Source organism: Podarcis gaigeae, assembly GCF_964106915.1.
Source record: "Podarcis gaigeae genome assembly, chromosome: 4".
Classification (NCBI taxonomy): Eukaryota; Metazoa; Chordata; class Lepidosauria; order Squamata; family Lacertidae; genus Podarcis; species Podarcis gaigeae.
The window spans coordinates 94381725-94525903 of record NC_139677.1 but is presented as its reverse complement, the minus strand read 5'-3'; the positions used below and the strand labels follow the sequence as shown (position 1 = coordinate 94525903).

The following is a 144179-nucleotide window of genomic DNA, read 5'->3' as shown; positions in this document are numbered from 1 at the left end:
ACAAGTTTTGCAGGTCACAGTAAGGCAAACTATGGCTTAGCAGGACCAGGTGAATGTGCAGACTTCCAGAGAAGGGGTTTTTTACTCCAGTGCTGTGCTGATTTAACCCATGTTTTGGCTTCACACATTGGCCAAAACCAGACGTGGTTTAGTGCTCTCCCTGCTTACCATTTAGCCAAGAATAAACCTGTCTTTTTCTTCCTGTGGTTTTAAAAGCTTGCTAAGAAAATGGGTGGCAGCAGAATACGGTCATGTCAAGGAACCTTGAGTTACTGTGAGTGGGACTTCCATGCACCCTGAGATATGAAAAATCTAAAACAACACAAAAATCTAAACTTGCAAATATAAAAAGGGGGCTTGAGGGGAGCATTTTTCCTCTAAGTGGAAACCATGGAAACCCATTTAATTTTTTTTCTTTTAAAGGAGGGAGGAAATGGTTATCATCCAAGGGTTCCAGAAGTACAACCTGAGTTCCAAAATGAGGACAACAAAAGCTTGCTGCTTTTTAAAAGACGAGGGAATCCCTAAACACACACACACACACACACAAACACTACCAAGCGATGGGACCAGATCCATAATTTGCAAACAGGCAGCTAAAAAAACAAAGCACAGCAAATATTGAACACACAAATACGGACCCTTATAGTGAGATATATTTGACCATTTACAGATCACTGCATTGCTTGCGTGCTAGTGAGGCCCTCCCACTTCAATAAATACCAAAGTGTGTGGGAACATACCCAATATCTCCAGTCTAACCAGAACTTCCAGGCTGTTACAGCCTGTGACTGTTGCTCAGGTTTGACCATAGCTGCAGTCCACATTTCAGCTCAAAAGGTTGGTTGCTCCACTACTCTCTATGCAATTCATGTCAAAGTAATTTTAGGGGGGGGGGGGATACCGATATAGTTTCAAAGGAAGCTTAAAATAACTCCCAATTGCTTATTTGTTGGAGCAAGGTACACTTCTCACCTGATCCCATCAGCTGATGAGTAGTGGGATCATGTATTGCTCCAGGATCAGGAAAGGGGTTGCATTGAAACCTGTGTTAAAATTGGGTGGGAAACGTGCTTTGGCAAGGGTTTCATTGAGAACCCCTTCATAATCCTGGAGCAAGCCTCTTTGAAGCCACGCTTTCATCACCTGACGCCACTGTGATGTCAGCTGGCAGGGGGGCAGCCCACCCACCTGTCAAATTTGGCCTGGCAATTTAAGATCTGGCGGCTCACTGGGCGGTGTGAGGGGAGGTTCCCTACCCCTGGTGTAGTTAATTCCTTTGGCAATAACACAGAGATCATGGCGCCCGTATTGTTTTCTCATTGTCTTCCCTCCAGGACACTGACAATGAACTCACCTTAGACGGTGAGGCAGCTAACTTCCTTGTTTTTTCTTGAGGCGTCTCTAATGCGTCAGAGGCTGCACTGAACACTTTGGGGCTGTAAAGAAAAAGAAGAACCAGCCCATTACTTGGAGGCTGCTATGCCACACACTGAAACTAGCTTGAATATCAGGGCTCCCATGCAAGGAACTCTAGGCATCCGTAACTATTTTAGTTTCAGTCATTATGACCTTGGAGCTGGGTGCACAGACCCTCAAGTTATTAAGTTACACAATGTCACAGGATACCCCTTCATGAATAATCATGAGGAATCAGAAAGGCTTTAAGTGAAGACAATCTGATTCGTCATTTGCAAAAAGTGTTTGTGAGGTTGTGAGTCAAGAATTGCAGAGAAATTCCAACCATCTCCATATGAAAGTCCTCTATATTTAAAAGATCTCACTTTTTCTACACATTACTAAGCAAGGCAGAGCTCCTGTGTTGAGGCAGTGCAGGGTTGTGTTATATCTACATGAAGCAGTGATTCTGAACATTCACATATAAAACTTTGCAATACAAAGAAGCACTGCCTCCTGCCCCCATTTTCTATGTAAGTACCCAGAGCTCTAAACAAAAGAAACAGAAACACAATGTGTGAAGGGCTGCTTCATGGAAGATGGAGCAAGCTTGCTTTCTGCTGCTCCAGAGGGTAGGACCCGAACCAGTTGATTCAAATGCAAGGAAGGAGATTCCGGCTAAACATTGGGAAGGACTTTCTGATGGTAAGAGCAGTTCGACAGTGGAATGGAAGGTCATGTGGACCTTTCCTGGAGGTTTTAAAGCAACGGTTGGCTAAAGGGATTTTTTAGCTGTAATTCCTGCATTGTAGGAGGGTGGAATAGATGACTTTTGCAGTCCCTTCCAACTCTACAATTCTAAGATTCGGTGAACAGAGCATCGTTGCAGAACAATACACAGGGCCTTGCCTCAGTGATAGCTCACATACCTTATACACAGAAGGCCCCAGGGACCATCCAAAACCCTGGAGAGCAGATCCACTTCTCCGTTGATAATACTGAGCTAGATGGAGTCATGGCTATGTGAAAGGCAGCCCCCCACCCTGTGTTCCTAAAGCCAATGATGGCTGTCAAACCCTCCTAACCAGATATGAGTAGCCACTTGAGAACTGACTGTGTTTGCAAAGGAGGGAACATGCCTGCAGCCCAGGTGTGGTTTCTGGATCATCTTAGCACAAACACCCACAAAAGGAAGCACCACAAAACGGGAAGCAAAGTAAATCCAAAAGGTGCACAAGTCAAATTTATGGAAACCAGCTGTGTCAACTTGTTTTGGGCTGTCCTAGTGGTGCAGTGATAAAACTGCGAACGCATTTGCAAAGCTAAGCAGGGTCTGGTATGGTTGCAAATTGGATGGGGGGCCACATGTTGAGATTACCACATTGCAGGGGGTTGGAACGTCGGGGTCCTTTCCGAGTCTATGAGCAGACAACTATTTTTCATGAATATCCATTATATTTACTTTAATTAACCTCCACCCTAACACTTCTGATCTTTTCATACATTTATCCTGGCAAGTGGTATTTACTGTGGCTTATAGTACAATTTGACAGCTGCACCCAGGAAAATTCTGCCATAGTTGACAGATGGAGCCAAACACCTTTCTTCCACGCCTGTGCCACCTCCAAGCTTGACTACCATAAGGGGACAGTCCTTGAAGTTTCATTTAGGATGATGTAGGAGATGGGAAGCAGGCCTGGTTGCAGATATGGAAGCAGGAGGAAAATCATACAAAAAAAAACTGCTCTGATTTCCTCCATCTGACCAGCTTGGGTTGCTGTGTACTATGAAAGTCTGGAAGAGAAGGGGGCCTCAGGTCACTCACACCCTTCAAAATAATAACAACAACACCTTCAGCAATATGAATTTCCATCGTCAGCTTTGTGCGACACACCTAAAGGACTTCTCACTTAAAGTACACTTCTCTCTTCCCACCCACAAAAAGGTAGGTAAATACTACTCTGGAGAAAAGGAACAGTTCATGAAATTGACAGCCCTTCCCTCACTTTAAACAAGGGCGATTTTCATTTATTGCAGTTCACATCAGAGGCACATTCCTTTCTAACCCAGAATGTCTATAGGTGTGGATGGGGCTAACATTTGCTCTAATAAAAAGGGGTGGGTATTCAGTGTGTGAAACGACGAGGCATTACCCATCATGCCACATATAACAAATAATTCTAACAGGCCACTAAAAAATTAATATCTACAATAGGAATATAAAGGCGCCATTGTAGGTTTACCAAATGATGCTGATACTCGCCATTAGCATCTAGACAACACGGTTTCTGATTACAGTATTTTGCTTTCTGATATTCTCCCAAATGGATTCCGTCTTTTGGAAGCTAGCCATCAGAGGCAATTACAATAGCCCCCACAACACAATTCTATTCACTGAACAATACTGATATATCATGACAACAACTATTTACGTCACACAACTAGGTTCCCTGAGACACATTGAAAATTATTCTGTAGGTAAAGTTAAAATATACAGTTAATTAAGTCACAATGCTGAAGGCTGCGTTTTCTGAATCAGTTCAACTGACCAACTGGTTTATACAACAACAATAACAACAACAAAGTTATCAACACGTTTCTCTGAGTGTCTAACCTTTCATCAGATTTCGATTCCACCTCTGCCTCTTTTATGGCACCCAGCAATTCTGGAGGCGTGAAAACTTCTTTATTGACATTGTTCACCCAGCTGCTCTTTGTCTTGTCTGACTTACTTTGACTCAGTTCTGCTGAAACAAACAGGGGAAAGGTTACCTTGCATTTTCTCTGTAAATGCTCAAAACTACAGATACCAAGGAGCTTTTAAATTGGCACACAATTAAGCACCCACCTTCCAGCCTATTCAAGATTCTAAGTCTTAAAAGGCATTTCCATAGTTTTGTAACTCCTGGGGTTTTTAAACAACTATTTTTTAACATGCGAAACATGCTTTATAAGCACAAGCCATTGGAACAAACCCTGTTATAATAAATGTGATTCATGAAAGAGTTACAAATGTCATAAAAATCCACATTAAGTAGACCTTAGACCCTCAACACAAGTCATTCCCACAAGTACAACAGCACCTTTGAATTTCCAGACATCTAAAAACAAGAAGAGTCTTGCTGAAGGATAATTGAATTCCACTTTCTACAGCAGCCAAGCAAAACAGCGTACTGTATTGGAGCATTGGGGCAGGAGGAGCCATGGCTAAACATGTCTTTCGCAAGGGCTCGTCTCCATGAATTGGCCTAGTGTATTTTTAAAAATGGCTGCCATCACCACCTGAGGCAATGACTTCCCTAAATAAGTCTACGTGGTGCTGCGAATAAGCATTTTGAGATACTTGGAACCTTTGCCGTCGGCCGGGGGATCAAGAGCCACAGAGCGGCTGCTCCCCTGGCCTCTCAGGAAGAACATTGAAGCAAGGGGGGTAGGGAGATAATCTGGGCTCCATCCATCTGTCGACCAGAGAAAGGAGGAGCTACAAAGTGCTTCCTTCCTCCCTCCCTTCCAGAAAGAACACTGGACCCCAACTGCCATTTTGCACCGGGTTTGTGGAGCGTGCTGCAGGGAAGCATCCCATCAGCCAAGGGGCTACAGTCTGCAGAGGGCCTTCTTGGTAGTGGCACCCTCCCTGTGGAATGCCCTCCCTTCAGATGTCAAGGAGATAAAGGATTCCATAACTTTTAGAAGACATCTGAAAGCAGCCCTGTACCGGGAGGCTTTTAATGCTTGATGTTTTTATTATGTTTTTAAGTATGCTGTAAGCCGCCCAGAGAGGCTGGGGAAACCCAGCCTGATGGGCGGCATATATATAATAAAATGGTTATTATTGGTTTGTGTGGGCTTGGAGTGTGTGTGTCTGGATTTTGTATGATGCTCGGTTAACTGCCGTTTATCCAAAGTTCCCAGGGCAGCTCATGACAACTGAAAAAGTTTAGAACAACCAATAATCATAGAAACAGGGTGGGTTGTAAGAAAATCTATGTACAGTGGTACCTCGGGTTAAGAACTTAATTCGTTCTGGAGGTCCGTTCTTAACCTGAAACTGTTCTTAACCTGAGGTACCACTTTAGCTAATGGGGCCTCCCACTGCTGCTGCGCCGCCACAGCACAATTTCTGTTCTCATCCTGAAGCAAAGTTCTTAACCCGAGGTAATATTTCTGGGTTAGCGGAGTCTGTAACCTGAAGCGTCTGTAACCTGAGGTACCACTGTACTCTTGTTGTCTGCCATAAGCTACCTTGATGGTCATTTGATCAAAAGTAATAATGAAAGGGGACGCAGGTGGCGCTGTGGGTTAAAGCCTCAGCGCCTAGGACTTGCCAATCGAAAGGTCGGCGGTTCGAATCCCTGCGGCGGGGTGCGCTCCCGCTGCTCGGTCCCAGCGCCTGCCAACCTAGCAGTTCGAAAGCACCTCCGGGTGCAAGTAGATAAATAGGGACCGCTTACCAGCGGGAAGGTAAACGGCGTTTCCGTGTGCGGCTCTGGCTCGCCAGATGCAGCTTTGTCACGCTGGCCACGTGACCCGGAAGTGTCTGTGGACAGCGCTGGCCCCTGGCCTCTTAAGTGAGATGGGCGCACAACCCCAGAGTCTGTCAAGACTGGCCCGTACGGGCAGGGGTACCTTTACCTTTACCTAATAATGAAAGGGGAGGGGATATAAATCTTCTAAATAAAATTAAAAGATCCTAGAGTTTCAAGTAAAACAAAGGTTGCCAATAACTGTGCAGGTATATTATTTTTTTTATTTGTTTTAAGAACATTTTTCAACATTTTAAATTTGTTTTTTTATTTGAAATTGTGGCATTTTGACATTTTTATGTTTGCCTCCCTGGTTTCCTTTGGGAGGAAGGGTGGGGTACAGATTCAATAGAGGATAAACGTTTTCGGGCCCACAAATACAGCCTGTCACCAGACACATGCAGCAACCTATTTTACTGGATATTAGATAATGTTTCCTTCAGGCCTAATTAAAGCAGGGAGGCTTAAAGGCTGTGGCCACCAGAGAAGGCCTCTGCAGATGTGCCCCACAAGTACCGTGTTGGCAATTCTGGGAAGGAACTGTCTTTTTTTTAAAAAAAAAAGTTTTTATTTATACTTTTCAAATTTATACATTTCATTAATTTTACAATCATTTTAACAATTCAGCATTTCACTTCCTTCCCCCTCTTTGTGCGGTTTCTTAAATTTATTTATTTTTATTATTATTTTTAATACCTTCTGCATATCCAAATTCATTTAATTTGCTCATTGAATTATCTACTTTAAATACATACTCTGATGAAACTGCAGGTTATAATAATAATCCTGCCAATGTTTTTACCTGTTTGCAATTTATCTGTAAATATTCAATAAACCATTTCCATTGTTTTATATATAGTTATCTTGATTTCTTTTTCTTCCAGTAAGTTTTGCCATTTCTACATATTCTATAAGATTTCATATCCATTCTCCCTATTGGGTACTGATTGGTTAGCAGACCCAACGATACGATAATCTTTATTGTCATCGTCCCATACAGAACAACGAAATTGGAAAAAAAATATCTATGCAAGACATTCAAAACCAACAAGCCCGCTATCCTAACCTCGCTTGCTGGGACTTCTGCTTCTTTCAAACTGGAAAGTAATTCTCAGTTAGGATCTCAGTCAACTATATATTAATAGGATTTTTTTTAAAAAACCACCCTAATATAAGCTTCACATTTTAAAGAAATCATAAGGCAGTTAAGATGGTTAGACAAGATGGCCTCCAACATCCTATGCAATTCTGTGATTCTGTAGTTTTGTTCTTGATTGAAGCTCTACACAGAGACCCAAATACCTTTCTTCACTTCAAAACAGCTCTACTATTTTTATTATTTTTAAAGTTAACACTGCATACCTGTTGGAAATGGCTTCCTCCTCATGGACGCCCGGATGATGTCTGCTCCGTGAATTTTCTCTCTATGCCTCTTGGACTTAGCTTCGTAAAACCACTGCCCGCTCATGTTCTTAACTTGGATCTCATCTTTAACTTTTTCACTTAAATGCCTGGGAGGGGGGATGAGAAGGAAGGGGTGGAAAGATTATTACACATGCCTTGAAGCGAAGGAAGCTTGACCATACTGTCTTGGAAGCTATCTGACCAGACAAGGAACACACACAATTCTTTATCTTAGGTAATTTTCTTCTCATCAGATTGTGGTGGTGGTTTTTAAAGCCCATATGAAAATTCATCAACATTTTAGTACCAATATACATCTTTTATTTATTTATGTATTTATAATATACAGTGGTACCTCTGGATACGAACGAGATCCGTTCCGGAGCCCCGTTCGCATCCTGAAGTAAACGTAAGACACGACTGTGCGCCTGCGGGTCGCATTTCGCCGCTTCCGCGCATACGCGTGACATCATTTTGAGCATCTGCGCATGCACGAGCAGCAAAACCCAGAAGTAACACACTCCATCATTACATCCAGGTCGCCGCGGAGCGCAACCCGAAAATATTTAACTTGAAGCTACTTCAACCCGAGGTATGACTGTACACTTTCATTTTTTAAAAAAACACACACACCAATGTACGTAGGCAGCATACAACATAACCAGATTAAAATCAACATAACCAGAATAAAATCAGCAGAAAGCATCCATGAAAACATTAATAAAACTGAATACATACTGAATGAGTAAAAAGAGGAAACTTATATTGTGAAGGCCTGCATAGACAATATAGTTTTCAAAAGACATCTGGAAGAAGGGAGGGATAGTTCTTGCCGAAGCTCTACTGGCAGGGATCTCCACAGGACAGGGAAAACAGTCCCCAAGAGAAGGCCAAGTGAAATTCAGGGATGTATGGAACTAACAGATGTTCCCCATTAAAGGATCTCAAGAGGCAATTTTGCTTAACACAACACATTTTTTTGCAAAGCAACAGTATGACGCATCTTTGTATTTTCTTTCCGCGAATACATGCATTGTTACGCACACTGTGCCGCAATATATGCATTTTTGGTACACATTCCTGTGTGGTGTCTTTATGATGTACAGTTTATTTACACATGTATACAACCTGAGCCTCTCTGCTCAAAGCATTGCACCCCAAGATGGTCCTGCTCCTCTGACTGCTACCACCTTGGATCCAAAAAGAAGTGACGCATATCTGAGGGAGCGTCTCCACCCCCATCGTTCTACCCGGACACTGAGGTCCAGCTCCGAGGGCCTTCTGGCGGTTCCCTCACTGCGAGAAGCCAAGTTACAGGGAACCAGGCAGAGGGCCTTCTCGGTAGTGGCACCCGTCCTGTGGAACGCCCTCCCACCAGATGTCAAAGAGAACTACCAGACTTTTAGAAGACATCTGAAGGCAGCCCTGTTTAGGGAAGCTTTTCATGTTTGATGCATTACTGTATTTTAATATTTTGTTGGAAGCTGCCCAGAGTGACTGGGGAAGCCCAGCCAGATGGGCAGGTTATACATTAATAATAATAATAATAATAATAATAATAATAATGCAGAGGCTCAGCTTGCTGTGTTTAAGACTTTTTCTCTGCTGTCTCACAGTGGAAGAAGGGGCTGATACCCATCTGCCACCCGTCACAGAGCATCCGCTTTGTTAATCGCTCATTACCTTCCTTTCGTTCTCCGCAATGGCTCTTCTCCCATTAAATTTCATGAGCATGGAAAAAACGGGTTTGGCCTGTGTTTCAACACTGCTAAATTCAGCGTACGGCAGCCCATCTCAATGCTCCAAGCATTGATTAAACTCCGAGACCCAGGAATTTAGGGGGAGAATCTGGAACCCAGGAATTGAGGGGGTTTCTAGGCACCCACAAACTCATAGCAATACTTGGGAGTGACCTTTCAAACGTATGTACTCTCTCAAGCCAGCCCAGACCTCCTCACTTACGGTTATGAAGCACCACTTTGAATCAATGTGACTGGTCATAAGGGAGTTGGAATTCCAGCTTCTGTAACACATGACTTGTCTTCCTTTGTTATTCTTGTTTAGGGGCTTTAAGTATCCAACGCAGAAAGGGATTCCTAACCGTTCAGCTCTGTCTCCTGCGTCACTGTTTTTTTTAAATAAATGGTTGCTTTTATGGAGCGTGAGGACACCACATCATAAAAACACCAGTAGATCTATATTCTTTTTTACAACGGCACAGAGCATATAAAACCTCTTTACACTGGCCTTTGACCCCTGAGATGCGTTGTATTCCGGGTCCACCCTATTCCTGCAATTGCAACCTCCCCCCCCCCCGCAAGGATTATGAACTGGGAGGGCCAATGTTATGTACTGAAGTTCTCACCCTGGGCCAGCAGGGGGATACTGTAGATAAGTTTTCACTCAGGTCCACATATGCAAATAAGGGATTAAAAGTGACGTTCAGTGATTGGATAGTTACAGAAAATGGTTACTGTTGCGTTGTAGTGGAGCTCTATATAAGAAGGCTGGCTGAACCCTTCAGTTCAGTTCTGTTCTGGCCTGTGAATAAACGAGAGCTGTTTGAAGAATCGCTGTGTCGTCTGATATGTTCACCCACAACTTAACAGCCAATGTATGTGTGGTGAGGGGGATGGGGAACAGAAGAAGTTCAAAATCCTGATTTTTCATAGAGTCATAGACTTGCAGAGTTGGAAGGGACTCTGAGGATCATATAACGCACCCCCCCCCCCGGCAATGCAGGAATATGCAGCTGGAAATCGAACCTGCAACCCTGGCATTATCAGACCAGGCTCTAACCAACTGAGCTATCCAAGCGGATTACCGTATTTTCCCGTGTATAAGACAAGGTTCCCCCCCCTAAAAAAAATGTCAGAAATTAGGGGGCGTCTTATATGCAGATACATCCCCCCATTTTCTTAAATCTGTGTCCCCCAAAATAGGGGGTGTCTTATACATGGGGGCGTCTTATACATGGGGGCGTCTTACAGACGGAAAAATACGGTATTTTCTTGTTTTGAGAATGCCACTAGGACAGTCTGAATTGCTTTCAACAGAAAGGCACTGATTTGGGTAATAATGAATCTGAAAATGCCTGATTCACTTCCTTTGGCTCCAGGTTCTCTTGCTGACTGACAAGAGGGTGCAGTGCAGGTAGTCAACTCAAGGATGAGTCACTCAGAGCCAAACTGCTTGTGGAGCTAAGTACCAAAGGGGAGGGGCTGGTTTTTTTATTTTAAAAAAATGCAAATACCATAATTGAGGAAGGGCTGATTAATAACGGGATCAGAGCAATAATGAAGAGTGATTTTAATCCTGTGTAAAAGCTAGGAAAAGCACTGAGGTTGGTGCTTTAGTAGATAGGTGAGGGAATATAATGAACTATATTTTATCTTCCCACAGACCCACTTATGTGGGTTAACAGACAGAAGAATCAGCTTACCGCTTGCGTTTAAAAGCGCAGGGTTTAAATCTCATTTTAGACACCTTAACTGGAAACACAAGAAGTAGCCATTAGGCTACTCTTCCTGTGTTAACCCCGTTTATCAAAGAAACAGGCTACGGCAGGCATAGGCAAACTCAGCCCTCCAGATGTTTTGGGACTACAATTCCCATCATCCCTAGCTAACAGGACCAGTGGTCAGGGATGATGGGAATTGTAAGTCTCAAAAATATCTGGGTGGTGGGGCTATTGCAATGATCCTGAACCATGGAGCTGTCTTTAAAGAAAATTCAGAGCTTGCAGCTGGTACAGAATACAGCAAAGAAGAAAGCTGGCCCTCACTCAACACAGTTTTCAGCTTCGTTGGGTGCCCATTACTTTCCAAATTCAATTAACAGTGCTGACGTTGACCCTCTGAGATCCTTAAATGTCTGGGGAGCTGCCTAAAGGACTAGGGGAAAGTATTCAAACATCTGACACACACCCCTTCTGCAAGATCTGAAATGTTTCACCAACTCATTTGCTATTTGTGTAGAGACTAAACTCTGAGAGGCCGTATACTTGGGAGGTGCAGATTCAGTGAATTATCAGGACTTGTTGACACAATCATTTAAGCCAGATAGCAGCCCTTTAAGCAAACCCATTGCCAAAGTAACAATCTAAAAGTAAATATTTGATTCTAAATGCACACCACACCCTGCCTTATCAGCACAAAAGCCACTGACATAATTTTACAAGTACCTCCCCACCAGCAAGGATGCAACTAAAGAAACATAAAGCTTGTATTTTTCAAGCCCCTGTAGATCACATGAAGGGATGTTATACGTTTTCCCTCATACAGTAATGTTGTACTCAAGGAAGCTGAAAACAATATGCCTAGCTTCCGGTGGTCGTGGGTGAGTGTGCCCCAAAGGGCCAGCCTTTTTCAACGTTGGGTCCCCAGATGTTGTTGGACTATAAATCCCACCATCCCTGACCTGCTAACTAGGGATGATGGGGGTTGTAGTCTAACAACACCTCAAGATTGAGAAAGGCTGCCCTAAGCAGATCACTGTTGCTCCTTAGTTTTCTACAAGAAAAGTACAGACACCTGCTTTGGAGATATTGTGACTCAGCAGAATTGATTAGGAAGGATTTTATGATCCTGAGGCTCAAAGCAGAGAATACATTTTCTTTTGTATCCACCCCTTTCTGCACTCATGTGCCTTTCAAAGCATTTTTTTCTAAATCTCCAGTGATTTCTTCTCCTTTCACACACAACCTGTACTTTTTATCCCCTCCCCGCCCAAACTGCCAGCTTCCTCCATCCGTCCTCCCTGGTCCTTTGACACTCACTTCTTCCTCCTTTTAGCCACATTCTTCTCTTCTCTCCTTCCTTTCTATTCTCAGTTGCAGCTTTGGGGGCCTTTTGATTTAGAGAAAAAGGAGAGTAAGAGGCAACGTGATAGCTGTTTACAAAAGAATGCACAGCATGGAGGAATTGGACAGAGAAAAGTTTTACTCCCTCTCTTATAACTCTGGGACATCGATGATGTTGACTGCTGGAAAGCTCATGAAAGATAAAGTACTTCACACAGATAGGTAGCCGTGTTGCTGCCATAGTCAAAACAAAATAAAAAAATTCCTTCCAGTAGCACCTTAAAGACCAACTAAGTTAGTTCTAGGTATGAGCTTTCGTGTGCATGCACACTTCTTCAGATACACTGAAACAAAAGTCACCAGACCCTTCTCTGTAGTGAGAAGGTGGGGAGGGGTATTACTCAGAAGGGTGGTGGGAATGGGTGATTGGCAGATAGCTGTGATGAGCCTGTTGACGACTTGACGACTCTTAAGTCGTCAACAGGCTCATCACAGCTATCTGCCAATCACCCATTCCCACCACTCTTCTGAGTAATACCCCTCCCCACCTTCTCACTATATAGAAGGGTCTGGTGACTTCTGTTTCAGTGTATCTGAAGAAGTGTGCATGCACACGAAAGCTCATACCTAGAACTAACTTAGTTGGTCTTTAAGGTGCTACTGGAAGGAATTTTTTTACTTCACACAGTGATGGCCATCAACTTGGATGGCTTTAAAAGTTGTTGTTTAGTTGTTTAGTCGTGTCTGACTCTTCATGACCCCCTGGACCAGAGCACGCCAGGCACTCCTGTCTTCCACTGCCTCCTGATGTTTGGTCAAACTCATGCTGGTAGCTTCGAGAACACTATCCAACCATCTCGCCCTCTGTTGTCCCCTTCTCCTTGTACTCTCCATCTTTCCCAACATCAGGGTCTTCTCCAGGGAGTCTTCTCTTCTCATGAGGTGGCCAAAGTATTGGAGCCTCAGCTTCAGGATTTGTCCTTCCAGTGAGCACTCAGGGCTGATTTCCTTCAGAATGGAGAGGTTTGATCTTCTTGCAGTCCATGGGACTCTCAAGAGTCTCCTCCAGCACCATAATTCAAAAGCATCAATTCTTCGGCGATCAGCCTTCTTGATGGTCCAGCTCTCACTTCCACACATCACTACTGGGAAAACCATAGCTTTAATTATACGGACCTTTGTTGGCAAGGTGATGTCTCTGCTTTTTAAGATGCTGTCTAGGTTTGTCATTGCTTATTATCAACCTTTCACCTGACTTTTTGATTGCACAGCCATCACGCCTCAGAAAAGGGAAACTTCCATTCCCTTCTTCCAGAACTTCCCAGCCTCCCTGCCACCTTCCCTCAGCATACAATATGTTGCTGGTATTGGAATTGGTCCAGCCAAAAGGCTTTTGTCGCATCTCTAAGGGCTGCGGCAGATAAGCAAGGAGGCAACGGGCAGCCTGCAGCACCTGAAACTGGTTCAAAGCCCACTGCTGGGTCCAGCCCACTGTCTGAGAAACACTGGCATAGACAATACAAAGCTAGCTGGATTAATGGCCTGGGCTCAGTATAAACACAGCTACCTACTTTCTTCCAGTACATCAAATTTCAGCACTCAACTGAAGTAGGTCTCAACTTGCCTTCAGTGGGAAATGTTCTGATGTTGATTATGGGAGACATTGCAGAACAGTTCTCTTCCTGCTTTATTTGATCTGTGATGGCTTCTCCACCATTGGATGTCAATAAATCCTAGTAGAGCTGGAAGGAACCGCAAGGGTCATTTAGTCCAACCCCCTACAATGCAGGAATATTTTTGGCCAATGTGGTGCTCGAATCCATGACTCAAACTCGAACCCATGACTCAATTAAGAGATTATTAAAAAAAAGAAAAGAAATTGTAAGTTTCAAAAGGTTAGAAATTTAATACAGTGGTACCTCGGGTTACATATGCTTCAGGTAACATACACTTCAGGTTACAGACTCCGCTAACACAGAAATAGTACCTCGGGTTAAGAACTTTGCTTCAGGATGAGAACAGAAATTGTGCATCGGTGGCACGGCAGCAGCGGGAGGCCCCATTAGCTAAAGTGGCACTTCAGGTTAAGAACAGTTTCAGGTTAAGAACAGACCTCCGGAACGAATTAAGTACTTAACCCGAGGTACCACTGTACAAAATCATACTTTCCAATTGATATTAAGAGTTTAGTGTGAGTTTAGTTTAGTCTCATGCTGTACTGGCTCAGCTATCTCTCCCTAGACTGTTTGGAGCAAGAGAAGGGTTCTAAACATGCACAATTGTTAAAGACTGTTTAAGAACTGGTGCTCGGGTTTGATTCTTTCCTCTTCCCTCCCCATCCCTTTTTCCTTGTGTGTCGTGGTGTCTTTTTTTTTTAAGATAGTAACCCTAATGGCAGGGGCTATCACGTTTTAACTTATTGTATGAAAGCTACCCTGGGAACCTTTCTGGCTAAAGCGCAGGGTACAAAAGCTCCAAAAAGATACATGAAGTCAAAGTAAGCATGCTCTTACGACTCCACATTGTTTTGCAATTCAGTGCCCATCACAAGGGCAGAACGGGCGGGAGGCGGCAAGGGATTCAAAGCCCTGGTGCCTGTCAGAGGCAGATCCAATGAGCCACAGAACTGAGATCTCCTGACTCGCATGCTGCATCACCGCTAGACCACAGGAATTCTCCATCGCTAATTATTGTGCCTAGGAAAACAAGCTTTCAATCTGGCAGCTCTTATCTGCAAACCACCTGACACAGCCCCTCAGTTCCCCGTCTCATAACACAGAGCTTACTTGTAGTTCTGCCTTCCAATATATAATGGAAGACTACTCTGGCTAAGTAACACAAGAAATAAATAGAAAAGAATCGTAGAGTTGGAAGGAACTCCATGGGTCATTCACCCCATCTACCCTGCTGCAATGCAGGAATCTCAACACTCCATCCCCCATCCAGTGTGAAACCACAACAGATGCTGCTTAGCTTTGCAAAAGTACTCAGGATATAGCACACTTCTCCCAGGGCAATGGACCTGACAGTGGCTAGGCTGCCTTAGCGAGAGAGGTGATTTAATTGCATGCTGCGTTTTCAGGACACAACCCCAAAGTTGTGTCAGACGCCAGAGGAACCACGAAGGATAAAGTTGCTGTTTTAAAAATCAAAATCTGTTTTAAGAATCCAACAGGCCTGCTGGGTCAGTCCAAAGGGCTCAACTAGTCCGTCACCCTGTTCTCACAGTGGAAAACCAGATGCCCATTATGGGAAACCCACAGGCAATATCAACTCTCCAACTGTTTTCCCCCATCATCTGGTACTCAGAGGCAGGCTGGTCCCCTGGGAATGGAGGTTCTGCTATCTCAGAAGACCTCCACCTGGAGAGCCCTGATGGATTCAGGTCAAGGGCTCAACTAGTCCAGCATCCCAGTGGGCAACCAGGTGCCCATTATGGGATGCTCACAAGCAGGGCCTGAGTGCAACAACACTCTGCCCATTTGTGATTCCCAGCAATTGGGATTCAGAGGGGCACCGGTTCCAACAGCAGTGCTTTGGAACATAGCCTTGTTCTCCGTGAGTTCAGGAGAACTTGCTGGCTTGCTGGCCTGCTGCTCCTTTGTGCAGAGCATAGTTAAACCATGGAACTCACTCCCACAGATGGCCAACAGGTTGGACATATGGAACTCACTTCTGCAGGAGGCAGCACTGACTTTGAAAGAGGACTGGGCAAATTCATGTGGATACAGCTATTCACAGCTACTACCCACAATGGCTACGCTCTGCCCTCCACAGTTGGAGGCAGCAATTCTTCTGAATACCAGCTGCTGGGAACCACAGAAGCGGGGAGATGCTCTTGTGGAAAGAATATATTGACATTAAGGTTTCGTTTTGCTTTTCAGAGGGAAGGGGAAAGAGGGTGAGTTGAGCGCCAGATTTCGAAATCAGTCTTAAGCAGTCTTGCAAAATTTCAAGAGGCCTTGCTAAACCTAGATTATAAGTAGTAATATTAATTTATGAATCACCTTTCACGGGAGTCACGAGGCAATTTACAAACACACCATAAAACCAAACACAAAAGGGCTTTCAGTTCGCAATGCAGAGGACCTTCTGAATTTTTGCAAAGCAGAACTGATGTCCTATACGTTTCCCATTCCTTCCTTTCCCCACTGATTATAGCTTTCATTTGAGCTCCAGAGTCAGCATCAGTCAGAGGGTTGGAGAACGAAATAGGGGTACAAGATATCCTGTCCTTCCATAGAGAGTGTGTGTTGGTTCACTTTGTGTTTTGCAGCAGGGGATAACTTCCTATTCCTGCCCTAGACACAACTGCATGGAAGCATCGACACAGGAGGAGGCCTGTACCACAATGCAGGGACACATTTGGAGGTGAAGCACCAGCCACCTGGGAATTCTCTTTCCATGATCAAACAAACAAAATGAAAAGCAGGACTATCTTTTCCCAAGGGTTTATATGTCAAGAGAGGAAAGCTAGAAGACCAGAATGCAACCACAACATTTCTTCCTTGTAGACTACATGGTGCCAGCGGCCACAGCGGTCAAAGTAGCAAGGCGCCAGATTATTTTTATCGTTTGCTTCTCTGTGTTAAGGGTTACTACGCTGCAATTACTTGTCTGACAACCACAAGACGGTGAGGGTTCCAAGGCCTGGAAGCAGGATCCACACATCTTCCCATGTTTCATCATCCAAAAAACCCAGACTGATGCACAGCAGAAACCTTCCTCTAACTTAACTGAGAAAGCCTTACGATCATATTTTGCAGAAGCTAAGGTGCTGTTAGATGTATGGTGCTGTGACTGATAACAAAGAAAGGGCCCCCGCCCCATAAACTAAAATACTGGCATCTGCTGTATGCAAGCTGTCCGGAGATCACATTGCTTATGGTGGGAGACAGACAATAGTCTTCCAACAGACCTAAAGGCATTATGGAACCAGGATGGCTGCAGATGGAATCTACACTCACCCATGTTCATAGGCTTTATAGCCTTTCTCCAGATGCAACAGTGGGACAAGACAAATGTGTATGTAGTTGGAGAAATGACACTGTCTCCAGGGATACTTGCTCTATGTAGGGCGATTCTGACTCTGCAGAATGCAAGGCTACAATTGCCGGCATGCTCTTCTGATGAATATGCTAGCATTGGCCCCACACGATAACTGTTGGACAGGGTAGCCAACATGGTTGTTCTCCGTGATGTTCTGGAGTACAATTCCCATCATCCCTTAACATTGGCCATAAGCCAGGCATGGCCAAACTTGGCCCTCCAGCTATTTTGGGACTACAACTCCCATCATCCCTAGCTAACAGGACCAGTGGTCAGGGATGATGGGAACTGTAGTCCCAAAACAGCTGGAGGGCCAAGTTTGGCCATGCCTGGCATAAGCAGCGTTAGAAATTCAGATATATAAGCTAGGCACCAAACAGCTCGTTAAACCAAGGTTGTTGTTGTTGTTGTTGTTGTTTAGTCGTTTAGTCGTGTCTGACTCTTCGTGACCGCATGGACTTCAGGATCTGTCCTTCCAGTGAGCACTCAGAGCTGATTTCCTTCAGAATGGATAGGTTTGATCTCCTTGCAGTCCATGGGACTCTCAAGAGTCTCCTCCAGCACCATAATTCAAAAGCATCAACTTTTCGGCGATCAGCCTTCTTGATGGTCCAGCTCTCACTTCCATACATCACTACTGGGAAAACCATAGCTTTTACTATACAGACCTTTGTTGGCAAGGTGATGTCTTTACTTTTTAAGATGCTGTCTAGGTTTGTCATTGCTTTTCTCCCAAGTAGCAGGCGTCTCTTAATTTCGTGGCTGCTGTCACCATCTGCAGTGATCATGGAGCCCAAGAAAGAAAAATCTCTCTCTGCCTCCATTTCTTCCCCTTCTGTTTGCCAGGAGGTGATGGGACCAGTGGCCATGATCTTCGTTTTTTTGATGTTGAGCTTCAGACCATATTTTGTGCTCTCCTCTTTCACCCTCATTAAAAAGTTCTTTAATTCCTCCTCACTTTCTGCCATCACTGTTGTGTCATCTGCATATCTGAGGTTGTTGATATTTCTTCCAGCAATCTTAATTCCGGCTAGGGATGCAGTCGCCAAAACAGAATGCCTAGTTGCCATTTTGGGGGCAAGACAGCTCTAAAGTCTTGGTTTTCTCAAATGATGGACTGACAGTGATTGATTCTCCGTTAAACATCTGGCCAGTTCAGACGACAACCTTCAGCTGGGTTAAGAGCTTTGAGAACTTAAAAGAAGAAAAGTCACTTGATCCAGGGACAGTCCACATATAGACTGGCCTATTCTGACCTCTTTTTCTGAATGCTGACTCCTTCTGCTCAGGCTTCACAGAAAAAGCAATTTGGTCCCATAATTTTATTCTGATTGTGCAGATAAAATATAACTGATACAATTCTACAGGATGGGGTGAGAAAACAGTCCAGATCCAATAATTCCCAGATGGTGGAAATGCCAAGGAATCATCCTGTCGCCCAGGCATCTTCACTTTGTCACAAGTGGTCAAAGGCCAAGTGCAAAATGTGCCTGGCTCATCTAGCCCAGCACTCTGTCCTCACAACGACCCACCTATGGAAAGCCTGTAAGCAGAACAGGAGCACAACAGCACTCACACTGCTTGTGATTCCCGAAAACTGGTGTTTAGAGGCACATGGTCACCAACAGTGGAGGTAGAACATAGCCACCATGCCTAGTAGCTACCCAGGCTGGGGTTGATGGACGTTGTACTCCAAAACACCTTGAAGCACCCCGTCATTAGAAAAACTCTTCACTAGGTTAAATCTGTAATGATACACTGGGCGAGGGATTTGGGGCATAATAAACCACAGAGCCTAGGGCTTGCCGATCGGAAGGTCAGTGGATCGAATCTCCGTGACGGGGTGAGCTCTGATTGTTCGGTCACTGCTCCTGCCCACCTAGCAGTTCGAAAGCACATCAAAGTGCAAGCAGATAAATAGGTACCACTCCGGCGGGAAGGTAAACGGTGTTTCTGTGCGCTGCTCTGGTTCGCCAGAAGCGGTTTAGTCATGCTGGCCACATGACCCGGAAGCTGTCTGCAGACAAACGCCGGCTCCCTCGGCCTATAGAGCAAGATGAGCGCCACAACCCCAGAGTCGTCTGCGACTGGATCTAACAGTCAGGAGTACCTTTACCTTTACCCAACTCTCAGATTGGGAAAGGTTATGGAAAACTGCTTTGAAATTCTTGACATGTTGCACACTGAAAGAAAATTATATGAGAATGATGTATCGGTGGTATTTGACTCCTAGTAAGTTAGCAAAAATGTATAAGACAAGTACGAATACCTGCTGGAAATGTAAAGAAAAATAAGGCACCTTTTATCATATGTGGTGGACATGAAAGGTAATAAAAGCATTCTGGGAAATGATACATAATGAATTGAAAAAAATGTTTAAAATAACTTTTATTTTTTTAAAAAAGGAAACCAGAAGTTTTTCTTTTAGGAATTTTAGGTACCGATATTCCAAAGGAGCAGAGAAGGCTTTTTATGTATGTGACGACAGCCGCATGGATGTAACTAGCCCAGAGATGGAAAGAGGACAAAGTCCCTACCAGAGAAGAATGGCAAACTAAGTTGCTGGACTTTTGACGAAATGGCAAAACTTACCAGAAAGCTCAGGAACCAAGAAGACCAAAACTTTAATAAAAATGGGGGAAATGTATAACTTACCTGGGAGACCAACGTAAGCACATGAAAACATTAGCAGGATTGCAATAACACTTGTAGCGCAGCAAATATTAGGGATAAAATGGAGTGTAATAATAATAATAATTATTATTATTATTTATTATTTGTACCCCGCCCATCTGGCTGGGTTTTTGTTGGTGGCTTCCAACAAAGATTAAAAATACATTAAAATACATAAAGTATGGCTTACTGAATAATATGCAGTTGCAAAGGTTGACAGTAGGACCCATGGAGGGGAAGGTGGGAAGTCCTGAGATTCGGAGGAATCTCCAAATATGGGTATGTAATTTGCATTCTTATAATTTTATACTTGAAAACCAAATAAAGATTATTTCAAAAAGGAAAGAAAGAAAGAAAAGCTCTTCACTAGTGGCAATAAGCCAGAGCAAATCCAGAAGGGAGTGAAGACTTAGCAGGTTGCTCTCTTACACACCCATTCACTCTCACTGAACTACTTGTCCGAGTATGAAGGAATTCCTGGCTCTTACCTGACCCTCTCCTCTTCAGCTCTCTTCAGGTCTGAATCCCGCTGAAGCACCTTGAGGATCGCCTCCTGCTCCTCATCCGTAAGGAAGCTCAAGTCGATCATCTTGCTATTTTTGTACTGAAATCGTTTTGGTTACAGAACAGAGAGAAGAAACCTAGCAGCCTTCACCAAGAGCACCGAAGCGAGCAGCAGTTTTTAAAAAGTTCCCGAATTCCGTTTTCTTGTTAGAACTAGGAGATGCGCTTCTCCCGCCGAGACTCAGTGGATAAGGCATTGCATTCCTGGATTGCTCACATCACATATACGTCGCAGGGGAGCCTTGCTTCATGCCTCAGCAGCTCATGGGATTAACTGCATGCTCCGGAGTCCAATGTGAGCATCACCTACGGAGAAGAAGCAAGAGGGAAGTATTAAGCTCCAGCCCGCTTGGCCAAGGAAGCAAAGCTTTAGGGCAGCAGGGATAGAGAATTATTTATTAACTAAGGGCTTGTCCACACTTACTGTACTTTTCCTGCGCACTTTCGAGGCACAGTCTGTGAGTTAAAGGTGGGTGTACAAGCACACACACACACTCTTTATGGGGGGTTCCAGAGCTTTCCCCTCGAAAACCCACTCTTTAAAGCTCAATTGGAACAAACGTCAATTCGTGGGAAACCTAAAGTGACGTTTGCTCCAATTCAGCAGGTTTTCGAGAGGAAAGCTCAGGGCAAAAAAGAAAAACCCCAACAACACTCAGAAACAGAACAGGGACAAAACAACGGGACAAAAGGTAAGTACATACGAGTTACATACGCTTCAGGTTACAGACTCCACTAACCCAGAAATAGTACCATGGGTTAAGAACTTTGCTTCAGGATGAGAACAGAAATTGTGCTCCGGCGGCGCGGCAGCAGCGGGAGGCCCCATTAGCTAAAGTGGTGCTTCAGGTTAAGAACAGTTTCAGGTTAAGAACGGACCTCCAGAACAAATTAAGTACTTAACCCGAGGTACCACTGTATAGAGCATCTTAAAAAGCAGAGATATCACCTTGCCAACAAAGGCCCTTATAGTTAAAGGTATGGTTTTCCCAGTAGTGATGTATGGAAGTGAGAGCTGGACCATAAAGAAGGCTGATTGCCGAAGAATAGATGCTTTTGAATTATGGTGCTGGAAGAGACTCTTGAGAGTCCCATGGACTGCAAGAAGATCAAACCTATCCATTCTTAAGGAAATCAGCCCTGAGCCCTCACTGGAAGGACAGATCATGAAGCTGAGGCTCCAATACTTTGGCCACCTCATAAGAAGAGAAGACTCCCTGGAAAAGACCCTGATGTTGGGAAAGATGGAGGGTACAAGGAGAAGGGGATGACAGAGGACGAGAAGGTTGGACAGTGTTCTCGAAGCTACCAGCATTGACCAAAGTGCGGGAGGCAGTGGAAGACAGGAGTGCCTGGCGTGCTCTGGTCCATGGGGTCACGAAGAGTCGGATACGACTAAATGACTAAACAACAACAACCACTGTATAGATAAGCCCTTAGCACTTAGTCACAAGTGTCTATAGCATGCCAATAATAATTTGCAGTTTTATGATGCCAAAGCCGATTTGCAAACTGATTTAATTCGACCTTCATGGGGAGTGAAGAGATCTTTAGATACTATGCAATGCATGAAAAGCGGTAACTAACCATAATTGAATACGAACAGTATCCTCCAGCCAATCAGTTGTTTCCAAGGAGAAAAAAACAGTACAGGGTAAGCACTACAGATTGATGCAGCCTCCATAAAAAATGCTTCTAAGAAGCTGCTACAGCCAACACCCTCAAGGGGGGAAATTCCAGCAGCTCATGACTGACTCTGAAGCAACATAAACAGGCTGAAAGCCAACCCTGTCCTTCCAGGCTGCCCAAGACACAAGTCTCACAAGACAACCAACTCTAGCTAAGAGGAAAACAAGAACATTAACACACCATCCTGCAGGCTAGATTGATAAGCTGCTTTTAAAAAACTTCACTTGATGAAAGTTCACTCAGGATACCAATTCCTGAATAGCAGTTACAGTGGTACCTTGGGTTACAGACGCTTCAGGTTACAGACACTTCAAGTTACAGACTCCGCTAACCCAGAAATAGTACCTTGGGGTAAGAACTTTGCTTCGGCAGAAAGAGAACAGAAATCGTGTGGTGGTGACGCGACGGCAGCGGGAAGCCCCATTAGCTAAAGTGGTACCTCAGGTTAAAAATAGTTTCAGGTTAAGAATGGACCTCCAGAACGAATTAAGTTCTTAACCCGAGGTACCACTGTACTATACATGAACAAGTGGGGGCTGTAACAAAATGTTGCAGTGTGAAACTGCTTCTGTTCAGGGTTCCAGATATTCCAACCCATCCCACCTCACTCTCCATCCCATCCCAAGTCAGCCTTCTCAGTTGTCATGGGGCTGTTTGGGCCTGATACATTTTTTTCCCCTTCTCCAAATAATTTTTTGTTTTACTTCTTAAAACTCTGGAATTTCCCCCAATCTTTGTTTCTCTGCCTGTACTTGTTTTATAACAACGTGTTAATGTTTTTATGCTGCATTTTTGCGTAATGCAAAATATTTTTAACTAGTAAGTAGCTTAGGAATGCTTTGAAATAGAGTTTGCCAATATAGAGATCACTATTTAAATGATTTGCTGTTCTTTCAGACCACCTTTCGTTGCAAAGAATGCCAGGTTAGTGTACAAGATATATAAAAACAAAGCACCATTAAGTAAGTTTAAATCGTATAAATATGTTTCCAGATATTATTGGGCTACGTCTCCCATCATCCCTGGCCACTGTTTTTTGCTGGCTTGGTGAAGATGGGAGTTCAACATCTGTGGACCATGGGTTCTCCATCTCTGGTGAGATGGGCTCTAATGCAGATGCATGTTGAACATGCTCATCTCAACACAGAACTGCCTCCCATGTAATAATTACCGTATTTTAACACAAGGGGGTCTGAACACCGAAAAAGCGCTGAACGCTATTCTAGCAATCCTCACAACAACCCTGAAAAGGTAGACCATGACTATTACGCCCATTTCACAGATGTTTGAGAGAGACAATGGCTTGCCAAGGTTCAGCCACAAGTTCATGGAAAGCCTGAGATTTTTGCCAGGGGCTTGCCAGCTCACACTCTCAACATATCCAAATGCACACCATGGTAAGCATGCCAAGTAAGATTTAATAAGATAGTACTTCTGCTTCGTTGGCTTTCTACGGGGGTTTCCTCTGGGAAAGGTGCAAATGGTACTGAAGGCTTTTCAAACAGACTTGCTTATTAAACAACAACAGGAAGGTGATACTGAAAAGGCTGGATCAGAGATGGGAAGCTAAGGCTATTCTAGGCTTCATCAACAGAAGTCTAGTGTCCAGATCAAAGGAAGTAATTGTACCACTCTATTCTGCCTTCGTCAAACCAAACCTGGAATACTGTGTCCAGTTCTGGGCAAAACAATTTAAGAAGGATGTTGACAAGCTGGAACGTGTGCTGAGGAGGGCAACCAAGATGATCAAGGGTCTGGAAACCAAGCTTTAGGAGGAGCTGGGTATGTTTAGCCTGGAAAAGAGGAGACTGAGAGGAGATATGATAGCCATCTTCAATTATCTCAGAGGCTGTCACATGGAAGAGGGAACACATTTGTTTTCTCCTCCTCTGGAGATCAGGACTTGAACCAATGCTTTCAAGTTACAAGAATGGAGATTCTGACTAAAGATACAGAAAAAAACTTTCTGACAGTTAAGAGCTATTGGACAGTGTAACGGTCTCCCTCAGGAGGTTGTGGGCTCTCCTTTGTTGGAGGTTTTAAGCAGAGGCTGGATGGCCATCTGTCATGGAGGGTTTTGCTGAGGTTTTTGGGTAGATATCCCTGGCTCGTGCCTGCAATCAAATCTGCTTCTATTCGCAGAGCAGCAGCACAAGCATAATCAAGCCCACGTCTGCTGGCAAAAACTTGAAGAATGAACCAATTTATCACATTTCCACTCTTGTGGCTTGAGTTCAAGCTAATGCCACGGCAAGTAGAAGCAGGTAGCCAGGAGCTAGATTGCTTCTTTTCTCCCTCACCGATTGTTGAAACGAGCTGGAAAGGCTCCAAAAGCAACAAGCAGAGAAGCTCACCACCACCACTAGCCTGGAACAGTCTGAGTTTGCTGAGTTTGCATCTGGGGCAGCCAGACTTGGAAGGGAGATTGAGACCAGACAAGAGAGCCATAAGCAACAACTAGCAACATGGCTTTTTTCATCCTTAACAGATACTCAGGTAAAAGGAAAGGGGGAATCCTAAGCCTTAAATCACTGATTGAAGACTTCTGGATCAAAAAGGCACTTTTTGTTACAGTCCTATTAGCATTTTCTGCTCTTCTGGAAATGCTGTCACACAGCAATGGGTTAAAACTTTCAACCAAAGTACAGCCACAACCTCAGATAACTCCAAGGGATTAAGACTATGACTTGTGAGTAAGTCAGAAGGACAGTCCCGGGTCCAGAGGCATTCATAAGCATTTCACATTTAACTTCCAGGGTTGGTAACGAAACTTGACATTAGCATTCCACGGGTGTCCTAGAGCACAAGTAATCCACGCTAGAAACCACATTTTAAAATCCACGTTGCAAGGGGTTTAATCAGACGACTGGGTTTGTGCAATTAAGTGTGAGCTAGCAAGAAGGAATGATGGAAAGCAAAAGACAAGGGGAGTGCCAAAAACAGCTTTCCCACAAACTATTATAGGGATTTTGCCCCAGTGGCCACAACCTCTCCCTCTGCTCCCTTTGAATTTTCTCCAGAATATGCAGATAATATTTCTTTATATTGAATCTCTCGTACTTTGCTAGAAAGGGTATAAAGACTACCATTCAACCCTCCCTCTCTTATCTCCATTAAATCCCATCACTGATCTTTCGCTATCAGAACTCCCACTGTTGTTTCTACCTGCCAAATTTTCTACTTAAGCCTTCTGAGGAGGTAACCTTCTATCACATGCAAGGTGCTAAACAGAAGTCATTCCAGTAATTACCGTTTTAACTTTTACGCAGAAGCAGAGCACCAGTTCATTCCTGTCTTTCAGCTGCACCTCACATTAAAGGACTTAGGCCTAATCTTCTTAAGAATTTCTCACTGCAAGGAAAGTTCTTTGTGTGCTCTCCTCTGCCACAAAATGTTGGGCAGCCTAAGAGACTGAAGGGTCTCGCTTAGAGCAAGCAAGTGGCTGCCAAATCAGGATGTTGAAATACCACTTGTTGGCATCCAGCTATCTCAAAAGATAATGGAGTGTGCCTCTGTGGATGAACTCAAACTACTGGAGAATCACAGCACCTGCTGTGGCTGCAGAGATCAGTGTTTTTGCTGCATTAGCAGCACTGAAGGGACCTCTCTGGGGCGCAAGCCTGGGCAGCGTGTATGGAGGTTCCAGGCTGCCCAGACAACAAGACCCTCACTAATGTTGTCCAAAGGAAAGCAGAGCAATACATTTGGCACCAGCTCAGCTACAGGAGTTGCTGGAAGGAGGCGTACAAATGCCATCCAACCATCTTAGGGACTCCACTCTGGATTTGTGTAGGGTTTAGTCTTTAGCCTCTTCTTCTCCTGAAGATATCTGGGGAAGCCTAAACATTACTCTAGAGAGGATTACAGAGCAACAGAGAACATGTTTTGTTGCACTCAGAAGGTTCTATGTTCACTCTTTGGCATCTTCAGTTAACAGGATCTCAGGTAGAATGGAGACAAGGAAACTATACAGATGAAACCTGAGGAACGCAGAGACATCTTCACACTTTTGAGGGGAAAGCCCTGGGCTTCCAACCTGACTACAGTGGTACCTCGGGTTACATACGCTTCAAATTAGACTCCGCTAACCCAGAAATAGTACCTCAGGTTAAGAACTTTGCTTCAGCAGAATGAGAACAGAAATCGTGTGGTGGTGACGCGACGGCAGTGGGAAGCCCCATTAGCTAAAGTGGTACCTCAAGTTAAGAACAGTTTCAGGTTGAGAACGGACCTCCGGAACGAATTAAGTGCGTAACCAGAGGTACCACTGTATTTATGAAGCATTCCTTGTAACCACAATAAGCTACTTTTCAACTAGCCATTCAAAATCTAGACGATTTCATTTGTAAACCACTTTGCAATCTTTACAGATGAAATAGAGAAACAAGATAACACATTATTAATCTATCCTTTTTAACTGTATTTCTTATCCTCCCTTCACACCAGGTCACCAAACTTCATATTTTGGAAAATAGTTTGTCTCTCAATAGATCATTGCCAAACTTAGCACAAGGGTTCCTGAGGTGGGAGCAGTGATGTCTGTCAACGTCTGGATGCTGAACACCATTATGATTCAAGATGGCAATTTGAAATATCATTTCGGCGTGACTTTGCCAGTTTTTTGGGGGGCATAGGTTTGGTTGCCTCTTGAAAGATTGTCACCAAACTTGACATGCATGGTTCTGACATGGGGGTGGCAGACGTTGGATGCTATCCACCATTTTGAATCAAGACAGTGGACGGAAATGTCACCAATATGGGCCTCCAAGCCCACAATCACCTTCTCCTTCCTCTCACCTCTACAGGAAGTTACCTCCTCAAGTACTTCCTGTTGACCTGGGAACTAACTATATACACAGAGAAGAAACCTGGTTTATGCAGAACCAAGATTCAATATGCAAAACCCAAAAGAGAGATGTAACATTACTATGCACATTAAAGCTCTGCTCCTTCCGAATGGAACACTTTTTTTTCCTTTTCCTTACAACTAAAAGTTTGCAAACCTTTTACCACACCTTGATTAAAATTGGATTTTGAAGTCTTTTTTGAAAGGTAGACTGTTAACTAAGCCAGGGCGGGACGTTCTTCAGCCTCTTATGGGCCAAGCCAGAACACACAATTGCGGGCTGGAACCAACTAATCGGCATCATTTAGCTGCACATAATTAAGGCCTTAAATGCAAGTTTCATGAACACAGAGGATGTCAAATTATAGCTGGTGAGCGTGTTCAGCTTGCTCTGCAGTATTTTTTCCTCAGAAATTGTTAGGCGTTAAGAACTGCACCAGACCTTGAAAAACAGCCTTTAAAATTATGGAGTTGGAAAATAATAATAATTCACTCTTGAGACACACGTTTCCAATTTTTACCAAGTTGACATTACATTATTCAAAATCACACACACACATGAGCACAGACATTCATGAAGCCCAGAATGCTTTTATTTTAAATGAAAGCCAATATGTGCAGCAGTCAGTCTGCACTAATACAATTTGGGGGCTACTGCATTTAGTTCACAAGACTGAATATCACCCCACCCTTTTAGCATTGAAATAAATGTACAGGTTGACTACGCATCTAGTCATAAGATCATCCTTAGCAACCTCCTGCAAAGGCTGTTGTTAAATGCTATTAAACAACAACAACAACTAATAATAAAGGCATGATCTGAAACTTCTTCCCAAGTCCTCAATCAACACTAGGCAGATGCAACTGTTGGTGCCTGTTATTATTTACTAGCATTATTTAGATGACCCGTGAAACACAATTGCTAATCTCTATTATTACTACTACAGCTATATCCTACCTTTTCTCCACGACATTGTTCTCCTCAATTTGACAGATTCCCAGTTTTCATTTAAAATAATAATAATAGGTAAAGGGACCCCTGACCATTAGGTCCAGTCGCAGCCGACTCTGGGGTTGCGGCGCTCATCTCGCTTTATTGGCCGAGGGAGCCGGCGTACAGATTCCGGGTCATGTGGCCAGCATGACTAAGCCGCTTCTGGTGAACCAGAGCAGCGCACGGAAACGCCGTTTACCTTCCCTCCGGAGCGGTACCTATTTATCTACTTGCACTTTGACATGCCAACTGCTAGGTTGGCAGGAGCAGGGACCGAGCAACGGAGCTCACCCCATTGTGGGGATTCAAACCGCCGACCTTCTGATCGGCAAGTCCTAGGCTCTGTGGTTTAACCCACAGTGCCACCCGCATCCCTTAATAATAATAATAATAATACATTTCTACTATTTGTAGAATGATAACGCAACATGGACCAACACTATCCTCCTGTGCTTTTCTAAGAAACTATTTTTCCTATTTTGCGCATGGTCTAGATGCTTTGGCAGGGATGATGCAAGCATTTTCATTATTCTTAATGAATAATAATAGGAAATAAAGAGAAGACTATTGAAATTGTAAGAACAATTACTAGACAGCAAGACCCATTGGCAGGATTGAGCTGTAAGAGTCTGGGAAGGAGTTCCAAGGGGTATATGCCCCCACACAAAAGCCCACAGAACAAAACACACTTCCTGATAAGATGGTATCTGCAAGGCTCCCTCTCCTGCAGAGCTAAGTGATCTATTAGATATGTAAAGGGTGAGACAGTCTATATTGTTGGTTGTAAGACTCTGGGGAGCAAGCAAGTTGCTTGCGCTTATGTGAAATTTGGTTGACGTTGTCATGTGAGAAACACAGTGTGGGAATTACAAAATGCCAATGTACCTTTATAGATTCGTTGATCGTGATACTTATCTTCCAGAAAATGAAAGACCTATCATCATGTCTCTAAATTTCCTGCTTCTTTATCAGCGTAACTCAGAAGCTCTGTTTTGAACATGAGCCGGAACTGGCCGTCAACTTCAAAGATATGGGTTGTTGTTTTTTAATGCCATGGCACAACTATGCCTTCCTCGAGCCTTTGGCAAGGGATGTGTTGCGAGACCTGAGCCCAGCAACAAGGACAATGACTGGGATGTCCTTTGGAAGAATTGCCTTTGTTTACCTTTCTGGATTCCAGCCTCCATGCGTTTATAATTCAAAGAAAATATACTAGTAGCAACAGATTAAATGATATGATCTTCTGCCAAACTCTACGGTTCTTATGGCTCAATCTTTCCAGTGTGTCTGACTGTCCAGCAACTATTCTTACAATTTCAGCAGTCTCCTCTTTATTTTCTGCACCTTCATCGGATTTTTAAGGGAGATTAGCCCAACTCATTCACCAAACAAGTAAAAATTACTGAAGCTACATTGCAAGCAACAGCACACACATTTGCCCAGGTTGCAATCCTATACCCACTTACCTGGGAGTAAGCTCCATTGAAACTCAATGGCACTTTGTTCCACATGCATATGTATATAGGCTTGTGCTGTTAAATCTCAGTTGCTGTAAACTGCAGGAAGGGGAGATAGCTGTAGTGATCAGATCCTGCTGGGGGCTTCTCATAGGCATCTGGTTGGCTATTGTGAGAACAGGAAGCTGGACTAGATGGGCTAGCAGGATCTTCTCACGTTCTTATCTCCCACTTCTGAATTTTCAGTGAAGAGTTACAGATGGGACTACCGCAGCTGGGAGAGCTCAGTTGGTAGAGAATGAGACTCTTAATCTCAGGGCCATGGGTTGGCTACATTGGGCAAAATAATCCTGCACTGCAGGGGGTTGGAATAGATGACCCTAGTGGTTCCTTCCAACTCTACAAATTATATGATTCTAAGAGCCTAGGACTTGCCGATCAGAAGGTCGGTGGTTCGAATCCCCACAACAGAGTGAGGTCCCATTGCTCGATCCCTGCTCCTGCCAACCTAGCAGTTCGAAAGTACATCGAAGTGCAAGTAGATAAATAGGTACCGCTCCGGTGGGAAGGTAAACGGCATTTCCATGTGCTGTTCTGGTTCCCCAGAAGCAGCTTAGTCATGCTGGCCACATGACCTGGAAGCTGTACGCCGGCTCCCTCGGCCAATAAAGCGAGATGAGCGCCACAACCCCAGAGACGGTCACGACTGGACCTAATGGTCAGCGGTCCCTTTACCTTTAAGAGTAATCTCAGGGTAGCACCTGGTGAAACTGTCCATTTACACCCCTGTTACAACGTGCAGAATTCCAAAGAAGATCTCTCTCTTCCTCTCCTCGCCCCTTCCCTCCTTGCTCCTTTTATTGGTTTCATTTTCTCACATTGCGTTTTCTCCCTACGACAAAGATGAGTCTAAAACAAGCAGGCGACTGCTTCCCCTTTTGCAGAAATTTCAAGCATGCACCCCAGGCCAACCTCTTCCAGACTTATCTAAAGCCAACCGACCCTGTATTTCTCATGCTTTTAAAACAGAAGCATGGTTTGTCATGGTCCAACAGTGATTGCCACGTTTTAGGCCTGGAACAAATTACCAGCCCATTTTATTCCCAAGATTTTATGTAGCTAGCAGGTATGACTTCCCTTTATACGTTCTCATTGTGACGGGGGGGTGATCCCATCTGCCTTGAAGCATCCAGATTCGCAAATGGGAGGCTCTCTAAAACGCTTATTCTCACCCTCAGACTCGAGGCCAAGGAAACACCTATTTATAATTATGATTTACTACAAAAGCCATTAGAAACAGCCAACAGCAAAACATTTAAGGGATGTAAAAGCTTTCAATATTGCAAGACTGTGCCAGCTGTGAAAGGGACAGAACTAAGGGCTTATCCACACTTACCTTTCCTCTGCTCTTTTGGTTAGAGCGTGGTGCTGAAAACCCCAAGGTTGCAGGTTTGATTCCCTGTATGGGACAGCAGATTATTCCTGCATTGCAGGGGGTTGGACTAGATGATCCTCAGAGTGCCCTCCAACTCTATGATGAGGTCTGCACTTTAAAGCTCCGTGTCCAAGTGTGGGTTGTTGTTGTGGGGGGCGGCGGTTTGCCCCAGAGCTTTGAGCACGAAAACCCGCTCTTTAGTGCTCAATCGGAACAAACATCAATCCACAGAAAATCTAATCCAAATTTTAATCAAAATGGGGGGGGGGGGAATCATGCTTAGAAATGGAGGTTTAAAGTGTGGATCTGTGCCTGGAAAGAGCTGGAGAAAGGTAGTCATGGATAAGCCCTAAGTCTTGCCTTTTGCATGTACTAAGAAGTGACTTCCTGGCAGGTATACAAACGGAAATAATCCACCTTAGCTGAAGGTGCTAAGCAGGAATCAGTTAACATTCAAGCACTCAATAATTCCACCTGGGAGCATTCTTTCGCTTGCGACAACCTGCAGACTCTGCATACCAGCTGAGGACATAACTATATTATAGACCAATCTGTCCTCATACATGCTGACACTTGTTAAAAAAAAGGCTAAAGGAAACCAAAAGCAGTTGTCAGTCAATTCTTGCTTTCCTCCGTCAGCCTATAATTATGGCCTATGCCTCTGTTAACATGACCAAAGTTCCACCTTTAACAGATTGCTCAAAGGCACCCCATAATGCACCTTTCCTGCTGAGAGGTAATATTATGTGTGTAATAAGACAGCAAGTCTATCCACGACTCCTCCTCCTACAGCCTTGCATGGTGCAGCCAGCTGCCCCCCACAATTTAGGAGGGGCTCTATGACTCTCCAGAGGAAGATTTTCCAGGGTTTGGAGAAAGAAGATGGGGAACCAAGCTACTTCAACCGTTCCTCACAAGGCTTGGTTTCCAGACCCTTGATCAACCTAGTCGCCCTCCTCTGCACACATTCCAGCTTGTCAACATCCTTCTTAAATTGTGGTGCCCAGAACTGGACACAGTATTCCATGGGTGGTCTGACCAAAGTAGAATAGAGTGGTACCATTAATAGCTTACTGTGGCAACACTGACAAAAACCATGTGTTTCCACCATTTAGGTCACTGGAGGATAACATAATGAGCTTCATAACATAATGAGCTTCATCACATTAAGACTGTGAAAGCAGAACAATAAAAGGGGTCATGTTCCTGTTCTCTCAGCTTACTTCTTCCTCTTACCACCCTCAGTTCAGATCAAGTTACAGCTTAGAATGAAAATTAAAAAAAAAAAACACCTGAGAAAAGGTACACAGCATACTTTCAAGAGAGACCAGAATCCCACATAGCAAGTTACCATGCCTGGGCGAAGGTGGGTGACTCCCTCCTACAGGAATGAAGAACAGACTGAATTAGCCACTAAACTGCAGCAACAGCCAATTCCACGAGACACTCTCAAAAACAAGCGAACTGGAAACAGCCAGTTCACTGGGATGAAGGGCAGGGCAGGGAATCAAGCAAACAGTATATATGGGGGGGGGGGGGGGAGGGAATCCAAACTCCGTATCAGAGCGATTCCTTTATTAGGCCAACCAAAACGTATGCAAGAATTTCAGGGTCTGCAAAATGCTTCATCAGGCTAGAGAAGTAGTTCCAAAACTGTGATTCGTGGGCCATGAGCTTCATCCAGGCGTGGCTGTGGATTTGCAGTTGAAGACAGGAGCTGACACATCCATTTCATTTAGTATTCACATTTTTAATTGTATTTTTATGGTTTTCCCAGTAGTGACGTATGGAAGTGAGAGCTGGACCATAAAGAAGGCTGATCACCGAAGAATTGATGCTTTTGAATTCTGGTGCTGGAGGAGACTCTTGAGAGTCCCATGGACTGCAAGAAGATCAAACCTCTCCATTCTGAAGGAAATCAGCCCTGAGTGCTCACTGGAAAGACAGATCCTGAAGCTGAGGCTCCAATACTTTGGCCACCTCATGAGAAGAGAAGACTCGCTGGAAAAGACCCTGATTTTGGGAAAGATGGAGGGCACAAGGAGAAGGGGGTGACAGAGGACGAGATGGTTGGACAGTGTTCTTGACACTACGAACATGAGTTTGACCAAACTGCAGGAGGCAATATGCACCAGGGAAGCCCCCTCTGAGGCACAATCTGAAACGCAAGGATCTCTCTGGCAGCACTGACGACAGAGAGGTGGCTCCATTCACCAAGCTGAGGAAAAGTACCGTATTTTTTGCTCTATAAGACTCACATTTTCCCTCCTAAAAAGTAAGGGGAAATGTGTGTGTGTCTTATGGAGCGAATGCAGGCTGCGCAGCTATCACAGAAGCCAGAACAGCAAGAGGGATTGCTGCTTTCACTGCGCAGCGATCCCTCTTGCTGTTCTGGCTTCTGAGATTCAGAATATTTTTTTTCTTGTTTTCCTCCTCCAAAAACTAGGTGCATCTTGTGGTCTGGTGTGTCTTATAGAGCGAAAAATACGGTAACTGGTGCCATCTGCCGCTAATGATCTGGCCCTGCATTTATGTCACCTTCAGCAGGATATAACACTGGAGGGGCTTCTAATGTCTCCTCCACAGATGCATGCTAACCCTGAGCCACACACACAAAACAAAGCGGCGTACATCATTTCATCTCTGGGCACTGCACGACAGAGAACTTCAGTTTCATAGCTGATACTGCACAGCAGAAATAACTTCAGACATGGCAGTTCAGCCAACAGGAAAGTCGGATACATTTTTGTCATGTGCTCCTGGGACTTCAGATGAGGGTGGAGCACAGCCGGTTCCCTTGACTTCCATCTCTCCATTCGCGTTCTTCGTTAATCTCCACTTCATTCTATAAATGTGCTTCCATAGAAGGCAGAAGTCATAAAAGTCTCTTGCCCTGCCCTCTATTTCTTTTTTTTAAAGTACTAACCTGGAACAGTACGTTTACAAGTTGGGTAGGGAGAAAATAGAGAGATAAGACTATCATAAGCACAGCAGCGTACAGATCCATCATTCATCTCCTTGCCGGAGGGCTAAAATAATTCCTGATGCTGCAAGTAGGTTATGAACTCAGAAGAATTCTTCATAAGGTTGTTTTTAACATTTGTATTTTTCCTTTAACTGGGGCATGAGAACAGGGCAAGTTGTGCAATACGAATTTTTACAGAGACTCTCAAGAAGGTAAAAAAACAAAAACAAAAAACTCAAAAAAGGGCACAGTGCTCAGAACATGCAAACTCATGACACACATGCACAAAAGCCGCCAACACCCTCCCAAGTTGGGCACACGGGTCAGGTGTGCAAATATTTCCCTGGAAAGGGCAGGTATCTTTGCCCAAGGATACACCCTTACAAGCACAAGGAAGCTGGTGTGCAGAATACACAGGCGTGACCAGTGCTGCCAGCATCGCCATAAGCCGTGTGACAATGGGGAAACCAATGCAAGCTGAACCCTCAAGTGCGTACAGACTGCAAGGGCGGAATGCATGGCCATTAATGCCTTCGGCCTCTGAGATAAGCACCTGAAGACTTGCCTTTAGAACCCATTAGACCCAACTAGCGCAGCCATAGGACAAGGATGATGGAAGCTGTAGCCCAGGAACAGCTGGGGTGGGGAGGCAGCTTTCCCATGCTTGCGTCACACGGCAGCCCAAGTTTTCCACAGATGCTTCCACACAAAAGCATGAACTAAAGACACACAGCAGGCTGGGAAAGACAAACGCTGGAGTAATACTAACAGTCAGTGTAGATAGATGGACCAGACTCAGTATAGGGTGTCCTCCTCTGTTCCTAAATTTACTTTTGATCTGCATATTAAGCCAAGACACCCTCGCAGAACAGTAACTCAGAACTGCCACATTCATGTTCATTCCAGGAGTGGGTAGAGAGAAAGACAACTGCCAATCCACCTTGTTTTCCAAGTAAAAAAAATATCAAAATCTATGTTAGGAACTAAGAAGACAGAACCTCAAAGGTTCCAATTATTCTGTATTAATCAGCAATATAAACTTAGCAATGGGTGGCAAACCTGTGGCCCTCCGTATCCTGCAGAACTACAACTCCCATCAACTCCAACCACACAGCCTGGGTAAATGGCAGATGTACTTGAGCACACTGTTCAAAACTGGCCAGGCATCAGGTGTGTTTTGCAACTGGCCCAGGTCCAATTGCAACCATGTGGAGATCTCAGGATGCCTGGTTGGCGACTGGGGAAAGCGAAATGTCACTTAGAGAAGGATCTGCAAACTTGTCATTTGAAGCTTGAATTTGTTTTATTCTGGGTCATTTCATTTTTATGTCTTTATGTGTTATAAGAGATTTGATCTTTATAATATAAAGCAGTGTAAAAAATTAAATTATTATTATTAATAATAATAAAGTCCACTGCAAAAAAACAAAAAAGGTGCCTAGACATTCCATTGTGGCGACCGTAACCCAGGTTTAAGGCGCCATTTGGCGATTAGATTATATATATTTGAGTTTCTAACACTACATAGCACCTGGAGACGCGCATGTTCCACACCCCTACCCTAGCAGTGTTTCTCATACTTGGGTCCTCAGCTGTTATTGGATTACAATTCCCATCATCCTTAGCTAGCAGGACCAGTGATGGGAGTAATAGTTTAACAACATCTGGAGAATAAAGTTTGAGAAATACTGCTAGAAAAGTATTTACTACAGTGGTACCTCGGTTTAAGAACAGCCGTGTTTACGAACTATTCAGTATACAAACCCCACAAAACCAGAAGTAGTGTTCTGGTTAGCGAACTTTACCTCCGTCTATGAATGGAAGCCGAATGGTGGAAGGGCACTGGTGGCAGGAAGCCTCATTAGGGAAAGCGCGCCTCAGATTAAGAACGGTTTCAGTTTAAGAACAGACTTCTGGAACGGATTAAGTTTGTAAACCGAGGTACCACTGTACTAAATGCTGTAGAAAAGATAATCTGCTCACCTGTGTTTTCTCATCCAAGTTCCCCTCCACCTCATTCTCAAAAGATAAAGGAATGGAAAGCTTTGCATGCAGAAAGTCCCAGGATCCAATCTCCAGTTTTTCCTGGAAGATCTGGGGAACACTTTGGTTTGAAACCCTGAGGACAAGGCCAGCCCTATCGTTTGGTAGGAGACAGTTGCCTGGGTGTACAGAGTATGCCACACAATCTGTCCTGCACACTCCAAGGCTGCCCTTAAATGCAGTGGATGACGTTATCCCAATGCATAAGGTAAGGTTCGTGTGTCCAGTCCAATTGATTTCAGCAGGTGGAACTGTCCTTTGCCTAAGGCAGCAAAACCCTTTGGGTTGGCCACAGGCCAACCAGAGCCAGAATAGCAACAAAACAAAGCTAGATGGAAGAATGGTCTGATTCAGTGGCGTACTATGTTCCTGCTCCCAGCATCGGTGAACAGGAGCGCACACGCTCCAAAGATCTGAATTAAGTCGATTTTTAAGATTCACTGTATGTCAGGACATTCCTGCAGAGGGAGGAGATGGGCTTGTGCTCACCTGGTGCACACACTGCCCTTCTCGTTTTAAGAGAGCTGTGTGAGAGATCTCATGCGCCAGTAGGACAAAATATTCCTGTTTTACAAGTGCCATGAAAATTCTGAGATCCACCATCAGAAATGCTACCTTAGGCTAAATATGTCTAGCTGCTCCACAGCAGGCTGAAAACAACAATGAATTTCATGTGACAAAAACACCTGGATCAGCCCCAGGAAAAAGCAATGGGCATGATTTTGCTTTGAGGCTTTGAAAAGTTTGCTTTTCAAACTGACACTTGTCTTGCGGGAAGTAAACCAAGAGCTGGCATGTATTCCAGAGCCACTAGCTTAGCTTAAAATGTTTATTACTGCTTTCCTGTTTCCTTACTTCCCCAGGCGGAAACTTTGACAAACCCAGCTTGGAGGTTTAGATGCAAGATATTGATCCACTGCAAACACCAGTGCCCTCTTCTCTCTGTCTTTGCTGGAGAACTTGCCACAGTCCTAAGCACTCTTGGCTGGAAGCTTTCCACACAATCATAGAATCTTGGAAGGGGTGCAAGGGTCATCTAGTCCAACCCCCTGCAATGTGGGGATATTTTGCCCAATGTGCGGCTTGAACCCACAAGCCTGAGATTCAGAGTTTCGTGCTCTACCCACTGGGCTACTATTATTCTTCACTCTGTGAGTTACTTGAACAAAACAAAAGTGCCACAAGAAAAAAAACAGAGAGCTGTGCATTCAGCTAAGAACGTAGACCCGCTGACATTAATGAACCTAAGTTAGACATCTCTTTACTTCAATGGACTTTCTCTGAGTAAGGCTAGCACTGAATATCACCCGTAGTCTGGTGACAGACAGACAGATTATTGCTGCCCCAGCTGGGCTCCTTTGGAAGGAAGGGAAGGATATACCATAAATTTTAATAAATAAAAATAATGTTAATCGGCACTCTAATCCACCTTAGCACGTATCAACAGCCGTTCCAAAAACCCAGTGCATTCCAAATGCCATTCCTACAAGAGAGAGAGAGACAGTATTCCCATCTATTTGGCAGCAAAGTCTTAAGGGCAGAGTAAATCATCCTATGGTTATCCTATATATTTACTGACACACCCTCCTTTTTCCCGACAGGAAAAACAGATATACTGCTAAAAACATGGGGGGTGTCAACTTAAATAAAATATTGGGGGGGGGGGGAGGCCAGGTAAGACCTGGTCCACATGACGGATCACAAGATGCGGGACATGCACACCATTTGAATGGCAATGCCTGTTAACTTTTTTTGGGGGGGTGTCACAAATATTTTATTGGGGGGGAGTTGGCTCCTATTGGGGGGGGAGCACAATTTTTAAAAAGACTGACAGCATCCTAGAGCGAGATAGAGAGAAACTCGGCGTTATTGTTCCAGTGGGGCATCCAGAACTTTTATCTTCCAACTTCTATTGCGCGCACGCGCATCCCTCTCCCGCCCCTCCAGCTGGGGAGGGGGCTTCCCGCCGCCCGCCCCCCCCCCAACCAGGTCTTATCTCGCCGCCCGGCTGGTCCAGCCCCCTCCCCTCCTCGTTACCTCAGCAACGCCCCCCCCCCTGCGAAGCGCACCTGCGCCGTTTCCGCCGCCTCGCCTCAGGAGCGCTGGCGAGCGCTTTCCCTTCCCGCTTCCGAGGCGGCCAGCAGCGACTCCCGAAAGCAAAGCGAGAAGCGGCAGAAACCTCCGAGGCTCGCGCTGCCCAGACGGAGGAGGAGGAGGAGGAGGAGGAGGAGGAGGAGAAGCAGGGTAAAAAAAGCGTTACCTCCTCTTTCCTGCCTCTGTTTATGTGCCCCGAATTGCAGCCGCCCTCCGACGCTTCAGCCGCGCGGGGCGCGCGCGCTAAGGTCCAAGGGCAGCCGGGCGCCTCGCGGGGAAAGAAGGCGAAAGGTGCGCCGCCCGCCCTTGCCTGCGCGGCAGGCGCAACGCCCCCCCCCCCCGCCCTTCTGGGCCCTCTGGACCAATGAGAGGCCAGCGGGGACTAGGAGGGACCTCGGAGGCAGAGCGGGAACGCCCTCAAGCAAGCGTGCCCCCACCTCACTGTTTCCTCTTAACTCTCCCGCATTGATGAACAGGTTTAAAAGCTCAGGTCTCCCTACTCCCTCTTGGTATGCCCCTTAAGGTCCACAAATGACAACATTTGGGAGGTCCCAGGTTGCAAGGTGGTTTGATTGGTCTCAATGAGGGCCAGGGCCTTTTCCGTACTGGCCCCGACTTGGTGGAACGCTCTGTCACAAGAGACTAGGGCCCTGTAGGACTTGACATCTTTCCGAAGGGCCAGAGCTGTTCCACCTGGCCTTTGGTTTGGACTCAGCCTGACCCTTATGTTTCCCTCATGGTTTTGATCTATGGGCTACTTTTAAAATGTGACTGCATTTTAACCTGTATTTTAAATTGGTCCCCCCCCCCCCAATTATGTTTTTACTGTAATTTTACTGGTGTTTGCCACCCTGAGCCCAGCTTTGGCCGGGGAGGGCAGAGTATAATTAATTTTTTTTATTATTATTATTATTACTACTGCTGCTACTACTACTACTACTGATCCTTGGGAGACTTCACTTTCGACATCCCTCCATTTGTGTTTTTTATTTTTTATTTTTTTATTTTCTCTCTCTCTTTCTCTTTGGTGGTCACTAGTAGCCAAGTAAGATTGTCTTCCATCAACACGGTTTTAACAATGAGTCCATAAATGACTCTGGAGGCCAATTCTGGATCCACACGTCCTTCCACAGTGGGGACATTGGTTTCGACGCGGGAGCTGATCATGGTGTGGATTTGCCAGGCGGGCCTTCCTCTTAGCTTGTTTCTCCCTTGCGTCCTGAGTTACAGTGTCTCCAAAGCCCATGACACCTTTGGGTTACAGACTACGCTAACCTGGAAGTAGTACCTCAGGATGAACTTTACCTCAGAATGAGAACAAATTGTGTACCGGCAGCAGCGGGAGGCCCCATTAGCTAAAGTGGTACCTCAGGTTAAGAACAGTTTCAGGTTAAGTTCATACTAATTAAGTTTGTAACCAGAGGTACCACTGTACACACACATATACATATACACATACATATACATATATATGTTTGTGTGTGTATAAATTTTATTGAGTTTTCATTTTTCTACATACCAAATTAAACATCCAATGACTTCCCAACAACCAATATTTTACTATAGCCATTCAAATCAGTTTTCCACTTTTACATCGATCAAATATCATTTTCCCTCTCTTGAATTTATTTTAACGCTGTCAGCGTTTTCAGCTGTACACAATTATTTTCCATACATTCAATGAACATTTTCCACTCTTCTTTAAATATATGTTCTTCTTTGTCTCTTATTCCATAAGTTGAACCTGCATATTAGCATCTTAAGTTGCCAATCCTCTTTTACAAGGAACCTCATTCACTTTCGGGTTTTTTTTTTGGGGGGGGGGTGCAAGAAAACACTCGACTGCTGTTTTTGCACACATAAAAAAACTTTTCTGGCACCTGGGAATTTCTGTCTGGGTTATTCCCAACAAAAAGGATTCTGGTTTTGGGGGAAGTTAAATGTAAACATTTTTTCCAGCTCATTATAAATCATTCCCCAATATTCTTTCAACTTTCTGCATATCCGACATCTCTTTGTACAACTGTCCATTTATTCCTGCTCTCTGTTTGCTGCTGCTTAACCAATTCCTGCTCCACAAGAAGACCTCCCCTCTTATTAGTTCAGTTATTCAAGTGTGCAAAGGGGGAATGTAAGCTCTCTCAGTTCAACCTTCAATCTCGTGTGATTTGGCTTCCTCTGTGCTGAAGTGCTGAAGTCTGGGATTACATTAACCAAAAATCAGCTTTCTACCATGTGAAAAAATACAGGCGTCCTTAAAAAAAAGAAGAAGTTGCAACCAGGGTTTTATTTTTCGGCCAGAACCTGTCAGAACTCAGTTCTGGCACCTCTCAGATGGGTGCCATTGCCATTATAAGAGAACAAGGGAGGTGTTCATGGTGAGTTCCAGTGCATCTTTTTCTAGGAAAATAACACTGGTTGCAACCCTAATCACACCGTCCTGAGTACTGACTCTTCAATTTTTTTACAAACTAGACGTTGGGAATTAGGGTCCTCGGAGCAGCTGAACCAATATCAGCTCCAAATCTGGGGGTATCCATCCCAGTGAAGATGCATAATTATTGTGCTAAAGTAGAAACCAGGGTGTTGATACATTTGAGGGTTTGCATAAATTGGAACAAGGAAGTTAAGCTGATTTCTGTTTGTTTTAGAAGAGGCTAATTGCATTTCTTTCTCTGGCCTGACTTGGGACGATGGAATGTGGTCGTATCAGTATTCTGAGCAGAAAGGGCAGCATGCAGCAGACAGGAAGAATATGTGGTTGTTTTTGACCAAGCGGGAATATTTTCAGCTAGGAGATAAACGCTGGTTGGGCAGCAGCGAGAAGAAGCTTTCTCCTCTCCCAGCATTGTTAGGAAAAGTTTCAAATGCTAGCCCCCAGCAGATGGAGACCTGTTGTATGTGTGTGTGTAAAAGGATTGTGGTCCTGAGGTGCCAGTCTTAAAAAACCACATGGTACAAGCAGCTGTTATATTTTCAGGCTGCAGGTGGGGGTGGAATTTTTCAGCGTCCCCCCCCCACATTAAAAAACAACAACCTTGCATTCAGAAAGCAAGCACAGCAGGGAATGTGGGCTGTCGGCCCCTCCAGACAACCTGTTTATGCGGAGGTTAGATTATATCTGGCCTTCATTGAGCTCCCCGCTCCCCGCCTCCTGATTTTATAAAGGTAATTATATGACACTCAGCATTCATCCTACATCAGGGTGGATAAAAATCAAAGATTTTAAAAAAAAAACACAAAAAAGCATATATATTTTTATTTAAATCAATTGTTTTTCATTTAAATCTGATTTTTTTTCTCATTTAAATCTGATTTTTAAAATAAAATGCTTTTGGAGGAAATATCTTTCTAAAGATAGTTTTCTATTTAGGTTACATTATAGTCCAAAGGCTATTCATCAAGAAAGAAGGATTTGTTTTAAGTTTTTCATGGGAGCTAAAACTCAGTCTAAGGTTTTGGGTTTTTTAAAGTTTAACCACATCAGTTAACAAACATGGATACATATGCTATAATGTATAAGCAAAGGTATTCCTACAATTTTTGTGCTCAATGTGAAAACCATGCATGGTTGCTCGATGAGTGTGAAAAGCATGCACGATTGCTCGATGAGCTGCAACAAAACTTGCCACGCCCTCCCCTACCTCTCCTTCCTCAGAGCATTTGAATGAAACCGAAACTGACTTTTTAAAAGTTTGATCACACAATTTAAGATGGTCATTCTGCTTGTGAACCAAGCACCATTGGAAGGCTGCAGTAATAAAACTTGTAACACTCCATGGAAGTCTGCATGAAGCTAGGACTGCCATCTCCCACCCACCCCTGGCTTTAGCAGCAGAGATACGCAAAACTGTTTCCCCGCTTTTTATCTCTGAAACAGGATAAGCATCTCCCCTCATGTCGAGCCATTAACGTTTAGCTGTCCTTATTTAGGGACAGTTCCCAAAAGCAAAGTGAAGAGTGAGCAAATTTGCTAAAACACCGCATAGTATGATGCCGCCTCTATTATTACCATTGGTTTAGCTGCTTCGGTCATCTTTTGAAGAAACACCTTTCCAGCCCAAGGCTTTCCCTGATTATTGCAGTTCAGACATACCTTTTCTATGTTAGAATGCTTTATTGCACTTCTGATTGCTATTCTTAGTAGTCTGCAGTGATGCTTTTATTGTACAGTGGTACTTTGGTTGGGACGCTGGTGGTGCTGTGGGTTAAACCACAGAGCCTAGGACTTGCCGATCAGAAGGTCGGCAGTTCGAATCCCTGTGACGGGGTGAGCTGCAAAAGATTACAAATCCACTCGGTCCCTGCTCCTGCCAACCTAGCAGTTTGAAAGCACATCAAAGTGCATGTAGATAAATAGGTACCACTCCGGCGGGAAGGTAAACTGCTTCCGTGCACTGCTCTGGTTCGCCAGAAGCGGCTTAGTCATGCTGGCCACATGACCCGGAAGCTGTACGCCGGCTCCCTCGGCTAGTAAAGCGAGATGAGCGCCGCAACTCCAGAGTCGTCCATGACTGGACCTAATGGTCAGGGGTCCCTTTACCTTTACTTTTTACCTTGGTTGTCGAACGCCTTGGTACTCGGACGTTTTGGCTCACAAACACAGCAAACCCAGAAGTGAGTGTTCCAGTTTGCCAATGTTTTTTGGAAGCTGAATGTCCGACGCTGCTTACACGGCTTCCAATTGAGTGCAGGAAGCTTCTGCAGCCAATCGGGAACTGCACCTTGGTTTTCGAACCATTTCAGGAGTCAAATGGACTCTCGGAACAGATTAAGTTCGACAACCAAAGTACAACTGTGCAGGCATACTCCTACACACTTATGTGCGATCGACTCACACACATATACGTGTGGTGCTGGGAAACAAATTAATTGAATCACACCATAAAATGGTGGGAAACAGCTGAAGAGTCCTTGTGGATTGTGAGGAGACCCCAGAGCCCATCAGTAAGGGCAGAGAAAGCCCCAAAGAGGCCATAGATGCAGAGGGGCTTTGTTTATGCTGCTCAGCCTCCCTGCCTAACAGCTGGCACTTGGGGCAGTGCAGCAGAAGCAGCTGCTTTCCTGCACATCCTGCAGCCTCTAGCTGGCTCCAGAGATCCAACTCTAGATATTTTTGTCTGGATTGGAAAGAGAGCTGGAGAACAGCAAAAATGGGCGTTTAGAGGGTGCTCCCCACTTATGAGATTTTCGCTTATGCATGGAGGGGCCCGTAATATAACCTCCGCATAAGTGTATATCTTTATAATATTTTGTGTCTTTTAATTTGCTGTACAGCAAGCACTTAGATATATTTTATATTTTAAGTGGCATATAAATGCTTTTCTAAATTCAGAGTTTGACATAGGTAGTATGGGGAGGGGGGATTTGTAGAGAGTTGGACCCAACTCAGGAAGGGTTAAAGTTTTTCTCTGAGCTGTTTAGCAACTCATGTTTAGCCGGTGTTACACAAATGACACAAATGAAGAATTGATGCTTTTGAATTATGGTGCTGGAGGAGACTCTTGAGAGTCCCATGGACTGCAAGAAGATCAAACCTCTCCATACTGAAGGAAATCAGCCCTGAGTGCTCACTGGAAGGACAGATTGTGAAGCTGAGGCTCCAGTACTTTGGCCACCTCATGTGAAGAGAAGACTCCCTTGAAAAGACCCTGATGTTGGGAAAGATGGAGGGCACAAGGAGAAGGGGGCGACAGAGGGCGAGATGGTTGGATAGTGTTTTCGAGGTTACCAGCATGAGTTTGACCAAACTGCGGGAGGCAGTGGAGGACAGAGGTGCCTGGCGTTCTCTGGTCCATGGGGTCACGAAGAGTCGGACACAGCTAAACGACTAAACAACAACAACAACACACAAATGACTTTCTACTGCAACTAAGGTCCTGTAAGACCGAAGTCTCCTAACAGTTCAGATTTAGCAAAATTCAGTTTTCAAGGAAACTGTGGCATTTGAAGGAACTCCTATTTTATCTATATGTTCAGGGTTTCTGCAAGACGCAAGTGCCTCGCAAATGGTTTGCTTTCATAGCAGTGCTGTTGGGTGGCTTGCCTTAATGGTCAGTCATAATGTTCGGGACATCTTAATGATGTCAGCTGGATGGGGGTGGAGGAAGTGAAGTTGAGGTACTCGCATTCACAATGGGAAAGAAAGAAATCAGGCCCAAAATAATGTTTCTCCATTTAGTTAAAATGGGTCTGCTCCTGAGGCCTGGAACAGGCAAAGTTCCCAATATGAATGCTACAAGTCCTATAGCCTGCCTCTCTCCTGTTTCTAGTTCTCATGATTCTTAATGGCATGCCTGTCATGTTTGATTTATCATCCTTTAGTCAATAAATGCTTTAATTGAGCGTCTTGAGTCAGCTTGAGTCATCTGTTTGCAGGCCTAGCCCAGCATATGTCATTTGGCTAACGGGTGACACACTGGCCATTGACTTTCATCCCCCCGCCTCAAGAATCTCATTTGAGATGTAACAAGAAATCTTTTTCCACAATGGTCTTGTCTGCTGAGCACCTCCTACATGGATGGGCGCCCCCTCCCTTAAGGTTTGTGGAGGGCTCCGCCTCGAGGGCAAAGCTGTGGACTATATTCTTTTCTAATTAGAAGGAGCCACAAATCACTTCAGAAGCAGCCTCCTGATGGCTGCCATTTTGTTTTTCCTACAATGCACTGGGCATTGTGTTGGGTCAGTGCATTGGCGGGCAAACAAAATGGCGGCTGATAGCTGAACTGCAGCCACAGAACCTCTTGAAACCCAATATTTTCAAATGTGGCTCTCCTCTCTCACTCACTGGCTCCAGTGTGAACAGGGACAGAGGTTTTTTTGACTGAGTCCTCCATGACTACATCTAGCTAGGGTTGCCAAGTAGCGGCGGAGGAAGCCTGCACGCACCCAAGCCACCACGTCTCTCCCACCCTCACCGCACCCCCTTTCTTCCGCCCCTGTTGCCAAGGTGGCTCCCTTGGGTGCAGTGATGCTTTTGAGTTATGCTCTTCCCCTAGTGCCCACAAGACCTTGGGATCCCCCTGCTCACTATCTGCTTGATCATGAGGGAGTGAGAGTGGTTAACTTCTTAAAAGGACACAGAGCTGGAGGAAGGAAGCTGGAGAAATTCCTTTCTCCAACTTCTTCTTTTGGTTGTTTTTTTTCTCAAGATTCAGAGTAATTGTACTGGATCCGACTTTTGTCCAGGTCAAGTGAAAAAGTGAAGTCTGTGTGTGCACACACGCTTATTCTTTCTGTGTTGGGAGGCAGGGACTGATTTGGGGAGAACCAAAGAAGTGAAAAGAGGGTGACACTCATGGCATTCACTCACAAATCCAAATGTACTCACTTATGAATTAGAAAGAAATTTGACCCCTTTTGCATATAAAGGTAAACCTACCTAATTTACACTTTCCAAACCAACAACCAAAACACAGCAAACCTTCAAAAGTCACACTTAACTGAATTTTGCAATGCAGTTCTCTGATGCAATGATGCTTGCAAAAAATGCTATCTATATATCTAGGGACGCGGGTGGTGCTGTGGATTAAACCTCAGAGCCTAGGACTTGCCGATCAGAAGGTCGGCGGTTCGAATCCCCGTGACGGGGTGAGCTCCTGTTGCCCGGTCCCAGCTCCTGCCAACCTAGCAGTTCGAAAGCACGTCAAAGTGCAAGTAGATAAATAGGTACCGCTCCGGTGGGAAGGTAAACGGTGTTTCCGTGCACTGCTCTGGTTTGCCATAAGAGGCTTAGTCATGTTGGCCACATGACCCAGAAGCTGTACACTGACTCCCTCGGCCAATAAAGCGAGATGAGCGCCGCAACCGCATAGTCGTCCACGACTGGACCTGGTGGTCAGGGGTCCCTTTACCTTTTTATATCTATATCTATATCTATATCTATATCTATATCTATATCTATATCTATATCTATATCTATCTTCTTGTTTTCTTTCTTTACTTTTTAAAACCACTTATTATTTGTTGTATTTAAATTTAATCGCACAATATAAACTATTGGGGGAAGTGCATAAAATTAATATATTAATGAAAATAACATACAAAATGCATTATATTAGAGGAAATTGCTGGCAAATCTGTGTAGTCCAAACTACATACAAACATTCTTATTAGGATAAATTCACACTGGATGAGTAAAATTCACAAATTGCCTCAGGAATGTTGATAGCTGAATTTAAGATTGGATAAATCAGCGATGGAGAGAATCAAAACTGGCATATCTTTCCATCACTAGTGCCAGTGTGACTAAAATGGTTTGCAGCCCCTGACTCATTGGGAGAAAGTTGCTACAGGGAATAAGGTATTGGTTTTCTTGGGCTGAGGACTAATGCTGGAGGCCAGGCAGAAAGCTCATAGGGGCCGCCCTGTCTCGTAGCAAATGACAATGGTCACTGATTTAAAGGCACGGTCTTGCCACCTCCACAGAATCCAGCAGCTGTTTGAAAGCGAACCGTTCTTAATAGACAGGAAGGCAGTATAAACAAATGCCCTCCTTCTCCGGCAAAGGGAAAGTCACCTTTGGCAAATATTGATGTTGTAGGAGTGGATCTTTCGACAGAGAATGTGGTAGCACCGGTCAACCTGCAAAACAGATCTTGGAGAGCGAGAAAGCAGACGGTTTAATAAATGACTCAGGCAGCGCCGCCTAGATTCACTGGTGCTTTTTAACCAAGCGGAAGAGCATGTCTGCATATACTATTTGAATATACCTGAATATACTATTTGAAATATTTCCTGACCACTTTGGGGCACACAGACATATCCTCCAGTTCAGTCTTATGTTCTCCTTAGGAGTCATTCCATTCATCTGGGTGCCTTTCCACTGCTCCTATTGTTGTCCATTTGATATTGGGTGTGCCTCACAATTCCTGGTGTGTGTGTGTTGAAGATATCAAGCAGGTGGGAGAAGTTCTGGCCTAGAGGGGTTCCAATTTGGCCCGTGAGGCTGTTTTCTCCAAACCACGCTCATCCACTCCAGGTACAAGTGGCTACAAAGGAACAACCGGGAGCTTAAAGTGAGCTCCCAGTTATTCCTTTGCTGGAGCAAGGCACACGCCTGGTGACTGGGAGTGGCCACCAAGACCATATAATACCAGTCCTGAAAGATCATTGGCTCCCAGTACGTTTCCGATCACAATTCAAAGTGTTGGTGCTGACCTTGAAAGCCCTAAACGGCCTTGGTCCAGTATACCTGAAGGAGCATCTCCACCCCCCATTATTCAGCCCGGACACTGAGGTCCAGCTCCGAGGGCTTTCTGGTGGTTCCCTCACTGTGAGAAATAAGGCAGAGGACCTTCTTGGTAGTCACGCCTGCCCTGTGGAATGCCCTCCCTCCAGATGTCAAGGAAATAAATAACTACAGTGGTACCTCGGGTTAGCTACTTAATTCGTTCCGGAGGTCCGTTCTTAAGCTGAAGCACCACTTTAGCTAATGGGGCCTCCTGCTGCCACCGCACCGCCAGAGCACGATTTCTGTTCTCATCCTGAAGCAAAGTTTTTAACCCGAGGTAATATTTCTGGGTTAGCGGAGTCTGTATCCTGAAGCGTATGTAACCTGAGGTACCACTGTATCTGACTTCTAGAAGACATCTGAAGGCAGCTATGTTGAGGGAAGTTTTTAATGTGTGATGTTTTATTCTGTTTTTAATATTCTGCTGGGAGCCGCCAGAATGGCTGGGGAAACCCAGTCAGATGGGTGGGCTATAAATATTATTATTATTATTATTATTATTATTATTATTAACCCCATCAGCTGATGAAAGGGGGGCATCAGACAAAGATGTTTGCATTGAAACTGCTGCTACAATAGAAGGAAAATGTGCCAGGTTAGCTGAAGCGTTGATGCAAACCACTACTGATACCTGCAGGAGACAGGTGTGAGCTCACCACCCAGAAGCCAATGCGTGGCAAGTTCAAGCCCACCGGATCCACCGAGTGACCAAGTTCCCTATGGAGGACTCAACTGTGCACCCAACTCCTGCAGAAAGGAAACTCGAACTCGCCACCCGTCACTTCGCCACCCAGAAACCAGAAACTATCAAAACCTTTAATCAAATAGTGGGAGAAGTTCCGGCTGCACAGTAGGAGCTTGCAAAAAAAAATAAAAAAAATGACTTGACTGGAAAAGAACAGGATGTAAACTCTGCCACCACTATTCTAAAGCAATGAGATAAGGACGAAAATAACAAAACAGACCATATTTGACGAGCCAGGAGTTGATTAGTTTAAATTTGCTTTCGTTTTGATGGCTTTAATTGGCGGTTGTTTCATTTCGCATTCGTAATGCTTGTGGATTTGAGGCGGTGAGACACAAAAATTAAAAATTGAATTTATGAAGGCAAGCATGAGGGTTTGCTACATGTCTGAGGGTCAGGCTATTCTCATGAATATAGTGACAAAAAGAAGAAAAAGTGGTAACAAGCCTCTGATGCGGTTTTTAGTGTTGAACCATGACCAGAGAGACCTGGGTTCAAACCCTCCCACAGCTATGAACTAGGAGGGTTACTTAGAGCAGCTGCCATCTCCCAACATCACCCAACTTGCTGGTTTGTTGTGTTGATAAAATGGGGGGGGGGGGGAAGAGATCTTGGAGAAACATAAACATAGCAAGTAATATGCATTTATATGAATTTTTATGCTGTGCACAGCCCTGAGATCTACAGACTAAGCGTGGCATGCACATCAAACAAACAAACAAACAAATGACAAACAGATAAAAACCATTCAATTTAAACCAGTTCAGTTCTTAGGTCTTTCAATCCCCGCCGGTCATTTCGTAAGTGCTTCACAGCAGAACAAGTCAGAATAAGGCCATGAATAACAGGCAGATGACTAAGAGGCTGGCGTCCTGTAACAGGCAAACACAGCCCTACTGTTCATTATTTCTTAAATTTTTTATCATAAGGCTGATTTCTAAGGCTTTCCCCCTGTCCTTTGCACTGCCTTGAATGTTTGCCTATTCCACATGGAGGTTCCTCAGTGAAGCACAAGAGGGAGATGTTTCCCCATTTATTAATTTTTTACAAAAAGAAAAAAACTGCGAAGGACTTTTCTCTAAATGAAAAAAGGAGGAGGAAACAATTAATCAAAGAGGAGGTCTGTGGGCGGCCATACTGATGCGGTTACCGTGGTGACCGGGTGAGTTTATGTCTGGAACCAACCAGGAGGCAGCAGCCGGTAATAGACTGCATACCAGCCCCCAGGAGAAAAATAGGGTAAGGATTCTGCCCTGGGCGGGGGTGGGGGGGGGTGGAGGGATGCTCCCTTAGGGACACCCCTGAAAGGAATGACGCAATCCTGATGTTGAGACACCTGTGCATTGGGGCATCCCCTGCAACTGAGCTATAGGTACCAATTGATAGACTTGCTCTCACCTGTGCAAAATTTTTGTTCTCTTGACAATCTGGTATCAAATCCTAGGCTGAGTTGGGATCGGCTGTCTTACGCACCTTATCAATGAGCCCTTTGGGTTGCTTTTAAACCCCTGGCTTCATGGTTGGGCCGCCGCCCCCCCCCAAAAAAACTTTTCTTTTTACTCAAGACTTTGAACTTAGGTGTCTTGGAGGACATTAAGGAACTGCGAAAAAGCCTCGCAGAATCGAAAGTGGAGACTCTATGTACTTTCCCTCATCTGTTTATTTTGCAACACAAGAAAATATTCAATTAAAAACTTTTTAAAAATGTCTTGGAGGAGCGGCAGTTTCCTATATATATATATATATATATATATATATATATATATATATATATCTTTTTCTGTGATCTAAAACAAACAAACGAGGAAGGAAAAGGACATATAGAGTCAACATTTCCAATTCAGAGAGTCTTTATCAGAGTTTATATTCGGTGTGAGCCTCTGTTGCCATAGACATTGGGGGGGGGGGAGAGGGGAGAGGGTTGGGGGCTGGAATAATGGTCTTTTCATTCTATTGCATAGTGTTTGTGCAGGGTTTTTGTGTTGGCGTCTCATAGGTGAGAGAAGATTGGAGGGGCCAGAGAATTCTGTGACATTTGCTTCGAGGCTTGCTTTGGGAAAGCGATGGATAAATATAACAAACAATAGCAATAGAGAATAGCCATCGTTTTAAATTGCCGACAAGCCGTTTTGTGTTTTCTATAGTTGTAAGACTTCTTTTTGTTTTGCGGAAAGCGGCAAATAAATGTAATAAATATCTTTTTTGAAATGATAATAATAATATTTATTTGGTTTTTCAAATGGCAGTTTTACAATCACATACCCTACATACAACATAAAGAATCTCCTGGAATTATCTACTCCCCTTTGTGGATCCTATAGTTAATCATTTCCTCCAGCATCTTTTATAATAATCCAAATCTTTTATATCTCCATTATATCCAAAATTCACCATTAAACTACAAGTGTTATCCCAATCCTACTAACAATTTTAACTGTTTACATTGGTATATATATATATATATATATATATATATATGCAGGTTTTGGTGTCCTCGGGTGTCTTCCCGTGTAAAAGTTGGGGTGTCTAGGCGACGTTTCGACGAGGTCTCACTCGTCATCTTCAGGCTGGTGCTTTCGGCTTCTTGTTACTGGAACAGAGCGGGATCTCAATGTTTGAATATATATATATATATATATATATATATATATATATATATATATTCAATTCTTTATTAAAATTTTGGTTTTCCTGATTTCTGATTCTTCCAGTCATTTTTCCATTTTGGCATAATCCATCAACTTAATCTGCTGTTCTTCTCTGGTCAGGACTTTATCTCTGGGCCAATATGTAAAAGTAATAAATATCAATCCAAAGGACAATAAGGGATAATCACTCCAATTTTTGCCTCTGTGTTTAAACTTGCATAGGCAACAGACAGCAAAGCCTAATTAAATCCAGGGAGAGTATTTGAAGAGACAACCCATTTTTTAATTAAACAGGCAGAATTCCTTGCAAGAGTTGTGTTTTTAAAACTAGTTGGGGGTTGCTTTTTGCTGTTACTGCCTCACAATTATTAAAAGTACAGGAGTCTTGTATTGCTTTTGGGATTTCTGAGCTCACATTGTATAAATGTTAACAAGTTGCAGGACCTGCAGCTGCTCTGTTGTGTGTGGTAATTTTGACCAAATACTTTAAGTTGTGTATTCAGATACGTCATAATGCATGAAAACATTAATTATGTCCAGGGTCTAAAGTTATCTGTCTTCAGCACTTCACACGGTGCCGTGCAGTGCTTTTTTTTCTAAAAAATTGTTTAGGGGTACAGTGGTACTTTGGTTCTCAAACACCTTGGTACTCAAACAATTTAGAACCCAAACACTGCAAACCCGGAAGTAAGTGTTCCGGTTTGCGAACTTTTTTCAGAATCCAAACATGCTCCATTTTGAGTGTTAAAATCATGTTAAATTGCTGTTTCAGGGGTTGTTTTTAAAAGTCTGGAACAGATTAATCCATTTTGCATTACTTTCTATGGGAAAGCGTGTCTTGGTTTTGGAACGCTTTGGTTTTGGAACAAACTTCCAGAACAGATTATAATAATAATAATAGTAATTTATTATTTATACCCCGCCCATCTGGCTGGGCCTCCCCAGCCACTCTGGGCAGCTTCCATAAAACCAAAAATACAGTAAAATATCACACGTTAAGTTTGAGAACCAAGGTACCACTGTACTCTCATTTTCCTACTCATATTGAAATACTGCCCCTCAATGAGGCCAAACTTCGATTCACAGAATGTTTAGGGGTATGTGTACCCCTGCGTCATCCCCCCCAAAAAGCACTGGTGCCGTGACTGCAGAATGCATGCAACGGCTTCAGAACAAAGTAAGAACAGGGAAAACAAGAGAAAACCTTTCTATGCTGCCCTGATCTGTTTTCTTTGCTTCCCCAAGGTCTCTGAAGACTTAAACCATGGCGAAAGACAAGAAAAAGAAGGAGAAGAAGGAGAAGAAGGGGAAGAGGAAACAGCCCTTAGGACACATGTCCAAAGAGCCTCGAGTTTATTTTCCAGAAGCTCTGCTAGAGTATCAGTAGGTATTGTTGTCTTGAGAAGCAAAGGAGTATGCCTCTTGGGGTGAAGTCGAACCACTGTTGTTCGCAGCACCAAAGTGACCTCTCTGGGGTGCAAGCAGACCCGGATTTACGTATAAGCTAAACAAGCTATAGCTTAGGGCCCCACTCTCTTGGGGGCCCCAAAAATTTTAAAGGAAAAAAAACACCAGACGTACATTTTCAAAATATAAGATATAAAACAAATAAAATAAAACCTACATACCTTTAGAAAGATTTCCCCCCTGAAAGCATTTTATTTTAAATATCCAATTTAAATTTAAAGAAAACCAGATTTAAATAAAAATTACTATATATTATATATTACACACACACACATCTGGGTAGCCAAACTAAGGCCCGGGGGCTGGATCCAGCCCAATCGCCTTCTAAATTCGGCCCACGAATGGTCCGGGAATCAGCGTGTTTTTACATGAGTAGAATGTGTGCTTTTATTTATTTGTGGGGCATAGGAGTTCGTTAATTTCCCCACCCCCCAAAAAATATAGTCCGGCCCCCACAAGGTCTGAGAGACAAGTTGACTGGCCCATGGCTGAAAAAGGTTGCTGACCCCAACTCTACACCATGTGCAGAAACCACTTTCTTGACCGTTGAACCAACCCACTATTAGTCTCCTCCCTGCATGCGATCAGTATGTATAGTAAATTAAAAACCTCACTTTAGCAACATCTGGGGGGCTACTGGCTCTTATGCTTTATTGTACATTTGTGGGTAGTAGGAGTATTCAGAGGAATGCTCAGGGGCAGACTTTGGTCTTTCACATTTCAGGGGTGCCCTGTGCGAGGCCAGAATTCTGTGTTGTCATCATCCTCCAACTTGCCTTCCATTCTGCTCAGTTTGCTATGCTGTAGTTGTGACACTGTAGGTTTGGCACCCGGTGCGGCGGCACTGCCCTAAATCTGCCTCTGGCACGATGTCTCTCACAGCACAAGTAGAACACAGCTGCCGCAGTAAATTTGGCATGGGGAATCTGAATTAATAATAATAATAATAATAATAATAAATAATATATTTATACCCCACCCATCTGGCTGGTTTTCCCCAGCCACTCTGCGCGGCTCCCAACAGAATATTAAAAATACGATAAAACATCAAACATTAAAAACTTGCCTAAACAGGGCTGTCTTCAATTGTCTTCTAAAAGTCAGATAGTTGTTTATTTCCTTGATATCTGGTGGGAGGGCATTCCACAGGGTGGGCGCCATCACCGAGAAGGCCCTCTGCCAGTTCCCTGTAACCTCACTTCTTGCAGGGAGGGAACTGCCAGAAGGCCCTCGGCATTGGACCTCAGTGTGAAAGGTATAATGTCATCACATTTCAGGAACAAAAACCTGTAATTGCAAGAGCAGTCTGGCTTCCTGCTGTGTCTAGAAACTTACATATTCCATGCTTTTGGATACATGAATTTGTGCCTTAACACTTCTTTTAAACTGAAGGGTATTTAAAAAGAAAAGAAAATATAGTGCACAAATATTTGAATGTTTAATTTATTTGTATCCTCTTTTTCCTCGAAGAGGTTCAGAGTATTTTCTTGGTAGCACCGTCACTTATCCTCTGCATTTTAATTATCTTCAGAATTCAGATAAAGGAAGAGATCATCGATGAGCTTCTTTTTGAAATAAAAAACTTGGAAGCGCAAAATGACCGAAACAAAGAAAGGGTATGTAAACATATGCTTCTGTTTGGGGGAGTGAGCACAGCTCAGCTTTGCATGCAAGCAGAAGATTCTAGGTTCAACCCCAGTTGGTTTATTCACATGCGTAGAGAATTTTATTTGCATGCTGCCTCTCCACAATTCAAACCATGCCCAAGACGGCTTACAACATGAAAAAAATACACAACTGCAGCAAAAGTAGTAATAAAATTTCAAAAAATTTAAAAAACACATAACTGAACTGAACAACTTCCGCATGAGGAGATTTCACCCCTCCCATATCCAAAAATCCGCTGATGTTCTCTGCTGATTCTCCAGAGAGGAGGGGCGGTTTTCTGCTCTCTACTTATTCCACTCCAGCCTCACATCAAAGAGAGAGAGAGAGAGACTGAGTGTTAGAGAGAGATCGTGTGTTGCTGCTAAGAGCAGCTGCAGACACTCAGTGCAGTTCAGCAATTTTCGTTTAGACCTCATTTAGCTCTGTATATAGCTCTGTATAGTTGTGTATTATAGTTGTAGATAGAATAAAAGAAGATATTCTAAAGCGCTGCCCTCCGAGTCGTTTATGCTCTGCTATACTCTGCTATACTCTGCTGTCCGACGACTCTCTTCTTGTTGGAGTGAATCTGGTGCTCACAACTCTAAGCTGTGAGTCCACAGCACTTTGACCTCTTCCTGTGCAGAAGGTGGTCTCTGGAAGTGCTACCCAGCTCGCCTAGCCCAGTCGGGGCTGAAGTGCATGAGTCCAGTTGGTGGCACTGGCTCAAGGGCGATGCTGACACCGCATACAACAAGGTCTAAAATAAAGATTCAAAAAACCAACATCAGCAACTCCCCCAAACAACACTCCAGCCAGAGTGTCTGCTCAGCAGCCTCCGCATTTGTAGCTGGAGTCAGTCCAGGCCAGTTGGAAGAAGGCCTGCAAAGCAGGGAGCTGGTCCTCCAGGTATCATAGGCAAAACAGCATCTGCAGTTCAAAGGATCAGGTAGATTAGGAGATGGGAAACAGTGCTAGTTCCGGGATTAGGAGGAAGAGGGGCTCTGCCCATACAGTTTCGGGGGGCTCCTTCTCCTCGCTGTTGCCTGTTCACTTGCCCTCTCTATTTGGAAGATAAGAAGCTGCCTTATAGCAAATCACATCATTGGTCCATCTAGATCAGGTACCCCCAAACTCGGCCCTCCAGATGTTTTGGGACTACAATTCCCATCATCCCTGACCACTGGTCCTGTTAGCTAGGGATGATGGGAGTTGTAGTCCCAAAACATCTGGAGGGCAGAGTTTGGGGGTCCCTGATCTAGCTCAATACTGTCTAAAGGGAAGGGGGCTGGAGAGGTCTAAGTAGGTGCTGTATATTATTATTATGTAGCTCAGGTGTGGAGAAACTTTGGTCCCCTGATATTGCAGAACTACAACTCCCATAATCGCTGGCCATTAGCCATACTTGCTGGGGCTGATGGGAGACGCAGTTCAGCAACATATGGAGAGAAATAGGTTCCCTATGCCTGGTGTAGTTACTAGCAAGTTTGGAAGCTACTTGTGAACCAAAATAGGGGATAAAAATTCCTACTCTAATTTCTTTGGTAATGATGTTAGACAGTCGATGGACTCAGGAGAATGCATTTATATAAGTAGATCTGTCGTATGCAATAGAATGATAGAGATCCGTTGATATATTTCCACTGGATTATTCTGACAATTGTCACCATTGCAGGGGGCGGACGAGGGGGAGGGGTATGTTGGTTTCTTGTGAATTGCTTTTTTGGATATTCGATTCTGCAATTTCTTGCTTCCGTTTGCAATTTATACCCCACCTTCCCATAATGTATTCCGATATACAGTGGTGCCTCAGTTTAAGAACAGTCCGGTTTAAGAAAGCTTTGGTTTACAAATTCTGCAAAACCGTAAACAGTGTCCTGGTTTGAGAACTTTACCTCGGTCTAAAAACGGAAGTCGGATGGTGGAAGGGCACCGGTGGTCGGAGGCCTCAATAGAGAAAGCATGCCTCGGTTTAAGAACGGTTTCGGTTTAAGAACGGACTAATGGAACGGATTAAGTTCATAAACCAAGGTACCACTGGATGTTGCTTTGCTAGCCAACTTGACCATCCCAAAGAAAAGGCACAATTAAAGTGAAACAAGTAACATTTTTTCAAAAAACTTTCCCCCTCAGAATCAGCAGCTAAAGAACGAACAGACTTCGCACATCCGAGCACTCCTAGCTGCCCTGAAGGAGCAGGAAGAGGCTTTGGCGAAAGTTGAAGTTGTTACCAGAGATGATGTAGAAAAAGCAATGAAGGAGAAGTGGCAGTATGTTAGGGATCAGGAAAAACTCATTAAAGGTGAGCTGGCGCTGAAATCCCTCAGTTGCTAGCTCAAATCCCAGGTGGAGTGGAGGACGCGATCTGGGACCCAGATCAGTTAAACAAGGACCTATAGATACAGTCTGGCCAAGAGTAGCCCGAGTGGTGCCTGGGCCCAGCACAATTTGAGATCTCTGGTGCCTTATACAATGTAGGCTATAGTGAGTGTTTTCTCAAAAGAGCATTCCACAGGGCCTTCTATGTGGTGCCCCCCCAATCCCCAGCTGCCAGTCACCTAACCTCCAAAGTCTTCTAATGCAGCTTTTAAGGTATGGGCAGATTCTTATGCGAGTCCTGTTAATTAGAAAGGAGGAGAGCATTTGGACTTCCTCAGGTTTGTAATATCTTCAGACAGCTCTGATCTCTCTGTGTGGTTCTAAGCAAGCACTATTTGAAAACACCAAGGGGGACAAAGAACAATGCACCATGGGGGGGTGTGGGGTGTGGAGAGATAGGATTTGAATCTAATTCTGCAACAATCTTTGCCTAGCCATGTCTAAGTATCGTATCTTTGGGGAGCAAACATTGGCAATGCTCGTGGAGCACCAAAGCACCAAGTTATGTCTATTAGTTTCCTCCCTCCTCCCCTTTTATCAAACACCATGCTGAGACTCCATCGCTCCACACACATCAAATTGTTAGGACTTAGCATGGAAGCAAGCAAGGAGCTCAAGAGCTGGGGCTGTCTGATAAATATTAATGATCTGAAATGGGGAATACAGGAAAATGAAATAAAAAAAATCCCAGGTGGAGATGATCATTTCTCATTAGCAGTTTGGGAAAGCAAAGGCTATCATTCCTAACACAGCCTTTTTTTCTTCCAATCAGACATGCGGTGCCAGATACATTACCTCGAACAAAAACTCGTGCAAAAGCAAGCCGAAGTGGATTACTGGCTGGCGTACAAAAACGTCGGGAGCGCCGAACACGCCAAGCAGATTGAGTGCCTGGAACAGGACATCCAGAAGCTGAAGGAAGACCTTGAGGAAATGACCGGTGAGTTCCTCTGGGCTTGTACTTAAACCAGAAACCTAAGGCCAGAGATGTCGGCCCAGACGCCAAGAACTAGAAATAATTATCGTTTCCAGTGTTTCCGTAAAGGAACATGTATTTCAGTCTCTTCTAAAATGTATTCCCACGTTTCCTGCTTTACCTTTCTCTTTTCTGATGGCCGGGGTTGTGTTATTGTTTTCACCCCTAAAGAGTTTTTTAGGATTTCCCTGGAAGAGACGAAGGAAAGAACTGACAGATACATGCTGAAGCAAATGGAGCTGAAGAAAGAATGGGCGCTTGAGGTACTGATACGGCTTTGCAATTCTAGTCTTTTAATCATTATGGGCATGATCTGAACACTTTCTTTTTTTAAAAAAAATATTTTTATTAAGCAATTTCAACATAACAAATTATCAAACCATATAATCACATACATTATTTCTCCCCTTTTTTTCCTGTTGTTGATGGTCATTTAGTCGTGACTTTTCGTGACCCCCTGGACCAGAGCACGCCAGGCACTCCTGTCTTCCACTGCCTCCCGCAGTTTGGTCAAACTCATGCTGGTAGCTTCAAGAACACTGTCCAACCATCTCGTCCTCTGTCATCTCGTTCTCCTTGTGCCCTCCATCTTTCCCAACATCAGGGTCTTTTCCAGGGAGTCTTCTCTTCTCATGAGGTGGCCAAAGTCTTGGAGCCTCAGCTTCAGGATCTGTCCTTCCAGTGAGCACTCAGGGCTGATTTCCTTCAGAATGGAGAGGTTTGATCTTCTTGCAGTCCATGGGACTCTCAAGAGTCTCCTCCAGCACCAGAATTCAAAAGCATCAATTCTTCGGCTCTCAGCCTTCTTGATGGTCCAGCTCTCACCTTTTTTCTACCCCCCCTTAATCCCTCCCTCCCTCAGCTCCTCTCTCTGATTTCTCTACACATATTATTCTCTGCATGTTATAAAGCTATACATATCCTCATCTTATCTATCTATCATGTTGCCAACCAATAAATTTGTGTATGTTTATTCAAAACCTGCCAGGGAGTCCAATTCATTTTGCTGACTTTTTAGATAATTTGTAAAAGGCTCCTGTTCTTCCTTAAAGTCACAGTTGTTCTTGTCCCACAGTTTATATGTCAATTTAGCCAACTCTGCATAGCTCATCAAGTTCTCTTGCCACTGTTCTTTCGTTGGGATTTCTTCATTCTTCCATCCTTGTGCTATCAAGATTCTTGCCGCTGTTGTAGCAGTTGTTTTTCTTGGCAGGTCTTGTCCTACAATCCCTAACAAAAATGCTTCTGGTTTTTTTTACAAATGTCATTTTAAGCATTTTTTTTCAATTTAATTGTATATCATTTCCCAATTTTTTAAACTTCTCTACATTCCCACCACATATGATAAAAAGTCCCTTCTTTTTCTTTACATTTCCAACATATGTTTGACCCGGTTTTATACATTTTTGCTATCTGTACTGGTGTAATATACCATCTATACATCATTTTCATACAATTTTCTTTCAAAAGAGAACAATCTGTAAATTTCAAATTTACTTTCCACATGATCTGAGCACTTTCAAGTTCATTTGACTTCTGCGGGAGAGATTTACAGTGCAATCCTGTTCTTGCTAATAATAATAATAATAATAATAATAATAATAATAATAATTTTATTATTTATACCCCACCCATTGAGTCTCGCTGTATGCTGTGGGGCTTATTCCCAGGTATGGGGGAACAGGACTGCAGCACTAAGCACGTACTTAACTTCCAATTTAAGTCAATGAGGTCCAAGAGTGTTTAGTTCTGGCTGGGTTTTATACTCATAAAGTAGGCTTGCCATATTCTGAAGAGCAAAAAAAGAGGATGCTATGACGGCTCTTGTTTTAAGTACCCCTGCTATAGGTAGGCTATTGAAACTGTGATATATTGCTGAGGGGGGGGGGGAGAAGAGAAGAGGAAAGCAAGTCTTCAACCAGCAGTTATGTCTATGTCTCCTTCAGAAAGTATAGCCAGGGACATTTTGGCAAATTTAAAAAAACCATCTGGAAAGAAATTTTACCCCTGAAAAAGAGGACGTGTCCTGGAAAAAGAGGGCACATGGCAACCTCACAAGCTTATTTGTGACATTCCTTAGAAAGTAAAACAGAAATGCCTCTCTCACTTATTCCTTTTAAAAGGACTTGCTTCTGTATCCTGCCTTCCAGCTGCTCCACAACTTATTAAAAACACACACACTAGAACAGCAGTGATTGAAATAAGAGTTAAAATATGAGCAAGAAAGGTAAGCCAGGTTAGATTGGGAGTGAGGAAAGTAGAAAACGTATACTGTGCCTCCAAAACCTGTTCTGTACTTGGCAAAATAAAAGCTTTTCCCTGCTTTCTGAAGGTAAATAGAGGCCTTCACATTCTTGTCTTCTCCTCAGATTAGTCTGCATGCTCTCTAGAGGCCTTTCTCTTATAAAGATGTGATTGGTTGGCCATTGGGGCAGGGCCTCCTTTGTGGTGGCTTCCACCTTCTGGAATCCTTCAACCACCATGATCCCCCTTAAGCCTTCCTGTCAAATAAAAGCCTGTTGTATCTCGTGGCTGAACCTTCTCTTGTCTCTTTCCTCAACGTTACGAGAATCCGTTACCAAAGTGAGAGTTAGCTCATTCGTTTGGTGTTCCACAGGCAGCGTAAAATTGTTTTCATTAGCCTGGTGTTCAGAATAGCGCAGATCGCATCCATATTTCATTCTGGGAATGCGTGTGTCTTTATGATTTATTACTATTAACGTTTTACGTGACGCGTCACATCAATAAGCAGCTGCGAAGTTCTTTTGAAAAATGGGAAAGCGAAAAAGAAATGTAAAAATAGATATATAGAAGGAAGTTTTGTGTTTTTATTGTTCAAAGTTTTGGATGTTCCTCTGTGGGGTATCCTGTCTAGACTATCACTTTCTTCAATGCAAAGGTTCCAGCTTCAGCTGTGATTTCACGCTTTCTTTCCTCAGAATGCTGTCAAACATATCGACAAGACCAGCTGCCGGGAGATTAAAGAATACGAGTGGCTAAAGGAGGAGGTAAACATATCTGGAAGGGTAATCTGGATTTCATAGAATCATAGAGTTGGAAGAGACCACAAGGGCCATCGAGTCCAACCCCCTGGCAAGCAGGAAACACCATCAGAGCACTCCTGACATATGGTTGTCCAGCCTCTGCTTAAAGACCTCCAAAGGAGGAGACTCCACCACACTCCTTGGCAGCAAATTCCACTGTCGAACAGCTCTTACTGTCAGGAAGTTCTTCCTAATGTTTAGGTGGATTTCCAAGGAGAGGCACTGCCAATCAGTGTGGACAGTATTGAACTAGATGGACCGATTGTCTCCCACTGCTTCCTAGACAGGGAAGGGTGGTGGGTGATCAGAGGTGGAACACAGTTTGACTCCCCGACATCCACAGTTCAAAGGATATTGGGTGGATAATAATAATAATAATAATAATAATAATAATAATAATAATAATAATAAAATTTGTATACCGACATTCATCCATAGAGCTCAGGGCAGTTCACAGCATAGAATTATAATATTAAAACCACAAAATACATAGTGAAAAAAGAGAGTAACAAAAAAACCATAATGCCCACACGTCACATTTAAAATGGCAACGGATGTCAGTCAGCTAAAGGCCTGGTTGAAGAGGAACATTTTTGCCTAGTGCCCAAAGGTCTACAATGAAGGCGCCAGCCAAACGTCCCTGGGGAGAGAATTCTACAAATGGGGAGCCACTGCAGAAAAGGCCCTGTTCTTATGTTGCCACCCTCTGGACCTCATGTGAAGGAGGCACACGAAGAAAGGCCTCAGATGATGAATGCAGAGCTGTTTTAGGGCTTTATAGGTCAAAGCCAGCACTTTGAATTGGACCCGGAAACTCATTGGCAGCCAATACAGTCGGGCCAGTGGTACATCGGGTTACAGATGTTTCAGGTTACAGACTCTGCTATCCCAGAAATAGTACCTCTGGTTAAAAACTTTGCTTCAAGATGAGAACAGAAATTGTGCTCCGGCGGCAGCAGGAGGCCCCATTAGCTAAAGTGGTGCTTCAGGTTAAGAACAGTTTCAGGTTAAGAGCGGACCTCCAGAACGAATTAAGTTCTTAACCCACGGTACCATTGTAATATGCTCAAACTCTTTTGCCCCTGACCACCAAATTCTGCACCAGCTGAAGCTTCTGAACCGTCTTCAGAAGCAGCCCCACGTATAACGCATTGCAGTAATCCAACCTAGAGGTTACCAGAGCATAGACAACAGTAGTTAGGCTATCCCTGTCCAGATCGGGGCATAGCTGGGCCACCTGCAGAAATGAGCTGCTTCCAGTTTGAATGCCTAGCATAGGGCTGTACTGGTGGGCCAACGGTCTGCTTTGGCAGAAGGGCAAAGGACTTCAACTCAGGGTCTCATATCTCGTGGCAGGTGGCAGGGTACAAAAAGGAAGTGAGCGATTTGGAAGCCTCGGTCCACGAACTGGAGAAGGAGAACATCTACCTCATCAACAAACTCTTTGAGCGTAGGATGCAGTTCCTTAAAGTTCCCAGGTAAAGGTGTTCTAGCATTGCACAAACACTGATGAAGCACAGGAGCTAAAGAGTTGACTTGACTCTTTGGCCCTTGAGCAAACTACAGTATGCCAAACAGTAAAAAATAAATAAAAATTAAATAAATAAATATCCTGATGTTTTATTACTTACTAAAACACATACAGTGGTACCTTGGTTCTCAGACTTAATCCATTCTGGAAGTCTGTTCGAAAACCAAAGCGTCCCAAAACCAAGACGCGCTTTCCCATAGAAAGTAATGCAAAATGGATTAATCTGTTCCAGACTTTTAAAAACAACCCCTAAAACAGCAATTTAACATGAATTTTACTATCTAATGAGACCATTGGTCCATAAAATGAAACCAATAATCAATGTACTGTACTATAAAATAAATAAGACAGTATTGTAGATGATAAAAATTAGAATTCATTCTTTTTCTTACCTGCACTGAAGATAGTCATTGTTTGGATGGGGGGCTTTTATCCATTTCCACAGCCACACTCATCAATCAATCAATCAGTAGCTGAACTGGGTTCCACACACTCACAAAAACAAATTAACTGAAAAAGCCTCAAAAACGCAAAATAAATAGCAAAAACAAAAGCGCCAAACTTAATATATTCCAGGAGTCCGTTTTATTTCTGAAATGTTTTAAAACCAAGGCACAGCTTCTAGTTGGTGCAGGTGCCCTGGAAACAATAGCCAACAGCCGCATTGGACAATTGGCTTCTGAAAAACGTTCGAAAACTGGAACACTCACTTCCAGGATTTCAGTGTTTGAGAACCAAGGCATTTGAGAACCAAGGTACCACTTACCAATGTAAGCTTCCAGTGCTTCTCTGACAGGCACTGTCTCTATTGTCTTTTCGGCACCTGTTGGAGACATTCAAGCCGATTTCCTAGTCTATACATACCTGTACTGGATTTGAAATTGTTTTTCAATTGGCGTTATTATTGCTCTTTTGCTGCAAAATCGCATCGAGACATTTAATAGGAAGCAATTGACAAATCGAATAAATAAACAAATGTGCAAGCAAACAGCTAAATATAAAGCTGTAAGCCACTTGATAATTACGAAGGAAAATATCCTTCAGAGGAGCAGCATTGGCATGGAAAGGACAGAATTAACAAGCTGCAGCTCTACTCTTTCACATTAATTTTGAATAAATTGAATAAATCTCCCCTAATCAGTAATTTGGACGAGTAGCTATCATTGCCACACTGACTGGAGTCGCTGCAAATTGCTCTTGGCAAGGAAATAAAAGCCCTGCCCGCTTTCATTGCTGGCTAAGCATCCCAATTGTGAAACAAAAGGCATTTTAAATGGTAAATTGATGAAGGCAAGGGGCCAGGATTCCCACTCACCCACCCAATCCTGCTTAGTTTGGCTACGCAAGTCACTTCCTTCTGGGGAACTGTCATGCTCAGCCAATGCGACATGATTTACCTGGTACATGAGCCACACTGAGCAGGCCTTTTAACCTTCCCACTCATCAGCTGATCAATCAGGAAGAGTTTTGTAGTGAAGCTCATCCTAAAGCGCAGGAGAAAACACTTCATTTGTGCAAGCCCCTTAACAACCGCAAAGGGTTTTGCACTGAACCTGGCTGCTAAAACGCAGGTTTCCCCCCCTTCTGCTTCAACAAGGTGCTTTGAAGTCCCGACTTAGGGACTTCAAAGTGGCCAAATCGTGTGGTGACATCGTGACATCAGGTGGGTGACTCCACCCACCTGCCAAATTTGGTCCACATGGCCAATCCTGATGAAGATTTGAGCCAGGGAGCCAAAAAGGCACCCGATCCTTGCCTTCGAAGGTGAAAGGCTGTTGTTCAGTAGCAGAACATATGCTTTCGTGCAAAAGGTCCCATGTTCAACCCTGGGTGTGGCCTTATTGTAGTTTTGTTCACTTCCTTCTTGTATTTCTATGAAAGCTCGGTTTATAAGTATTTAAAGAAAAATATGAACGTTAACAAGAGCTCAGGGCATGCAAGAGAATAATTCCATTGGCAACAACGTGAGTATGCACTTTAAAGATGTGCCACTGTTCTATGTTACAAGAGAAGACAGAATTTCAAACCTTTTGATGTTGCTTCTTCTCCTTTTAATTTTCCAGAAAGTTATTTCTTACCCAGGGAGCTGGCCTGCAGATGCTTGGAGACCAGGAATATGCTGGCCTTTCTGGTAATCTCCTTTCTATTGAGTTGATTGTAATAGTGATGCAGACATTACAGCCTTGCCTCCCTAAGAAATGGCCCTCACAGCCCCGTGATAGTTTATTGGTGAGAAATATCCCACTGTAGACATCCTGGAAGCTGGTGTAACTGGAAAGCTGGAAAGTTGGGACTTAAGAACCAACTCTGTCATGCTCTGCCTCACTTGTGAAGGTGAACTCAATCATTACTGTATGGTTAAGTGCTTTTGCCCCTAGCAAGGGTCAAACAAGCATGGAAGAAAACTTAATAGTGAGCAAATCCCTACCTGAATAAGGAAAACAAACACACACACACAAAATATGTCCTCTGTGTGTGTGTGTATTGCCTGTCTTCATTCCACTTGCTGTAGGACTGAAGCTGTCCTAAAAATGCAATAATCTCGCCAGCAAGCTTCTCACGGGTGTTATGTTCAGTTTTCACCCCCATCCCTGATAAAACAGCTGATCGCTGCACGGTTAGGCCAAGTGCAGTAGACAGGGCCAGGCAGGCTGTACTATTTTCATTTGGCTGTCAGAAGGAACACAGGTATATACATCAGCTCAGTTGGTTAGAGCATGTTGCTGATAATGCCAAGGTTCAGTCCCTGTGTGGGACAGATCCTGTACTACAGCGGGTTGGCCTATATGTTCCTCGGCGTCCTTCCAACACGACAGTCCTATTATTCCATCCTAATAAATACCAGGCCATGAACAGCGTTGCTAGTTGTGGATTGTTAATATCTGGGTTTTTTAAAAAATGCCTCGTCGGTCCGGATGGAGGACATAGGGGGAGAAATTAGACCACTGTACAAATTAGACTACCAGCTTTGTATCTGGCCCTGCCAGCCCTGGGATATGGCCCTCAGAAGTTTCCCCAGGAAACAATGTGGCCCTCGGACTGAAAGAGCTTCCCCACCCACCATTGCATAGCAGAATAAATTTCAAAACCCAACAAGCAGTGATAGAGTTCCCTCCCCTCCAACACCACCATTGTTGCAGCAAAGTTTTATTAACAGGAGTATTGCAGAAAGTGTTTTCCCTCTCCTCGCCTCTGCAGAAGTGGAAGCTGAAAGTACATCATTAATATCGGAAATGGTTCTCAACGTGGATCACAAAGACAGACAGGAGGCAGCAGAAAATCTGCTAGACGACAGTTTTGAAGTGATTCAAATGCAAACAGATTCTCTTGGTCAAATTCTCCCCCCTATCCTGTACGAAGACTCAAATGATTTCAAGGCAAGTATCTACTTTCCTCTTCTCTGCGTTAGGATTTTAGGTAGAAAGGGTGAGGTAATAATGTGCCCAAAAGGTTTGTGCTGACCTGGGCAATTAAAACTGGTTTGTTTTTATACACACACACACACACACACACACACACACACACACACACACAGTCTGTTTGAGCCTGATCATGCCCTCAGCAACATAGCTCCTAAAAACGGTCAGGAGTTGACCAGGATATTATTTCCTCCCCTTGTGCATGATCAACAAAGTCTACCCGGAACGCAGAGATCTCACCCTGCACTCTCACTTAAGACATTTTGCAGGGTTGAGGCAGCCACTCTTGAAATTTTGGCACCCCAGGAAATTGGCTAGATAGCCCTTTGCGCCTGGGTGCTTTTTAGCTGCTGCTCATGCAGCAGCAACCTAGATTTCCCAGCATTTAATTATCGTATCTATAACTTTGCCTTGCCTCCAAGAAGCCCAAGACAGCATATATAGCTCTCCCCATCATTTTATTCACAAGCCACCCTGAGGGGTTGGGTCAAGTGGCCCAAGCTTACCCAAGTGAGCAAGGATTTGAACAGGAGCCGTTTAGTACTCCTCCAGCAGCAGCCACTACCAGCATGGCGATTGTGGATTGTTGTTATTTCTATCAGAGATTTGCTTATTCGGTTATGCCACGGTCATTTTAAGATGCAGGAGAGGGCGGAATGTTTTCTACTGGGTAACATGCTAATCTGTGTCCTTCTGAACTCCAGGAGTACAAGGATCTGGGGCCCCTGGCAGTGAAATTGATGACTACGGTGGGCCAGACTATGCCAGTTCACGAGGATGCCAAGGAAATGCCAAGCAGAACAAAGCTTGAAGAAAAATATGACGCCAGCCGGCCTCAGCAGCGCATCACCTACCAGATGATCAAATCCATATTTCATTGAGAGCGAGGAAGGTAGAGGCTACTGCTTTTCTTTTCAAAAATAGGCTTCCGGTTGTTGGAACTCCCCCACCCTTCGTATGACACTTAAATGTTGACTTGCATAGCAAAGATGTTAATATTGGGTACATTTACAAGGGTATGTAGATTGTGTATATTGTATTCCCATTCCTCCTATGCACCAAATACAGGATCTGAATTACTATTGCAAGTGGCTCTGGTTTGATTTTTGCCGTCCGTGAAGGTTTAATGTAGTCATTTCATGAAATCTTTATACCGTTTGACTGGAGAAAAATCCTCAGTGCTCCTGGACCCATGAGTCTCACAAGATATGGCACCAACTTACCAGTGTTATCAGGGCCATCGAAGACCTTCACACGTGTTCTCAGTTCTTACAACCAAACTGCAGGATAGTGGCTTGTTTAAAACCGCCTTGGGAGTTTGTAGAAAGGGGCGAGATCACATCAAACGTACATTTATTTTTTTTGTTCTGACAAGTTTTTCCAGTGGGATGTGTGCGTCTCTGTCATATGTACCCAATTTGCATTAGTGTATTTTATAACTCAAGTTCTTTATGTTGCTTTGCAACATCTTCAGCATTTTGTACATCACCTTGGGGCGTGAAGATTAAATGAAACAGTGCCCCCAAGAGTGGAGGGAGAACACAGCCTTATCCCTCAGTTTGCTCAATCTTCTTTTAAAGACATCCATGTTTGTAACTCTCACTACCTCTTGTGGGAGTTAATTTGACAGCTTAACTATGTGCTGTGTGAAAATGTTCTTTTTGTTGGCCCTGACTCCACTAGTAGCCAACTTCAGATTGGTTTCTGCTCATCTGGGCTTCTAAGTTGCTTAGCTTCCACCATTCTGGTTAAAAGAAAAACTGCTAGCTAGCACACAACCTTTGAGCGGGCTTTTCCTTTCTGCTGGACAATGGGATTTGTGGCTTAAACAAAGCTCATTCTACAAAAGGCTGCTCGGCTAAGCTTGGCTGCTCTTTGCTGTAGTTAGGTACCTCATGAGAGATAGGTCCTGTTCCATATGAATACAAGGGGGGAGAAAGGACTTCTCAACATCCACAAACAACTTTGGGCATGGTTGAGTGTGTAGAGAAACAGTGTAGGGCTGACCATCTGATTTTTTGAGCTGGCAGGGCTTAGGTCCCAAACTTGTAAGCACAGTCTTAAGCACAAATACTGCTTCTTTTGTGGAAGTTACCATCAAGGCTTGGACATGCAACCTATTTTCAATAGTTCAGGCATCCCTATAGAAGTGAAGGGAGGAGTGCTCCCTCTAACATAGAAAAGCACCTTTTGGAGAATTCCAGTCTGGTCTTCTCCCTAATACACAGCCTCAACAGTACGGCCCAGTCAAATTTTATTAACTCAGTCTTGACAGGTCATTGGGCATAGCTGAACCAAAAAAAAATGGCACAAGTGTGAAGTTGGCACAATTAAGGCATTCCCCCTTTAATGGCAAATTCACCCACCCCCAAAAGGTTTTTAACCTGAGCACAGGACTTGATGAAATTGGATTTAGAAGGCTAAATGAAAGCCATGTTCAGCTGTGTTTAAAAGTTGTCCACATACATCTCCACTAATGCAATGGACCAAGTTGCAAAAGCAGCCAAAATGTCAATCTCCACTCACAGTGTATCAAAGCACATTTTACCTTGCAAAATGGCAACAAAAAAACCAAACAGACCGCCCCCCCCCCCATATCCCAACCCACCATTGCAGACCTTCATACTATAAACAGAAGTTCTGTGGAAGCTGCATTTTATTTGAAAATCCACCTTTTTTTTTTTGCTAACGTACTTTTAAACATTTTAAACAAAAATAGAATCTGCGGAGACAATGCAGCAAGTATGCTTAATTCATGTACAGAATTGCTTTCATGCCTTTTGACTATCCTTCTTAAGGCCCCAGATGCCACCCAAACTGGTATGATTGTATTTACACAAAGCACCGATCAACAGTGCTGCTTCAAATTCTGCAGAAAAACTAAAAGGGTTCCTACAACATTGAAAGGCCAACCCCACCAGGAAGTTCTCCTGCACAAGCCCCTCACCAGACCGGACTGAATGGAGCTTCTGCTGGGGAACTTGGTGGTTGGGGTTGTGCCCTTTAGTAAAGACACAACTTCTCTTCTGAGTTTTTATTCTATTTCACGATACATGATCATGGAGCTGGCACTAGCAAATAAAGAAGAAGAAAAGATCGAAGGCTTTTTTTTCCACGTAATACCTCAGAAGTTTGTATCGGGGTTTGCTTGGTTTTTGTACAGAGAAGAAGGAAAGTCTTTAAAAATGAAAGCAATTCCTCACATTCATTTTGGAAAGGCCGTACGTCAAGTGTAAGATAAATGACATGCCAAGCACAAAGCAAGGAAAAAAGTTCATCCCAGAAGCACCAACATCTGGTCGAGAAATTCTGTGCTCCTCCCAACCAGTCAGCTGTTTTTCTCCCCCCCCCCCACCACCACCCCTTGCCAAAATCCTTAACAGAACTAATTCCCATGGAGTTTGGACAATTGGTGTTTTCAGACCATTGAACGTACTCAGTGCTCTGTGTAGTTTGGGTGCGTTACTGGAGTGAAGATGCACTCTGAATCAGAATAGTTCTTGTGAATAAAAATGGGAAGAGAGGGAAGGAGGGAAGGGGGGGGGGAAGAAACTCCAAAAGGGAGACATACTGTATACATCCACGCTCATTTCCCCGCAAAGGAGGCTTTGTGATACATTGTTACTTAAACTGATAATCATAAATAAATACAAACAATAATACATAAAGGAATGTCTATGCAAACGGAATATATAATTCTTTTTTTAAAAAGTTAAAACTTTCCATTATTGAGTCTAACATTTGCGATGACTGCAGAGAGGAAATGGCAGAATTAAAAGGGTGTTTTCGGATTTGATCCCCTAGAGAAAGTCGTTGGAATTAACGGTAAGAGGATGCCCAGCTCTTCGTTCCAAGCGGCAGTTCCAGGTGCTTGTTGTACCCTTCGTGGCAAAATAAGAGGCTTCCTTTTGTGTGTGTATGTTATTGACGGAAAGTGTTAAAACAGGTGGCGAGTTACTGACATGATTAGAAGTCACCAGGAAGGGGAGAAAGAAAAAGAAAAACAGATCCCACACCAAAATTGTGGCAATTCTTGGTTTTATACCGAGAGTGCTGCGGGGGTTCAAGGCTGCCCTATGTTGTTGGTGCTCCTATTGCTGTCGTGGGGCCTTGTGTGGTTTTACCAGGCCGTTCTAGTGAAGAGGAGAGCTGAGGCATCAGTTCTGATTTGGCTGGAAAGAAGGGTCTGTTGTTGAGCACGGGTCTTTCTGGAACTGTTCCTGTCCCACCCCTTCTGGTGCGGTTACATGAATTGTATCTGAGGAGACAAGAAAAGGCATCCGTTTTACGGGTTTGCACAACTAACCTGCCCTCTCCCTCCAAACGTCCATTCACTGGCCATAGGCTAAGTAGGTTCCAAGGTGGCAGACCAGGATTACAGAGATATATAGCACTTCAGTATAACGAAGATCAGCATTTCCCTATTGCATGTAGAATGTGCAGGTCTATTCCCATTTCCAGAGAGCCAGAGGGCACATTGGCAACGACTGCACTTGTCTCGCCCTCTGGGGCGATAAGCAATTAAACTGCGGGCTGCAACCCTTGAGCTGCAGCCGAGAGGATGGGGAACTGCGGTCATAAAACTGGCGAAGGAATCTCAGGTCATTTCTTCAGGTGACAATAAAATGAACAGAAAACAGCATTATGGCAGTTACAGGAGGGATTATGAATTTCTATATAGTACGTCAAAGCACGTCTCTCTTGAAAGAGACTAGGGCTTTAGACCTAGGAGGCTATGCAAAAAACAAAACAAAACAAAGGTGTTGACAAGAGGTGGGGGGGAATGTACATTTTCTGGAGCATGAACATTCCAATAAATGGGAACGAATTATGCAATGACAGCCTGTCAATCCACTTGCCTTCTTCCCACAATGTGCTCAGTTGCAGGGCTAGTGAAGATTCTGTTCTGGAGAATGTGAGGTTCAGTTATTTCACATGGGGAAAGAGGGTCGGGGTGCATGAGAAGTCTAGCATTAAGGGCAGAGAACCTGTACCCCCTCCAGATGCTGGTGGACCACCTCTAGGCTGGATTACTGCAACACATTATATGTAGGGCTGCCTCTGAAGACGGTTTGGAACCTTTAGCAGCTGCACAATCTGGTGGCCAGCTTACTCACCAGGCAAGGCGGTTTGAGCATTATTTACACCAATCCTGGTCCAACTGCACTGGCTGTCAATGAGTTTCCGGGCCCAATTCAAAGTGCTGGTTCTGACATATAAAGCCCTAAACAGCTCAGGACCACAATACCTCAAGGACTGCCTCTCCCCATATGAACCAACCTGGACCCTGCAACCACCATCTGAGGCCCTTCTTCATGTGCCTTATCCACGAGAGGTCTGGAGGGTGGCAACATGAGAACAGGCCTTTTTTGCAGTGGCTCCCTGTTTCTGAAATGCTCTCCCCAGGGAGGCTCACCTGACATCTTCATTATGTATTTTTAAGCACCAGGTGAAAATGTTTCTTGTCAACCCGGCCTTTTTAAGGTGATTGTGGGAGGGGAGCTATGAGTTTTTGTTTTTATTATGCATTCTCATTTTGTATTTCTCTGTTGTGAACCGCCCTGGGATCTTTGGATGAAGGGTGGTGGTATAATAATAATAATAATAATAATAATAATAATAATAATAATAATAATTTTCTTCTCTTGCATCCCACATTAGCAGCCGTGGTTTATAGCAGGTCACAGAATAACAACATGCAAATTTACAAAGCCCCAGACTGTGTCATTTTAATGTGAGGATGAATATTGCTAGGGACGTTAGCAAACGAGGCATTATCCGAGCTTGCAGTGCCCCCAGAGTTAACATGCAATACCTAAATTGTCCTATAAGAAATCCTGGAGGGAGAGCTCTGCAAAAGGATCCTTCCCTGAAGCTCTGTGTGGACTCTGAGTGGATGGGCTGGATGCTGCAGACAGCTGGGAAAGAAGATGTCAGAGAAGGAAAGAGAAAAAGAAGGCCTCAATGACAGAAATATGAAGGCAGAAAATGTAGTGATGGAGAGGAGGGGCTTAAGAAAGGTAGTTAGGACTGAAGTGGGCTGGTTAAAAAGAAAAGGTCTGATTGCATGCTAAGTTGAAATCTGCCCCAATGGTATGACAGATGCAGATATTAGAAGGTTACCTATAGGCAAAGGTGAATTTCTGGCATGTGACTGGCAGAAATCACCAGCACTTTATCCAGAGGGTATGGCAATGGTCTCCAATAGTTACCAGTCCCAACTAGGCACAACAGAGTATGTTTCTGAAAACAGCAGAAGCTGAAGTTAGCTTTCAAAACAACCTATGACAACCAGGCCTCACTTAACATTTATTTACATTCCATGGACGGCCAATGTGCAGCATTAGGTGCCAAAAGCTGCATAAGCAGCAGAAAGAGGGCCGCATGTGTCTGGCTGTATATCCTTATGTTCGCTTGAGAAACATACGTATCTGTATTAACATTAACCATGAAAAATACCATACAAACACTTGTTCACTGCTAACTGCTGTGGTCTTACACTTTCTCTGGTACAGGGGGAAAGTAGGGCCTGAAGGACAGAAGCGGCTTGCAAGGGATGAGGTTGACAAAAATGGGCCAAACTAGACTTTCACAGCCAAGTACTCCGTTCCTTGAACAGCAGCAATGCATTCTGCACGGGCACACTTTTTAAGAAAAGAAAACCTGATTTCCAGTAATAGTTACATGGCGTAATTGAGCGGGGAGGAGAAGCCTACTGTTAGAAAGTGAAAATCCACTGGGCAGCTTGACTCATGCATGAAGCAGCCCTTTGTATCCAAGCCCAGGACTCTCTCTATTAAGAGCATAACATTAGACCATAAGAAGACCCTCCTGGAGCGGGCCAAAGACCCATCTAGTCCAGCATCCTGGGCTCACAGTAGCCAACCAATGCCCATGGGAAGCCCACATACAGGACCCGAGTACAAAAGCACTCCAACTGGCAATTCCTAGCAACAGGTTCTCAGAGACGCATTACCTCCAACAGCGGAGGCAGAACACAATCATCATGGCTTGTAGCCACTGACAACTTGATCCTGCATAATTTTGCCTAATCCCCCTCTGAAGCCATCCAGAGTTGGTGGCCGTCTCTACTTCCTGTGGGAGCAAATTCCACAGCTCTACTGTATTTTTGTTTTGTTCTTCCGGAATGTTCTCTCCCCATGCCCAAACAATTCAGTTTCCTCAATTTGCCTGGATCAACACAGAACGGCAAACATCCACCAGAGGGAGAGTCAAATGCAGCTGACAAATGGGTACGGTCTTTCTGTTTTGTTAGTGCACATTCCTGCACAAAGTGCAAGGGACTGCCTCCCCCCCCCCCCCCGGTCACATTTATCGCCCGAATGATCTGCACAGCATCAATGTGTGCAATTCCTTAACCTATACATCCCATAGCCGTTCACTGGCAGCATACTTGTTTTATCCAAGATGTAGTTTATTTGTCACGTACAGTTATTTTAAGATACGGCCACTTCATGGCCATTGCTCAGACCTATTACCAAACCCTCACCATCCTACTAGCCCCTTCCTAAATGTTCATGGCTGGTCTCCCAGCTGTGACCAAAGATGGCACATTGGAAAGGTCTTAATGACAGAAAAGGCAACTTCAGAGCTGTGGAGAAGATTTTCCAGTGCATTTCCAGTCCTTGGTGATGGCAATCCAATTTGATTATTTCAAATAGAAACACACACACACACACACACCCTGATTGATTTGCGTTTTTTATATATAAAATCAATCAGACACTTCTACTAGCCTTCTTTGAGACTAGGGAACATTTTTTGGCTTCTCTTTGAAAGAATCAAATCGTTTCAGTCACTCCCAAGGAAGTTATTATAATCAAAATCCTTGAACAGTGATAAATTTTCTTCTCTGAATGTAAGAAGTCGCCTCCCCTTTTGTACAGAGAAAGAATAATCATGGCAACAATCAGGTGCAATTTTCCACACATGAAGAAGGCGAGATGCAGCCTCTGACGCAGTCCTGGTTCACCCAGCACTCGAAATGTTCCAAGTGGCGAGAAGCCTCCTGGTGGCTATAGTAGCTGAAATATTTTAACAGTTGCTACAGCCACCTGTTAAGAAGCTCCTTCCAACCTTTGTGCCCCCTGCTCTCCTCCAAGAGCACACCAAACAGGAGAGTTGACCTCCTTTTCCCTCTGTTGCTGCAACAGTTATGGAGCAACAAGCTCTCTATGGAGAGCTGCTGCAGTTGGGAGCCGGTAGCTTGAGGATGGGGAAACTGGTGCTCCAGATGTTGGTGTACTACAGCTCCCATAATTCCTGGAGTCCAACATCTGGAGAGCCACAGGCTCCCCATCTCTGCTGGCTGCTACAAGCCTCCTACCACACGGAAGCCAAATCAAGGGAAGCCTACATGAACTAGTGCTTGCCGTTTCTGAGTTTAAGGGACCATTGGCTAACCAAGGCAGAAACTAAATGTTGTTTTTTTCCTAGTAGGCGGTGTCTGGAGATGATTAAGTGGATATGGAAGAGGAAAGTGAAAATTATGTAGATGAATGAAGAGGAGGGAGGTTCCATGAATGGTCTCTTTCAGCTTCATGGCACTGATGGAAGTCAAGACTCATCCACTCAAGTTAGTTTTGCAACATGCTCAGTTCGTGTTATGTGGAAGGCACTCCTGCTCGTGCAGTTTTGCTAACAAAAGAGCTGCCAAGACCAACAGGTGACCAAAGGGGAGACGCTCTTTCAGAACCCTGAAGCAGGCGCTGGGTACACAATGCGTCTAGTGTGGAGGAACAGGGGGCAGAGCAAGAAGCCAAATACTGCCAGGGTTCAGAGCAGCAAACAGGCTCCCACAACGGGCCTTTGTTCCCTTTCCCAAGAAACGCTAATAAATCTGACATCAGCACAGTAAAGCAGAGTGTAAGGAGGAATGACAAACAGCTCCATCCAGCAGCAAACTCAGCAAGTGCCTCAATTAAAGGATACATTTCCCAACATCTGGGGTTTCCAGAGGAAACCTATTTCCTCACCCATTATGTACATAGTTAAGATAAATCTAGACATTCACAAGAGATGCATAGTGGAAACTGCTGTAAGACATGTCATCACTTCTGAATATGTGCCAGGGAAGAACAGCAGACGACATAATGCTTCCACTGTCCGGAACGAAACTACCAAGCAGGATTTGACCCAGGTCTTCTCCCTGATATACTAGGATTTTTATGAGTGGGTCCTTTACATATCAAATGTTCCCCAACAATGCTAGTACCTACTTGCATTCTGAAGTGGTAAAGTCCCATCTTCAGGAAGGCTTTCTAATTTATGCATCCAGCTGAACATTCTCATTCCCTGCTTACTAAGGAACATGGAGCTCCTTCCCCAAAGCTATTTTAGACTTACAAGTGAAAGCCACTGCACCTTCCATTGCTATAGGAAACTATTCAACAGACTCAAGGACACTGTAGGATTCAGCTTGTGACATCCCATCTCAATCTCAGGAATAGCTCCCAAGAGCTACTCCCTCACATTTTCTCACCAGGGAAGTACAGAAACCATGCCCTATAACCTAATATTTACTAAGAACTGGATGCATTCACGTAATACCTAGGTCAACATGAACAAATATACCTGTTTCTTTCAAAAGGGAAAAGAACATCCAAATCAGGGAACAGCTTGGGCCTCAGGATATCAAACTTTCTTCCTTCCATCTCAATATATGTGCCCCTACCTTTGGAGTTCTCGGCCAAGCACATCCCTTTAGTAACACACAATCTTTGTTCATTTTTACTGAACCAATAAGCTTTAGATTGCTGTTCAACGTATCATCAATAAATCACCAATGGGTGCAATCCACCAAACAGCCTTGATTCATTTTATGCAGGGTTACATCAGGGAATGTTCCATGGACAAACATCAATGAAGCAAAGTTTAGTGGCAGTGGCCAGCAGGCCTCTTCACTTGAAGTGCACCTGCTAGGGAGGGTGAGTTGTGTCAAATATTTGTCAGTCCAATGGCTGGCAGATCTGAAAGACCTACATTAATGTCCTAAGCTCAACTCCCAAGTATGCGCAGCTAAAGAATAGCTTGTACCCACCACTCTAGATTGTCTCAAATTCTGAATATGTTACACAAGCAGTAAAAGAGGAGCCACAGAGTACAGTGCAAAAATAAGGGATGAAAATGGTGTGTGTGTGTGTGTGTGTGTGTGTGTGTGTGTGTGTGTGTAACAGAAAAAAACCAAGTAGTAGTTTAAAAGTTACAGCAGGCAAGACTCTATGATTAAACCTCTCGATTTCCATACTAGAATAGAAAAAGGAGAACTGTATGTGCCACATCCTACTGGAACAAGCTTGGGTCCTTTTGAGGGCAAATTTAGGGCTGATTTCAAAGGCGAAAAGTTTCCTGCAACAAATGAACAAACATGACAATTGCACACACATCTCTTCTGCTGTGTACAAACGCAATGTGAACCCACAACTGGCCACACCTTCCCAGAATGTGTACAAGCAGATAAACAACTGCATGCATGCCACCAATCAGTGCCTGCGACACTTGGCTAGCCTGTGGTTTTGTACAAAGTAGTACCATTAATGGAGGAAATTGCCACTCCTGAAGTGGCACCTAGAAAAGCTAAGTTTTATCTGCAGCCTTAATCAGATTTTCTTCCTATCACCTCTTCTCTCTTTAATAAAGATCTAGAACACCCCTGCTAAAAACAGTGCCACTCTGACACCTTAGCTTAGCTTTTCAACAGAAAACTGAACAGTACTATTTGCTGCCTACTCTTCTGATGCTGAACTCTGGCTCCTCTCAGTCCCGGTGAACATGGCCAGTGTTAGGAACCATGGGAGTTGTAGTCCAGAAACATGGGGGGGGGGGGGGGGACACGACACGACACCACAATGTTTGCCACTGCTAACTATAAAGAACTGCTGCTCCCTCTTCCTTACCATCCTCTGTCTGAAAGCACTCTCTTCTAATGACAAGATGCCTTCTCAAATTTTCCTTCAGCGCCATCTCTTCCTGGACTATCCTCACCTTGCTTGCTAAGGGCCTTTTGGCACTGTTAGCTTTCCTCCATCCCATCTTCACCATTCCTTCCTTGGGGCTGCAAGTTTCCCAAGCTGAGCAGGCTTAACGGTTGAAGCAAAAGTAATGCACCACCTGACAACATGACCAAATATACACACAATGCTCTTGTTGACTAGCTTGTGAGCTGCCAGAAGCATACGGCTTTGTAGGCCAGTTCCACACCCACCTGGGCTCCCGATACAGGACCAAAAGGATTTGGAGGTCTCATGACAGGTTGGCTGTATATTAAGGTTGGTTGCGTCATTACTGGTACTCCTCCCATTTGGGATGGCTAAAAATCCAGAACAGCAAAGAATTAATTTCATGCACAGCTCTTTAAAAGAGACCACCACCAGAAATTGCCTCCAACTGTACAGTTTAGTTAATGGCACTGTAAAGGAAATAATTAATGGAACATTTAAAAAAGCTTCCAGCAACCAAACATTGTGAACTTTTGGTCTGTGTTCCTATGCACCTTTCCACGCGTTTAGATAAGCTACTGCTTCACGTTTCTACATTGAGCTGAAAACTTTGAACAACATCTAGTGTGATATACCAAGCTCTTTCACTTTATTCATTCCTGTACCAGGCTAATATGTTTTCATTTTTTAAAAAGCTAAAGAGGAAATAAGACAGCAGCTATTAAAATCAACAAATATCTTAAGACCAGCCATTAAAACACCAACAGGCAAGTTTAAAATTTGCTCAGATAGTGTCTTAACCAAGGATCAGAAGACTGCAGAGGGGGCCGAATAGAAATTCATTTAGATTTCAAATGCTGGGTTGTTAAGGAGGCATTGATTTTCCACTTAGCCCTGAACACTTTAGAACTAATCTGCAGTTTAGCTCCCTGTTGCATTTAGCACAAGGCATGCCCGACATCTGAGGCTAATCTACAAGGGTGTCACCTTAAAAAGGAGTGCTTTCAAACTTCCTAAGTTTCAAACAAACTCCGTATCTTGCCTGGTAGGAGCCTCTTTATATCTGCCAGAGGATTCTACATATGTTCTAGGATGGATACTGTTCCCATGTGGTGTTGGCCAAACCTTAAAGGCTTCACCATTGCTCTGTATGAACAGAATGCCCTTAGAACACACACTGTATGGCTGCACATTTGTGGGGCAGGGGGAGCTGTTTTTCAAGGAAGCTCATTTCACCCTTATAGTCTCAGTGATAAATGCTAAGGCTTCCTGGAATTTATTTTTAAAGTAGTCACTGTAACAGAAGATAGGTGGAAGTAAAGAACATTAAGTATTGCATTTTTTTGTCTGGCAAAATGAAAAAGGTCAAAAAACAAACAAGTGGAGCTAAAATTAATCTGCCAGGTATGTGGCATCTTGTTCAACATATGTGTTGCAAGCACACCCAGAAACCCAAGCGCTCCTAAAAATACTTCAAATGAATATAAACATTTACTGACCATTCCATACCCCATCATTCCTGTTGGCGTTGTAGCAGGATAGGCCATGACGGGCGGTGCCTAATGAGAAAGAGACAACCTTAAGCGGCATGCAAATGGAAAAGGATTCACAAACAGCAATGAAATGCTTTTGACTGTAAATATGAGCATCTCTGACAGCTGATCAATTGATATCTGACAGAGCCAGAAACTGGCCAGTAAGCATCATGGTAACATCCTTGCAGGTAAGCCATTAGAGTTTCTTTAGCTGAACATGGCTACAAATGTACAAGGTAACACACTATACAGCTGGTGCCCAATAAGTTGGGAGGGCGTCACTTCAGGCCCAGGATTGCTTTACAGACAATGTGAACCTAGCATCCTGGATGATGATAATAATAATAATAATAATAATAATAATAATAATAATAATAATAATAATTAGATGCTTCCCCAAAACAAGAAGTCAAGTGCTGTCAAACAAAGCCTCACTTGATGGGCTTCATGCAACCAGTAGCTGAATAGTCAAGGAACACCCCAGGCTATAAGCATAAAGCAGACAGCTGCCTGTCTGAACAGGAGCTGTTCTGAGTTTTCTAAAAAGGGCCAGGTAAAAAGTTTGTTTCTGCTTACAGCATTTATAGGGAGTTTTTAAATTTGGCATGTTTCTTTTTTATGCAGGACTCGATGTTTGTTTGTTTTGGCATATCTTGTCAGCTGCCCCGGAGACTTATATGGAAGTATAAATAGTTCAAGAAGATATTTTACATCAATGCACAAGTTGAAATCCCATTTTAACAAAGATATCACAGCCAAAACGACCTCCCAGCATCTGAAAGGGACAGACTGGGGTGTTCTTTCTGCCAGATATTGTGATGTTTGACAGTAGGAGGGTAACTTATGAAGCTTACCACCTCCTCCAAACCAGTGATACTTTTTTCAAAAAAAACCCTGCAGTTCCATATGCAAGACAACTATTACAGGAACTGGGCTTCTTGCTTGAAGTAACTACTTTGAAACTCTGCTCAAGCCCTCTGGCTTTGACACTCTTGCATCATACAGCAGAAGTCCTAGAAATTGGAGGAATCTCTAAAAAATATGGCAAAGCAGAAAAATATAGACGCGCACAAGCAATCCTGGAACTTTTCCTATACAAACCCTCTGAGGGACAACTAGAACAGCATTGTTTTGTATCATGCCCTTAATCTGTAAGAACTGTTTCCGTAGGAGATTTAACTCTCCAGAAACAATATCCCTACTCTCTGGGGTAGGGATGGGAAGAAAAGAACCATACAGTGTTTCAAAAATGTTTACTCCTTTGAACTGTAATAGCCACTGGACAATGGAATCCAACTTGCTATTGGCTAACATGGTTAATGAAATGACCATGATTAATATTCATACAGCCATTAAGCAAAATATTATGCATTTGCATACATATGGCCTTACATTTGCTAGGCTTTTAGGAGCTGAAGGCTGGCTTAGGATTTCCCCACAATGAAGAGAATACAGGGAAAGACCAACAGTAACATGGAAGGAGAAACCAATTGGGCTAAACTGGGATCACTATAGTTAAGAGCTAAAGAATTAAAGTCGCTTAAGATTTTGGATGTAAAACAATACAGTTGCAATATCCACGTGTAAAGCAGATGGGGTGAACCACACACACGGTAGCTGTAGAAAAGCGGGAGTGAGGGAACACCCCACAGTCAATGAATAAACTTACCTTAAAACATTTGGAAAACAAACCCATTAGTTACTTCATTCTTTAGCTCTTATTGACACAAGAGAAATTAGGTTGACTTGTCATTTTAACCACTGTTACTTGTCCTTTTAGTGCTGAAGGGAGATGCCACCCATCTTTGAAGGATAATTCAAAAGTTTTAAGTCTTTCAGATACACAACCAAATGGGTGAGCATTTTCACTTGGCTTAGTATTTGGGGACGTATTGGTCTCTCCCTATTTGAAATCAAGTCTGCAGATAGTGAATTGTGAAGTCGAAGAGAAGCCTGTGAAGTTTCATGCAGTTATTTCACACGCACAAATGCCTTTTTTGGTTTGATTTATCCACCAAATGCATTTTTAAAAAAGGCAATACAGACACACGCACCAGCTATCTCGCAGCAAATGGCAGGGTTTAAAGCAAGAAAAATCATCTTAGTATTTTTCCATGCCATCATTGGAGAAAAGAGGCCCACAGAACACCTTGAGATCTGGATAAGCTAGATAGAAGCTGCTCAAGGTTGTCGTCATGCCCAAAGATCTTAACTCAAGAGAAAAAAAAGTGTGGAATAGCAGGATTATGAGATTCTGCTGTAGTGGTTAATATCAGCATGCCAGTTTTGATTGCAAAAAGAAAAAAAGGCTGCAGGTTTTGTTCACTTACGTATTGTGGAAAATGCATGCCATTCTGTTTTCCCCCGGAAGAACAATTACATAATGCAATAACACTGGATTAGAAATGAGTACTTACACAACAGAATATACACACAGAGCATTTTAGTCAAAAAGTGAGTTCAAACCCCTCCCCGAAATATAATTTTTGTAATCCAAAGCCACTTAAGCATCTGGTAAAAAGGACACAGACAAGGTTGACGAAGCCGCAACACGACCTCTGCATTTGTACATGTTTTTCACATGCTTTGTGTTGGCAAGTTTTCCATAAATACTGGAATCTACTGGTACCAATTAAAGGGAAAACACTCACAAGGGAACCAGAACAGGACAAACAGAGTTATGGCAGAGGATGAATGGAAGTGAGTTAGTCTTTCCTATTCTAACAGCTCATGAAAACCATTTAGGAATCTCATAGCTTCAGGTGAGACTTATCAGACAGGAGCTGTGTCACAAGGCAGTTCAGCACAGCTCCTAAAAGAAAATTATTAAACATTTAGAAGCAACCATGTCCAGGAATGAAAAGTTAGGGCAGAACGAGATGCTATGTGGGACTGAATCAGATTTCCCTTACAGGGCTAGTGCATGGGCTGGAACATTTGCTGGAGAGGTTTGGAGGGAAGGACAGGGTACTCAAGCCGCCCCTCCTTTTACAAGTGTCTTTCTCCCAAGTAGTTTATAAAGGTTACAGCTAACATTGGGTGGGAAAGTGGCATTTGAAGGTCATTGTAAAATGACCATTATCTCAAAATACACATGGCTGGAATGGTGCCCAGTTCAGTCACTAAGTTCCCATTTTAAAGCACCAAAATAGTAGCACAGGCAGGCTAGCAGTTAGCACGTGCTTAATTCAGAGCAGTGTAGATGGCCTTACGCATTTGATCCTGATTGTATTAGAGGCAAAAAGCTGTTCTCTGTAGCTTTTAACACTAGCCCTCCTTCCACAGTTATCCTCTCCTGTCACACATGCCTGCCCAGAGTTGTAGTATTTATTACTTGAAAAGCCACATATATCTACTGGTAAATGATTATGAGCCACCACTTCCAAGCATGTTAAAAAAAATACACCAGGCTAGCAACCGTCACCTATTATTATTTTCCTGCAGGCAAGTCAACAGCAAGAAGGCAACTGATGGAACACATGAGGCATCTCTTTCCAATTTCTCTTAACAAGTTATATGACAATACAGGCAGCATCAGACATGAAGTTTTTGCTCCCTGCCTTGCTTTCAGTCACACCATATCTTTTTAGTACCATTCAAGTCCTCCTTTGTGGCTATTGTGCCATCACATGGATCTGGAGAAGTCACAGCTTGGAACCTTTTAGAGCATTTTTGGGATGTGGAGGGCTCCTGCCCCTGAAAGTCCTTTATGACCTACTGAGACTACAATTGTTTCTCTTTTAAAAGATTGCTCAGGCTTCAAGGAACAATGCACCTCAAAATACAGAGTTTCTGGTGAAGGCTTAATATCCAACATAGGTCTCCTTTCACAGGGCTTATGATGAAATAAAACTTTAAATTATGTTGCTTCCCTCATTAGAATGTACCTTTATTAAAAGTCAGAATGGTGCAGTGGATTGGGCATTGACTTGGCACAAGGAGACCTGGTTCAAATCCAGTATCAACCAGAATCACTGGCTGACTTCGCACAAAACCAGTGCAACCTCTCTCACAAACTTTGTGAATAAAATGGTATAAGGCTATGGCTTGATTTAAATCACCTTTCCTGGCTTCCTAATACATGTTTCATAAAGCTGTGAACAAGTGCTGGGGCTGAGCATGCCTTCTTCACTTGTCCCCTTGTGATGGCTCCAAAGCTTCATTCCTTGCTTGTACTAAGCCCATTTCACCTGAGCTATTTCCTGGCTTCATATGAACCAGGGGTGGGGAACCTCAGGCCCAGAGGCCAAATGTGGCCATGTCCCTCAAATGTGGTCCTGCTCTGCAGGTGATTCCACATGGCTGCAATGTATCCTTCAACTAGGATAATGATTCTTGTCTGCATGCATGTGTAGAAACCTCTGGTGTTTACACAGGCTAGATTCCAGTTATGGTACTAACGGAATAGTAATTTGTGTTGCTTCGCCTACTTTTGCCTCTGGCTCCACCTACCACTGACATGCAGGCCCTTGAAAGTTGCCCACCAGGGAATGTTGCCTCCAACCCATCCCTGATATAATCAATGCTTAAAATTCATCTCAACCCCTTTTGTGTATGCTTCTATTGAAGTATCATAGTGAAATTGTGAGACAAATGGATTAAAACTTCAACCTGTTTCAAGTATGGCAGTCCAGGTTAGATACACATTTTTCTGTGCAATCGTCACGAGGCTGTCAATGCCACGAGACCTCTACATCGCTCAAGGATACTATATCAGCACAGTATGTTTGAGTACCCAGGTTGCTAACCTTAAAACACAAGCCTGACTCCACTGGGATGACTCTAGCTAATAAATATCCAATTAAACATCACCTAAATGAAACGTGTCAGGTTGTTTTAGGCTCCCACGATAAGTTCTAAGATTCTCTGCCTCTCCTGACAAAATTCCTATAGCCCTCCTACACTTTCACAGCATATTTTGAGCTGCTGGAATTCTTTCAATATGCCTACAGCAACTGCTTACCATTGTTGGAGTGTTCCATGCTGTTGTTGGTGCAACTTTGGGTTGCCAGTTGGAGCCTCCAGTTAGTTTCTTTTCTCCTGGCTGTGTCCAGTTCACATCACTTAGAAAAGAAAAGGGAAAAAAGATCTTAAATCCAGGGGATGGAGGGGAGTCTAGCTGCCTTTCTTGCAGACATGTTTAAAAATAAACTAAGTTTAAACAAGGCAAGGTTAGAGCAATATTTCTTATCCTGAAACTATGTACCTCAACATCTCCCTGTTCAAGCCTCCAAAAATAGATAAAAATGAAGGCAAATACTATCCATTAATGCACACCACTCTAGAGACACCAGCACACAATTGGCTCAAGCCTTACATAAATAGGCCAAAGGGACCAAATGTAAGGCAAACATGCAGAAAGAAGCAAGAAAACAGGCAAAGTGAATGTACAGTCCTTGGATAATAAGACTTGGGTACCTAGAAATCTGTAATCTTGAGGTGAACTAATTTATTGCAAGATTAACTGTTCATATACAGCTTCCCTAATTCAGAGTTCTCCTGCTCCCACCCCCTCAAAGACATTCGCTATCCTACTCAGAAATGGAAAACCTGGGAGGGGAAAGGGGCAGTGTTGCACCCTCCCTGCCAGGTTCATCTCAAGAACCTTAGTCTGCATTTGCTGTACAAAATTGCTGCAAAGATGTGCTTAATGGGTTAAAACACCTGCATATTGCTGCAATGAGAAATACTCACTTTTTAGTTGTTCCATTTCCAATGCCCAGATCTGTTACAAAACAAGAAATAAACAATTGGAAGCTGCCCATTCATTTATTTCAATTATCCAAAGAGTTGGTACTGTAAACTTTACATAAACTCTACTTACTGCCCACAAGATTGGCTAAAGATGAATCCAGATCATCCAACACTAACTTGTTAGGTGGACCTTTTGAAGTTGGAAGACTCTGGTTTTGAGAGGCCACTGTCGGTTTTAGGAGTCCACCTAATTCATCAAACCCTTTAAGAAAAGCCAAGTGGTATTAAATGCAATGGAATCCATATCAATGTAGCATGAGACATCTTAAAATCAGTATTTTTAAAGTCTAAATGGTATAAAGCTGCAATTATTGTTGTTACTGTTATTTTGCAGTGGAGAAATGGAAAATCCATACATTCAGCACCCAAGATCCAAAAAGAAATGGTAAGAGCACTGGCAGCAGCAGGAAAACATTGACTGATTGCATTCATATGCTGTCTTTCTGCCACAGAAGTCAAGGCAAAGTTGGTGGCCCTTTCAGGGCCCTGGCCTAGTCTTCCTTGCTGTTTCAGTAAAATGTCTCAAGCAACAATACAGATTTATTGTAACGTAAGCTTTTGTGGATGAGAAACTACTTTATCAGATTTCTGAAAAGGTTGAGGCATCACAGGAAGTTGTCCATGAAAGCTTAATCCAAAACAAATGCATTAACCCGTTTTATCAAGCCAAAAGATCCAAACAGCTTTTTAAAGGCTGGCACCAAATATTCTATCACCCAGTGTGATTTTTGTGCATCTTTGAGCAGTATTTTAAAAAGGGTACTTTAAAAAAAAAGAAAGGAAGACTTACCACCAGAATCCACAGGTACATTTGAAGTTTTGTTGCCAAACACAGACTCAAAGTCAACATTAAGGCCTGCTGAGGGCTGCGATGGAGCAACAGGAGACTGGGTGAACCCTACAAACAAGACATTTAAAAAGAGCTTATTTATATGCAGTAAGTGAAATCTCAACTTGCATGTAAGTAGCAGCTCTATAGTCATCAAAGGATTATGGGCATTCAGACATTGAAAAGGAGCCTGCAAAGAAAGCTTTCCTTGCAGAACTGCATGTTACTGCAACTTGAGAGGAATAACCCATGAGGCAAGAACTGATGGACTCAAGTTTGCATGTTGCATATAGGCAAGGAGCCACAACACGCCCCCCAAAGGCACTGGAGTAGGCTTCACAGCAAGAGTTCTGCAGTACTAGTAAGCCTTTCCAGTTTCAGCCCTTTAAGGCAGAATTTTTCAAAACTAGATGGCCTGGTGCAGTTATTCAATTTTGTCACTGCTATACTATCTGAGAGCAGATTTATTTTGAAGCGATAATAGACTCCTAGTTTCCTATTTCAGTTCAATACTTGCAAAATAGCCACCTCTGGGATTGAGTTGTATTCAAAATCACTCACTGGTGCTCCCAACTCTTTCCACCCTATCCCCCACTCCCCATTTTCAGACATTTTCCCAGGCACATAAATTGCTACATCCCAAAAATATCAATGGGACTTAGGACCTACATATCACCTACTTTAGTCCTGAGGATTCTGAATAAAATGCCCATAAGCACGGTCAGGCACGTGTTTTAAAATTCATTTCCACCTGGCACCAATTTGACCTATTTTGCTTTTTAGAGACTTGAGAACTTCTTGCTAAAATGGATAGATTTTTTTAAAAAAACAACCTCATGTAGTTGCAGTATTACATGAATGCTTATAGCTACTTCAGCACTGAAAGCAACATGTAGCAGCTACCAGTTTCTTTAGGCAGAATGCTAAAGCTGCATATAGCACCAGGCTTCCTCATTTTATTACAACACACTATACTGCTAAAATCCTATACAGGCTGTCTGCTCCAGAAGGCTCCCCTAATCAGATCAGTACCGTGCAACAGAAGAAATGGGAAACATAAAGGTGGACTAAGGTGGCAAGGGATTGAAATACAAATTTATTATATAAACATATGGTCCTTTTAACATCTCGTATACTGTAAGCAACTCTGGTTGCTCCCCCAGCCTAGTTTATAAAGCTGTAGATAGCACAAAAGAGAGACACTAAAGTCATTACAGGACGCAGCATTTTTCCCTACAAAGGAAAACTGAAGACAGTTTAGAAGAAACAACACGGGCACAATAGAATTTAATAGCGATGAACAGTATTGACCAGCAGAACACTGGAACTTAGGCACTGACTATAGCATGAGAGGCAGCCAGTGAAATTTCAGCAGATTCAGGATAAAAGGCAAAACGCAACAGAATTTGTTATAACAAGATGCATCAGTTCTCATTACTGGCTATCGATAATCAAGACAGAAATGGATCAAACTTCAATGAGGAACAAGGGGTGGTCATCACTACTATGCTCTTGCTTGTGAGCATGCCAAGAGGGACTTGATGGACCTTTGATCTGATCCAAATGGTCCTTAGGTTCTTAAGACTGGAACATGTATTACGCTAGCACTGTGATGGCTAAATCAAAAACAGCACTGGGCACTGTTCCACAAGGAACCTGTTGCACTAAGTACAGTTGGCCCATTTCAGAGAGAGCAGTGCATGCTTGCAAGGACAAGGACAAGGACACACACACACACCACTTAATGAGAAGACCAATGTGCCTGTTTCATGGGATCAATGTTTGCAAAGTTCTTATAAATAAAGCTAAAACATTTCCAGGATAAAAGAAAATAAAGACAGTGGCTTTCAGTTATAATGTCATGCTGGGTGCTTTAGAAGTGCTCCCGCCAAATCGCTGTCAATTGCCACTCGTTTCAATCTGTGATTTTCTATGAACAAAAAGTGATACAGTGAAAAAACTGATTAAAGCAGTCTTTAGATTTGCAACCTTTTCAGCAAGGACAGGCTAAGCTATTTTTAAAAACAAGCTGGACCCATTTTGATGCATCAGTTTTGGAATTATTTTTAAGTGTTGATCAGCTGATGAAATGCATACAACTCTCCAGCTTGCTTACAAACTGAAATGGGCATGTCTGCATAATTTTACCCAAGTTTACATAACTAAACCAAGTTCCTGGGCTTCAAAAGCCTTTTACCTACCTCCAAATAGGCCAGCTACAGTTGAGGGCTCACTGCGGAAATGGGAAGCGTTAGGAGGATAAGCTTGAGGACCACAAAAAGAATCTGATAAAGGCGTAGGAAGCAGAAGAGCAAAGAAGGAACAGTTACAGAGAGAAAGGAACAGGACACTCTTATCTGCTTAACCAATTATTTGGACACTAAGTTAAGACAACAACTACGTGACCTATAACACACACACAAGCAATCTAGCAACAACTTCTAAAAAAAAGGGAAGATTTTACACTATCTAAAGACAGGGGGGGAAACATCATCAAATGCCATGTTTTACACCTCTGAAAACAAGCAAGTGTAAAACCCTCAAGGCATTTGTATTATACCTGAAGTAAAGTGACAGAGCTGAAAAGTGGATGCATATTTGGTTTCCACAAAGGGGTTTGATTCAGTAAATGGATTGAAGCGATCTAGAGAACCAGAAAGAGTTAAATCGAAAGTCATACGATGACATGGTAATCTTAGAATTTACGCTTCTGGAGGTCAAATTGTGCCACATCTAGCTTGGAATGGAAACTCCATGTGGCCAAGGGCGCATAGCTGGACATAATTACCCCATGGACTGCATACTGAACACTGTAGGTAGGGCAACTCTATATGTGGCTCATTTAGATGAGCAACACTGTAGTTGATATGCCTGTAGCAAAGGCTTGCCTACTTTTAGGGGGGAACTGTCCCCAATTCAGTAACCTCTGGGTGTTGTTTTTGTTGTTGTTTTACAAATATTAGATAAAACAATAAGGCTGGGAAGGAATATAAAGTCTCCTCTCTCCGCCCTCAATCCCTAAGTAGTTGCCCATCTGAATTTACACAGCTACCACTGCACTACATTCTGTAGGTCATGTATTTACAACTGGGAAGGGAACTCAAACTGTCATTAGGTAATAGCTCATTTGTTTTATCTTTCTTTTCTCTCTTTTGAAAATCCTAAATTTGCCCACAATAGTCTGATAGTTAAGAGAAAGGGAAAAGCCAGTCAGATGGTACATTACCAACGAACATCTCATGAGTTGGTGTCCTAGAAGTGAAAGTGGGTAGTACGTCAGAAGAGACAGAGAGGTGATCGCTAGATTTTGTGAGGAAAGGATTTAGGCTTGGAACGGCATCATCAACAGCGTCAGCGGTAGAAGTGAAAGGATCTGTGCAGTCCAAGCAGAGCAAGAAGGAGAAGAAGAGGAATAGGGGTGGGGGACCAGGTTAGCTGTGCATTAGTAATCAGGAACAGCATAAGCAGTTCTGTAAGTCAGTTTTGCTTTAAGAGTATCAGTTTGCATTTCCCGCCCCCCCAACACCTACATAAATGGCTTATTGGCAAGAGGTAACAGGCATTCTCTAAGTTATCCTGATTCAGGTATTTTCTGAAAAGGACACTGTCTTAATACTCTGGTCTCTGGAAGTCAGAATCCACCGACAACATACTGCACAACACCTTTGATATAGAAGAATCCCTTCAGTGCAGTGCCTCTAACTTGGATCATCCACCCCCAGCCCCTGGGCTTTTCCCAAGACTTGCCATGAGCCCTCGCTATGCCCATACAATTTCCTTTCTTAAATGCCTTTTTATCTCTCAAGTTCTAAAAAAAAACCTTCCTGTTTTGACTTCTGGGCTCAGTTCACACACCATGGTAAACCATAGTTAACAGTTATGCACAGATCACTCCAACTTCACCCCCTCCCTCGCAGAAGCAACAAACCATGATCCCTGGCTCAACCAACTGGGGATTGTGGCTTGTTTCACTTAAACAAAACACAACTGGTAAGTCAAGAACAAACCTTGATTTAACATTGCGGTTTGTAGAAAAGCAAGCCACCATCTCTGGTATGGAAGCAACACTAAGGGGTCATGGTTTGCTGCTCCTGCATGCACTGGGGGAGGAGCAAAGCAGGAGCCACCTGCCCATTCATGGTAAACTATTAACTATGGTTTAACATGGTGTGATAAAGCTGCTAGAGAATTAATATTTAGGCTAAAGTCATGCAGCCCTCACTCAGTTAAAAACACATGTGATGGCACAGGCTTCACTATGAGAAGGAGAAGAGTTAACTCGGCTAACCCAACCTCTCCTTTGGTCTTCATTGCTATTACTAAGCGGATGTTTTTTTATCCCTGATTGCCTCTGAAACAGTATTTAGTGGCCCAACCAGCTCTCTTTACTAGATAGGATGGTGAGGAAATTAGGTGTGGGATGAACAAGACTGCAGACAAAACAAGACATCAGACCCCCCCCCCCCAAAAATGTAGTTTGTACTAAAGGTTTTCTGTAAGGTAGTAATTTTGAGTTTTTTTCTAATCAGTCAACCAGAAGACCAAATAAATATATAAGCAAATACATCCAGCTAAACCTTGTCTAAACTATCTCCCTGTTCAGTGTGTAGAAGTAAAGCTGTTTCCAGCCTGCTGTGTTCAGTTTCTGGAGTCTTACCGCAGCCCTCTCCACTTTCTCTTATTTCTGACTGAAGCCTTAAATTTGCCAAGCGTGCTCCAACTCTAACCAACCAAAACCCACTCAAACTTGCTTCCACTCTCCTTCAAACTCTTGGCCAATCATAAGGGCAGTAGAGTTTTGTTTAAATTTCTGTTTCCCGTAATTTGTTATGTTTCTTTCCTCTCTCACATTTCTGTTTCCTGGGCTGTACTTTACCTTCCAGGTCAGAACCACCTCTCAAAACTATTTTCTGATACCCCCAAAACAAGATGTAAAACAGCTGAGAAGTTTACTTCCTGCACAATAGTAATGAAAAACAAATTGCCAATCACAGCTATAGGACAGGGGTGCGAAACCTCAGGCCTGGAGGACAAATGTAGCGCTCTGGGTGTCTCTCCTCAATCCTCAGGACTCTGTCCATGCTGTGCCATACCACCACACCTCTGCTGCACCCTCCTCAAATACTTTTGCCTGGCTGAAAAGTGGTCATGAGCTGTGATGATGTTCGCTGAAATGAAGAGATGTGTGCATACACAAAGAAACCTCTTTGTGGCTATTGCAGCTGACTGCACAATGGCAAGAGCCACATTTGTCGGCCCACCCACTGCTGCTTCTGGCCCCGCAAAGGTTGTCCATGACAGAATATGGCCCTTGGGCTCAAAAGATTTCCCACTCCTGCTGTACGGATTACATTTAAGTAGAACTTCTTTATCAAGTGATTTTAAAAAAAGGGGGGGGGGGGAGAAGCCTGAACATGGTCTACCATCTTCTGAAAGAAAAACCCAGAAAAGCAGGCTTACATTCTTCATACAGAAAATTCTACCCATTTCTAAATAATTCTAGTTAACGTTTTCAGCAAGGATTTGTCTACAAAAACAGAATATGCTTATTCTACTTCAGCAACCACAAGCATGAACGAAGCTACCAGAAAAACATGTCTACCATCTTGCCTGGCCCTCCACTATCCCACAAAATATTTTGCGGCCAGAGAAAAAGAGTGCAAGGCTGTCAAAGCTATGAACAAGAAAGGACAAGTATTAAAGGCAACATGGCCAAATTACTGCATATACTTCCGGGGGGTGGGGCAGGGGACATGATAGAAGGTGCATTGCTGCAAGAAGGCTCGTTTGAGGGAATGAAGCCCCAACATGAGCAACTTTGACTAGTACACAGATGCCTTGGCCATGGTTTTAACTTTGGAAAGGCAGCATACAAATAAAATGATCGATAGATATTACATTGGGGTGTGTGTGTGTTGAGGTATTACCCAACATATTAAATACATCTGAATGCCTTAAGCAACCGAAAAGTTCAACACGGTAGGTCACATCTTATGCACGTTTGACTTGTGTGATTTTAGCCATACACACATGAAGGCAGGTTTGTTGAAACTGTGCAAGTTAAATCCAAGGAAGGTGGAGAGCTCTTTTGTGTCAGGGGTGGCCCAGCATGTAAGGAGCTTCTAAGCTATCTGCCTTTGGAGGCAAGGCCTGTGCAATGCACCAGCTCTGGGATGTTCACATAAGATTTTACAGGAAATCAGATGGCCCTGCAAGCATTTCAAATTAGTGTTTGCAGAGCAAAGGCGAATCATTCTGATACTCTGGACTTCGCTCCATAGTCCAGACTTACCTGAAATCAAGCCTCACAATAACTCACAATGACTACAAAGATACAACTATGATTGGGGCTAAACAGGAAACGAAGTTAAGCTATGCGCTATGATACACCATGTTTTGTTTCCAATCCTTCAAAATACGGTGTGAAGAATTATCTGTCCCAGACATTTTTTTAAAAAATCTTTTTACCTAATTTAACAAGGCAGGAAAGCTTAAGAGTCTATGAAATATTACTGATGGTTATGAGTGACTATGAAGTAAACAAAACTGGGATTTAACTGTGAGTTTCTTACCTCCCCAGGTCCCTCCTACTTGTTGCGCAGAGGATATAGGATGCACAGACGGATGAAAGGTTGGCTGCAAATCAAGGAGGTCATTTGGCAGCTTTGATGTACTATGGAAACAGATGAGGGCAACTATCAAAGACTTGAGCAACATTGCCTTTCTTTCATAAAACTTAGCAAAGCTATTCAAACTATCATAGTGTTTTCCTAAATGGAATGTGTGTGCATGCATGAAATGTGGCAGAATTTAGCTCACTGGATATCCAAGGCCAGGATCAAAAGGAGGCATCAACATGCCCAGAGGGATTGACTTTTTCCTTTTGGAACCGCAGCCACCCCCATCTCTTTCCAGTATCAAAGGCAGCCTGCTGTAAGGTATTATTTGGAAGGAGGGGGGCATACCACTGGAGTGACGAAAGCACAATGACTCCCTGGGCTCATCAAATTAGTTGTGTGGTTCTTCACATGCTAGCACAGGTTTATTGCTCCTACTAGTTGCATTAAATATATAGCACAAGTGGGAGATTCACACAGATACTTAGGAGGTTTCATTTGCCAATAATTCTTCTGTTTTTAAAGGCTATGCTGCAAGTTTTGCAGGTTGCAGAAATGCAGATGTAATGAAGCATTCATTTGGTTGGGCTAAACTCATGTTTATTTTTGCTGCTTACAGTCAAAGCAACAGTACACACAGTCATTTCGTGAGGTCCCACCACGCAAACCATTCTGGGTATCAGACTGCATCAACAGTACACTGACTGTTGTACTGTTCTTCTCCAGCACTTCTATAACAAAGCAGTGCTCATAGGTCAAGTCCACAATTGCTGGTGATGGTATCCATGTGGCACCAGAACACACAATGCTTTTCACTGCAATCAATTTCATACTAAAACTCCAGTTTTACATCTTTTTGAGAGGCCTAATAGAGTTTAGAGCAGTGCTACTCAAAGTGGTGGTCCACGGACTGGTGCCAGTCCATGACCCATCAGCTGCCAATCCCCAGTGACCACCACAGCCCAGGTTAGATGGGAAGCTAAAGGGACCAAATATGGTACCAGTCCCTGGCGAATTGGAGGTGGTCCACCACATGAGATAGCTTGAGAAGCACTGATCTAGAGAATACATGTGTGTTTGCACAATGGGGCATCTCATACTTTTGCAGCTCATCAATGCTGGATCAGCAGTGTGCACTGAATATTGTTAACGCCTGCCCATAACCTGTTTAATACAAAAACAAAAAATCCAAAATCCTAAGGATCTTTAATTGCATAGGACAGTTTATACTGACAGGCCCAGGTATTGCATGCAGGCTGTGACACTGTTAAAAGATGTAGCTCTGGACCACTGAAAAAACCCCTACAAATTACAGCATAGTTCTACTTTTTCCTGATAAGGCAAGAGTGTCCTGAGCAGTTGCATACTTAAGAATTCAAGCATCACTGCCTTTCTTATACATTTATCCAGGATGTTTGGCTTATTCTCCCTTGGCACTAGATAAACGAACCTTATGGTTAGCTTATGTCAAAGCCAAAGAGCTACACAATAAATAAAATCTACAGAACAGTCTCATTTTAAGGATGTACTCTGGCTAGAAACATTTCCCCCCAATTATGAGCAGTTCTGACATACATCAAGGGCATACCTGTTTGAAGAACTAGGCGTGGAAAAAATGTCAATGGCTGGTGTAGTCATTATGCTTCCTGCTGCATTAGACACAGGAGAAGAGGCTGTTGTTAAGGAGTTATGAGGTTTCTTTGCAAGTTCTTTTAGACGTTGTTCCTGATGGGAAATAAAGACAATTTTTAAAAACAAAGGGTTTTTTTGCTTAGGCAGTTGATAAAGTTAAGCAGAACAAAGCCCTCAAATAGCTCTATTAAGACCTCTAAAAGGGGGCAGGCAAACTACAAATGAGCAACAGTGTACATTGTTGTGGTTTTACATTTTCTTATAAATGGTTCTCTGTATGACCCAGTAGTCCACTACCACAAAAAATGCAGGCTAAAGGCTTTGAAAATAATAATTCTATATTCTACTTCTAATTTCATTCTCTCGTGTGTGTGTGTGTGTGTGTGTGTGTGTGTGTATGTATGTATGTGTGTGTGTGTGTGTGTGTGTGTGTATATATATATATATATATATATATATATATATATATATATATATCCCAACTTTAAGAGACAGAAAGCTTGTTCCAACCACCCAAGTATTCATAGGCAGCTTTTAAATGAATGTCAACAAGCCATCCTTGTCAACTGTGATCCACTGTCTTATATACACAGCCTGCTTTTTCGTCTTTGAACACTGTATATACTAAGGGTGGGAAATCTTTTTCCATACAGTGGTGAGTGTGGTCAGACACACAGCTCCCTCTATCCAGGCAAGCAAGAGGTATTATCCTAATTCAAAAGCACAAGCAATAGGGGAGGATGCAGAGCAAGGCAAGTGGAGGGTGTGACCTGGAGGGGATGGCAGAGTTCAGAGCTAGACAGAGAGCTTTGAGGTCCCTCCTACTTGCTGTGCAACCATTAGGCAGCCTATATACCACACTCAGTAGAAAGGAAAAATCATGCCCACCTTTAAAGCTTTTAAACGTGCCTGCTCTTCCTCTAGTGCGGCTTGTTTTTCCCTTTCATCTACTTTGGTGAGCGACAGGCCGGTGCTTGCGAGGGAGGAGACAGCATTGGAAAGAGTGGTAGCCCTAGGAAAAGTTGACAGAAGGAAACCTGGCAGTTATACAGACGACACAACAGAGAAAGATGCTCAACAGAACTCCGCTTTGTTTTTTCCCAACCTATAAATATACAAGACTCTTTTTTCTTTTGTAGACTTAACCCTGGGAAGCAGATTTTGCCTGTGTTTCTGTACAGATTGTACATATTTGACGGAAGGGCAATTTGATGGAAACAGCCATGCTCCGTCTATTTCAGGATTCAGCTTATTCACAATGGAATGTGCCCCACTTGGCCTGATTGTACAAACAGAAAGTCAAAGCAGCACACAATCTCTAGAACTTCCGAGAGATAAAATGACATAGCGATGTTAGACACCACTTCGGTCTAGCCTAGATCACATGCATTTTCCTTACTGGTCCTGAAGTCTAGAAGCTATATCAGTTCATTTTAAAGTGTGTGACCAATGCTATATTGGTGACAAAGGCAAGAGAAAGCTGCTGCCACAACCTTCTGCACTGCTGTTGTGGTTGGTTTGCAGAGATAAGCAGGTTGAGTTCTTCCAGCAGTTGCAGGCTGCATCCAGCCAAGTCATGCAGCATATCCTGCCTTGCCTTCCAATGAGCTCAGGGAAGAGCAACGGCGGAAGAAGATTGGAAAAAATTTAAAGACTATTTAAAGAAATATTCTAAAATCAGTGAATGCTAGATTGATGTTGAATGAGAAAAATAGGGGTTAATAGCGATAATGGTTAAGTGGAAGAATCTGAACAATTTGTATAATCAATTTGAAAAAAAGGGAGGGATTTGCTAATTAACTATTTCGACATGAGAATGCAGAAAGGGGAGGTACGAGGAAGTCGGGAGAGTAAGGACCATGAAATTAAGAGCCTGAAACTATACGTGTTGTATGTTTTCTTTATTGTCTTGTCTTTTTTGTTATGGATGGAAAACTAAATAAAAATCATTTTGAAAAAAAAAACAATGAGCTCAAGGTGGCATGCATGGTTCTCCCTCCCTCTTCTTATGCTAGCAACCCAGTGAGGCAGGTTAGGCTGAAAGACTGACTGGTCAAGGTCACCCAGGGATTTGAACCCTGGCTGAATCTTGGTCTCCCAGGTCCCAGCTTGAAACTCAAACCATTACACTTTAGATTTGCTGAAATCAGCTGGTGTTAATTATATCACCTATTACATTTATATTTGATGTTTGGGAAAACGTAAATGGCCACGTAGGAAATCTTCAAATTTGGAAATAACAGAGGGTGTTGTGTTACCATGACTGCACCCAGATAAGAACACCTGAACAAGTAACATTCTTTAGATTTTTACAAATAAGGACACATGTGAAGCATATTTGAGGAATCTTCAAGCATTGCCCAACATATGGTGCCAACTACAAGGAGAATTTAAAACATGCCTGCTTGCAGCAGTAGAGTCTTTGATTTTCTTTCCTTCTAAGGAGGCTAAGTGCTGTTCCAATGCATCAAGAAGGCTGCTTGGTGCCTACAAAAGAAAATCAGTAGCCTTTGAGAAATTAAAGGCAAAAAATGTCAGGTCCTCCAGTCACAAAGAATTCAACAATAAGCAGGTAAATACAGGCAGCAGCTCTTAACAGCACCATCGCCAAAATTTTATTTAAAATGCTGCATGGTACATGTGGCCCTAGACTGCTCATTAAAAAAAAAAAAACAACCATCTATGCATTGAAGAGAAATACAAAAGGACAGCACAAGGAAAAAATGGCACATTCATGAATGAATAGTCACTCTATGTTCCAAGGGTAAAATTTGAAAGCAGCTACTAAGCCACATAAACATGTTAATGCACTATTAATCTTTGCCAACCTGAATTAGTATTTTGGGTGCAAATGCTTATATAGACAGCTGCACCTCTATTACAGAATTTAAACTGATTTAAAATTTAGCAACCTACTGCTTCAAAGTATAGTAGTTTAGCAAGGATCATTAGCTTTGAAACAGAGCAACTGAGAAACGTTCTGAAGTCTGACGATGGAACCAACAACAGATTCAAGCCCCATTTTTTAAAAAAACCCTCCAATTTAAGAACATGGTAACAACCAATTAAAGCATTAGTGATTACACCAAGGTTTTCTGATTATGAAAGGCCAAACGGACATGCATGACAAATGCATAAAATCATCTACCTGAGAAAGATCTGGTATGTCTCCTCTGTCTATCCCCACTTGCTGTAACAACAAATAGATTTAATAAGATATAGGCCTTAACCATGTTTGGCTAAAGACAGGATGAAGAAAGCACAATGAAGGTAACATGAAAGGGGGAAAAAGGCTGTTCTACACACTATGAAGGATCGTATCACTCAAGAAAAAACCTGTAAAGAAAAATATAAACTTGCTTACTTTAGTGTGTCAACGGTATATATCAATAACGCCCAAAGCAGCCAAGGTCATTTTTAATGATGTTGTCAAAAACACGTGCATAGAGATTTTACCAGCTCTGCAGTCCTTCACTTTTTGTGTCATATGATATAGAAGGGGATGAAGAGCCTCTTTTCGGAAGAATAAGTGATCAAAATCTATCCTGGCCAGAGTTACTAGGAATGGCCTTTTGTTTACAATACAGTTTATTTCAGCAATGGAATAAGCAAAGTTAATGCTAATAAAACAGGTTTCCTCTTGGACTCCTGACGGCTTGGAACTACAATCCTAGTCAAATTGCAAGCTTGTGCACACCCCTTTGCTGCTGCCATCAAGACTGCCCCTTTACATTAAGAGCAACCTACAAAGAACTGCAGAAGGAAACAGGGAGCAGGGCAGAGAACTTATGAGAACCTTTGCCACTCATTCTTTCCCCAAAGCAATGAGCTGAATGTGTGTGTCGGAGGGTGCATGTGAGACTGAGCTCAGAACAAACATTCTCTGTGACCCAACTCACCACGCACTGCACCTTAGTTGCAGAAATAGGCTGGAGCTTCTTCTACAGCTGTGGCAATGGGAGGCAGGAGGGCCCAGGAAAAAAAGCAAGTGGAAAGGTCATTTTATCCCCATCTGCAGTGTTATTAAGGGGAAGGGGAGAGAGCTCCAAGCTCAACTTTTTGTCCCAGGTGATGTGAGGATGCATACACAACACTTGCCAGCAAATGCTTTTGAGTTTTTTTTAGGGGGTGGGGAGAGCTGGATATCACAATAGATATAGTCCAGGAATGACTAGCCTTCTTTGGTCTGAGGGCAGCATTTATTGTTGGCAACCCTCTAAAGGGCTGCATGCCAGCAGTGGGCACAGCCAAAACAAAAAGTGGGAATGGTTAAAGTTTCATCCTTTTGCATGTCAACACTGCTAGTAAGTCAAAGCACTGCAGAAACAGGAAGGAGCATTCCCTCCTGTTTCTAGAGTGCTTTGACATGCTAACTGTGGTGGTACAGGAGGAGAAAAGTTACCACCAAATATGCTGTGGGCTAGCATTTCAAGCAGCTTTGTGGGCCTGAGGTGGACTATGGGCTTACAACCCCTGATATAGACCCTCTTCTCCCCTAAGTATCCCATTTGTCCCTTCAAAACCCATTCATTGTCACTGAAGCTTAGAAACAGCATTACACATATTAAGCTAATGCAAGATGGAACAACTCTCCACCCCAAAACATGAGTATACTTTTTCCATGTGAGGAATTATCTAAGAAAGGCATGCAGGGATGAAACTTGTGCATCCTTTCATTCAATATGTAACAGCCCAAAATACTTGGCTGTACACCACCACAAGGCTGATATTCACGCACATTACTTGGTGTCATATGATCAATCTCCTAGGCAGTTCAGAATGAACCAATATTCTCCCCGCACCCTAACTTAGAGTGGATGGGTCTTCAGCTCACTTTAAGCATTCTAGCTCAAAAATATTGATCACCATTTGCTCTCCATAAAACTCTCATTAATAGCATTTAGTCATTTTGAATGATGGCAGAACTGAATGGACCAGTAAGTTTTACCTCTGCAACTTTGAGAAACTCAGAAATCCTTGTCATTCTAGTCAGAAACTTCTTATATATGTCAAGGCCTTCTTTGCATTGATTCTTTTTCATGTCAAAGTATTTTTCTACAAAATAAAAGAGAATTTAAAAAATAAGAGTCATCAATGTGTTTGTTTACAGTTTAATAGTGCTGATGTCATTTAAACAAAATGCTAAACCATTACAAGAATTACCCTAGCCACCTCCTTGGTTTGCACATTACCCCCTCCTCTGGTGCAGCCACAAGGAGATTTGAAGCTTATTTTTTTTATTAATTGCAGTTTGGTGTGTCACCCCAAACCCTCAACTGTTGTTAATATTAATGATGGTTAGTGAAAAACCCCCAGCTTGGACAGCATGACAAACTGCAGTTAATCTGAAATTGAAGCAAAAGCTTCTAAAGTTCTCAGTGCAGCCAAGCTGGTTTTTTCTTTTTTCTTTTTTTGGAGAGGGGTGAGTGTGCAAGCCTGGGCTAAGTTCATTTTTGCCAACCTCAGCTATGGCTCACTCTAATATCCAAACCAGCCAAATGAGTAAACCAGTCACAAAGATCAGAGGTGTTTGCCAAGCAAATGGATAACCTTCACCCTTCACCAAACTCTTCTTCACTCTGTCATGTGTTTATGTTTAGGCTCAGGAGCTGGAGATAACATGCAGGAACAGCAGTTTCAAAGTAAGACATAGTAGGAAGCCTCAAGTTCTCAGACTGAAGTAAAAGTTAGAATCATAAGTCTATAGTTATAGTTAGAAAGTAAAACCCTGCATTTGCAAAGGCTGCATTTAAGTCACTCTAGACATATTACTGAAGAACGACACCTAAACATTAGGAAGAACTTCCTGACAGCAAGAGCTGTTCGACAGTGGAATTTGCTGCCAAGGAGTGTGGTGGAGTCTCCTTCTTTGGAGGTCTTTAAGCAGAGGCTTCACAACCATATGTCAGGAGTGCTCTGGTGGTGTTTCCTGCTTGGCAAGGGGTTGGACTCGATGGCTCTTGTGGTCTCTTCCAACTCTATGATTCTATGACAGCATGTTAAGAATTTGCACTAAAGAACAACTCCTCTTACTCAAGCCTGATTTTGTTAACGGTGACCATTTCCCTGGAGCAGGCAGAAAACCAGACACCAAAAAGTGATTGCAATGTGACTCCTTCAGTCCAGAAATCTATTTTACAGTGAATGCACAAAATAGAGGGTGTCAACAGCCAGAAGGGAATGGTATTAATCTTGTGCAAATCTAGTGAGTGTCAAAATTGTGGAGTTACTGAATGAAATTTTCAGTGTTCACAGACTAAACTCAAGCAAGTTTATTTATTTACATTCACACACTTTGGGATTTATTTACTTTTACTTTCACCTATTTGGCAAGAGTTTGTCAGCATTTGTTGTATAGTAGTAGTATACCAAGCTTTATCCAAATATCTCAGGGTGATTCACAGCATAAAAATGTGGGGAAAACCCAGAGTGTACATAAAACTAAAACAAAACAATAACCACCCCCTCTCACAATGATTATGATTTCAGATAGAAATTAAATATTCAACATGGTGTAGAAGGGACAGGCAAACTAGGAAAATTTTCCTCAACAAAATATAAACCAAAAAAAAATCCCAAGGTTATTCTAATGTTGTGAATGAGCATGTTCTGCTGCATGCTGCACCACAATCCTCATTTTACTTTACAGCAACCATTCATGTTATAAGCAATGCATGAGAACCACAGTGGCCTACCAAGTACTAGTAAGTAGCTTCAACTTTTTTACTGGCTCAACTTTCATTCCTGTATGGACAACCCAATGCATAAAGATTTAGCAGGTAGGTACATACTGTATACCAAAGTGAATATAATAATAATGGCACAACTGGGCCATACCGTACCATGCACTAATCTTATTGCAGATACATTGCATGAAGAATCTAAGAACAGCCCTGCCGAATCAAACCAAAGGTCCATCTACCCTAGCATCCTATTTCCAACAGCAGCTAAACAACTGTCTCTGAGAAGCCCACAAATTATAGCACGAAGAAAATAGCTCTTTCCCATTGTTGCTCTTGTTGACTGCCCCAGTCCTTTTCAACTGCAGCCTGAAAGCTGGAAATACTTCAGGTGAAACATTTTTACCTTCAAAGATTAAGTGCTTCAGCTGCTATATTTCTGCTGCTTGGGACGCCATTAAAGAGAAGCAGGCGCATACAAAGGAGTTGCCTACCCATGCCTAACAGGATTCACTGTTTATTTGTACAAATGCATATATGACTGCCACACACTAACTTTCCCGTATCAACTCCAGCATTTCCTCTTCACATTGTATGTGGGACAAACCCTATTCAGAAGCACAAAGGAATGCCTAGCCGACTCCACTCTCCTCTGGAGGTATGGCAGCTCTCCATGAGGAAGTGTAAAGTATTCCAACCCACAAATTCCACTTATGAAAGCCGCCCTAAGGAGAGAGTGCCAAAAGCTAAATTAGTTAACAAAATTGTCACCTTCCCTAAGATCCAAAGAGAAAATTGTCAGCTTTGCAGATTGGTTGTGTGGTAGCTGGACAAGAAAATTATAGTTCAAGCAAGTCATTTTTCATGCCAAAAATACTCCAGACTAGCTTGCGTTTAGGCACCTACATATTTCTGTTTACATGTAAAGAGAAGCAGCTCTTTAAGGCAGTTTAAAATTGTCTTGCAGGAAGTCAAAACAAAGATCACTGTCTTGCCTACTAAGTACAATGAAGAGATGTAAAAAAAGTAGTATTTACCCAACAGGTTAATAATCCCTTCATTATACGCTGCAAAGAGTCTAATGGCATCTTTGAAGAGAAGCATGAAGGCAGCATTAATTACACCATTTGTAAGTTCATTGCTGTTGACCTGCCGGTGAGAAGAAAAAAATTAGTTTAATTTGAAAAAACATCCACAGCTATCTCCTGTCTTCAGTATGCAGGGCAAAGATCGGTCTTGCCTTTTGACATTGTGCACTATAAATTTGTGACACGACAACCTGGTGAAATAAAGGCTTTGGGAACTCTGCAGCAGTTGCACAAGACTTAAAAACATGCAAGCGGCTTTCCAAGTGACAAGGGGGTGTGCCAGTGACCCCCAACTATCATGCAGGTGCTGGGGAAAGTTGCTACTGTAGTTGGTGCTCTCAGTTCCTATCAGAATATCTGTTTATTGCTACCAAGAGAACATATAGTTTAAGATATTTAGCGTTTGCCAACTCAGAAAAATTACCGCTTGCATCACCAACACATATTAGAACCAAACATTTTTTTTCTCATAGGAGACTAAATTTGAACATTTTTTTTACTGCCTTTATCCAGAAAGGGCAGGAATATAAACAGGGCATTTATAAGGCATTAAGAGGTAGTGTTTTATGAAACCAGGAGTAGGTAGTCTAGCCTTTATCAACGCCATAACTAAAACACTTACATTGAAATCAAGAAGTGCATCCATCTGGTTTTGTATTATTGGTACTGTTTTTAGGAGTTTCTCAGTATTCATAGTCCTCATGACTCCATCAGCACTAAGAGAAAGGGGAAGTGAGAAACACATCAGTAAGCAAAACATATTTGGCATGATGCACAGAGAGATGGCTGACACAGGGTGTTCCGCTCTTCTCCCTCCCCTTTTCCCTGCCCCTGCAACCTATGTGCATGCATAAAAGCAATAGGCCAGACCGGTAAGGATAATAGGAGGCCTCTCGCTCTCTGCCCAGTCCATGGAATTTGTCTGAACACAACAGGGAAAACTGGATGTCTTGCCCCAACTTCCAGCCCCAGGAGTTGGGGGAGTGGGCCTGCAAGGAGAACTCCCATGGGATTTCTGGCCTTTTGACTCTAGGTGTAAATGGTTTGGGGGAAGGGGGGCTTAGTGCTAATGCCGGCAAGCTTTGCAGTTTCATTTGGATGTTAAGTTATTGGATATTGGTAACTTCATGTTTAGATATGCAAGGCATTTTAAAATATTTTAAATCATTGTGTAGTCGTATGCTACAGTGATTGTATTTGTGAGTTAAACTACTTAACTCACTCCTACTCTAGGTTTTTAAGCAGGGGTTGGATGACCATCTGTCACGGATGTTTTAACTGAGATTCTTAAAACTCAAAAGTATTGCATGGGGGGGGGGGTGTTGGACTAAATGACCCTTGGCGTCCCTCCCAGCTCTGATTCTATGATTTTATGATTCTACTTGCTGTGAAAGCAAGCAAGAAGATCAACAGCAAGAGAAACATTACTAAGTTGAGAGTAACTCAAGAGCTATCCAAGTTCCTAAGTGTCTCAGTCAAGTTTTTAAGGGTGTGTCATTACTATTAAACATTTTAGACTCAAAGGAACAAAAATGGCAAAACAGAATTCTACTGATCTTTCTATTTTTTTATACTTTTAATATCAGTCATTTCAAATTTTCAAGAACACAGAAGTCACAAGACCTTTGAACTACTTTCAGTACAAGTTGTATCCGCTGGTGTCCAATGAAATCACTGTGTGAGTTGTTCTGCTTGCGCAAAGGAACTTCTCCTCCTGTCCCTCTCAACCCCTCAAATCTACTCTGCCCTTAGGTAATAATGCTTATGAACTTCCCATAAAGCAGTGAATAGTCACTGTTAAAGCAGTATGATGGACTAGATTGACATCTGGTCTGACACAGCAAGACTCTTACGTTCATATCACATGCTGCCTTTTAAACTTTCCAAAGTTTCAAAAGAAATTTGACACACAGCACAGATCATTGCTGTTAAAATAACACAAATCTAAAACTTCCTTGCGCGTGTAGAACTAGTCACATAGTTGACTGCAATCGCAAGTGATTACAGACGCAGGGCTGGCAGAGACAGGATAAAAGCCTGATAGCACAAGGTACAGGGATGGGAGCAAAGGGCTGGACTTCTATGGAAATGCAGATGCTACTGGTGAAGAGCTTTTGGAATGTTTCTTCTCCCAGACTACTTGACAAAACACCAGCATTTAAAAGCTCATTCAAATACGCTCCATAATGTTGACTCCCTCTAGTATATACTTTTGAGTTTTAAGAATTTTATATCCAAAAATCTTTTCGAAGACTGCCTTCCTTTCTCAGCCTTCATCAACTTAAAAGCCCTTGCTGCCAGCTTAAAAATAAAAAAAAATATATTGAGCTTCCAACTTCAAGTCCAGAATTACTTCTTAATTAAACTTGCTTGTCACTTGGCACTTTTAACTGTCAAATTTAATATGACTGTTTTGACAAAATGTGTTTTGTGGAAGCTGCAAAACTCACTGCAGTTATTTAGATCAGCACTACATCAACCCTCTGATCTGCAAAGTTCTTCCTTTCCCAAAAGCACACACACATGCACACAGCCTTCTAATTAAAAAAAACATATGAATAAAAAACACCTGGGAACCAAATCATTACCTAGCTGGAACACAAAGCACAGTGGTGTAAAAACAGATCTTGGTTCCATTGGTAGCAAGACTTAATCTTCTAGAGGTCAATTATTCGTCTGAAGTTGCATCTTTACATTTAAGTAAACTTATGAGTAATTAGAACAGAAGCTATAAATGGTAAGCTACACCTTAAAATAAATTTATTCCAGACAATGTAATCCTTACCCTCTTTTTACTTTTGTGAAGTCAAAAGCTACTTGTCTGTAGGAAACTGCTTTTTCATTCAAATACCTGCTATATCTTCTGATAAATGTGGACATATCATACCCTAAAGAAGAGAAAGACAAAACAAATTAGCTCCCTGTTTTGCATGAACACTTATGACTAAACATTAAGAACGTAACAATTTAAATTCACAGGATCATCATTTGGACCCTATGGACAAATATATCTAACTTACTGTGAGAATCAAATAAATTAAAAGCACAGATTTCCATATACAAGTGATTTTAGACAAAGACGTGCCCTGAGCTTCCTCTTCTCCCACATTTCTCCCTTGACTAAATTAGAACTTGTACATCTCACTCTCTAACTGTAGAAATCATTTTATGGACCAGCTTCATTAGCTGCATACTAAAGATGATGTCTGTGTTATCTGTTATTTCCTTATGAATGTTAATGAATTTCCTTATGAATGTTAATGAATTTCCTTATGAATGTTAATTCGGGGGGGGGGGGGAATGTGGACATTTTACTATTCAACTGCAGACTGTTGTAGAATACAGAGAAGTTCAAGTATCTTTTAAGCACTTGGGAGAGGTCTCCACCAGAAGGGTTACACTTTTCAGAATGATAACTGAGTCCCGAAGCAATGATGCTGCTATAAAGACACCTTCAAGGATGTCATGACTCACTTGAAACAAACCAAATGATTTACCTTGCAATCCACTTTTGTCCAAGAAATTGCTCAAGTTAAACAATGTGTTCCTGGAAGCCAGATACTGGATAAAACGCTAGAAGGGATAAAAAGACTTTGGATTATTTGACTGGAATTGTACATAGCTCTTTGTGTGTATCTTATCATTAACATAGAGTGACCTAGGTCAGAATGCCTATAAGCCAGGCTTCCCCAATCTGATACCCTCCAGGTTTTGGAATTACAGCTTTCATTAGCCCAGCAAGCACAGTTTGGGTCTCAAACTACAGTTTGGTGTAATGTCTGAATTGATTCAGCTGCGATTTGGTGAGTACAGAAGAGAAATCTTCTCAAATTGTCCAATCCAAATAAGCAAACCAGAGCAGTTCCCATGCTGGCCTCTCATGCACGGATCCAAGGCACTTCAAATGCCTGCTTTTTAAAGCGAACTATCCAAGTTGATGAGCTAGAGCTATTTAGACAGGAATACCATCCTGGAAGTAAAAAATAGGTATTCACCTTGTAAGTCGCACCACAGTGCATGCAGTCTCAAGAAATGTAAGGCAGGTTCTGAATACAAATATTTTTGTGCTCATCCTTTTAATTGGGGTGGGCATAGTGTGTTCTCTTTCATTTTCTTATATTTAACTTGTAACTGTGTCATCATGCTGCAGCTTGCTTGGTCACAGCAAGTGGCAATATGAAGTATAGAGTGATGAGAGGCAGTGAGTGGGCAGCCCAGTTGAGCTTCAGACAAACAGCTGGAACAGGATGCAGCAGCCACCCTGCTCTGCTGGCTCCACTGTCTGCCAGCCCTGGGATGTCTACCCAAAGGATCCACAGTCCAAGGCTGGCTGTCACTGCTACTGGCCATCTTCTTCAGCCCCAGCCAGCCTGGAGATCATCTGCTGCTTCCACATCCCAAGCAGCTGATCAGGATGCAAGAGCAGCACTGTGGCAATGGGGAAAATGGCCAGAAGTGGCAGTCAGCCAGCATGTGGATCCACTGCTATCTCCTGCACCACATACCAGGCATTGCAGATAAGTCAGCAGCATGCAGGATAAAGGAGCACCCCTCAGGAGAAGCAACTGGGCCAAAAGCAACATCCCCAGAGTTCCAAGGCTGCCGTTAATGCACACACCCTGCCCCCTTGTTCCTTTGCCTGAGTCCTATAATGACTGACTACACAGATGTGAAGGTAAACACCCAAGATGGACAAAGGAAGACCATCCATCTTTCTCACGCCGGGGGATTGGTAAGATTTAAAGGGGAGTGCGGCGTTTGGTGAGCAATGCAAGCAGGAGCACAGCCCCCAGTATATACTGGGTGAGCATTTTAGGTCTTGTTTTACTGCTGTTTTTATATTTTTCTTCTTGTTGTATTTTATTTTATTTTTTTGGTCATCCTATAAGTCACTTGGAAGCATTGGTGTAAAAAGCAGCAAAAGAATATATTAAGATAAATATATATTCTAGCACACACTGAATCCCATTTGGACAAGAAGACTGGGTCACTACAACTATGACCTACTCTGAACAGTGAATGAACTTACATGCATTGGTGACATTTAGCCAGTAAACAATTTAACCATGTGGTAAATGATGCAGACTTCAAATGACTCATATTAGTCCCATTCATTTGTCAGCCAGCCCACAAGTGCCTTTTCCTTCTCTGGTTACACCCTCATCAATGCCAAATACATGAACTGAGCAGTATAAATAAAACTTTTGTAATAGCATAGTATGAGGTAAGGAAGTGTTTTAAGAATGAGATCGTGAATGTATTTCACATGGTGATGTGGCACCATTGTTCTGCAAAATGCCCTACTTCATCTCCCCTCCCCTTCAACAGGAAGGATTATGGTTCTGTGATATAAATGAATTCAGGCAATATGTAGCCAGAAAAATAAAAAAATAATCATTCATGTTCAAACACTATCCTCAGCATTCTCCCAAGTTATGACTGATCACATACATTATGGAAATGCACAACTGAACAAATGTGTTAATAGTTTTACTGAAGGGGTGATATATATTTAACCAAAACAAAACAAAAAACCTGTTTTGAGATGCAGAACCTAAGGAAGACTGTGGAGTGCAAAAAGTAACATTACTCCTCAGAAATTATTGCAAGCTGATTATTTCTAAACTGCCCCTATTACTTGTTCCTACCCTTTCTGAATTTTCTATAGTTCAGTTCTATAGCTGTAGACAAAATTAACACTATCAATTTTCACAAATACTATAGATCAAGTTGTTCACACTTGATCTATATCCTCAATGTCTTTCAACCAGATCCCTAACCACTGGCCATGCTGGATTCAGTTAATGTGAGCTGAAGTCCTGAGGAATACAGGTTACCAATCCCTGTTTCAGAGACACTTACAAACTTATTTATGGCATGTAAGTGACCAAGATCATCCAAATACGCTTTCACAATTTTTGCCAGGGAACATGCATTAGTTAAGCCTCAGGCTGTTTTTAAATACCATTCATTATCCCCAATGCAGGGCAAAAAGCCAGGTTGCACTGAATAAGCCAATTCTCTAATGTATGAGTGATCTGCAGTAATAAGTTACCTCATTTCCGTACACCATTAGATGGTGTGTTGTGATGAGTGACTTGAATACCACCACCCAGCTACTGTTCATTGTCCTTTCGAACAAGCTGTCCGCCAACTGTGGGATATTTACGTTCATCTCATTTGTGCACTGTATTAAATCTGCAACACAAAGAAATTCTCATTGATATTTAAAACAGCAACAGGTTCCATTCAATGAGTGAGGAGGGAATTCTATGGACTACTGGCTGCATTTGCACATCACGTTAAGTCATAAACTGATTTGCTATGGAGCAGAAGCCCACTACTATACACTGCTGAATTACTCCCTTCATCAAGCTGGGAGCCATAAACTTAGAGTGATGTGTCAACCAAGGCTCATTATTATTATATTATTATTTATTGAACTGATTAGTCTTTTTATGAAAACTCAAAGCAACTTACAAAAATAGCATACAACCAAACCATGTTTGTTCGCGCAAACAAACCAGAACTGCTAAGTCAGTAACAAATCTTGGCTTAACATTGTGGTTTGTTTGGTGAGAAAGACAAAAAAGACTGGGTTCCAATAGTCACACTAAACCAGGGTGTGCAGTTTCTTGTTCCCAGCTCAAAGGGAAGAAAGCAACAGGAGTGATTCAGCAGTGTGCACTAGCAAGCTGCTATGTCGTAGTAAGTTTATGGCTTTCTATGACATGTGAACACAGCTGCTCATTTGGTGTGGGATTTCCAGGGCACCTTCAGATGATGCAGGGAGCCTGAGACCCAAGAGTAACAGTACACTCTGGAGCATATGCCCCAGTATCCTCTGCACAATGCAATGATCCCCTGGCAAATGCACAGGGTTCCTCAGATTACCTGAAGGATAACAGTTGAGGGGGCGGGGAGATAGAGAAAATGAAGCAGGTAACTAAGACTTTAGAATGAGGTATGCACTGGAAGCTTTTTGTTCAAAAGAAGAGGGGGTGGAGACAAAAGTTTAATAAAACTTATGAACAGCATGCAGAACAGTTTCTATTCATCCTCACCACACCAAAATTCAGTGAAACTGATGGGTGGTAGATACAGCAAAAAGCAATCACTCTTCATACAGTGCAAAATTAACATATGAAATTCATTAACATCTCTATTGAAACAGTCTTTTAAACTTATGCGAACAGAAATAGCACATGACATTCATGAAAATAGAGTATAAAATGCAGAAGACCCACACTGACACCTCTAGAGGTGTTCTTCTCACACAAGAATCCACCCAGACCTGCCCCCAATATAGCCAACAAGAAAAGTTCTTACTGATGTCTTAACTGCAAAGTGATGTAGCCTGAACTTTATCAAGTGCATGCCATAAACAGGGGCTGTTCCATTTGCCCACAGATCTATTTTCATGGTTATACAGAACCCCAAGTAAAGGTTCTTAAGACTTTAATCATGGGGTTTCATATGAGAGAAGACTCAAGTTTACTGTACTTAGACCCTCTATTCTAGAGCTTTACATGTAGTAATCAGATATCTAAACCAAAACCAGCGTACTTAAACTTTACAATCTGACCATGTTAATAAAACAGGGCAGCAACATTTGGCACCAGCTACAGTTCCTAAACACATTTCGAGCAAAGCCTATAGTATACACAGTAGTAGTCAACACATGCTACTGATCTACCAGGTCCAAAAGACAGCTGTACATGGAAAAAATTACATTCTTCTTTGGCGATCACTTGTAGCCGAGTAAGATCGTCGTCCATGCATGAAGCCACAGCAGTTTGAAAATCAAAATGGTTATTTTGTGAAAGCCAGTTTGTACTAATCCTCCCTGTCCTACAATATGCTACTCCAATAGTTCTGCTAATACAGCCAAAGTAGGCTGGTTGACTATATCAGTGTGTGTGTGTGTGTGTGTGTGTGCGCGCGCACACACACACACACACACACACAGAGAGAAATCTGAAAGAAGCATCAGCTGCCCTGCCAAACCTTTACTAGTTGTTTTTCCAAACGAGTTATAAAAATCATCCTCTTAGGAGGCACAATGCTCAGTTCATCCCAAAGACCCAGAGAGTGATAGCAAGGCCAATTGCTCCAAGCCACAAGTATGCAACTCAAGAGAAATTTAGCCATGTTAAAGGACTTGAAGGAGGAATAAGAAGACAAAGCAGACTCAACAGGCTAGAGACATAGCAAGCAGGTCACTTGTTTATTTTCAGGCAGATTGTACCAACAGAAAGATTAGGAAGTTGCCTTTGATTATCATGCTTCCTTCCCCACAGTAGAAAATGGCAAAAACCTTATCCAATTTTGCATTCTTTGTGGACCCAAAGCCACTGCAAATTTCACCCTAAGTACCATCTGGGGGGGGGGGTAACATTTGAACGGCACCAAAGTAGCTTTTCCAACAATTTCACAAGCAGCAACTTTCCTTTTAAAAAAATGCAATTCTAGTTCCCCACTGAAGTGCTGCATAAAATGAGTCATGTTTGGAACCCTATCTGTATACCGCTAGGGCCACTTCAAACTAAACTCTTCCATATGCAAGCACTGAATGCAATACTATGTTCCAAATACTAATACATGCCTAATGTGAGAAGTGGCTTAAATTTACTCATGGGTGCTGGAATCATGTGAGAACCCAACTTTTCTCCCTTCAAAATAAAACAGAAACAAGGAAAACAAAAGCCAGCCAAAGGCTTTGACCATTAGCAAGAATAAAGCTCAACACCAATACTTTCTTCAAAGTTAGAGACTTATCTTTGGCAGCCATAGAAATACTTAAGCGATTTAGCAGATTAAAAATGTTAAAGCAGCATTATAGTCATCTAACCTAGCTGGGCTGCCAAGATTTAGTTTAATGGTTTTAATGTTAGAGAGCCCAGGAAGAAGGGAACGGAGGAGGCAAGGGCAGAAGACAGCAAAACAGTCTACAGGAAAAAACAGACAGAAGCCAACCCTTGGTTTTCTTCTTGCCTGAAGCTTCTGTAAATGGAGTCTTAGAAATAAAGACTTCAAAATACTCATTGATGTAGTATTCACTGTTTCCTTACCAGCCCAAATAGTTTCCTGCCTCCAACTTTCATGACTAAAATGTTAGCTTCCAGTTGCTGTCAACTGAAGCAACTTGTAACAAATACAACCACTGTTCAGCTTTATATAAAGAAGCACTATTCTATAGGTTTTGTTCAAGACTCAAGGGGCTATAAACACCTAGCTTCCAAAGACCTTTAAAGTTTTGGCCATATGGAGAGTGTTACTTATGTGCTGGTTCAAGACGAGGGTTTGTAAAATAGGAAAGGAAACACAAAGCTCTCTGGATTCAACTTTTGGTTGGGGCTTACATCATTCACACCTACAAAAGCAAGCTGCAGACCAAACACATGCCAAAACTATTAGTTTTGTGCCCAGTGTCTGCATATTTTCTGTGTTTTCATTGCCGCCTCCAAGTTTCACTTCATACAATGTTCTCATTCATATCCAATAATCTGGAAGCATTTTTAAGTCTCCAATCTACCATTCTCTGGGAAAGAAGCCCCCCCCCCCACCACATCTGGACATGTCAAGAGCTCACAAGGTTTGATGGGCATTGTGGAAATTTAACTAAAAAGAGCACACATAGCATTTGGTCTTCCACACCTGTTCAGAAACGATTCATTGACTTCTGAACATGAAGAAACTCTACAATGCTGTAGGGCTAGTACAAAGACTAAAAACAGTTTTCAAGATAAGTTCAGTATAGGGCCGCTGCCCAAAAATGATATATCCACGTGAAGTTCGTTTTGCGCTTCTGTTGTTGTTTAATCGTTTAGTCGTGTCCGACTCTTCATGACCCCATGGACCAGAGAACACCAGGCACCTCTGTCCTCCACTGCCTCCCGCAGTTTGGTCAAACTCAAGCTGGTAACCTCGAAAACACTATCCAACCATCTCGTCCTCTGTCGCCCCCTTCTCCTTGTGCCCTCCATCTTTCCCAACATCAGGGTCTTTTCTAGGGAGTCTTCTCTTCCCATGAGGTGGCCAAAGTATTGGAGCCTCAGCTTCACAATCTGTCCTTCCAGTGAGCACTCAGGGCTGATTTCCTTCAGAATGGATAGGTTTGATCTTCTTGCAGTCCATGGGACTCTCAAGAGTCTCCTCCAGCACCATAATTCAAAATTATGCGCTTCTACCCTGTAATGATTCAGCACACCTAGCAGTGTTGTGATATCTCAAAGGTTTACCTCAGCCAATGATATACTGGGCAGGAAAATGCAAAACACAATATCCTGATACAGATGCACAATATCCTGATACAGATAAGTTATGCAATGTTCCACAGGAGAAATTTGATACAGGGATGCAGTTTTTGGAGGTAGAATCAAACATAAATGAAGTTCAAGCTTCAGTTCAACCACATTTAACATATAACAAAAAATGTATCATGCTTAAGTAATAAGCTATTGAAAGAGCAAAACATTAAGATAAGGAGTAGCTTCATTTCCTGTCAAAACCCTTAAGGCTAGCACTGGCAAAAGAATACTTTTAAAAGACCAAGATATTTAAGTACAAAAGAGGAGAGATTTGGGTCCCTTTGAACAAATGGCCCATGCCAATTTGCTGCTTGGAGGTATTTTCACAGGACAGGACATACAAAAAGTATTCAAATTTTAATTATATCCTATTTTTATAGTTAAGGTGATACAAAGACCTGTAATATTTTGCAGATAAATTATTGTGGTACAAGCAGCCTTAAACCAAGTACAGTGGTACCTCGGGTTACAGACACTTCAGGTTACAGACTCCGCTAACCCAGAAATAGTACCTCAGGTTAAGAACTTTGTTTCAGGATGAGAACAGAAATCGCGCCGCTGCAGCGTGGCGGCAGCAGGAGGCCCCATTAGCTAAAGTGGTACCTCAGGTTAAGAACAGTTTTGGTTAAGAACGGACCTCTGGAACGAATTAAGTTCTTAACCTGAGGTACCACTGTAAAACCAAGATGCCCTTTTTTAATAGACACTGCAGCATGTCACATGCATTCAGTGCATCTCAAAAACTGATGGCAAGATCTGCACAACAGCTCTAGGGACTGACCCAAAGGGCAGCAACTGAGCTCCAATTTCCTCCAGCTTAAGTTCCTCACTCACTGACTCACCTTCCCCACCACAAAAAACCCCCACTTCTGGGGCTCTAAGAATGTAAGAGCTGTGCTAGATCAGACCAGAGCCCTATCTAGTCCAGCATCCCCAAACTCTCCTTTACAAAGCCAACTTCCTGACTCTCTTCTGCTGAATTCAGACTTCTGAGTCTCACAACTTCAATTAAAAATCTAGTCCCTAAAGCTGCAGACAGAAACACACAAATTAAGGGGACCCGACAAGAATTAGAGAATATAATGTTTAACTTCACATTTTACTTCATTTGACAACTGGCGTAAAATTATCAGGATGGAATAAGCCCTATGCATAACTTTACATACTGTGAGGTAAAGGCACATTCATACCATAAAAAGGGTGGGGAACAGTAAGACATAGTCCATACCTGTCTACCTTTTTATGTGGCCCTTTGAACTTTATAGCCTTATCAAATTGGTTTCACCTTGATCTTTATCAGGCCATTATTTCATCTCTGTGGGGGATAATTAGCCACGTAAGTAATTTAAGAGATGCAACTGTCCAAAGGGCAACACCTACACAAGACTGGTAGAAACAAAAAACATGTTTCTGCCTCCTCACCAAGCAAAGTATAGAACAGTGTAGAACAAGACGAGTGTAGAACAGCCTTCCTTCAAAGCCTTCCACTATAATTTTGTGAAACAAAAACTTACTTGACTATTTTGAGCAAGACTGGAGTTGCCTTCTCCATGTTCTTTTTCTAAAAGGAGACAAGCAAGGATCATCCAGGGAATTGCCTGGGAGTGATGAAAGTCCCCCTTTCTGTTTATTTCCAAGTTCCTTAGCATGTTTTGCACAGGACCTAACTGGGAGTGCTGATGAGGGAACAGGAAACAAGAGTACTTGACAATCTCTCTGTGTTACGAAGCCCAACTGACTAAGTGCTCCTCCACTAAGAAAAAGTACCTAACAACCCCCAAAATTTTAAGATCCCTAAGGTTGTCTCAGTATTTGTATGTAGACCCTTCAGAAACTCATTACTTCCATCTTCCAGTCAATTTAAGCTTCAGTATCACCAGGGAGCATTTTTTTTATTTCATGTCCCAATACCATTCTGCTTCAAACCCATGAAGGGGAAAACTTTTACCGTACTGTTACCGCCCAGAAAGTTAGGTAGGTCTCTTAGCTCTGCTGTGAGATGTGGAAAGTTCCAGGAAATACATGTGAAGCAAACACATGCTTATCTAAAGTTTTTTAAAAAGTAACATATTTCACTAAAGGTATTCAGCTGCAGACACAAGCACAGTGGACCAGTTTAAGGTACTTCTTCCGTGATCCCTCATAGCAGAGTAAGATTGTGACCATGAACAGTGAGTCTGTAAGTGACTGTGGAGGCCAATTCTGGATCCACACATCCTTCCACAGTGGGGACATAGGTTTCCAGGCAGCAGGTTAACACGGTGAGGGTTTGCCAAACGTGCCTTCCTCTTACCACATTTCTCCCTTTCGTCCTGAGTTTGAGCATCTTTAAAGTCCATTACATCTTTGGTAAAGACTCTTCTCCAATTGGAGTGCTCACAGGCCAGTGTTTTCCAATTGTTGGAGTTTATATTACATTTTTTTAAGATTTGCCTTGAGAGAGTCTATAAGCCTCTTGTTGACTACGAGCATTACGCTTTCCATTTTTAAGTTTGGAATAGAGTAGTTGCTTTGGAAGACTATGATCAGGCATTCGCACACGACTAGTCCAAATAAATTGATGTTAAAGAATCATTGCTTTGACACTGGTGATCTTTGCCTCTTCCAGTACACAGGCATTAGTTTGCCTTTCTTCCCAAGCGATATGTAAAATATTCTGGAGACACCGTTGATGGACTCTTTCGAGAAGTTGGAGATAGTGTTTATAAGTGGTCCATGTTTTACATGCATACAGTAAGGTTGGTAGTGCAATAGCTTTGAAAACAAGCATTTTGGTTTCCCTGCAGATGTTCTGGTTCTCAAACACTCTGCACTTCAATTGGGAGAAAGCTGCACTCAAAGAGCTCAGGCAATGCTGAATTTTGGCATCAATGTGGAAAGGTAATTGCCAAGGTAGGAGAAGTGAACGACACTTTCCAACGTTACACTATGCCACTGACACAGGTAGGTAGCCGTGTTGGTCTGATGCAGTCAACATAAATAAAAAATATATTAAAAAATTGTCCAGTAGCACCTTAGAGACCAACCAAGTTTGTTCTGGGTTTAAGCTTTCATATATTTTTATTTATTTATTTTGTATGCCACTGACAGTTTGCTATAATATTTTAATGTAGGTGTGGGAGGCCACTTTCCCGACACCACAAGCAGTGGGAGATATTACCTGATGGCAGGATTCAATTCTGCTGGGTGTTGCTTCACCAATGCATTCCTTGTGGGAAAGGCACTGGTGACACAGACCTGCAACCAACAGGACTGATCCCTCTGTCACCAGTTTGTGAACTAAATACAATCTTGCCAGTGTGTGCTTTGCTAATTCAATCTTTGCAGGGAAGACACTGGGAAAGTAGATCCCTGCAGCCAGCAGGTCTGAACTCTTCATTCATCTGCCATGGAGCGGAGAGTTCAATCCTGATGGGTGCTGCTTCATGAGGCTTTCTGCCTGGGGAATGTGCTGGTGATGCAAACCCCACTCCTCCGCAGATCAACTTTGACAGGTGGGTAGGACTTCCCATCTATCAGCCACTTGATGCTATCATGATGTCGGGTGATAGAACATGAGGGTGGCCTCATCACCTGCCAAAGTTGGCCCATGGGTGTGTAGGGTGGATAAGGATCTGGTTCCCTAAGCCAGATGCAGTTAATGCTTTAATGACACATGGATAGCTGGGCTACAACACTCTAAACACAACCCAGGACTTGATCAGCCCAGCATGCCATGTAAATTGGCCTGGAGCCAATTTGATTCCCTCCCTCTCTTTCTTTTTTCTTTTCCTTCTCCTCCTACGATGAGGCTACATTTTAATATTTTAATGTTTCAATATTTTACTGTTGTATTTTAATTTTGTTTTTAAGTTGTAATCATTCAACTTGTTTTTATTATTGCTTGTAAGCCGCTCTGAGCCCAGCCTTGGCTGGGGAGGGCGGGGTATAAATTATTATTATTATTATTATTATTAAAACATCAAGCATTATGTATCTATAATGCTGACATTATTGAAGGTGGCTTTATGGAACAGTATACTAAATATCCTCCATTATTGCCATGATGATTAAATGGAACCTTCCACATTCAGAAGAAGGAGAGATAGCAGTGAGGGACAGCTTTTGACTACATGCCCCGCTTGAGCTTCCTGGAGGCATTGTATTAGTCACTGCTGGAAGCAGAACGTCAAGCTAGATGGACTTTGTCGATACAGCAGGACTTCACGTTTTTACAGATAAGCACCAAGAGAAAAATATTGTTCTCCTCCAGTTTATTATAAATATGTCTACATACCTTTAGCTTTTCCTATATCCTGGGTGCATCTGGGACATACCAAAGGAGTTCTAATCTGAGCTTTCACTATATCTTACTCAAACAAATGAGCTAGACACCCTTCAGAATGAGGTGGGAGCAAGCTGGCTTGAACCTTACATTGCAAATTTCACATGTGTTAGTTTAAAATCAAAATAAACCTTGTCTACCTCCTTCTGACAGGGAACACAAGATATACCCTAGTCTACCTTACAGCTACAGAAACCATAAGAGCTACAAAGTGGTGAATTTAGGTGCTATTTATAGTTCTTTAACCTTTTCTGCCATCCCATTTTAAAAATAAATGGAAATGCCCAAGATCCTAACTAGAACAAGACAGTTGTTATATCATGTACTTCTTGGAACAAAAACTTGTTCTTACAAGAGCGGGTGCATACTGCCAATCTAACAAAGAATTCAGATTGGTTTGTCATAAAAGATGTGCTCTGCCTAGAGGTTGTGTGTTTAATTTTTTTTGGTACAAGACAGAGTCTAGGTCAAGGAATTATCATACAATTATCCAACACCAGACTGTTTTTCTTTAAATAAAGTAGTATCCTTGTGTATTAGCCAGTGAGAGGGCAGGAATTTGTCACAGTTCTGATAGATATAGGACACAATATAGATTTTAACCTCTGGGAGAAACTTTGGAAAAGCGACTTTAAATTTATAGCATGTTATTCTTTGAAGGTGAACTCCCTGAACATGATTCAGATGGCATTTAACTCCAAGTAGGCTTGCTAAGATTTACAAGACAGAATCAGGTAAGTGACTGAAGTGTAAAGAGGTAGAGGGAATGTTCTTTCATATGTGGTGGACATGTAAAAGGGTAAAATAGTATTGGGAAATGATTTATAATGAACTGAAAAAAAGTTTTAAAATTACTCCCCCCACCCCCGCAAAAAAACAGAGTCCTTTCTGTTGGGGATAATTCAGACTGAAATCCCCAGGTGTCAGGAAAGGCTATCTATGTATGCAACAACTGCCGTCTGTGTTTTGTTAGCCCAAAAATGGAAAATGAGCAAGGTCCCAACCAAAGAAGATTGGCAACTTAAGTTGACAGAATATGCACAACTTGCAGACTTAACATATAGAGAACAAGAAGAACATACGTTTAAAGAAGACTGGAAAACTTTTATTGAATACATATCGAAAATAACTGTACAGAATCAGATTCAATGGATATTTCTTTTCACTGGTCGTTGTAGAGAAAAATGGAAGGGAGCAGCTCCCAGGACATCCATAAGTATTTTGCTAGCTGGGGAAAGATAACACAGTACTAAGGCAGCTGCCAGGAGCTTCATGAGCCAGTAGGGATACTTGCACATTTCTACTCTTGGGGCAATCACAACTCACCAAAGGAGAGCAGCCAATTCCAAAGCAAAAAATAGCTGCAATATATGTTTATGTGCCTTCTGGTTGTACCTTGCAGCTCAAAAGCAGCTAATCAAGAATCAACTACTCAAACTGACTGGCATTAGACTAGACAGAGGGTGGCGGGGGGGGGGGGAGAGATGCAGCAGTAGAATTTGGCTGCTTTCAATTTTGGTTTTAAAGTAAAGGTCAATTCAGGTTAACATATTGAGTCATAAACAATTATACACACAATTATTCATCTTAAAACCCGTCAGATCTTTGCAGGTATCTCCAACAAATCCAAAAATACTTTTACAGGAAATGCAGGAATCCATACAGTTTAATGACAAGACAATCCTGAAAGGGAATGAGTGCAACATTAGCTAAGAGGCTTATCACTTGGGTAAATATCTTTTGTAGGAGGAAGACAAAAGACATTCCTAGGGGCTGAAGAAGCAGAGGCAAGACAGACTTTGACATCAAAAGTCTTAAATCCAAATACCAGGAAGTTTTAGACAACTATGCACCTAATCAAAGTTCACTTCTCTTCCTGTTATTAAAACAAAAGGAATGTAGGTCTTAGTGTTAATTATAAGCCTTTTGGTAGTCATCATCTAGCATCCTTCACCATACTAGCAGGTAGCTGCACTTAGAATTCTTCAGTGTACAAATAACAACATTCAAGGTTTGCCTAAAGTTGCCCTCCTTGCCACACTGCTCTTTAAAACATGCTGTTCAGCTGGCTGGGGCTGACGGGAGCTGAAGTCCAAAACATCTGGAGGGCATCAGCTGGGGAAAGCTGCTTTAGCAGCAAGTTTGTTTCAAAGCATGCAAACAATCGGGGGTGGGTTTACATAACTTTCACAAAATTTGAAAAAACCGTGACACAATGGTTAGAGTGTTGGACAGGAAGCAGAAAAACCGTGGTTCAAACGCCCCCTCAGCCATGAAATTTGCTGAGTGACATTGGGCCAGTCAGTTTGTCCCTCTCCCCGAATTCTCTCACAGGGCCACTTAGGGATAAAATAGGGAGAACCAGGTTAAAGATTATTATTTTTATATCCCACCCTTCCTCCAATCCAGAGCTGGCAAAAAAGATCAACTAGGGGAAACAAGACACATTATAATGAGAGCCATTAAAACCACAGAACCACAAATCAGATACAGTGGGTGACTATAGCATACCCCAATAAAAGCAAATTTCAATTAAGATCAGAAAGCTTGGACAAATAAAAATGTCTGTTTAAATGTACCTACCACGAGAGCCAAATGAATGTCACTTGGGAGAGTGTTCCATAAACTCAGTACTGCCAATGACACAGGTTGGATGGTAATGTGAGAAATTTCAGTACGGTACTTAATTCTCCAGACTTCAATTAAATGCCACTGCAGGTACATTACAAGAAGCCAGATGGCCTTGCTGAGGATTCTCCCCTTCCCCCACTTCCCACTGTAAGCTCTACAGCAGGCATGTCCAAAGTCTGTTTCGGGGGCCTAATCTGGCCCGCCGGTCGGTTTAATCCGGCCCCTGTGGCCGTTTATTTCCTGGGGTAAAATCCCTCCAAAAGCTCAAACAACTTTGTGGTAAAACTGTAAAATAAAGCTCAACAAATTTGGGGTAAAATTGTATAAAAAGCTCAATAATTTCAGGGTAAAATCGTAAAAAAAGCTCAACAACTTCAATCCTAAAAAAGTTTGAGCACCCCTGCTCTACAGTATGATCACACAAAGGACACCTCAGTGGCTATTGCTCAGCTTTGCAGCTCTGCAGAACTGAGGTACACAGATATGGGCCAATTTACATTTATATGGATTTTTTTTAAAAAAATCTAGTTCTTGCAATGATTGGCGAGACAGCTTCAAACTGTCTATACTTATGGACATCAGCTCTCCAGGTTTTCAAATAAGAGCATTTCCCAGCAATATAGGCTTCAACATGATACAGGTTACTTGCCCTCCAAATCTGTATGACAATATGGCCAGGAATTCTCTCTTCAACCCTACTCCACCAACAGCAAGCCATTTAATTAGATTTAAAACATCAAATGTATTACTTTGCAAAGGAATAGCCATCTTAACTCTGTGGTATCTAAAACTAGAAGTCCTATAGCACATTAAAGACCAACAGGTGTACTGGGGCATAAACGCTCATGGATTAATGTCCACTTAATCATGAGATCATTGCATTTGATCAAGTTTATTGAAACCCAAAAGGTCTGAAAATTAGGCATCCAAAAATATCATGAGAACCACTTCCTTTCTTTGAAGAGCCTCTGATGTCATAAAAGGAATGAATAGCACTTGAATTGTAGCACTGTGCAGGCTACAGTAATGTTTCGCAACAACATACAGACTTCAAAATGATGAAGCGCTAAGGCCTCAGGAAACTGATGTGGCTGCTGAGAAAGTTAAACTGTGACAAGACTTAAAATATGCCATGTAGGTTACTGATCCAAAGTTAACTATTGCTGTTCTTCAGACTCATGCCTTTTTCTAAAGAGAACAAATTCCATTCAAGTTTTCATATATCCTGCAGAGCCAAGGGTCAATGGTGAAAGCATGTTAGCTAGGCTCTCACTGAAGAACTGCTTAACACAGCTAAGTAGTTTGGGGTGTATGGCCTCTTGTTGATGAAAAACCATGCCAGAGTTCAAATGTTACATATATTCCCAGGCATATCTGCTGAAACAACTTAGTATAATAAAGGTATGTGAACAGTAAAAAATATACCCAATTACAGTATCTAAGAAAGCAGCACTGAGAATCAAATCAAAGTCCATCATTAATGAATGTCAACTATGCAAATATACCAGCACTGAATATTGGAAATATATGTGCCTCTGAGTAAACATGAAATGGACTGAACTGCATGAACCCTAACAATCAGCTTCACAAATAAAGCTGCTTGGTCACCACAACTGTGATTAACTGTGGACCAGATGATCCTCCAAGACCATTCCGATTCTATGATTCTATGAACACAAAATCAAGGCACGTGAACATCAACAGTTAATTAATGAGGGGTCTTCCAAATACTAAAGATCTTCCCAAAAGTTTTTTTTAAATTGTTGACAGCTGACTTATGTGCCAAAGGTAAGATTAGTCAAAATGTGTTTGTGGTCTATTGTAATTTTGCTGCTAGTATGATATACTGTTACCATAATTGGTTTTTCCAGTTCACGATTTGACTTCCATAAGAGACTGCAAAAATGGAATGAAAAACCAGACAACTTACTTTTATTAAAAATGCAGCATCCCTCAGTAAACTCAGCTTTGTTCCCTTGTTCAAACGTCTGAGTACAAATGCAGGCCAAAGGAGTATCTTGAGTTAGGTAAATCCAAAATCCATAGTTGGACAATTTATCAGATACCATGTTACATAAAGCAGGGAAAGAGAAAAATGGTTCTCAATGTTTCCCACTTATGATGGCTATTTATAACCTCCACTATCAGAAAATGAATGAGGCAGTACTGTTGCTCTTGGTCCTGCTTATGGACTTCCCATAGTTAGCTATTGCAAGAAGAGGAAGCTGCACTAGATGAGCCTTTTTCAGCGAATATTTTTTATTATTAGGCTCTTCTGCACTGTCTGATAGCCCACTGTCACAACACAAAGTCTCTCCCTCAGTATTTTGAAGCACCACACACATTGGTCTACCTTTCAAAAAGATTTCTGTTTTTTAACATTGATGAGGCATTTTATTGTCTTTTTCAACATTAACATCAAAAAAATGTCCAACTGCTTTTATCTTTTCTGACTTTCACAATATTCTTTTTATCTCAAGCTATAAATTGTGCTAGGGATATTTCTCATTTTCTGGGTTTAAATAAGGGATCAGCTGGTAGACAGCCAATACTTTGTGTTGTACTATATGCCATGATTAAAACTTGTTGCAGAGATAAAGTTACCACATGCTGCACTATGCATCAGCTCCCAATAAATAAAACTGGAAAAGGCAAACAGAATAAAGCTGCCATTTAAGAGGCCCTTTAGGCAAACATTAAAAGGTACAGCTTCTCCTACCCCACTTTTTATTAACTCATCATACCAGAGAAAGCTACTGACCCAAGTTTGAGGTGGCTTGCCTCAGAGGTGGGCAGACTTCAGGCTTGCAGGATCAGGATTGTTTTGTTCTAAAACCTCGAGGACCATCAACCAAAGCCTGGGGCAAAAAAGCACTTAAATAATTAAATTCTGTGTCCAGGAATTTGTTTTGATCACCAACATTAAAATGGAACTTATTACCCCCCCTCCCCACAAACAAACAAACAAACAAACAAACAAACAACCTCCTGCTTATCCCGTTTCCATCATTTCAGCTATAAAATTTAGGCCAGGGAAGAGTCATTTTGTTGTTGTTACTCTTGTTGAACAACTGGGAGGCATAAATCCTTGTTGATATACCACAAATAACCAAACAGTCAATCAGCAGATCAAGATCGTTATTTTGTCTATCCCTGGCTTGCCTGACAAAGGAGGACTTGAAAATCCTATGCTAATCAAGTATTGTTGCACAAATCTTTAACGTCAGGGCCTCAGGAGTTCTCCAATATTAATACAATCACTTATCGCTCTTCTTAAAGATCATTATTAACCCATTGCTTTGCACAGCAGCACTGAAGTGTGCAACAGGTTAAACAACCAGCCTTAAAACAAGATATCCTAAATAATCATTGACAGATACTTTCATGGTAAGATTAATGGGCATATGAGAAAGGACAATGTACAACCTCCTTGATGGTATCGACTCTGCATACTAAGATTCAGCAGGTTTCTGGAACAATGCCATTTGGTGTGGCCATATTTCAAGGAGCCAATTACAATTAACCAACATACTATAACAGAAACGTAATCTAAGAAGGTGTTTTACAAGCAGTATGCTGCTTCTGCTCTGAATACTATTGGCAAGTCTTTCATCACTTGGCTTCCAATGTTACGATACCACATTCTGCCCACAGAGCTACCTTCCTTGCATCCTTCTTGGCATCATTTTGCAACAGAACCCAATAATTTTATTTAGCTGAGCATACTGCAGAATTGCATCAAAATACTATCCAGCAGGAGCAGTATTCAACAGGTAAGAACTCTGTCAGAACTAGGTAAATCAGACCATCATTTCAAGAATAAAGTAGACTGTTTTGCTTTGCAACAGCATCTGAAATATATCCAAGAATGGGAAACCTGTAGCCCACCAGATGCCCTAGCCAAGCATGCAAAGTACAAAGTCTGAAATATCTAATTTGCAACAAGGATTTCACAGTAAGTCAACGAATTAATGACAGAGCATTATGAATATGAATTTGCTTTGCTTTCATGAAAAGCGTAATTGTCAGAAAGTAGTTCCATCCATATGGAGTATAACTGACACATGTTGGCATACAATGCGTTGATTTTTAAGGCAGGGAAAATCCTGTTTTTGTTTGAGTCTAAGGGCTTCAATAATTGTATTGACAGTGTCACGGGTCCAACAAGAACACCATTATAGAAGACCCAAAGCCACCAGTAACCTATCAAAGCCAAAAATCTGTACGCTTTAGTCTTAAAGAACATGCATCCATACATCCAAGATAGCAAATGCCTTAACTGCCCCATATAAAGTATCCATAGAATAAGAAGCCCTCAAATCTTAACTGCTTGTTTAAACCAAAGTGCAACAAAAATTTGCCATGACATTAACTCTTTAGGACTGCTCATTGTACAGCTAACAACTATTGAACAAGAAAGTAGTATTTAGTTGTTGTTGTTATTGTTGTTTTTATTATTATTAATTATTTATATCCCACCCATCTGGCTGAGTTTCCCCAGCCACTCTAGGTGGCTCCCAATCAAGTGTTAAAAACAATACTGCATTAAATATTAAAAACTTCCCTAAAGAGCGCTGCCTTCAGATGTCTTTTAAAGATAGGATAGCTGCTTATTTCCTTCACATCTGAAGGGAAGGTGTTCCACAGGGTGGGCGCCACTACCGAGAAGGCCCTCTGTCTGGTTCCCTTTAACCTCACATCTCGCAATGAGGGAACCGCCAGAAGGTCCTCAGTGTCCGGGCTGAACGATGGGGGTGGAGACGCTCCTTCAGGTATACAGGACTGAGGCCGTTTAGTTAGGCCCAAGGCAGGCAGAAAGCTATTATAAGTAAAACCAACACTGCATAAAATATCCTAGCAGACGTGGCATGAAGTTGTTCATAACTTTACAAAACTATCATGGAAAGAGCAATGGTCAGAAAGGACTCTGTCGGGGGCTTTACACACTATCACTTGAACTCAAGTAAAATGCCTTGCATGATCAGTGGCCCTGTTTTGACGGAGACCCTCATCTCCACCCGTACTATGGTATGTGTGTGTGTGTGCCTAATAACATTTAACTGAATTCAAATACAAGACCCCTGTTTAATAGGATCCGGGGAAACATGAGGTACACAAGGACATTGGGGTGACATCTGCATGTGCATTCACACTTTAAATGATCACATGGTCAGACAAATACGTGAACATGCCTCCAGTTTTCTTAACCAAATTTTTCCTTTAAAAAAAATAAAAAATTGCCTTTAGCAGTTGCCACTGCGAAGGACGCGCAGAGGGACTTCCGGAGGCGGCGCGAACGGTAATGGCTGCCCTTTCCTAACCGGGAGAGGGAAGCTACGCTGGAAAAGGGTCGTCCGCTACGGCGAAGCGGAGACCCATTCTGGAAAACCGCAGGCAGCGGAAGCCTGCGGTCTCGGGACCCGGCGGGCGCCAGGAGCTACCCCCGAAACGTTGAGGGAACCCCGTAAGGGGCTCCGGATCGCAGAGGGGGTAGCGGCGCTGTGGGTCTATGCGCATTCAGCGGAGCGAAGCCGCGCTACCGTTGCCGGTGAGCGCCGACCTTTCTTCCTTCAACACAAGATTCTAAAACGCAACAACCCGTGAGTAATTGAGGACTTTACTAAATTTCGGGACTAAAAATATTGAAAATAAGCTGAAAGCGGAGAGACGAGGAAAAGGAAGTCCGTCCTCCGCAGCCATTGACTTTTAAAGCAAAGAGCAGGAGGAGTGGAGGCATAGAGAGAACTTTTGACAGCTCAGATTGAGCACCCGCAGAAATTACTTTTCCCTTTAAAGACTGTAAGCAATTGATTTTTGGACTTTTATTAGGACTTATATACTCCTTTCTTTGTGGATTACAATTCTGTTTAAGAAGCCCAGGTGTCAGAACTGCCTGAGCAGCAGAACTGTCAGACTGCAAATTTGGATACATTCTATTTAAACTTTGAGACAGTCTGAGGGAGCTCAGAATGGTTACGTTCTTGCATTTTGGAACTCCAGTAAGCACAACTTGAAATATTGTGGCAAACCTAAAACCAACTCTGCTAAAACTACTCTTGTGAAGATCCCTAAGTATTGGTTCAGATTTCGTATGTGGAATGGACTTTTCTTCCTAGGACATTTTATGCTCCCCCTAGAGGATTGAGGATTTACAACAAAAACATTGTTTTACTTTCTATTTCCCGGCCCTCTGTTTGATTGCTACCACCTGGGCCGTAGCTTTCCCATGGGAACAACTCAGCTTGACCTTGACTGCTAGATAACTTTGGAATGAGTGGCGCAAAAAGAAAGGGATTAAGAACCAGACAAACAACTCTGACAACCGTAACTGCAGCCTCACAAGCACGCAGATCATCTGTGCCCACTTTGCCCTCGGAGGAAAAAGCTACCTCCCTGTCACAGGCAGGGGAGGAAGAAACTGAGGATTTACAACTAGAGGAGATGGCCTCAGGAGGATCTGGTTCTGTATTAGAGAGAATTCTTGAGAAATTGGAGTCTTTGGAGAGGAAAGTTGACCAACAAACTGCGAAAATTGATCTTAATACAGAAACTTTAAACAAATTATCTGGGCAAGTTGCACAGAATGCACAAGCAATCGGACAACTGAAGGAGGCTGCAGGTGAAAATCAGAAACTGGCCGAAGAGACCAGCCAAAGAGTGGGAGAGTTGGAAAAAGAAGTAAGGCCGCTCAGTAAGCAGGTTGGGGAACACCAGACCTATCTCTCCATGTTGGAACTTCGGAACAGGGAGATTAATTTAAGGATAAGATCGATACCAGAAGTGGAAGAAGGTAATCTAGCTGAGTTTCTGACCAAAGAATTCTCCAAGTTCTGGGGTCTAGAGGAGGAAGACTTTAAAATTGTGTCAGCCTTCAGACTTGGAAGACTTACAAAGAGAGAAAGGCCCAGAGACTGTTTGATTACGTTGAGATCAAAGGAGGAAAGGGACAAGATTTTGGGCCTGCACTACGGAAGCTCCTTGAACATTTCGGACAAAAGAATTGAGATTTTTAAGGACATTCCTAAACAGCTGTTGGATCTTAGATCTGAATATTTGGACTTAGTAAAACTGCTGAGAAGCAACTCAATCATCTTTAGGTGGGATTTTCCCCAAGGACTATCTTTTACCTTTAGAGGGAAGAAGATTAAAATTAGAACTTTGGAAGATAGGGACAAGTTTTTGACTGCCTACGGAGAGGACCTTCATAAAGGACTTGAACTACCCTCAGGGCCTGAACCACCACAGGTGCCTGTACCTTAGAACCCTGAAGACTCACAGAACAAAATACCATCCCAAGGAAACTAAACAGATCTATCCAGGATGTCTCTGCAACTTTTAAGTTGGAATATAAATGGCTGCAACAGTCCGGAAAAAAGGAAGAAAATCTTTCACATATTAAAAAAGGAGCAACTAGACATTACTTGTTTACAAGAAACACATGTGACTAGGCTCCACAGAAAAATATTGGTAAATAAAAGGTTAGGCCAAGAATTTATATCTTCGGACTTAGTTAAGAAGAGAGGAGTGGTGATATATGCAAAGGAGAGCCTCTCACCAAAATTTCTATTTAAAGATGAACATGGAAGAATTTTGGCAATTGAAATACAGCACCAAGGAGAGAAAATTTTGATATTAGGAATCTACGCTCCAAATGAAGGGAAATCAGAATTCTACAAGAAGTTGCATGAGATTATGCTGGATTATCTGGACTATGATAACATCATTATGATGGGAGATACGAATGGGATCGTTTCTACAAACATGGATAGGTCACAAAGCCAAAAGGTTACTAAAGAAGGCAGACTACCAAAGACCTTTTTTGAAATGACAGACAACATGGACTGGATTGATATATGGAGGACAAAGAACCCCTTAGGGAAAGAAGGAACATTTTTCTCTGAAGCCCAACTGACTTGGACAAGAATTGACCAAATATGGATTTCTAGAGGTCTGGCTCCTAAGGTGAAGAAAGTGGAAATCTGCCCAAAGACCTGCTCCGATCATAACGCGTTGAAAATGGACATGACATTATTACCAACCGGCTCCTTTAGATGGAAGATGAATGACAACTTGTTTAGAGATCAGGAGATTATCAAGAAGGCCAAAAAAACAATAAAGGACTATTTTGAGATAAATTTGAACACTGCTGTGGAAAAAAGAACAATCTGGGACGCAAGCAAAGCTGTGATGAGAGGGTTCTTGATACAACAGAACGCCATAAAGAAAAGACTACAAAATGAGAAAAAGGACAAGATTTTGGGGAAAATTAAAGAGTTAGAGAAGAAACTAAGAGTAAACCCGAAGTCACAGCCGATTTTGAGAGAAATTAAACTTCATCAGGCACAATATTCCAAATTGATAAATCAGGAAATAGAATGGAAGATTAAATCAATGAAACAAAAAACATTTGAATCGGCTAATAAATGTGGGAAACTGCTGGCTTGGCAGTTGAAGAAGAGACAAAAGCTGAACATAGTAACAAATTTGGAAATAGAAGGAAGGAATATTCAGAACCCGGCGGAAATTAGAAAATGTTTCCAGAAATATTTTAAGAAATTATATACTCAAGGGCCACAAAAGGAGGAAGAGATTGCAAAATTTTTGGAGAAAAATGGACTTAAAAAACTATCACAAGAAAATAGATCACTCCTGAATAGTAAAATAACACGACTAGAGATAGAACAGGCCATTCAGAATATGAAGTTGGGCAAGTCTCCAGGGCCAGATGGCTTGACCTCCAAGTACTATAAGACATTAAGTGACTATTTGATTCAACCACTGATGGAGGTCAGCAATGAAATTATGGAGGGAAAGAAGGCGCCTGAATCGTGGAAGGAAGCTTTTATCACATTGATACCAAAGTCAGAAACTGAAAAGACACAACTTAAGAACTACCGTCCCATTTCCCTTTTAAATGTGGATTACAAAATATTTGCTGACGTTTTGGCAGGAAGACTCAAAAGAGTTTTAAATGAGATAATTCATAAAGACCAGGCAGGCTTTCTCCCAGGAAGACATTTATTTGCTAATACAAGGAACATTATTGACATTTTGGAACTTTTGCAAACAAATATTAACACTAAAGCAGTTCTAATTTTTATAGACGCGGAGAAGGCCTTCGATAATATTTCTTGGAAATTTATGAAGGGGAATTTAAAAGAAATGGGAGTGGGGCGGGGTTTTGAAAATGGGATTGACGCGATTTATTCAGAACAAAAGGCAAAACTGATAGTCAACAATGTGGTTACAGAAGAGTTTAAGATTGAAAAAGGGACACGACAAGGCTGCCCGATTTCCCCCTTGCTGTTTATTTCTGTCCTGGAGGTGCTCTTGAACTTGATTAGAGAGGACCGGTTGGTGCAAGGGATTCAGATCGGAGTGAAACAATATAAACTCAAAGCTTTTGCAGATGACCTTGTTTTGACATTGCAAGAGCCAGAATCTAGTACAAAAAGAGTGTTACAATTGATTCAGGACTTTGGTCGGGTAGCGGGCTTTAAACTAAACAAACAGAAAACTAAGGTGTTGGGAAAAAACTTGACAGATGCAGAGTCAGAACGGTTTCAGAGAGAAACAGAACTAACTGTGGTTAAAAAAGTAAAGTACCTAGGGGTAAACATAACAGCAAAAAATCTGAGTCTATTTAAGGATAATTATGAAAAATGTTGGTCTGAAATTAAGAGAGACTTGGACAGTTGGTCAAAATTGAAGCTTTCTTTGTTAGGCCGAATTGCTGCTATTAAGATGAATGTATTGCCTAAGATGTTGTTTTTGTTTCAAACATTGCAAATTGTGGATAAGACGGAGTGCTTCAGGAAGTGGCAGAGAGATATTTCTAAATTTGTCTGGCAGGGCAAAAAGCCCAGAATTAAGTTTAAGATATTAACTGATGCGAAAGAAAGAGGGGGCTTTGCCCTGCCAGACTTAAGGTTGTACTACGAAGCCGCAGCTTTCTGCTGGCTAAAAGACTGGCTACTTCTAGAGGACACTGACGTGTTAGATTTAGAAGGTTTTAACAATGCATTTGGCTGGCATGCATACTTATGGTATGACAAAGTTAAGATCAATAAGGCCTTTAAGAACCATATTGTCAGGAAAGCAGTGTTTAATGTCTGGACAAAATACAAAGACCTATTGGAAAATAAAACTCCAAGATGGCTATCACCTCTGGAGGCTAAGGCCCGAAAAAGACCCAATATGGAGGCCAAATGGCCGAAATATTGGGAAATAATAGAGAAAGAGGGCAACAATTGGAAATTGCAGAGTTTGGAAAAAATGAAAGACAAAGTGCGAGACTGGTTACATTACGCTCAGATTCAAGAAATTTTTAAAAAGGATAAAAAGTTAGGATTCCAGGTGGAGAAATCGAAGTTGGAAACAGAATTGTTAGAACCTAAGACTAAAGTACTCTCAAGAATGTATAACTTGCTGTTGAAATGGAATACACAAGATGAAATGGTTAAGTCGGCCATGATAAAGTGGGCACAGGATATTGGGCATAATATTATGTTTGAGGATTGGGAAAGGTTGTGGACCACGGGGATGAACTTCACGGCATGTAATGCTCTGAAGGAAAATGTAATGAAAATGATATATAGGTGGTACATGACCCCAGTTAAACTAGCCAAAATATGCCATGTGCCAGACAACAAATGTTGGAAATGTAAGGAAAATGAAGGAACATTCTTTCACCTCTGGTGGACTTGTCCCAGGGTGAAGGTCTTCTGGGAAATGATATATAATGAGCTGAAAAAGGTATTTAAGTATACCTTCCTTAAGAAACCAGAGGCCTTCCTCCTGGGCATTGTCGGCCAGATGGTGCCAAAGAAGGACCGAACATTCTTTTTGTACGCAACAGCAGCAGCAAGGATACTTATCGCCAAGAAGTGGAAAACTCAAGATCTACCCACTCTGGAAGAATGGCAGATGCAGCTGATGGACTATATGCAACTGGCTGAGATGACTGGCAGAATTCGAGACCTGGGAGAAGAGAGGGTTGAAGAAGATTGGAGGAAATTTAAGACTTATTTACAAAAATATTGTGACTTGGTGGAAAGTTAAGTAGGATGTTTGATCATAAATAATTGGCCACCACAAAATCGGATCGAAATGGGATGTAAAGTGAGATTAAGAGAAATTAATTTACAGAGGATTATATTTAAATAAGTGGTTATAAAATTTGCAAATTAGATGATAAATTGCTGGGAAAAATTTATGATGATGAAAATGGCAGCGGGAGATGTGAGGATACCACATTCTGCCCACAGAGCTACCTTCCTTGCATCCTTCTTGGCATCATTTTGCAACAGAACCCAATAATTTTATTTAGCTGAGCATACTGCAGAATTGCATCAAAATACTATCCAGCAGGAGCAGTATTCAACAGGTAAGAACTCTGTCAGAACTAGGTAAATCAGACCATCATTTCAAGAATAAAGTAGACTGTTTTGCTTTGCAACAGCATCTGAAATATATCCAAGAATGGGAAACCTGTAGCCCACCAGATGCCCTAGCCAAGCATGCAAAGTACAAAGTCTGAAATATCTAATTTGCAACAAGGATTTCACAGTAAGTCAACGAATTAATGACAGAGCATTATGAATATGAATTTGCTTTGCTTTCATGAAAAGCGTAATTGTCAGAAAGTAGTTCCATCCATATGGAGTATAACTGACACATGTTGGCATACAATGCGTTGATTTTTAAGGCAGGGAAAATCCTGTTTTTGTTTGAGTCTAAGGGCTTCAATAATTGTATTGACAGTGTCACGGGTCCAACAAGAACACCATTATAGAAGACCCAAAGCCACCAGTAACCTATCAAAGCCAAAAATCTGTACGCTTTAGTCTTAAAGAACATGCATCCATACATCCAAGATAGCAAATGCCTTAACTGCCCCATATAAAGTATCCATAGAATAAGAAGCCCTCAAATCTTAACTGCTTGTTTAAACCAAAGTGCAACAAAAATTTGCCATGACATTAACTCTTTAGGACTGCTCATTGTACAGCTAACAACTATTGAACAAGAAAGTAGTATTTAGTTGTTGTTGTTATTGTTGTTTTTATTATTATTAATTATTTATATCCCACCCATCTGGCTGAGTTTCCCCAGCCACTCTAGGTGGCTCCCAATCAAGTGTTAAAAACAATACTGCATTAAATATTAAAAACTTCCCTAAAGAGCGCTGCCTTCAGATGTCTTTTAAAGATAGGATAGCTGCTTATTTCCTTCACATCTGAAGGGAAGGTGTTCCACAGGGTGGGCGCCACTACCGAGAAGGCCCTCTGTCTGGTTCCCTTTAACCTCACATCTCGCAATGAGGGAACCGCCAGAAGGTCCTCAGTGTCCGGGCTGAACGATGGGGGTGGAGACGCTCCTTCAGGTATACAGGACTGAGGCCGTTTAGTTAGGCCCAAGGCAGGCAGAAAGCTATTATAAGTAAAACCAACACTGCATAAAATATCCTAGCAGACGTGGCATGAAGTTGTTCATAACTTTACAAAACTATCATGGAAAGAGCAATGGTCAGAAAGGACTCTGTCGGGGGCTTTACACACTATCACTTGAACTCAAGTAAAATGCCTTGCATGATCAGTGGCCCTGTTTTGACGGAGACCCTCATCTCCACCCGTACTATGGTATGTGTGTGTGTGTGCCTAATAACATTTAACTGAATTCAAATACAAGACCCCTGTTTAATAGGATCCGGGGAAACATGAGGTACACAAGGACATTGGGGTGACATCTGCATGTGCATTCACACTTTAAATGATCACATGGTCAGACAAATACGTGAACATGCCTCCAGTTTTCTTAACCAAATTTTTCCTTTAAAAAAAATAAAAAATTGCCTTTAGCAGTTGCCACTGCAGTACACATATTTTGTCCAAGTTTTCATATAGAGAATAAGCATACACTTGACATTTAAATGCAATACTTCAGTGCTAGTTTTACAGTTTCCATTATGCTCATCATCAATATCTAATCAAGCTGGAATGAGATTACCATATTTTTCGCCCCATAGGACGCACTTTCCCCCCTCCAAAAATGAAGGGGAAATGTGTGTGTGTCCTATGGGGCGAATGCAGGCTTTCGCTGAAGCCTGGAGAGCGAAAGGGGTCGGTGCGCACCGACCCCTCTCACTCTCCAGGCTTCAGGAAGCTATCCGCAAGCCGTGGGAGCCCGCGCCGGGCTCCCGCGGCTTGTGGAGAGTTGCCTGCATGCCGGAGTCTGGGCAAGGCGCGGGAACCTGGCGTTGGGCTCCCGCGCCTTGCGGAGAGTTGCCTGCATGCCACGCCCCGTTGTTTACCGCTCAGGCAGGGAGGGAGGGAGAAACGGGGCGGGCGGACCCCTATCTGTATTTTCTCTACTGCTGTCCTGAGGTTGCTGTTCAGGCGGATAGCAGCCTGCTGCCCGGAGCGCGGGGCGCGCTGAAGCAGAGCGCCCCGCGCTTCGGGCAGATATCCCTTTCTCCTCTAAAAACTACGGTAGGTGCGTTTTTAAAAGCTCGGGCTTCCCCCGCGGCTGAGGGGGGAATAATTTTTTTTCTTTATTTCCCCCCCCCAAAAAAAACCTAGGTGCGTCCTATGGGACGGTGCGTCCTATAGGGCGAAAAATACGGTACTTATGAGCCTGTTTGACTACCACTGACCTGAATATGGAAAGGTGTAGCTCAGAAGCTGGGAACATTTAAGTATTCCTTGTCCCTTGAGTGCCATGCCAAAAAAAGATCTCAAATTAAAATTGTAGCACACATACTATGCAAGAACAGAAATAAGCACCTCTGTACAAAAGAAGTGTAAGGTTCTACAGTACCATGGGGTAACAATCTAATATGGGCTGCAGGCTGAAACCTAAAACCTAACCTAAACCCTTGGCTGACTTCATGCCCTAGGTACTGTCCATTTACCACCAAAAAGTACCAAGAATACAGAGCCAAATGGGTTTGCCCTTTGCCAAGTCACAGGGCGCCACTCAGGAACTTTACATAGTCTGTTATCTATGCAGTATTAAGTGAAACAAGCATGTAGACAAGTGGCTTGAAAGATGCTGTAAACCAGGAATCCAGGATTCAGATTTTTCTGCACACCCTTGCTGCATGAAAGACAATACAGTAATGTTAACAGGTGCCTAATCAAGGAATATAAACTCTGTCAGGGATTTATTCATTATAAGAAGTGTTGATGGATTCTAGATTTTATTTATTGCTAGGCAACTGACAAAAGTTATCTATTGTTGGATAAGATTGTTTTCTACCTAAATAATTAGTTCATCTCCTATACCTGGATTAACATAGCATCAGACAATATTCTAATTTCATTTTTTAATTTTTCCCCCAATTTTTTCCAAGTACTTATACACTGCTTTTCATTTTTTTAAAAAAAAAATCAGAACCCAGTTTACAAGAAAATCAAACAAAATTAAATATTTGAGATGATATCCGAGTCTATTTCAACCCTGACTAAAATAATAAGAGTTAATTGAATATTTCAAAAATGGTGAAGGGGGGAGATGTTGAAAAAAATCTGTCTAGTTGTCGTAACTGATTTTAGAGGAAGTTTTAGTTAGTTTCACTTATGGAACAAAATATATCCAACATTTTAAGCAAAATAAAGCAGTGCTGCAAACCACAGCAAAGCCTCAAAATTGCCAATGATTAAAATATGAGAGACTCAACACAAATTGTGTCAACGGTGATACTAAGCAATGTAGTTCTTTTACAGATGCCCAACAGAAGTAGGCATGTTGCAGGTCCATTTTACCATCCTCATTTTCCAAAATGAATTAAGCACATCTTGTTACTTTGACACCACCATTACAACAGATACCCAGCACAAATTCTGATCATCGTTTCATGAGCCGTAGCAAGTCTTGACTCATGCACTCCCCTCTCCTCTGTGTTTACAGCAGCTGAGCTCCTTCAACTTAATTTTGCTTTCTCTAGCAGAAGGGTCCGCCCTCTTGCTACATAATGCAATTTCAAATGATATCTCTTGTGTCCAATACTCTGCCAAACATTTTCGGTATTGGGAAATGAATGCTTAATCATGAACTTTTCAGAAGCTTGGGGAGGGGGTTGCTTTCAAAGAAAGCTATTTTAAAGTGAGGTGAAATTGTACTTTGAATATTAAAAGTAACAGCCAGAAACACAAAAATATTGATGCCTTAACCACATATTATGCACGAGCCAGGTGAGGTGTATATACAGAAAGCTCTTGATGTAACAGACCAGCTGCCTGAGCTTTGAATTAGCTACTGCTTGGGGAAGGGGGAAAAAAATTAGCTACTGCTATGTTTGATTTACAATGCTGCACATGCCTTTAAAAAAAGCAACAAGGTGGTCATTATTCCTCCTTCTGATTCGAAACTGAGACAGATCGTGATTTGTCTGTTGCCAATTAGTCCACAGCTCAAACGGGATTTGATATCAGATCCTGTGGACCAATCTGCCTTTTTGTGATGAACACAGACTAGAGCAATTATGTATGACAGCCCTGTGATTGAAGGATTCAGTAGGAAACATAAATCTATATGTATTGTACATGCAGATATATTAATAGTTTAGAACTGTTTTACAGTGAGAGATATTAAATCAGGGAACACAGTTTTAAGTTTGAAAGTAATTAGAAAACTTTTCGCCAATACAACCTCTCAGGTTTTCCCTGTAGCATAGAGCATGTGACAGTATTCTAATAGCAATATTGTTAAGACAGAAAATCTTTTAAACTAGGATAATTACATCCCAGCAACAATGCTCCCCACTAAGCTGAACTGAGGCCAAAGCTACCTTACTTGTCAATAACCAAGTCTGCAAAAAAGGTTTTACATGATGTCATTTGATTGTGATTTCATGAAACAGCCTATTTTTTCTAGACTAATGAAGAGTTTCAGTTGCTGGATTACAATGTCTACTCATACTTTACACTCCAGTGTGCGCTGTAATTTTTGGATTGCACTTTGAAACAGTTGTTTTTTACTCTTTATGTTTGAATATACTGTACAGTGGTTCATTTGCACTGAGATGGGTAATGCAGGTTAGGAGCTGGTTATACCTAATCCTAACATAAGACAAAACTTTTTCAATTTCCCTCCTGAATGTTGGCATTGGTAATTTGAAACAATTAATCTTATTTTATACTTGAAGGAGTTTTCACATGCCTTCTAGGAAACAGGCATCAAATCCAGCAAATAAAATGCTCTCCAAAAACTTCATGGAATAATTCCACATGTTGTAATTTAAATATTAAAGTGTGTGAGGTCTGAAGTTATACAATCAATCCCAATTTGAGCAGCTGTACAAATTACACAATTCAGGTTTGGCCCAACTTTCAAGAATCCCTGTGAAAGGAGAACAACAGTGCCAGGCTGACTGTATGTGCCAGACCATCTCCACAAGAGATTTTCTCCCCTATAGAATTAGATCCTCTTCCACTCCAACCCACAAAGCAATTACAACTGAGACACAAGACAATCTAAACATATAATGTACACATAAGAATACTTTTATTTCCTCAACTAATTATGCTTTAAGCAAGCAAGGAAGGAAAATTAGGTGCTTGGTATAGTGGAAGATTGCAAAGGAAGAATTTTTCAATCCCAGGATTTCAGAGGCAGCAGACCATATGGTAAAAGGCATTACTGTACTAGGAAGCTGGAATACTTCTAGTATCAAATGAATGTTGTCAGTTAAGGGATTAGCCATTCAGTATCCACATGCTGCTTACAGAGAGCAAATAAGGAAGAACACTGTGCAATCAGGCTTTGGAAGTTCAAAGCATTCATAAGCCCAGATGTTTCTCCTTGAACTCCACGATTCCAGCTTTGAAAGCCTTCATAAAGTTTTTACTTTGCTGCCAAGAGAACCTTAGAAAACTAAATTCACCAATCTGTGTCAATGTGGGCTTTTTATTGAATGCTAAATATCTGAGCACCCTCCCTTGTAGTTTTAATAGTAATACATGTATAAATGCAAGGTACTTTATTGGGCCAGTAAAACTGCAATCCTAATCCCAGCTACCTGGGAGTAAGCCCCAAGGAATACACTAAGATTTACCTCTGAGATGGCATAGTTTAGCAGCCTGTGTCAGACACACTTCTGAGACATGTATTGTCTGTCACCCTAGACAGAGCTACACCTTATTGAGAATGACCCAACAACCATCACATTAATACAGTTACACTACTAGAGATGCTTTTAAAATATAGAAACCAAAAATACACATTCATTAAATAGTATGGAATACCTCACTCAGAATCCAGGCCTTCATTTGTGTAATACTGTACTTAAAAGTTATTCTAAAGGGAAATTACTGGTGCTACTTACGGGTACTCGCAAACAAATTTTCTAAGAGAGTCTAAAAGAGACTAAAGGCAATCTACTTCCTTTGGAAGTTGCTATGACACACTTTAGTGTAAAAAAAAGACTAAATCTTCCTCCTCCACTTCCAACTCTGTAAAGGAAGACAGAACCATCTGCCAGCTCTCCCCAGATAACTATAAACCAGCCTTCCCCAACCTGTTGCCTCCCAGGATTTCTGAGATTACAACTCCCATCAGCTCCAGAAAGTATGGCCAATGGTCCAGGAAGGTGATAACTGTGGTCAAGAGCATCAGTATCACCAGGATGAGAAAGGCTGCGCTAAGCAATGAAAGCTACAGTATAGCCAGAAGCAGAGTACAACATCATCACAGTCATGAATCAATAGTGAGCCAGTAAACTACATGCCTTAAGGAGAAAGCATAGCCATTCTCCCACCATCTCATAACAATGTGACTTGGCTGAAATTTTCTTTCCAATATCACATATAGTGCTCAGACCTTACATATGAACAGTGGCACAGCGTGGGTTGCCAGCACCCAGAGCAAGGTGCAAAATTGGGGAAGGGGGATAGCATGTTGCCATGGGTCTTCCGCCTCCATTTTTAGCATAAACTCTGAGGTACAGGCTTCCCCAGGAGGGGCTGGATGCAGACTCCAACCGCTCAACTAGAGCCCCTCAGGCGCCACAACTCACACTGCACCAGCCACTTCAGCTCTCCATAGTGCGCTCACAAGAAGCTCTGCCAGTCCAACCCAGGAGCCAACACACTGCCAATCAAGGCTCATGTGGCCATCTCTTTGTTCCCACTGGGTGCTCCAGCAGTGCCAGCAATTGTGCAAGAAGCATGTGGTGCACAGCACCTGTAAGCAAAGGACATGGATCTGTTTTGGTGATCCATCCCAGCAGTGGATGAATTGGAAAGGAAGCCACCTCCTTTCCAGCCATGCAACACTTTCAGAAACCACTGCATCTCAGTGGCATTGTGCCCAGGGCAACCGTCCCTGTGCTCCCCCATACTATGCCACTGCATATGAACAAGATTTAAGCCACCAGGTCTTTCCAAAGAGATTATGGCATGCAACACCTACAGCTGTTAGTGCAGGCTTCCTCAAACTCGCCCCCCAGATGTTTTTGGCCTACAACTCCCATGATCCCTAACAAGCAGGACCAGTGGTCAGGGATGATGAGAATTGCAGTCTCGAAACATCTGGAGGGCCAAGTTTGAGGAAGCCTGTGTTAGTGCAATCTTTCCAAATCAGAACCACAAACTTGAGTACTCTACCTGCTTGTCAAACATAAAATAAACCCAACAATTTGTCCTCTACTTCTAAAACTGGCAGGGTGCAGCAAGCTAACTCCACCCCCCCCCCTTCAAAAGCTTTAAAGCAGAGACCAGGCTTTGAAACATCTGTAGGACAAGTGATAAGAAACCAGCTGGAACTCTCTACAGCTGCAGATCACTCTTCTAGGCAGATAAGGATGTTTGTTTTCATCTGCCATCAGGAGATTTCTACAGGAAAATTTCAAAGAACATATCATGCACCTGCCGTTCAGATGCGCATTAAAAAATCTTCTCAAACCAAATGTAAGAGCATTCATGGAACTTCTCCAAGCTGTTCCATCAGCCTTTAATGTCAATGGTAATTCTGACTATGTATTATATATTTTTAAAACTGCCCAAAAAAACCCTAAATAGTGAAACTAATATATTTTCACATAAGCACTCTTTTTCATAAGAATCTGGTCGGGGGGGGGGGTAATGAACAAGGAATCAGAGAAAAATAGAATAAAAGTGGTTGGTTGCAACTTGAGCACAGAAGGCTCGCCTTTTTAAAAAAAAATATCAAAGTGGGTACCAAGATTTGCACCCACTATCAGGTTCTACATCCATAGGACAATTTCATAAGCATACAAAACACAACAGTCCAGATAATACAGCAGAATTAAAAATTACTTCCATTATGGTGCTGCTCAAAGCCTGGTGATATCAGACTATTAAGAGCTTCATAATGTTAAGATTCCCATCAGTCACATGCAACCCACTTACTTCAATACTGAGCCCACACACCCATTAAGAAACAGAAGACTTCAAACTTATTTTCACTATGCAAACTTGTAACTTAAAAAGTGCATAGACATTTCCATCATATTACAAAGTAGGAAATGAAACAAATGACAGGACCCTCAAAATAGGAACCAAGTACCTTAAAGCGGCATTCACAACTTTATGAAACTATGATAGGCAAGCAATACAAAGAAGATGCTTGCAGGGATGCCTTTGGCGATACTACATATTAGCTTTTTCCTTGGGGATCTCACATTAGAGGCAGCCAGAATTATCAATGGGTGAGGTGCCAGACTCAAAGTGAAATTCCACTGCCTCAATCCACCCCGCAAAATGGATGGCTACACATTTTCGGGGTGGCTAACCTGTAACCCTCCAGATGTTACTGAATTCCTGCTCCTATTACCTTTAGCCTGCATGACCAAAGGTCAGGTATGATGGAAGCTCAGGTGCAAGAACATCTGAAGGGTCACAAGCTAGTAGTCCCTTATTAAGCTGCTTGAGTATGGAGACATTTGAAGACAAACAGTGGATCACACAGCTGGACTCTCAAGTGCTTAAGTGTTTATTTGGTCGCAATAGATTAACATGACCATATTTCAAGCTTTAACAAAAGGTGCCAAGATGGCATAAACATCATTCCAACTTCTAAGCAGTCATTTCCCCAAACCTTTCTCACTTCAACCGGGGTACAGAAGAATCAATTTAAGAGGCTCCCAACTACTGGTGATATCTCTCATGTATGTACAGAGACTACTTAGTCTACTTAGACATATACAGTCTGCAAAACTCAAACATTCTGAGAATTTTCTGCAAGTAGCCCTGGCAAGAAGGTTGTTATTTTTCTAAACTGCAACTTAGAAATTCTCAGAAAGCTGTCAAAGCTAAAGATACAATTGCTTTACTTATGTACTTCAACATTTAAAATCTTGATACAATGTAACTTCAATGCAGAAGTAGATGGTGTCAGTTCCTCTTCTGAGCAGAATTTCCTGAAGATGAGCAGCTAGGCCACAGAAGTAGTAGTAACTGGTTGCTGCCAAAGTCACGTTCTATAGCAGGAATGAGAAATGACTCAGAAGTTGTTGGATCAGTTCCCATCAGCCCAGTCAGCATGGCCAATGACCACAAATGATAGGAAGTGTAATCCAGTAACATCTGGAAGGCTACAGGTTCGCTATCCCTGATTTATACACTAGACAAGGGGTACAATGGAAAGAGAAACCTGAAATAAGTAACAAGGTAATGGAGACAGGCTCAAATTACATATACAGAGACTATCAGGAGAATGAAGGCAGGTTTGAGACATTTCAAATATCAGGAGGTGTGCTTCTTTTATCAGTTAGGAGGAAGATTACAGTACCAAGGGAAAGATGTAGCATATCAAATAACAAAGGCAAGTTTCATAAAGGAAGTGGTGAACTACTCAGTGTCACACTGGAAAAAAATGCCTAGGGATAATGGTTGTACTGAAACTTTAATTGGTTTGATTGGTAGATTAGTCTAATAGTTAACCAATTCAGTACTGTTTCTGACAAACCATTATAATAGGAAGAATAAAAATAGCCAGAAAACAAGCAGCTGCTGTAGCTAATTAAATCATTAATTCTTATACTTCTTGCAATAGGCTAAAATGGTACTAATATTGAAGTTTCACTGGTTAAACATCTGGAGGAGATCAACTAACAATTCAATGGTTTGGCATGGTTACAGTAGACACTGTACTTTTGCAGGGGGGGGGGAGTATCAAGAGAATACAATGATGTGATTCCCAACAGATCAAAAACGTTTTAAAAGATGACACAGTAGAAAGCCACTGAAAGATTGGGGACCAAAGTTGAAGAACACAACATGTATCTTACTAGGTCCAACCAAAATCCAATCTAGTCCAGGAAGCCTGCATGAAGACAATCACCATTCCCCACTTTTGTGTGCCAGCAACCATTCGGCTAAAAGCCACTGATAGACCCTTACTTTCTAAACCAATTACACGTATATTCCAAACTGGCCAAAATCACACTGTGAGGTAACAGGTTCCTTAAATTAAGATGAGAGGGTGCCAAACACTCTGGGAAAAGAGGGGTATAAAGCTTCATAGAAAAAAAGTAAAAATTAAAACTGGGGAGGGAGGTGATGCTGTGCAGAACTGAAAACATTTCTTAAGTGTCATGTTACTTGATATATTAATGTACCATATGATCTCCTTTTTATTCCCTTATGATAGAGTGTTTGGGTGTATCTATGTACTATATATATATATATATATATACACACACACACACACATACACACGTATATGTGTGTGCGTGCATATATATTATATGTATGTATGTCGCTTGGAGACCAAGCATCTAAAAGGCTAAATAAATGAAATGAGTAAAAACCAGAAGAGGGTGCCGTCTCGTTTCATCTCTCATTTCAGAGGGGATGGTGGAAAAGTGGGAGTCGAAAAAAAGGGGGGTGTTCGTTCCTACGTTGAGATATTGTAGCAAAGCACAGGAACTGCAATCCAAGTACAGTATTTGGCCGGCGAATAAAACCGGGCCTGGACGGGCAGCGAGCTGCTCGGGGAGGGCAGAGAAGGCGACAGCGAGAATGGCGAAGGTCGGGGCGGGGGGGGGGGGAGGGAGAAACGGAGAGAGAGAGAAAGAGGGAGGAGAAGTCCGTCTCGACTCACAGTCCAGGTGCTTCTTCTTGGGGCCCATCACCTCGTGCGTGGTGGCCTTGCAGACGGTCTTGGACACGGCCGAGCCGGTCACGCTGTGCTGCGCCGCCGTGATGCGGTCGGTCAGGCTCTGCCCAGACATGGCGGTGCCGGATTCAGAGACACTCCGCTGCCGCTGCTATTCCTCAACCAGGCTGGTGAAGCAGGGACGGGGAAAGGAGGAGGAGAAGGAAGGAAGGAAGGAGGGAGGGAGGGAGGGAGGAAAGGAGGGCGGTCCCGGCTGGACTCAACAACGCCGCCGCGGCCGCTGAGGACGCCCGGCAGCGCTCCGCCTTCGGAAGGGCCGGGCCTGTCACCCGGGAAGAGGCTTCTCCTCCTTCCTCTTTCCTCCTCCTTCCCCGCCTCCTCGGCCTCGACCACTACCGCGGCCTGCCGCTCGGCCGCCGCCGCCGCCGCCACCACCGTAAGCCTCCCTTCTCCTTCCCTCACGCACACATGCACAGCTGGTCGCCGCAGGAAAATGGCGGACGGAGGAGACGCTCAGCTCCACCTCAGAGCTTTCTGGGCCTCCGGCATCACGTGACGCTCTTACTCTTTCTCTCTCTCCCCACCCTCCCTCCTATCGCCCGCCCGCCCGCCCCCCCCCGCCTAGCCACGTGACATGCTCTTTAAAAAAAATTTAGGGCCACACCCCCTCCGCCCCTGCCACGTGACATTCCATCGCCGCCGCCGCCGCTCTTCCCCCTCGCCGCCCGGCCCGCCTCCCCGCACCCACCCCGCGGCAATGCGTCTTTCTTGCCCCCGCCCCTCTCCCGCGTAACAAGCAGGAACGCGGTGACGAAATCGGCCGGGAGTTGCCGCGCGACGCGCTCTTTCCCGCCCCCCCCCCCCGTTCTCTTTTTCATCGGCAACGGTCACCAACGGTCTGAGCGAGTGGGCGGGGGGAGACTCGTAACCGTCGCAGGGCTTGAGGGGAAATCTCGGTCTCGGTGTATTCCCGCCAAAAAGGGGGAAAGATGGGCCTGTCGCCATACGTGCCTGGCTTGCCTCCTATTTTGTTGTTCTGCTGGCAACCCGCCCTATACTTTGGACTCTAGGCGAAGTGCACAAGCACCTGCAGAAATTACCGCATTCAAAGCGATGATGACGTGGCTCATGAGGGATTATGGAGGAAGCGGGGTTGAATTTATTGGGGTGTTTTTTTCTTTTATTGGTAAAACATAATATTGGTACGTTTTCATGGGCTCATCTGGTCCAATCTACTGCAATGCAGGAATCTCAACTGGAGAATCCATGACAGATGGCCAAAATCTACAGTGGTCCTGACTCAAAAGAGTGTGACACAGTCAGCAGCAATAACTCGCCTGTCTTCACCAGCAAGATCCACCAACTCATAGTAGATTGTCCTCAAACCTCCTTTCCACTGTAAAATGGCTCTTAATGTCAAAAGGTTCTCCCTGATGTTTAGTGGGAATCTCCTTTCTTGTATCTTAAAGTTCAGGTCCTACCCTCCTGAGAAAGAAAAAAAGAAGTTTCCTCTGTCTTCCATGTGTCAGTCCTTTACATATCTCCTCCCAGTCTCCTTTTTTCCATGGCTAAACATACTCAGCTCCATCAACCGTTTCGCTGGTTTGAGAAATGGTGTAAACACATGACATTGAACACAACCCATGTCTATCCTTTCATTTTTAATCAAATTCTACGTTTTGATGCATTTCCCTGCAAAGCAGCTTTGACCCAAGTTGGGGAAAAACACGACCTGACTATGCTGAGATGGCCAAAATGACTGAAAATCAGGAATAAGGATGATAAAAACTTTGACAAAGACTGGGAAAAATTTGTAATATATTTGACAGAACACTGTAAATAGTTAAAAACGTTAGCAGGATTAAAATAATGCAATGTTAAAAAAACTATAGGAGAAAATAAATATTTATGGATATACAGTATGGAGTATAATATGATATGCACTGAAAATTATCACTAGTGGACCCCTCGAAAGGGAGGATGGAAGTCTGAGAATTCAGAGAATTCTATACTTTTGGGCTGTATTTTTCTTATTTGAGAATGTAAAACTAAATTATAAAACCAATAAAAAATATTATTAAAAAAAGGAAAAAAGAACAAGCTAGCTGTGGTTTGATTCAGTAATGTGTATACAGCCTTAGAGTTGATGCATAAGGAGAGATTTTCTGAGATGTGTGGGACTTTAGTCGTCTCAAGGTTTCATAGTTAAGCATTAGCACCTTGACTCAAAGCCTGATGTGTATTGACAGCCAGTGAAGATGGAACACAACTGGGTGGATATGCTTGTGATTCCTGGAGCTCATCTTTACCTCACTATTTCCCCCAATACCTAACAGAACAGCTTCTTCCATATGTCCATGCTCTATGGCATGGGTGACTAATCCCTGCTCCTCTAAATTCCTTCCTTTCAAGATTTGACTGATTTTTGGTGGTAACAAGGGGGGGGGGGAATGTATGGGTAGCTCTGGTGCCCAATAATGAGGATGTAAATCACCCCTCCCTGCTCTTAAGACCAATCATTAATGAGTGGGGCAGGGCAATGAGCCCCCCTCAGTGGATCATCACAGACCCCTGTGTCTGCATGTCCAATATGTATGCATGCAGGCAAGCACGCAAGCATGGTCACATCCATACCATCATTAAGTCATAGGGTTGCCATATGTCCTCTTTTTCCAGGACATGTCCTTTTCTCATGGGTACGTAAAAAGAGTCATCAGAGAGGTCCATAGTGAAAAGTCAGCAAATGTGTCCCTTTTTTTGCTCTTCAAAATATGGCAACCCTACATTGTGAGAGCATTTAGAGCACATGGTTTCCCATAAAGAATCCCAGAATTGAAGTTTATTCTTCACAGACATACAATTCCCAAGATTCTCTGGGAGAAGCCATGAGCTTTAAATGTATGGCGTAGAAACCTATAGTTTCAAAGGGAGCTTCATGGTTGAGCAGGGATTTGAACTGTGTCTGGCTTTCCCATCTAAGGCTCCATTCTTAGCCCTGCTTACCTGAGAGTAAGCCGTATTGATTTCAGTTCAACTTACTCCTGACTGTACTTAGGATTACAAATACTGTATGGACTTGACCAGGATTTTGAACCAGCATGTTGCAGACACCACAGCAAAATTCATGACCTAAGGACAAAAACCCTAACTGAATCACCACATAATATGACAAACATCCACCACATGATAAAAGATTATATCCATGTGGTAAACTATCCAAGTGAAGACTTGTTCGGCATGAATCATCCTAATGGGGATTAATGGGTCATGTGTGTTGCATCTGAGCAGCACAGTTCTGTGGGCAACTGCAAAGGTCTATGAAACTTGAAGCTCTGAAAAAGAGGAGGACATTTCAGTGCTGGAGGCGGAAAGCTGCATGAAGGCTGAAACAACTTAGATTTCCCCCCCCCCCCCCCCCGATACAGAGTTGTTAGCTAGAATGTACGGGTGGCCAACACCTCAGAAAATGTGAAGACGCTACTGTAACAAGCTCAGGAACCTTCCATGCACTCACTTGGCTGCAATCAGACAATCCAAAGAACTGTCATTGCTATCTATTATCCTCAGCTGCTACTTTAACCATGACCAAGCCCATTTCCAGATGCCTTTGTTGGCTCTCCCTCATCTTCTGCATCTTATTATGCTCCTTGTTTTCCCCTACCAGACCCCATACATTCTGTACTAGGTTTCTTCTTGCAGTTATGTCCATGAGTAGCTTGAGACTAAAGTATGGGCAAGATGGAGGACCCTTTCCCAGTATATTTAAACCCAATTGGGATTTTAAAATGTGCAGCACTGATGAGACCTGCAATTTATGCTGCATCCGGTGCACTCCCACCAATAGTTTGGGAAGGATAAAAGGTAAAGGGACCCCTGACCATTAGGTCCAGTTGTGGTCATCTCTGGGGTTGCGGTGCTCATCTCGCTTTATTGGCCGAGGGAGCCAGCGTACAGCTTCCGGGTCATGTGGCCAGCAGGATTAAGCTGCTTCTGGCAAACCAGAGCAGCGCACGAAAACGCCGTTTACCTTCCCACCGGAGCAGTACCTATTTATCTACTTGCACTTTGGCGTGCTTTTGAACTGCTAGGTTGGCAGGAGCAGGGACCGAGCAACGGGAGCTCACCCCGTTGTGGGGATTCGAACCGCCGACCTTCTGATAGGCAAGCTCTAGGCTCTGTGGTTTAACCCACAGCGCTACCCGCGTCCCTTTTGGGAAGGATAAATGGGCATAAATCTGACATCAGGAACATAGCTGTCAACATTTCCCTTTTTTTAAGGGAAATTCTCTTATTCCGAATAGGATTTCCCTTAAAAAAGGGGAAAGTTGACAGCTATGATTAGGAATCACAAAGCAGAGAAACTAATAGGAGAACTCTTCAATATCCCAGGACAATCTATACAAGATCTTAAAGTAGCTGCCTTATTGCAAAAGCATTTTAGAAATACACTTGAAAGAGAAGTTGCTAAATTACAACTCATTACCAAACTAAAAACTATGGAGAGGCCTGGTCTGAATAGAGAAATTGGATTCATGTCCCATTATACATACTAAAGCTAATTTTGGTCATCTATCCCTTTTAAAAATCCCTTGCCCTTCCCTGTGGAACCGACTGCCATAACAGTCATAAGGTTGAAGAGACTTCTGCTTCAGAGTATCTGACAAAATGTGTATTACACACAAAAGCTCATACCTTGAAAGCTTATATTTAGTTGACCT

At 42.7% G+C, this 144179-nt stretch overlaps 3 protein-coding genes across 63 annotated transcripts in view; 1 reads left to right on the top strand and 2 right to left on the bottom strand.

Moving 5' to 3' along the window:
- The window catches only part of SYTL2 (synaptotagmin like 2), a 62391-nt gene extending 24090 nt beyond the window's left edge, over positions 1-38301 (bottom strand). For 9 of the 48 annotated variants that reach the window (XM_083735763.1, XM_083735766.1, XM_083735796.1 and 6 more), the window contains exons 1-5: positions 38102-38258; positions 20337-20718; positions 7284-7432; positions 4013-4145; positions 1358-1439 (exon numbers count right to left, since the gene is read on the bottom strand). In XM_083735763.1, the coding sequence (XP_083591889.1) occupies positions 1358-1439; positions 4013-4145; positions 7284-7432; positions 20337-20437 (465 nt within the window). In that variant the 5' untranslated portion in view covers positions 20438-20718; positions 38102-38258. Of the gene's footprint in view, positions 1-1357; positions 1440-4012; positions 4146-4748; positions 4895-7283; positions 7433-20336; positions 20719-34857; positions 35002-37878 lie in introns of those variants that run through there. The other 39 variants (XM_083735785.1, XM_083735809.1, XM_083735768.1 and 36 more) reach the window with 26 other exon arrangements.
- Positions 38302-51805: 13504 nt separating this feature from the next.
- On the top strand, positions 51806-68565 carry CCDC83 (coiled-coil domain containing 83). Its single transcript, XM_083737053.1, has 10 exons — positions 51806-51943; positions 53559-53643; positions 55808-55976; positions 56826-56993; positions 57201-57292; positions 59969-60037; positions 61430-61551; positions 63668-63735; positions 64803-64981; positions 65728-68565. The coding sequence occupies exons 1-10, from the start codon at positions 51825-51827 to the stop codon at positions 65902-65904; spliced, it is 1248 nt and encodes a 415-aa protein (XP_083593179.1). The 5' UTR covers positions 51806-51824; the 3' UTR covers positions 65905-68565.
- Positions 67662-140215, bottom strand: PICALM (phosphatidylinositol binding clathrin assembly protein). Of its 14 annotated transcripts, XM_083736625.1 has the most exons (23): positions 139447-140046; positions 106172-106314; positions 103614-103689; positions 102902-103004; positions 100739-100832; positions 100066-100177; positions 97297-97403; positions 95497-95538; positions 94750-94835; positions 93237-93360; positions 92305-92441; positions 90672-90772; positions 87326-87472; positions 86301-86384; positions 84061-84168; positions 83341-83472; positions 83211-83241; positions 82480-82579; positions 79847-79870; positions 77481-77540; positions 76248-76352; positions 70839-70941; positions 67662-69281 (listed from the first exon to the last, which is right to left on the bottom strand). In XM_083736625.1, the coding sequence occupies exons 1-22, from the start codon at positions 139574-139576 to the stop codon at positions 70849-70851; spliced, it is 2139 nt and encodes a 712-aa protein (XP_083592751.1). In that variant the 5' UTR covers positions 139577-140046; the 3' UTR covers positions 67662-69281; positions 70839-70848. The 14 variants fall into 14 exon arrangements, with proteins under 14 accessions (XP_083592751.1, XP_083592757.1, XP_083592760.1 ...); XM_083736631.1 differs by lacking the exon at positions 79847-79870 and having other exon boundaries at positions 139447-140215; XM_083736634.1 differs by lacking the exon at positions 87326-87472 and having other exon boundaries at positions 139447-140047.
- Positions 140216-144179: the final 3964 nt, after the last annotated feature.

Coding starts and splice junctions, on each gene's coding strand:
- CCDC83 (XM_083737053.1), top strand. CDS start 51,825: ATGGCGAAAGACAAGAAAAAGAAGGAGAAGAAGGAGAAGAAGGGGAAG. Junction 56,994..57,200: donor AGACCTTGAGGAAATGACCG/GTGAGTTCCTCT, acceptor TCACCCCTAAAG/AGTTTTTTAGGATTTCCCTG. Junction 63,736..64,802: donor GGAATATGCTGGCCTTTCTG/GTAATCTCCTTT, acceptor TCGCCTCTGCAG/AAGTGGAAGCTGAAAGTACA.
- PICALM (XM_083736625.1), bottom strand. CDS start 139,576: ATGTCTGGGCAGAGCCTGACCGACCGCATCACGGCGGCGCAGCACAGC. Junction 103,005..103,613: donor GGACAAAAGTGGATTGCAAG/GTAAATCATTTG, acceptor TCTCTTCTTTAG/GGTATGATATGTCCACATTT. Junction 82,580..83,210: donor GGAAATGGAACAACTAAAAA/GTGAGTATTTCT, acceptor TTCTTTTCTAAG/TGATGTGAACTGGACACAGC.